Source organism: Schistocerca gregaria, chromosome 6 (genome assembly GCF_023897955.1).
Source record: "Schistocerca gregaria isolate iqSchGreg1 chromosome 6, iqSchGreg1.2, whole genome shotgun sequence".
Lineage (NCBI taxonomy): Eukaryota > Metazoa > Arthropoda > Insecta > Orthoptera > Acrididae > Schistocerca > Schistocerca gregaria.
The window spans coordinates 190992396-191136574 of record NC_064925.1 but is presented as its reverse complement, the minus strand read 5'-3'; positions in this window follow the sequence as shown (position 1 = coordinate 191136574).

Sequence of the window (144179 nt, the reverse complement as noted above, 5' to 3'; positions counted from 1 at the left end):
TTTTTATTACATATTCGTGTAGTACGCAAAGAAATATGAATGTTTTCGGTGGACCACTTTTTTCGCTTTGTGATAGATGGCGCTGTAATGGTCACAAACAAATGGTTCGCAATTTTAAACGAACAGTTGGTAACAGGTAGGTTTTATATTAAAATACAGAACGTAGGTACGTTTGAACATTTTATTTCGGTTACTCCAATGTGATATATGTACCTTTGTGAACTTATCATTTATGAGAATGCATGCTGTTACAGCGTGATTGCCTGTAAATACCACATTAATGCAATAAATACTCAAAATGATGTCCGTCAACCTCAATGTATTTGGCAATAGGTGTAACGACATTTCTTTCAACAGCGAGCAGTTCGCCTTCCGTAATGTTCGCACACGCATTGACAGTGTGCTGACGCATGTTGTCAGGTGTTGTCGGTGGATCACGATAGCAAGTATCCTTCAACTTTCCCAACAGAAAGAAATCCAGAGACGTCAGATACGATGAACGTACGGCCATGGTATGGTGCGAACAATCCACCTGTCATGAAATATGCTATTCAATACCGCTTCAACCGCACGTGAGCTATGTGCCGGACCTCCATCATGTTGAAAGTACATCGCCAATCTGTCATGCAGTGAAACATCTTGTAATAAAATCGGTAGAACATGACGTAAGAAATCAACATACATTGTAACATTTAAGTTTCCATCGATAAAATGTGGGCCAATTATTCTACCTCCCATAATTCCGCACCATACATTAACCCGCCAAGGTCGCTGATATTCCAATTGTCGCAGCCATCGTGGATTTTCCGTCGCCCAAAAGTGCGTATTATGCCGGTTTTCGTCGCTAAATAGAACGCGTGCAAAAAATCTGTCATAGTCCCATAATTTCGCTTGTGCCCAGTGGCAGAACTGTACACGACGTTCAAAGTCGTCGCCATGCAATTCCTGGTGCATAGAAATATGGTACGGGTGCAATCGATGCTTGTGTAGCATTCTCAACACCGACGTTTATGAGATTCTTGCGCAATTTGTCGTGCGGATTAGCCGCGACAGCAGCTAAAACACCTACTTGGGCATCATCATTTGTAGTAGGTCGTGGTTGACGTTTCACATGTGGCTGAACTCTTGCTGTTTCCTTAAATAACGTAACTATTTGGCGAACGGGCCGGACACTTATAAGCTGTCGTCCAGAATAACGAGCAGCGTACATGGCACACGCCGGTTGGGCATTTTGATCGCAATAGCCATACATCAACACGATATCGACCTTTCCCGCAATTTCTAAAAAGTCCATTTTAAAATGGGTAACGTATCACGAAGCAAATACCGTCCGCACTGGCGGAATGTTACGTGATACCACGTACTTATACGTTTGTGACTATTACAGCGCCATCTATCACAAAGCGAAAAAAGTGGTCCAACTAAAACATTCATATTTCCTTACGTACTACACGAATAGGTAATAAAGAATGGGGGGTTCCTATTTTTAAAAAAAACGCAGTTGATATCTGTTTGACCTATTACAGCGCCATCTAGTGGGCGAACCATAGCATCATCTGGTTTCCCTTTTCAAGCTAGACGAGTTTTGTTCTTTGTAGCTTTTTAGTTTGATGCTTATTTCGTGAAATATTTGGCCCGGTCACTATCAATGGACCACCCTGTATATCCACAGTGGCAGTAAGAGGGAGATGCTCAGTATGAAAGCTTCACTACAAAGATAGACAGGGGAAAGGATTCCGAATGTTCTGTGCCACAAAAGTACGTAAGTTCGTATGCCGAAACGTCTAATGGGCAGCGCGGAATGAGTGTTGAGGTAGCTGTTTTCCCACTTTTCTGTCAGTCGTTTCGTCTTTTTTGTGGCTAGTTCACTTTAATAAATTCATCGGATACGTTAGGACCGCATCAGCTTATTGTCTTCCGCAAGATAGTTCTTGAGGTATTCATTATTCAAGCTTATAGGAAGTTTGTAATAAGAAGCGCCGAAGAATGCTAAGTGAGAAGAACTTTTGAATTTTAAATTACAGTCGCTCCGCCAAAAATTGACAGATGTCACGGGTAGAGCTTCCGCAGGTCTCTGATGCAAATTCGATGCTTCACTTCAGAAGCACGAGAAGTATTAGCATAAAACCAAAACACTTCGTTGATATTCTAATTGTTTTTCACACTTCTCTTATTTGAAGTCTGTACCTGTCTTAGGACTGGTGTATTCATTTCATCCGTTCACAGGAGCTGTTTACCAATCTTAGCCCTTTTGTCGCCATACTATTCCATGACCATGAAGGGGGTCGGATAAGAACAAGATTTTTCTTACAGATGAGCTTCAGAAAAGAATTACTGCAAAACATATCCTGCTTCCTGCCACACAAAGTTGTAGCATCGCATATTACTGCCTCTCATTTCAGAAGAGATAAGTATGTCTCTTCCGAGCGGTTTTTATCCAGTTACAGGAATCGATTTATCATAATGTCAGAAAGGTAAATAAAACCGTAAAAGAAAGGCTTACATCCAGTTACTTAAGACGGAAAGCTGCTGGCTTCCAAAGAGTGCAAGATTATGGGCAGCAGTAGTTGAAAACATCTGTGCAATGCTGTTGCCTCGCTAAGAGAAGAAAAGAAGCTTTTTTCCATTGAATTTTTAACGTAGAAAAATACATTTCCATATTTTTAAACCAGATTTTTTGAATATCCTTTATTCTCCGCTTTTGAATTCAGAGCAGGCTGTTGTAGAACACTGTACTTTTCAGCCTAATCCCAAAAAGCAGTAAGTGGCGCAAAGAGGTTCCCAATTGGAAATATAAGCTCCCTTGTTGTCTAAGCAGCTTACAGCCCATTACTCAGGCGCTGTATGTGGGAGGTGGTTCCCGCTATGTGTGCAGTGCATATTGAAACCAAACGTACACAACCACTTCCTGTGAGTAACAGTGACATGATCATCCGTTTAAATATAGATATGCTTGATGTTTAAATTCATCCATTTCCGATCCTCTCACCTCCCTCCCCACTCCATCGCCCGCATTAGGTTATACTATAAATTTCACTAATTCCACAATTATAATTTTTCTAACACGTCTACCAAATTGAGAAGTAAATCTCCATGATCATGGAACGTGTCAGTACATGTAATTACAACAGAAAATTAAAAATAGACACAATAAAATACCGGATCCTGAAAACACGACAAGCTGTAAGTATATTGATACGCAATCAACTATGTAACACAGGAATTAGCTGAAATTTTCAAGTTTATCCTCGACAGAATTGAAGGAGTGACCCATGAGCAAACTCTTCAGTCTAGATTTGAAAGTTCGTGGACAACCGCAAAGATTTTGAATTCTTGTGGTAGCTTTTTGAAAATGGTTGCAGCAGAATACTTGCATGCCTTTCTGCACAACCGTCAAGGAAATGCGGTCCAAATGTAGATTAGATTTCTGCCTAATATTAACGGAATGAAAGCTGCTAATTCTTGGGAATAATCTGATATTCTTAATAAGAAACAACTCTAAATAATATACATATTAAGAGGCCAGTGCCAGAATATGCAGAATAATGAACAGGGATCCACAAGGAGTTAGCATACTTACACCACTTATTGTCTAAACCGCTCTTAACAGAGCAAAAATACTCTTTGAGAATGGGAGGAGTTACCGCCAAAATCTAATACAATACGTGATAGACGAATAAAAATAACTATTTTTCGTGTCGAACTATCACTTACTTCAAATAATATAAATCGGTAGCAATACGTCTTTGAACAAGATCCTGAACATGGGCCTTCGACGATCGTTTAATACCCATCTGAACAGCTAAAAATTTGAACTGTTTCGTCTCTGTAACCATACGCCCATTCTGTGCAATCAGAACGTCAGGTTTTGTTGAATTTAGTATTAGAAACTGCCTAAACTGAATCATACTGTGATTTAGCGTTAGTTTATCTTCTACGAGCCATGAACTTATGTCTGGAACTGCACTATTTGAAACAGTGCCATTGTTACACCTAACGACCTTTACTAGCAAGCTAGAGACATCAGCAAATATAAATATTTTACAATCACCGTTAATACTAGAAGGTATATAATTGATATACACTACTGGGCATTGAAACTGCTGTACCAAGAAGAATTGCAGATGATAAACGGTTATTCATTGGACAAATATATTATACTAAAACTGACAAGCGATTACATTTTCACGCAATTTGGGTACATAGATTCTAAGAAATCAGTACCCAGAACAACCACCTCTGGCTGTAATAACGGCCTTGATACGCCTGGGCATTGAGTCAAAAAGAGCTTGGATGGCGCGTACAGGTGCAGCTACCCATGCAGCTTCAACACGATACCACACAGGCGTATTGTGACGAGCCAGTTGCTCAGCCACCATTGACCAGACGTTCGCAATTGGTGAGAGATCTGGAGAATGTGCTGGCTAGGGCAGCAGTCGAACATTTTCTGTGTCAACAAAGGCCCGTACAGCACCTGCAACATGCGGTCGTGCGTTATCCTGCTGAAATGTAGGGTTTCGCTGGGATCGAATGAAGGGTAGAGCCACGGGTCGTAGCTCACCTGAAATGTAACGTCCACTGTTCAAAGTGCCGTCAATGCGAACAAGAGGTGACCGAGACGTGTAACCAATGGCACCCCATATCATCACGCCAGGTGATACGCCAGTATGGTGATGACGAATACACGCTTCGAATGTGGGTTCACCGCGATGTCGCCAAACACGAATGCTACCATCATGATGCTGTAAACATAACCTGGATTTACTCGAAAAAACGACGTTTTGTCATTCGTGCACCCAGGTTCGTCGTCGAGTACAACATCGCACGCGCTCCTGTCTGTGATGCAGTGTCAAGGGTAACCGCAGCCATGGTCTCCGAGCTGATAGTCCATGCTGTTGCAAACGTCGTCGAACTGTTCGTGCAGATGGTTGTTGTCTTGCAAACGTCACCAACTGTTGACTCAGGGCTCGAGACGTGGCTGCACAATCCGTTACAGCCATGCGGATGAGATGCCTGTCATCTCGACTGCTAGTGATGCGAGGCCGTTGGGATCTAGCACGGCGTTCCGTATTACCCTCCTGAACCCACCGATTCCATATTCTGCTAACAGTCATTGGATCTCGACTAACGCGAGCGGTAATGTCGCGATAAGATAAACCGCAATCGCGATAGGCTATAATTCGACCTTTATCAAATCGGAAAGGTGCTGGTACGCATTTCTCCTCCTTGCACGAGGCATCACAACAACGTTTCTCCAGGCGACGCTTGTCAACTGCTGTTTGTGTATCAGAAATCGGTTGGAAACTTTCCTCATGTCAGCACGTTGTAGGTGTCGGCACCAGCACCAACCTTGTGTGAGTGCTCTGAAAAGCTAATTATTTGCATATCACAGCATCTTCTTCCTGTCGGTTAAATTTCGCGTCTGTAGCACTTCATCTTCGTGGTGTAGCAATTTTAATGGCCAGTAGTGCAAATAAGGAACTGGAGTGTCAGCACTGATCGTGGGGCACCGTCCGAAAACACCGTGCTCCCCTCTGACGCCACCTAGTAGCCATTCTCTGTACTGTGGAGAACGATCTTTTGCCGTCTGTTATTACAATAAGATGTGAAGCAATGGTTAGGTATTCCCCGTATTCTTTAACGGTACAGCTTCTCGCGCAATGTTTTGTGATCAACACACCCAAACGTCTTAGTTATATCAAAAAGATTGCTAGCATTGTAAACCCTTTGTTTAAGCCATCTAGTACTTCGCAAAGGAAAGAGAATATAGCATATTCATTTTTCAAACCACATCTAAAACAAAATTGTACACTTGACAGCAAATTTTGTGAAATGAAATGGTCAATTAACCTTATATACACAGCCTTTTCAGAAACTTTAGCAAACACATAAATTGGTCTAAAATTGTCTAAATTATTCCTTTTCTCCTTTTTCATAAAGCGACTTCACTGCTGAGTACTTCAATCGTTCAGGAAACTAACTATTCCAAGATACTAAGTATTCCTAAAGGAAAATTTAAAACATGGCTTAGCACAGGTCTAACATGCGCGGCACAGTACTCGTGTGTCCCACCGTATCCATAAGAGTCCTTTGTCTTCGGTGATTTAATTATTGACTCAGTCTCCTCCTTGATAGTATCTCGGAGGAGTATTTCAGACATCAGTCCCGAAAAACCATTTTAGAATAGTGTTATATGGTTACTGTAGAAACTAAAATTTTATTTCATTCTCCAGCTATGTTGATGAAGTGATTCTTAAATACTGCACATACACTCCTGGAAATTGAAATAAGAACACCGCGAATTCATTGTCCCAGGAAGGGGAAACTTTATTGACACATTCCTGGGGTCAGATACATCACATGATCACACTGACAGAACCACAGACACATAGACACAAGCAACAGAGCATGCACAATGTCGACACTAGTACAGTGTATATCCACCTTTCGCAGCAATGCAGGCTGCTATTCTCCCATGGAGACGATCGTAGAGATGCTGGATGTAGTCCTGTGGAACGGCTTGCCATGCCATTTCCACCTGGCGCCTCAGTTGGACCAGCGTTCGTGCTGGACGTGCAGACCGCGTGAGACAACCCTTCATCCAGTCCCAAACATGCTCAATGGGGGACAGATCCGGAGATCTTGCTGGCCAGGGTAGTTGACTTACACATTCTAGAGCACGTTGGGTGGCACGGGATACATGCGGACGTGCATTGTCCTGTTGGAACAGCTAGTTCCCTTGCCGGTCTAGGAATGGTAGAACGATGGGTTCGATGACGGTTTGGATGTACCGTGCACTATTCAGTGTCCCCTCGACGATCACCAGAGGTGTACGGCCAGTGTAGGAGATCGCTCCCCACACCATGATGCCAGGTGTTGGCCCTGTGTGCCTCGGTCGTATGCAGTCCTGATTGTGGCGCTCACCTGCACGGCGCCAAACACGCATACGACCATCATTGGCACCAAGGCAGAAGCGACTCTCATCGCTGAAGACGACACGTCTCCATTCGTCCCTCCATTCACGCCTGTCGCGACACCACTGGAGGCGGGCTGCACGATGTTGGGGCGTGAGCGGAAGACGGCCTAACGGTGTGCGGGACCGTAGCCCAGCTTCATGGAGACGGTTGCGAATGGTCCTCGCCGATACCCCAGGAGCAACAGTGTCCCTAATTTGCTGGGAAGTGGCGGTGCGGTCCCCTACGGCACTGCGTAGGATCCTACGGTCTTGGCGTGCATCCGTGCGTGGCTGCGGTCCGGTCCCAGGTCGACGGGCACGTGCACCTTCCGCCGACCCCTGGCGACAACATCGATGTACTGTGGAGACCTCACGGCCCACGTGTTGAGCAATTTGGCGGTACGTCCACCCGGCCTCCCGCATGCCCACTATACGCCCTCACGTCCACGCTGTCGCGGCATGCTACCAGTGTTAAAGACTGCGATGGAGCTCCGTATGCCACGGCAAACTGGCTGACACTGACGGCGGCGGTGCACAAATGCTGCGCAGCTAGCGCCATTCGACGGCCAACACCGCGGTTCCTGGTGTGTCCGCTGTGCCGTGCGTGTGATCATTGCTTGTACAGCCCTCTCGCAGTGTCCGGAGCAAGTATGGTGGGTCTGACACACCGGTGTCAATGTGTTCTTTTTTCCATTTCCAGGAGTGTATATCTGACTTACCAGTGACATGTTTGCTATGTATTGACTATATGCTTGACTTCGTGCTGCTGACCAAAAGATTCCTTCACGTCTACAATATGTTTTAAATTTTATCCTGTGAACTACCTAATCTGTTTGTGCACCATATACTCCTTGCCTTCCTAATACTATTCGTATTTCAAGCACCTTACAGGTCTGTAATGGGCTACAGTGGCTCTATTGTGACTACTTCTAACACTTTGGTATAATTCCAACTTCCATATCCTTATCCATCTTGTCAGCCTCCCATGCTGCACTGCTAGTACGGAAAGCAACATTCAAAGACTAAGAAACATGTTAAGGAATGCATTACATTTGTAATCTATGTTATCAGTAATACTAAAATTGATCCTAAATGACGTTTAAAAAACTCTGTTGACGTTGGATTAGCTTTTATACATGGTCTGTAATTATACATGACATTTGTTGTAGCAAAAAAACTTTTAATGTCAATATTTGTGCATCATGATACTAAAGGCCTTTCAGCCTTTTACCGACAGAATGGCCACCAAGTAATGAAGACTGAATGAAAATATTGTCTATTGTTTTGCAGCTGTTTCCCAGATCCCTGGTTAGAAAAAATAGTCTGCATTAGATTGTATCTATATCCATACTCCGCAAGCCACCTCACGGTGTGTGGCAGAGGGTACCTTGAGTACCTCTATCGATTCTTCCTTCTATTCCAGTCTCGCATTGTCCATGGAAAGAAGGATTGTCGGTATGCCTCTGTGTGGGCTCTAATCTCTCTGATTTTATCCTCATGGTCTCTTCGCGAGATATACGTAGGAGGGACCAATATACCGCTCGACTCTTCGGTGAAGGTATGTTCTCGAAACTTCAACAAAAGCCCGTACCGAGCTACTGGGCGTCTCTCCTGCAGAGTCTTCCACTGGAGTTTATCTATCATCTCCGTAACGCTTTCGCGATTACTAAATGATCCTGTAACGAAGCGCGCTGCTCTCCGTTCGATCTTCTGTATCTCTTCTATCAACCCTATTTCGTACGGATCCCACACTGCTGAGCAGTATTCAAGCAGGGGGCGGACAAGCGTACTGTAACCTACTTCCTTTGTTTTCGGATTGCATTTCCTTAGGATTAAAAAAAAATGGTTCAAATGGCTCTGAGCACTACGGGACTTAACTTCTGAGATCATCAGTCCCCAAGAACTTAGAACTACTTAAACTTAACTAACCTAATGACATCACACACATCCATGCCCGAGGCAGGATTCGAACCTGCGACCGTAGCAGTCGTGCGGTTCCGGACTGAGCGCCTAGAACCGCTAGACCACCGCGGCCGGCTTCCTTAGGATTCTTCCAATGAATCTCAGTCTGGCGTCTGCTTTACCGACGATCAACTTCATATAATCATTCCATTTTAAATCAATCCTAATGCGTACTCCCAGATAATTTATGGAATTAACTGCTTCCAGTTGCTGACCTGCTATATTGTAGCTAAATGATAGGGGATCTTTCTTTCTATGAATTCGCAGCACATTACACTTGTCTACATTGAGATTCAATTGCCATACCCTGCACCATACGTCAATTCGCTGCAGACCCTCCTGCATTTCAGTACAATTTTCCATTGTTACAACCTCTCGATACACCACAGCATCATGAGCAAAAAATCCTCAGTGAACTTCCTGTGTCATCCACAAGGTCATTTATGTATACTGTGAATAGCAACGGCCCTACGACACTCCCCTGAGGCACACCTGAAATCACTCTTACTTCGGAAGACTTCTCTCCATTGAGAATGACATGCTGAGTTCTGTTGTCTAGGATCTCTTCAATCCAATCACACAACTGGTCAGATAGTCCATATGCTCTTACTTTGTTCGTTAAACGACTGTGGGAAACTGTATCGAACGCCTTGCGGAAGTCAAGAAACACGGCATCAATCTGTGAACGCGTGTCTATTGCCCTCTGAGTCGTGGACGAATAACGCGAGCTGGGTTTCATACGATCGCCTTTTTCGAAACCCATGCTGATTCCTACACAGTAGATTTCTAGTTTCCAGAAAAGTCATTATACTCGAACATAATACGTGTTCCAAAATTCTACAACTGATCGACGTTAGAGATATAGTTGTATATTTCTGCACATCTGTAAGACTTCCCTTCTTGAAAACGGGGATGACCCGTGCCCTTTTCCAATGCTTTGGAACACTGCGCTCTTCTAGAGACCTACGGTACACCGCTGCAAGAAAGGGGGGGGGGGGAGGGGCAAGTTCCTTCGCGTACTCTGTGTAAAATCGCACTGGTATCCCATCAGGACCAGCGGCCTTTCCTATTTCTCCATCCCTCTGTCGTCTATTTCGATATCTAGCATTTTGTCATCCGTGCAACAATCTAGAGAAGGAACTACAGTGCAGTCTTCCTCTGTGAAACAGCTTTGGAAAAAGACATTTAGTATTTCGGCCTTTAGTCTGTTTCAGTGCCATTTTGGTCACTGAGTGTCTGGACATTTTGTTTTGATCCACCTACCGCTCTGACCAAAATTTCTTAGGATTTTCTGCCAAGTCATCACATAGAACTTTACTTTCGAATTCATTGAACGCCTCTCGCAAAGCTCTCCTCACACTACATTTCGCTTCGCGTAATTTTTGTTTGTCTGCAAGGCTTTGGCTATGTTTATGTTTGCTGTGGAGTTCCCTTTCCTTCCGCAGCAATTTTCTAACTTGGTTGTTGTACCACGGTGGCTCTTTTCTATCTCTTACGATCTTACTTGGCACATACTAATCTAACACATATTATACGATGGTTTTGAACTTTCTCCACTGATCCTCAACACTTTCTGTACTTAAAACAAAACTTTTGTGTTGAGGCGTCAGGTACTCTGAAATCTGATTTTTGTCACTTTTGCTAAACAGAAAAATCTACTTACCTTTTTTTTTAATATTTCTATTTGTGGCTGAAATCAACGATGCAGTAACCGCTTTATGATCGCTGATTCCCTGTTCTGCGTTTCAAATTGTTCGGGTCTGTTTATCACCAGAAGGTCTATATGTTATCGCCACGAGTCGGTTCTCTGTTTAACTGCTCAAGGTAGTTTTCAGATAAAGCACTTAAAAAATTTCACAGGATTCTTTGTCCCTGCCACCCGTTATGAACGTTTGAGTCTCTCAGTCTATATCCGGCAAATTAAAATCTCCACCCAGAACTATAACATGGTGGGGAAATCTCCTCGAAATATTTTCCAAATTATCCTTCAGGTGCTCAGCCACAACAGCTGCTGAGCCAGGGGGCCTATACAGACATCCAGTTACCATGTCTGAGCCTGCTTTAACCGTGACCTTCACCCAAATTATTTCACATATCGGATCTCCGTCAATTTCCTTCGATACTATTGCACTTCTTATCGCTATAAACACGCCTCCCCCTTCACTGTCCAGCCTGTCTCTGCGGTATACATTCCAATCTGAGTTCAGAATTTCATTACTGTTTACAGTAATATATGGGTGGTTCATGGTGTGCGTTCCTGTAGTCATGTCCTAGTTCGTGAACCACAGGCAAATTATGAGGGGCCAAGTAAGTGGTCCCGACAGTCGGGATACCAGTTACTTTGGAATAAGGCTGGGCATCTCGGGCATATTCTGAGTCGTGGTCACCTTTGTGCTCATACGGCAAAGACTACCAAATCCACCCCCCTTCCCCCATACTTTAAATATGATGCTGGCAAACAATCAGAGCAAAATGCCTCGGACCTTTGGAGGTGACGGACTCCCACCTCTAACTGACAAACCAGGGACTCCTAAGACACGACTTGGCAAACAAATGGTAATGAGATGGGGAGCTATTATTATCAATGGGGGCTACCCTGGGAAGAAGGTAGAGCTGGCAGAGGCTGCAAGTAAGATGGGGCTGGACGTTTTAGCTGTTAGTGACATTCGGGTAAGGGGTGAGAAAGAAGAGGAAGTGGGAAAATACAAGGTCTACATGACAGGAGTCGAAGCAGGAATATCACAATGGGGGGTAGGTCTTTACATCAGGAAAGAAATGGAACCCAGCGTAGTTGCAGTAAGGTATGTAAATGAACGACTGATATGGATAGATTTGACAGTGTCTAGCAAGACAATTAGGATTGTGTCAGTATAGTCGCATTGTGAAGTGATAAATCAAGATAAGATGGACAGTTTTTATGAGGCACTCAGTGATGTAGTTTTTAGAGTAAAGGACAAGGACAGTGTTCTGCTCATGGGTGATTTTAATGCCAGGATTGGAAATCGAACAAAAGGGTATGAAAAGGTTATGGGTAAATTTGGAGAGGATATGGAAGCCAACAGGAACGGGAAACAACTCTTGGATGTCTGTGCCCGTATGGGCTTAGTAATCACAAACTCCTTTTTTAAACATAAGTTCTCCGGTATAATTGGGAAGGCAGGGGAACCAGAACTGTCATTGACTATATAATAACAGATCAGGAATTCAGGAAGGCTGTGAGGGACACACGTGTATTCAGGGGATTCTTCGATGACACTGATCATTATTTAATCTGCAGTGAAATTGGGATTGTGAGGCCGAAAGTGCAGGAGGTCAGGTCCATATGTAGGAGGAAAGAGTGGAGAAACTTCAGGATAAGGACATATGACACAAGTACTTAACAGCAATCTCAGAAAGGTACCAGTTAGTTGAATGTAGTCAGTTACAGTCATTGGAAAAGGAATGGAGAAGGTACAGGGACACAGTACTAGAAGTGGTTAAAGAATGTCTGGGAACAGTAGTATGTAAAAGCAGGATGAAGCAAACAGCTTGGTGGAATGACACAGTCAAGGCAGCCTGTAAAAGGAAAAAGGAGGTGTATCGAAAATGGCTACATACTAGAACTCAGGTAGACAGAGAAAGTTATGTTGAAGAAAGAAACAAAGCCAAACAGATAATTGCAGCAACCAAGAAGAAATCTTGGGAAGACTTTGGAAACAGGTTGGAGACCTTGGATCAAGCTGCTGGAAAAACATTCTGGAGTGTAATTAGCAGTCTTCGAAAGGGAGGTAAGAAGGAAATGACAAGTATTTTGGACAGGTCAGGAAAACTGCTGGTGAATCCTGTGGACGCCTTGGGCATACGGAGGGAATATTTTGAAGAGTTCCTCAATGTAGGTGAAAATACGATCATCAATGTTTCAGATTTCGAGGTAGAATGGGATAGGAATGATGATGGAAATAGGATCATATTTGAGGAAGTGGAGAAAATGGTCAATAGATTGCAGTGCAATAAAGCAGCTGGGGTGGATGAAATTAAGTCGGAACTCATCAAATACAGTGGAACGTCAGGTCTTAAATGGCTACACAGGATAATTGAAATGGCCTGGGAGTCGGGACAGGTTTCATCAGACTGGACAAATGCAGTAATCAAACCAATCTTTAAACATGGAAACAGGAAAGATTGTAACAACTACAGAGGTATCTCTTTAATCAGCGTTATGGGTAAAATCTTCTCAGGTATTGTTGAAAGGAAAGTGCGAGTATTAGTTGAGGACCAATTGGATGAAAATCAGTGTGGGTTTGTCAGGACGAGATCCTTAGTTTACAGCAAGTAAGGGAGAAATGTTATGAGTGGAACAGGGAACTGTATCTATGCTTTATAGATCTAGAAAAGGCATAAGACCGGGTCCCTAGGAGGAAGTTATTGTCTGTTCTACGAGATTATGGAATAGGAGGCAAACTTTTGCAAGCAATTATAGGTCTCTACATGGATAGTCAGGCAGCAGTTAGAGTTAACGGTAAATTGAGTTCATGGTTCAGAGTAGTTTCAGGGGTAGGACAAGGCTGCAACCTGTCTCCACAGTTGTTCATATTATTTATGGATCATATGTTGAAAACAATAGACTGGCTGGGTGAGATCCAGATATGTGAACACAAAATAAGCAGTCATGCATATGCGGACGACTTAGTTGTGATGGCAGATTTGATTAAAAGTTTGCAAAGTAATATTTCAGTGCTAGATCAGAAATATAAGGACTATGGTATGAAGATTAGCATCTCCGAAACGAAAGTAATGTCAGTGGGAAAGAAATATAAACGGATTGAGTGCCAAATAGGAAGAACAAAGAACAAGTGGACAGTTTCAAGTACTTAGGATGCATATTCTCTCAGGATGGCAACATAGTGAAAGAACTGGAAGCGAAGTGTAGCAAAGCTAATGCAGTGAGCGCTCAGCTACGATCTACTCTCTTCTGCAAGAAGGAAGTCAGTACCAAGACTATCTGTGCACCGTTCAATCTTTCGACCAACTTTGTTGTATGGGAGCGAAAGCTGGGTGGATTCAGGTTACCTTATCAACAAGGTTGAGGTTACGGATATGAAAGTAGCTAGGATGGTTGCAGGTACTAGCAGATGGGAACAATGGCAGGAGGTTGTCCACAATGAGGAAATCAAAGAAAAACTGGCTTAGATGGTGGAGTCATGTTACACGCTTGGGAGAAGCAAGGTTACCCAAGAGACTCAAGGGTTCAGCAGTAGAGGGTAGGAGGAGTCGGGGCAGACCAAGGAGAAGGTACCTGGATTCGGTTAAGAATGATTTTGAAGTAATAGGTTTAACATCATAAGGGGCACCAATGTTAGCACTGAATAGGGGATCATGGAGGAATTTTATAAGGGAGCTATACTCCAGACTGAAGGCTGAAAGGCATAATTAGTCTTAAATGATGATGATGATGATGATGATGAGTAATAAATGGGCATTGTGACCGTTTATTATTGAAAGCAGTTCTGGGACCTTTGTATAGACGCTCCTGCAGTTTACTATTAGCACATTAATCTTGTTATTCCTTGTTGCATTTTGCCTACTACCTTGCCGCGTCTCAGGAGGCGTCTTGTTGGGCCTAGGGAGGGAATTCTCTAACCTAAAAAACCCACATCTGCACTCCACACGTACTCCGCTACCCTTGTAGCCGCTTCCTGCGTGTAGTGCACGCCTGACCTATTCAGGGGGATCCTACATTTCTCCACCCGATAGCTCCTAACCAGAGGACCGCAATCGGTTATGGGAACGATACTACAAATAGTTAGCTCAGATTCCACCCCGCGAGCGAGGCTTTCCGCCTTCACCAACTCCGCCAACCGCCTGTACGAACTGAGGATGACCTCTGAACTTAGACGGCAGGAGTCATTGGTGCCGACATGAGCAACAATTTGCAGTCGGGTGCACCCATGCTCTCTATCGCCGCCGGCAGGGCCTCCTCCACATCTCGGATGAGACCCGTCGGCAAGCAGAGTGAACACTGGCCTTCTTCCCCAACCTTTCCGCTGTTTCCCTAAGGGGCTTCATCACTCGCCTACCTTTGGAGCTCACAATAACTAATGAAAACCTTTCCCCGTGGGTCTGCTTGGACCTTGCTGAAGGAGCGGCCAAATGTCCACTCACAGGCAGAGCGGGCGATGCCACACGATCAGCCTCCACATTGACCCTCCGCCTCGTGCGCCGCGAACGCCGCTGAACCCGCCACTCCCCTTGGGGAGAGGGTGGCCCAACAGCAGGTGTCTCGACAGCAGGGACAGTGGGTGAAGCATGTAACACCTGGGGTGTACCATGCGACGCACCAGACTCCCCACTGCCGCTACACTCCGAGGCGGCAGCCTGAAGACGGCTGACCGCGACCATCAACACGCTCAGCTGTTCACAAACAGTGGCCAGCTCCTCCTGCGTCCGTACACAGCAGTCACACACCCTATCCATCCTAAGCAATCAATTTATTGTAGAGAGTTAATCAACTTTTAACTAGACTGTTAATTCACTAAAGGCGGCTGATAGTTGACTAAACTGTGGTTACTAGACACTTCTTGTGGAAAACAATGGAAACAGAACTACCTGTCTCTGGACTGTATTGAAAACAAACACTAGCACTACTGGCACTATGTCTGACTAAAGCGACTCTCTATGATTGTATTCAAAACAAACACGAAATATATGGAACACCATTACTACAATCGGCAATTAAAGCTTCCTAAAAGCAAAAACACACGGAATATGAAGTGACAAGTAAGAAAAATACAGTTAATACTTAAATTAACGTAGCTCCCTGCACAGCAGACGTGACGCACACGGCAGTTACGACGACACAGACACTACTGACAGAATTTAGAGATCTTTAAACATCCTTTTTCTTGTACAGTCACATATAAAATTGGTACTGAAATCGCCACATATAACTAATTTTTGGTACTTCTCACAAAGTGAAACAAGAACCCTCTCTAGTTTGAGCAGAAATGCTCTGAAGTCAGAGGTATCGGATTATGAACAACTATTATTAAAACTTTAGTTTCACAAATCAAAATATGATGTTCGTCTTTCTGTGTGTCTATAGGCTTACTATCTAAATGGTTTTCTAAAAGCCGTGATGCGTGTTTGCTAGTGGCTGGCTGTTAATAAATTAGGGTACTGTTATTCCTGAAAGCTTTCTTAAAAAAAAAAAGGACGTTGCCACAGCACCCTCTTACTACGACGTATTTGCATTTATCCTGCACTGTTAAAAGCATTAGAATATATAGTCCACGACCCTTTAACAAACAACCCAACTACAAACAACCTAACAGAGGGATACAAACCAGGCTTCCGTAAACATCGTAGCACATCTGCCTTAATAAAGGAAATAGATGACCTGAATATTGCAATGGATGCGCAAGAGGCGGCTATTATGTGCTTCGTATACTTCAGCAAAGCGTTTGTCACTGTCCACTTCGGCATTTTACATCCCCAATCTAGCAGCCTAGATCTGTCGTAAAATACAGTGCCATGTTTTCGCTCATATTACATGTCTCCAGCAGTGCATCATGTCCAGCACCTTCAAGTTACGCGGGAGGCAGGTAGTACCAAGCGTCCGCCAGCGTTCTGTAATAGGTCATACACTCTTTTCATTGTATGTCAAAGTTGTATCATAAGTTTTGTCCTACTGCAAATATCGCATTACGCTGACGACCTCCAGCTGCATCTAAATCATAAATCAATAAACTTGAAGACAGCCATAAAGAATATCAAATCGACTGCATGCACTCCCATAGTGTGTGCAAAATATAGCATTAAAGCTCAGACCATTCAAACCCCAAGCGATACTGTATGGTCATTAACGGCTCATTAGCCAGGACTGTCGGGAATTCCGACTATCTTTAACCATGCATGAGCCAGATATCAACTTATCTTCCTCAGCAAAGAATGTAGGAATAATAATAGGTGAAAATCTAAATTGGGCTGACAGCATAGATGCTATGTGCAAGAAAACATCAGTATCTCTCACTGTCCTTCAAAAACATAAAAAGCTCTTCCCTCTCGACGTGAAAAAGAAACTTCCACAAACACTTTCACTTCCAACTATTGATTGCAGCAATATAGTCCTGTAAGATATCTATCTATCTATCAGCAAAGCACACAGTGCCTCGAATTGGTTATGAATGTCTGTGATCGTTGTACCTGTGATTTTCGTCTCTTTCATCATACTTCACCATCATATGCGCAACAATCCAGGCTGCGTGCAGACAAGCGCAGAGATTTCCATACCATCGTCTTCTCTACTGCACCATCAACATCTACTGTCCTTCACATCGCTCCTCGACGTTAAAGTAATTGTTTCAACAACTTGGCAGAAACACTCGTTCCCATCGTGGAAAATCCTTCCTGTCCCACTCATCGTTCATCACCATCGTCACCATTACCATTATTATTATTATTATTATTATTATTATTATTATTATTATTATTGTGATTAGTGGCAGCAGCATCAGTAGTAGAAGTACTGTCAGTATTAACTTTATGATTTCATAGTCTGTATTATTTACTCACATTGTCACTAAAAGCACTCAAATCATTTTCATATTATTTATAGTATTAAAAATTATTATTTTTAGGTAACTATGACGCAAAAAATTTACGTTATGTGTGAAACCCTCGTCCGACGTAAGAAACCGCTCAATGACCCTAATTAGATCAGATTAAATTAATTAAAGTTCTTGTTGAAGCATCCGGCATAACTCTGCTGCCAGCATTGAAGTGGCCAAGAGCCAATTTCCGTTGGTGGACCATGTTAACACGCTTGTGTAACATACTTTGATGCCTCTTTACCGCACTGGTAACGATCACTGGCCTTACCTATTCTGATTCAAAAGCAATTTTGTTGAGGTCTTCTGTCAGATGAGTTGTATGATGCAGCTCTTCATCTCTGCATAACTAATCCAATCTACATCAATCTGACGTGCTTACTGTATATTCCAAGCGTTATTGAGACGTGAATCCAAAAATTATTACTTGAAAACAAAAAGTATGAGCGTGTAGAAAATTAAATTTAAAATCGTTTTTTCTTCATGAAACTCGATCCATGATGGCGAACATGGCCAAGACAATACGCAAAGTTGAAAAAAAGAATATTTTTCTTAAATAAGTGAAGAACTATACCTCCAAACTAAAAATGTTAAAGGAGAAATTCTTGGGACTTAAAAAGATCTGTTGACAGCTTTTTGTAACTTTAGTTTTGTTAGATTTCGAAAGATATCGAAAAACCACTGAAAATCGAATTCTCTTTAACTCGTAAACACGTAAGTACGTCAGTAATATTTTGAAAAAATATTTATTTTTCGAGATCGAACAATTTTTTGAAGAAAGACGCTCTGCATAACTAGCAATAATTTCTTAGCGGATGTGTCTACGCTAACGGTTTTTGGCTTATTTTCTTCGATGAAAGTTGTGCTGTCATGGTATTAAATAATTTATATGATTTTATTAATTGTAAGGTTTAAAAATGATTTCTAACGACTTGTGCTTTTGTTGAGCGTGGTTTTTTAACTAATTATCTTTAATTTTACTTCATGAAAATACCTTTTAATGCAGGAAATAGCAAACGTTTTTGAGAAAGATATTCACAACCTTGTGGAGTCGAGATGACTTTTAAAAAAATGGACGCATTTAGCCTTTAGACCGATCTGCTGGATGGAGGTTAATACTGAATACATATACTTTGAGAAAGAAGTACTAGAATGTGCTTAATTGCCCTTTAGTGTTAGTAATCCATGTAAATTATAAACATGTAAGCACTTATGTATGTTACACATCTTATACTAAACCACTGTATCGATTTCAAACAAAGTTGGTATACATCATTCATTGTCTGGAAAGTATCACAGTGTGGATAAGAACCACCCACTTATCAAAGGATTGAGGGTTTTAGTCAAAAAAGACAAAAATTAGTGTAGCCCACGATGCGAGAATACCCATACTTTTGGAAGTCCATTGTTATCGTGGAGGTGGGACAGCGGCTGATGATATAAACAAATAAAACGAACCACAACACCCGTAACCCATGAAGGAAATTTATTTCAAGCGACTAGTTTTGGCGCAATACCTATGCTAACTTCAGCTCCACACTCAACCAAAAGAGTAGAACTTATATTATACTAGCTGTCGTGGACGAGTCTATACTCTACATCATATTGTCACCACACAGGTGTGGTACTTCGTTTCTTTATTTGCCCATACATTAGTGACTCACTACTTCAGTGAGGGCACTGAGAGATGGGCAATATCTTTACGCATAATTTTAAACCTTTACGAAATTTTTCTCCCTGTCGACCCCTACAAAATAATGAAAGAAAGTAAGTTTGTCGCTTACATGTTTCCTGTTCACGCTCTAAAACTACCATATGAAGCATAACGCTTTAATTTATTACTTCTTTGCTATTAACTGTAGTCATAAGCACTTAATGCGTGAAAAACTACGGCATCATGCATGACATTTTAGATTATTACTTCTTTACTACTACCTCTGTTCACAAAACATTTCGCTGACATTAGGTACGTATAACACTGGATGAACCTGCAAAATTATATCATAGTTCATAACATAGATCACAAGATACAACATCATGAACATGGATCTGCGTGAAAATGAAATTATAGGGTAAAATCTGCTAGAGATGTAGGTGAAATGTGTGTACAAATACGCGTGAAATGTGTTAAATATGTCAGATATATCTGACATTTGCATATGCTCCGAAAACCACAGGTAAAAAGGTCATCCTGTTTGACGTGGAATGACTGCAATCAACATATTAGTTGTGATCTGGAATTCAGTACTGTAAGGGTAAGAAACACCAGCCTCCAACTGAGATGAATTGTGATGACGTGCAAAGAAAATGAAGGACAAGAAGGTCAACAGACATCGAGGGGGAAGGAGATGTAGGCAAAGATAGGACGAGGAAGAGAAGATGAGAAGAAGAGATGATGATCAGAGATGGGGCGGGGGACATGGACGGATAGAGAAAAGGAAGGAGGTGATGGACAGAGGTAGGGTGATGAAGAGAGAAGCAAATGGGGGAGGGGGAGAAGAACAGACAGAAGGGGAGAGGGAAAAGGACAGGGAAAGAGGAGGAAATACACCGAGAGATGATGAGATGGATACAGAAAGGAAAGGGAAGGGGATGAACTGGGAGAGGGGGAGGAGGAGATGAGCAGAGAGAGGGGGAAGAGAAGATGTAATCAGGAAAAGACAGGCAGAGGGGGGAGGATCAGATGGATAGAGAATGGGCCAGGAGTTAAAGTTAGAGGAGGCGGACAGAGAGAAGGGTAGTGGGGATGGACAGGGAGAGGGACGGGTTGAGGTGATGACACTCACAGTGGGGGAAAGAGGTGTATAAAGAGATGAGTAATGAGTAAAGAGAGGAGCGAGGGGAAGGTGGATTAATGGAAGACTGGAATAAATAAATATCAGGGCAACACCGGGTTTCTCAACAAGGTGAGTAATAAAAGCGAAGTGTGCAAGCGCGGAATGCTTCAGCTGGTAAGGGCGGCAGAATGAGGAGAACTGGCGCTCGCTCGTTTGCTTTGAAACCTGATTACAAACGGCCCGCGCTTGCGAAATGTGGTGTCGGAAACACAGCACGCACCACCAGGCAGGTGATGAGATTTCGACAACCCGCTCCAGAGGTGGCGTACAGTCCGGCGGTCGCCGCTCAAAGCTACAGCGGTAGCACGATATGCGCCAGCGCCTCAGCAGAGTGGGGAGTTCCAGCTGAGCTCGACTACCGAGAAGAACGCCGTCTAGTAACTGAACTTAAGGCTCTACTATCTCAGCCGATGCGTACCTAGTTGAGTATCCAATAAATTTGTATGTACTTGTCACTGATCATCATCCGTGTTTCATTGTTCTTCTACTTCTCTCATCGTACAGTTGAGGGTAGCGAGAGGTAAAAATCTCCATCTGTGGTTGTATCGGGAGTACGATACAAAATCTTTGATTTCTCGGCCAGTTCGGAGATATAATACTAGTTATTTTAAAAAATCGTTTCTTGTAACTCGCGGAATTGCTGGCCATATTCGCCTTCGTGGGTCGAGTTTCAAGATATATTTCCCATACGCTAATTTATTTTGTTTTCAGGTAAGAATTTTTACAGATTTAGCGTCAGATCGTCACAGAATACTTGGACTAGTAGTGAACCCTTGGTCTCCAGTTTTAACCCTCACTTCATTATCAAAATGGCAACTCATCAATGCCTTAGAATGTGTTCTATCAAAAGATATCTTCTTTTACTAAAGCTGTCCCATAAATTAGTTTTTTACCGCACTTATACATAGTGTCTCCTCATTGAATATCTAAATATATAAAGGGAGATGAAAATTCAGTAATCACAGGTAAACGGAAAGCTGTAATACCGAACGTAACAAAGCTAAGTTACAGGAAAAAATAGGCTCTGTAGAAGAGAGACAAATTGAGCTGTGCAATAAATTCCAGCCAGATCACAAGACAAGGAGGTAGGCCTACACTCGATAAAAGCTTGGACACATGAGAAGATTCCCAAAAGTTGTCTGAAGAATCAAGGCGGAAGAAGCAGGATACTGAAGTACTGAAAAGTATGAACATTCGCTTGTATTTCTCTAAGATTGCATATACCGTGATAACGAATACCACAACAGCAATTCAGTTATAGAGGATTAGACGTCTCAAAAAATGGCAATCACGAATTAAGTTACAGGAAAGGTAACTGCGAAGAAACCTAGGGTGATAGAAAAACTACTTCAATTGATCGACGAAAGAAAGAAGTAGAAAATTGCTCAAAGACAGGAATATTACAGTACAAGTCACTTAGAAATGAAATAAATAGGAAGTTCAAGAAAGTGCACTGAAATAGCTGCCTGAAAAATGGGTAGAAATCAAAAAATGAATTACCATCAGAATAACTAACTGACCTTGCAGAGAAGTCGAAACAAACTCCACCGAAATGGAAAGAAATCGTCAATGTGTACAAGTGGAATTTCACCGTTAAATGTACGAGAGAGAGTCGACAGACGACAGATGGAAATAGTTCATCGAAGGCCTCTACGAAGAGGACTTATTTGATGAAGTGACAGAAGAATAGAATTGGGGTTGATATGGAAGCCAGGGAAGTTCCATTGTTACGTTTGGAAGACTTGCGGGAAAATAAGGCAAAGTGATAGGTAACGTATCTTCGAAATTTCTAAAATCATTGTGGGATGTCGTAACATTACTGTTCAAATAGTTTTATAGAAACTATGTGTCTAGATAAACTTCATCAGACTTTCGAAAAATTACATCCACACAATTCCGAAATTAGATAGGGCACGTAAACGCTATCACTATCGCATGATCATCTTAACAGTATTTGGATTTAAATACCTGGGAAAAGAAATACATATGAAGAACCGTGGAAGAGAAAACTGTGGCCCTTTAAGATGAGAGCTTGGGTTTGAAAAAAGGTGCAGACAACAGTCAGTCAGTTCTGACGCTTCGCTTGATAATGAAGGTGACGGTTAAGGAAAATGAAGACACATTTTTAGGATTTGTGGACCCAGAAAAGCGTCGACCATAGAAAATAGCCCAAGATGTTCCAAATCTATAGGGAATGTTGAACAGTACACAACATATACAAGAATCAGGAACAATGTAAATTGAAAATCAAGGCCGCCCGAAGTGGCCGAGCGGTTCTAGGCGCTACAGTCTGGAACCGCGCCAACACTACGGTCTCAGGTTCGAATCCTGCCTCGGCAGGTTTAAGTAGTGCTTAGATCTAGGGGACTGATGACCTCAGAAGTTATGTCCCGTGGTGCTCAGAGCCATTTGAACCATTTTTTTAAGATCAAGACCGAAGTGTTTGCATTGAAGAGGGTGTAAGCCATGGCTGGAGTTTGTCGCCCGTATTATTCAATCTACATTACGAAGTAGTAACGAAGGAAATAAATTTAAGAAAGATTCAGTAGCGTAACGAAAATTGAGGTTCAAAGGATATCACTGATAAATTTCGCTGATGATATTACTTTTCTTCGTGAAGTGTAGAAATAATTGCAGATGCTGTTGAATGGAATGGAAATTTTAATGCACGCACTAGGATTGAGAGAAAAACGAAAGTAATGAGAAGTAACAGAGAGTAATAGACAAATTGAAGGAATTTAGTTACCTTGTAGCAAAGTAACACATAATAGACTAAGTAGATAAGCACAGGCAAACAGGACATTTATGCCCAAAATACTAGCATAAAATACTGGCCTTAATTTGAGAAAGAAGTTTCTGAAAACGTATGTTTGGGGCACAGCTTTGTACAGAAGAGAATAATGCACTGTGGGAAAACTGTAAAAGAAATTAATCTAATCTTTCAGAAAATATGTTTAAAGTAAGTTTAAAATCTTGTGAACTGATAAAAAAAGGAGGGGGGTTTCCACAGAATTGACGAAGAGAGGAAGATGAGACAAACTCTGAAAATTAGGACGGACAGGACGATAGTACATATAAGAATCAGGGAATAACTTTAATGGTACGGGAGGAGGCCTTGGAGGATAAAATTGTAGGGATAGGTAGATATTTCAATTCAAGGCTTCAACCTGCGAATTCCCCTGTGTATACGTTCGACACATGTATTAAACGCAACCTCTCGTTCCCCTCTCTGTGTCAACTCTTCCTTCCTCTACCTAACTCATCCTCCCACTACCTCTCTACTCTTCCGCACTCTGCCTCTTCATCTCCCCCCTCTCTCCCAGGTTGTCCATTTTCACGACGCTCTCTCTCTACCCTACCTTTCTCTGCCCTCCTTCTGACCGTATCCTCTTCTGCCTCTCTTTTTCCATCTCTGTCTCCCTCTCTTCTTTTTCCACCTGCCCAGTACCCCTTTTCCACTTACAACAAGGTTCATGCATCCCTCCTTCCGACACTGTACCCATTTCCTAGTCCCGATCATTCAGTCCATCCTCAGCCATACTCAACAGCATGTGTAGCCCCTACACTACAGTCTAATAAAGTAGGCCAATCTTTCTCCTACAACACGACAGGGCAAACTAGATATCAGGGGTTGAAAACCATTTATTCCCTTCTAACGTATAAGCCACCATGCAAATTACGTTAAATGTTTTCGCAGTTACGAAAATGGACAATCATCAGCTGTAGAATGGAATGACGACAGTGAAAATTTGTGCTGGAGTGGGCCCTGAACCCCAGTTTCCCGCTTATCGCAAGAGGTAGCGTTACCATTTTGCTATCCAACTCACGGCCAGATCAAAACTTCCATATGTCGTCAACCAAGCGTCTACAGCCTACACTCATACATCTTTTATAAATACATTTTACATGAAAGTCGCTTGCCTGATATCGACGGGTAAACGCAACGTTGCAGTGCAAGCGCAAAGCTATTTTCTGTCGTAATTCAGAATAACACAGGCACTGCAATATCGTACCATACGTAGTAGGCCGCTAATGCAAGCCATCACTGCTCACAGAGAACAAAACTGACATGAAGGGCAGCATATACGCCAGGGGCCGGAAGAAACTCATTTTTTAGCTGGTATGTCTGTTCTCATAGAAGATAGGACGTAATACTCATAAGGCCTGCTGTTACTCATCCATAATTGGTTGAAATAGGTCCAGGGCTTTCTGCTCTATGTAAGTAACAGACATGGAATAATAAATGAGGATGTAACTTGACAGGGCAATTCTGAGATGATGAGGTTTCATAGGAATTTGTGGTTGGCTGCATCGAACCTGTGATACGACTTAAGAAGAACTACACAGTGCAAAATGACTTGCAGCCCAAGTATTTTGAACATGAGATGTTCTATAGAATGTGATCGACGGTGGATAGTTGGAAACATAAATTGAAACGATTTGATTTTTTTAATTTTTTAGCTTAATAATCAACATATTTCAGTTACAGTATGTCCTGCCCTTCAGATGAGGCAATATTTACGGCCACAGCATCATAGTTTCTGCTGAGGGTGTGTTCAACTAACATAACTGAAAATTTTCTAGAGCTAATTGTGTGCAAAACGGTATCAACGAGTGTCCCATTTAGCTTTTGTGAGCCTATCACGCTAATGATTCACGGCAATTAGATGTGCGTAACGATGATTAACATGCTTAATACTCTTTACAGTTGTCTGCACTCATTTCGCTGATAAACACCTCAAACGATTCCTCTTACAGTATAAAAGCGGTTTAGGCCGGTATTCGGAATATAATCATTTCCGCCATGCAACGGATTATGACTATTAGGCCCTTTCGACGAATAAATGGCTAGCAGAGATTCATTTTATTTTGACAGCAGAAAGTTTTGTATTATAAGTCTGTTTCCACGATAAACTATTTATAATATGTTTTCAATGTGCTACACACTCACACTGAATTCGAAAAACGGCTTGTTATGTCACCCTTTCGTAGAACAATTTCATCTTTCAAAAACTCGTATTCATGTGCAGTGTAGAGCGCATTGGGTCATCAATTTTCGATTGGTTTGGTGTGGTCTGCCAGTCTCGTCTCACAGTAGTACTGACACCCAATATCTTCAGTTTCTATCTTCCCCTACTATTTTGACCGTCAGGTGCCTATTGCTACTTGACGTCCTTTCACCGTATCCTACCTTCTCATCAGTATTTCTCATACGCATTGTATTTCAGGAGGAATAGTAAATGTTTCAGGAGGTAATAGTATTGACTATTTCGAATAAAACGTTCCATATAACATGTCTCAATTTTTATTAGTTGCTCACAGCTGTTTGAATGTAACCGAAACAAATACTTACCGAAGGTGTTAACTAAAGGTAAATGATTATGTTCAAAGGTCATTTCATCAGTTACACTTCCCATTAGAGCTCTGAACTACGTGAACATAACTGTGGATTACCTGCATCTGTTCACGCTTAATATCTAAGGAAATTACGTTCCATAATTATGAAATTAAAATTCCATAATTATGTATTAGGAATGAAATATAGCCAAAAAGTGAGCTTGATCCACAATGCATGCTACTGTAGTTTGTTTGGTATGATAGCGAACTCACGTCTGTTTCTTGTCCACCAAATTTGCCTGATCTTAACAACATGGGACATATCCACATCTACCCTCCGCATGCATTCTAGAGGTGTGTGGCGAAGGGTAATTTTTATACCAATCTCACTTCCCACTTTCCTGTTGTAGTCGCAAATAGTTTGTGGCCAGAACGATTTCAGATAAGACTCCTAGCGAGTTCCAATCTCTCTAATATTACGCTCATGTAGTTTTAGAGAGGTACACGTAGGAGGAAACGGAATTAATTGACTTTTCTAGAACCCTACGCTGTCGGAATTTTAGCAGTAAACCACCCTGCTATGTAGAACGTCTCTCTCGCAGGGCCTGCCACTAGAGATGGCTGACCGTCTTGGTGATAGTTTTGCGCTTACTAAATGAACCTTTAACGAAACCTGGTGCTCTTCTTTGAATCTTGTCCATTTCTTTTGTCATTACTATCTGGTACAGATCGCAAATCGACGAGCAGTATTCAAGAAAGGGTGAACGAGAATTTTGTAAGCTACCTCCTTTGAGGGTGGCCTACACGTCCTGAAGATTCTGCCATTGGATCTGTCAGGCATCTGTCTTATGTGGTCGTCCAACTTTAATTCGCTCCACACGCAGACTCCTAGATATGAATATGACTGCTTCCACCGATTGTCCATTATTCGTGTAATCATACAATAATGGGTGTTTTTACTTAAGGGCAACAAGCATCATTTCTCTGCAAGCTGCCTCGCATTTAGGTACAGTTTTATATCTTTATGATTTCTCTATATACTAACAATACCCTTGAAAAGCCTAATAGAAATTCGGAAGTTTTCCGCAAGGTCATTTATACAGGGTGTTACAAAAAGGTACGGCCAAGCTTTCAGGAAACTTTCCTCACACACAAAGAAAGAAAATATCTTACGTGGACATGTGTCCAGAAACGCTTACTTTCCATGTTAGAGCATATTTTATTGCTTCTCTTCAAATTATATTAATCGTGGAATGGAAACACACAGCAACAGAACGTACCCGCGTGACTTCACTTTGTTACAGGATATGTTCAAAATGTTCTCCGTTAGCGAGGATACATGCATCCACCCTCCGTCGCATGGAATCCCTGATGCGCTGATGCAGCCCTGGAGAATGGCGTATTGTATCACAGCTGTCCACAATACGAGCACGAAGAGTCTCTACATTTGGTACCGGGGTTGAGTAGAAAAGAGTTTTCAAATGCCCCCGTACATGAAAGTCAAGAGGGTTGAGGTGAGGAGAGCGTGGCGACCATGGAATTGGTCCGCCTCTACTAATCCATCGGTCACCAAATCTGTTGTTGAGAAGCGTACGAACACTTCGACTGAAACGTGCAGGAACTACATAGTGCATGAACCACATGTTGTGTCGTACTTGTAAAGGCACATGTTCTAGCAGCACAGTTAGAGTATCCCATATGAAATCATGGCGATGAATCGAGGAAGTACAGTACATACTGACGAAACTAAAATGTGCTCTAACATGGAAATAAAGCGTTTCCGGACACACGTCCACATAACATCTTTTCTTTATTTGTGTGTGAGGAATGTTTCCTGAAAATTTGGCCGTACCTTTTTCTAACTCCCTGTATCTATTGTGGAAAGTAATGATGCCACAACACTCCCTTGGGGCACGCCCGATACTACTTTTATGTCTTTCCGTTGAGAATGACAAGCTGTTTCCTGGTTACAAGAAACTGTTCAGCACAGTCACACAGTCTGGTATTTCCAGCGGTCGTATTTTATTCATCAGGCGGTTGGCCGGAACTGTACCCAAGGCCTTCTGGAGATACAGTAAAACGGCATCAACTCGGAGTTTGTTAGCTATTGTTTTCCTCGTCTCGTACACCAGCAGATCTGGCTTAGGTCCACACGAATGTTGTTTTGGAAACCCATGTTGACTCTTACAGAGGAATTGTAATACGTGACCATAAATCATGTTCCAAAATTTTACAACAAAGAGACGTCGGAGTTACAGGGCTACACAATTCTGTGCATCTGTTCCATTATACTTTCTCAAAAACGGGAATGGTTTATGTTTTGTTCTTTCGATCACTATAAACGCTTCGCTCCCTCAGCGAGCTGCGGTACACTGCTGTTAGTAGAAGGACAAGTTGTTTAGCATATTCTGTGAAATATTGGTATCCCATCAAGTCTAGTATTTTCTCTTTTGATGGATTTCAGTTGCTTTTGTTCCTTCCCGTCATCTATTTCGATATCTGTGATTCTGGCGTTCGTGCCATAATTGAATCTAGTAACCATAATACGATCTTCCTCAAAGGAACAGTTCTGGCGGGCCGGTGTGGCTGTGTGGTTCTAGGCGCTTCAGTCTGGAACCGCGTGACCGCTACTGTCGCAGGCATGCCTCGGGCATGGATGTGTGTGATGTCCTTAGGTAAGTTAGGTTTAGGTAGTTCTACGTTCTAGGGGACTGATGACCACAGATGTTAAGTCCCATAGTGCTCAGAGCCATTTGAACCATTTTTGAACAGTTCTGGAAATTAATATTTCGACCTCAACTCTGTCTTCCTGTTTCGACGACGATCTGTTTATTGATTTAACAGAATTCTAAAACTTCTTAGGATTTTCTGTCGGAAGACAGGATTTACTATTGATTTCGTAGAACGCTTCACGCATGTGACTCCATGCGCTATAACCGAGCGAGGTGGCGCAGTGGTTAGCACAATGGACTCGTATTCGGGAGGACGACGGGTCAATCCGGCGTCCGGCCATTCTGATTTAGGTTTCCCGTGATTTCCCTAAATCGCTTCAGGTAAATGCCGGGATGGTTCCTTGAGGCATGGCCGACTTCCTCCCCCATCCTTCCCTAATCGAATGAGACTGGTGACATCGCTGTTTGGTCTGCTCCCGCAAACAACTCAACCCCTTACGCTAATATTGGTTTCATTCAGTTTTTGTTTGTCAGTGAGAGTTTGCCTTCCTTTAAATTTGCAATAAAGCTCTCCGTGCATTCCTAGGAGCTTTCTAATGCGGCTGTCGAACCACAGGGGGCTTCCCTATCCGTTCCGTGCTCCGCACATGTCTGTCTACGGAGAACTGTACAGGTTCAACATGTACGATGCTAAAGATGAAATTTTTATCGTGACTGCTCAAGTAATCTGAAAATTGTTTTTGAACGTTCTTGCAGTGATGAAATATCTTTCTGCTTCTCTTTACATTTCTGGGAAGCCATCGGGCGCCAGCTCTGCGTCCTCGAACAAGAGCAAGTAATCCACTGGGATCATATGACATGTTTAATGGCACCTAAAAAAAGCGGTAGTATACCCTGGCCTGTGGAGGTATATAAAATGTGTCTATTAGAAGGGTGAAAATGCACATCATTTTAAATGGAAGTTGGTGGTATGCAGCTTTACTGATAAACTGAGATTGGTGTCAGAGAAATATATGTAAGGATGAGAGTTGAATACCGAAAGACTAGGTATAAGTAATGATAGTTATAGGTAAAAGAAAATTATATTCTCTTCGGATTGGTGCGTTTGTGTATTTTCGCGATATTACAGGGACGTTGGAAGGCTGCTCATGACTTCAGAGCAGGTAGGAGCTCAGAGTCTGCAGAGCTCCATCCATCGCGAAATTCTGTGCTCGTGGGTATCGGTAACTGAGGAGTTGTATGTATCACACAAAACCAAATTTGACTCAAAACCACAAGGAGAGTCTGTTCACGTTACTAGTTAGTATGAACTTCCTGTCGATCGAAAGTTAAATCGATTTGTGATTGAGATAACAAACTTTTTGTGAATGCGTCAGTGTCTGTTACTATGTAATATTAGTCATTTCACAGGAAACGTATGCTGGAAGCCGTGTTCCCACCGAGATAAGTAAGAAGGCCATTTCAGAAAGAGGAGAATCCTTCCACTAATGTATGTACACAAGTTAATGTATACAATTGGAGGCGATGTTGAAACTATGCATGATGCCGACGTAAGAATTCAGAGCGGCACTGGGCTCTGACTACAATGAAGATGCTCCTGTGATCTGAACTGTGTGACCCCAATGTCCTACTGACTCACATACGAAGTGGCATACTGTCAACAACGTACACGACTGAGAAATTAATGACCCTGAAAAATGAGGGTCGTGGTCGCCGTCCTTGCCAAAATTAATAATCATTAGAAGAATTAAATGATTCGATTAACTACAGATAGCAAAAATAGGTCCACATTGTCAGACACTCATGACTGTAAAACGCAAGAGGAGAACAAAAATCATTATTCAAGAACAGAATAATAACGTCTCCAAACTAGAAGGTAAGAGATATTTGGACGAGTATTTACAATACATTCAATTAACATAAGACAGCATTCAGCGGCAAAGGTGGTCCGGAAGCAGAAGAGGAAACCATATGGAGCCAAACTCGCGTGCTACCGGAAAGAATTAACCACACGCTTCCGAGCGGATAGCTTGACTGTATTGAACATTGTTGGGTAACACATGCAGACATTAGTGAACCTTCGCGCAGATCGTAACACGGAACAAGATCACCTCGACTAAACAACCACATACCTAGCACTGACTCGACAGTAATCAACCTACAATCACCTTGACAGATGAGTGTGCCATGAGGCTGCGGTACAAGAAGCTAGACTGCTACCTAAGTAGTTGCAGAGTATGGAAGTAGTCATCTGCAAACGAAGTACCTTAGAAGAAGCGCCAGCAAATGTTTCACAGAAGAGTTACCACAAGAGCAATCAGGACGAGAATGACCACGAACGATATTCACCAGAGCTTTACGCGAAGAATCTGCCAAAAAATATCTGTATGCCAATCTGCAATGATGTTACATGGACTACCATAGGGATGCTGCGTGTCAAACCTTCCTGTCTCTTTCCAAGACGATTGTTTATCCATTAGACAAACTCTGATTTTTTAAATAAATGTCTAGAACCGCGCGACCGCTACGGTAGCAGGTTCGAATCCTGCCTCGGGCATGGATGTGTGTGATGTCCTAAGGTTAGTTAGGTTTAATTAGTTCTAAGTTCTAGGGGACTGATGACCTCAGCAGTTGAGTCCCATAGTACTCATTTTCTAAATAAAATGTAGACAGTTTGTTATAGGGAAGACGAATGGAATATTCCAGAATTTGAAACACGAACATCTGCTAGCATGAGTTTCTTAGAAGTAGATACCTTAGGGGTTGCGAAGCAACTCAAATCGCTTAATACGGGCAAGTCTTCAGGTCCAGATTGTATACCGATTAGGTTCCTTTCAGATTACGCTGATACTATAGCTCCCTACTTAGCACTCACATACAACCGCTCGCTCACCGATAGATCTGTACCTACAGATTGGAAAATTGCGCAGGTCGCACCAGTGTTCAAGAAGGGTAGTAGGAGTAATCCATTTAACTACAGACCTATATCATTGACGTCGGTTTGCAGTAGGGTTTTGGAGCATATACTGTATTCAAACATTATGAATCACCTCGAAGGGAACGATCTATTGACACGTTATCAGCATGGCTTCAGAAAACATCGCTCTTGTGCAACGCAGCTAGCTCTTTATTCGCACGAAGTAATGGCCGCTATCGACAGGGGATCTCAAGTTGATTCCGTATTTCTAGATTTCCGGAAAGCTTTTGACACCGTTCCTCACAAGCGACTTCTAATCAAGCTGCGGAGCTATGGGGTATAGTCTCAGTTGTGCGACTGGATTCGTGATTTCCTGTCAGGAAGGTCGCAGTTCGTAGTAATAGACGGCAAATCATCGAGTAAAACTGAAGTGATACCAGGTGTTCCCCAGGGAAGCGTCCTGGGACCTCTACTGTTCCTGATTTATATAAATGACCTGGGTGACAATCTGAGCAGTTCTCTTAGACTGTTCGCAGATGATGCTGTAATTTACCGTCTAGTAAGGTCATCCGAAGACCAGTATCAGCTGCAAAGCGATTTAGAAAAGATTGCTGTATGGTGTGTCAGGTGGCAGTTGACGCTAAATAACGAAAAGTGTGAGATGATCCACATGAGTTCCAAAAGAAATCCGTTGGAATTCGATTGCTCGATAAATAGTACAATTCTCAAGGCTGTCAATTCAACTAAGTACCTGGGTGTTAAAATTACGAACAACTTCAGTTGTAAGGACCACATAGATAATATTGTCGGAAAGGCGAGCCAAAGGTTGCGTTTCATTGGCAGGACACTTAGCAGATGCAACAAGTCCACTAAAGAGACAGCTTACACTACACTCGTTCGTCCTCTGTTAGAATATTGCTGCGCGGTGTGGGATCCTTACCAGGTGGGATTGACGGAGGACATCGAAAGGGTGCAAAAAAGGGCAGCTCGTTTTGTATTATCGCGTTATAGGGGAGAGAGTGTGGCAGATATGATACACGAGTTGGGGTGGAAGTCATTACAGCATAGACGTTTTTCGTCGCGGCGAGACCTTTTTACGAAATTTCAGTCACCAACTTTCTCTTCCGAATGCGAAAATATTTTGTTGAGCCCAACCTACATAGGTAGGAATGATCATCAAAATAAAATAAGAGAAATCAGAGCTCGAACAGAAAGGTTTAGGTGTTCGTTTTTCCCGCTCGCTGTTCGGGAGTGGAATATTAGAGAGATAGTATGATTGTGGTTCGATGAACCCTCTGCCAAGCACTTCAATGTGAATTGCAGAGTAGTCATGTAGATGTAGATGTAGACTGGCACTATCGAAAATATTGCGGCTGTGGACGACGTATGGGATCCGTAAAGGGCAGTGGCTCGTGGAGTATGTACGAAGGTGTAGGTATCAAAAATATAGATATTTCACCTAGTGTGTATCGCCATTGTCGGATTCATTGAGTAGGCTTACTCAAAAGCCGATATATCGATATTTAACAGAATTTCACACCGCTGTCTGTAGTGTGTATATATACGCCAACAGAAACGCACTCGCTACTCAGATAGAAAGACAAGTAAGTTGTCTTGTTCACCAGGATAGCATCGTATTCAACGTCTGCAGAAAATAATATAAAAAAGCTAGCGGGACGAAAGAAAAAAATCTATTGATATAACAAAGTTGTATATAGATTTAGACAACATTGTCCATAAGAGAAGAGCAATCTGGTACTATAATTTAATTAAAAATAAGTCTAGCTCGCAATGACATTTACTTATTATGACCATTTTCGAACTTAACTAATGGTCATCTTCAGAATGTGAACCCTGAAAGGGCAGATACAGAAGAATTACAGAGAGTAATAGAACGCGTGACGTTACAAGAAAATGCCGAAACGATGTCGCATCTACCGCGGTGGCTCTTGCTGGCGGATCCTCGGCTGTTCTCGTGGTAGCGCGGTCTCGTAACTGTGACTGACAGTCTTTTTTTACTATCAATTAATTTCATGGATGATTACTACGAGTGTAGTCAGCGTTCCCATGTGTAGTTCTTTGGTTTAAGAGCTACCATTTTGGTTTCTACGTTACCATGACAAAGGTGTTCCGCTGAGATTTTTAAATAAAGAAAACGTCATTCTGCACCTTTATTCTTCATTTCTACATATCTCCAGCCCTCCAGTCCTCTTGTCCAACTTGTGGCGTGGAACATGGCGGTGACTAACGCAACTATGTCAGTGCGTGAGAATAGCTCTGAAAACTAATAGAACGAACTTGAAGAGTTTGTCCACACATCGCCAACCCTCTCTTTCATCTTTACAATTCCAGATCGCTGCGACATCTGCAGTAATCCGATGCTTTAGATTTACTTTTATCCGTCATCCTCCATACAGTCGTGACTTTGCCTCATCCGATTTTCATCCGTTTCCAAAACTTAAATAACGCCTTGGAGAATTTCATTTTTATAGATATGAAGCGATGCAAGAAAGGATGAGGTAGTGGCTTCGTTAATAAATTGAAACATTCTGCAGTAAAACTACCAACAAAATGGTCCTTATTTTGGATAAATGTGTTCGCCGTCAGGGTGACTATGCTGGGAAACACATATGTAGTCTGGAAGAATAAAGCCGTAGAATGTTAGCAACGTTTGCTTCATTTAAGAAGCTTTAAAATTTTTCACATAAAAAGTTCGGTGACGTTACTTCCTAGAACACCCTTGTACTTCAACTCTTTTGCAGTTCGATGACAAATACAACTTTAATGTCTAGAGTGATTCCATATAGTGTGCTTACCCTTTTTTCTTACGTTGCAGCAGCTGAAACTGGCAACGAAAATAATTCACATTTTCGTTCTGCCAGATGTTGTTCTTTCGAATCCTGGCGATGGAAGCAATTTTCTGATTACCACGCTCTGCGACATCGTTCTGACTTAAATCCCAAAACGTTCTGCTATACCTTATTTACTGAGGATATGTGACACTGTTTTAATTGATTCATTTGGCTTGGCTGCCCTGTTACTGCAACCGGAAAGGAGCATATATGTCGGCAGCGACTTTCACTCGTCATCAACAATAACGAATAATGGCGATGTACACTACACAAGTGCTCATCCCAGCAAGCCTCATTAAACAACTGCAATCAAATGACTTCAAACGCAATGAAAAGGATTACACCTGGCTGTAAAACATCTAACGTAGAATGGGTGTTTATCTCCCATGCGATTACTAATTCGGCAAAAGCTGACAATTACAAAGATTGCTCTTTCACATTCTTCACAGTTTATTCTTTTCTTATGTTCTTACTTTGTCCTGTTATCAAGCGTTGTACATTTGAGAAATCCTTTCGCAATTTATGTCATACGCGTGGGAGGAACACACGATCAGCTGTCAACGCAGATAAAATACGTTTTATGGTATTCTATGATAGTTACAGCAAACAATCTTTAAAGAAAGCCCGTGCAATTCTTTGCAAACAAAATATGTCCCAAACTACGGCTTGCCGTTGTAACGGAGACTGCTGTAACAGATAAGTTTTGAAAAACCTTTCTTCACAATCTCAACATCAGATACGTTACGTTATCAGTACATATTATATGGCTGTTACGTAGATGAACAAATTTTTATGAGTATGTTAAAGTTTTCTATCTAAAAAAAATAACGCGAATTCGCGCTGTGAGAGAGAATAACTGAACTAACAAACAGTGATTAGCAGTAACTAATTACGTGTCTCTTGTTTGCTAAGCAACTCTGCCTTTATTGTATGAGCGTTAACTGCTCCATTTGCGACAAATGAATTCGCTCTCAGCAATGACTGTTCAAACCCAAATTGGCTCACAACGGTTGAAAACATGATGTAATTGAATTTTCGACCTCACAAATCAAATAAAGTTTTAATTAATTTAGCTTTGTAACCAAAGTTACATTGCACACACAACTCTGTGTAAGCGCCAGCAGTTGTCGTTAAACATTTTGTGATTAGTTACTTCGACACATCCCGATAGACCTGTGTTTTTGTTGCGACTGTGACAATCTGACGTTCTATGTCACAAGCATAAACGTGAAACACTTTGAAAAACGTTTTAATGGATGATAGGAGTTATTACAAAGTCATAATAAGCCAGTGTTCGCGAGTTTCTGTCGTATATTCAGAAGATTTGAGGGAGAGAGCTGAATACTGTAAAATAGTCTTTTAGTGACAAAATAATATACAACACAGTGAAAAAAAAAAGCCAGTCAGCCTGGGGTGTCACTGAGCAGGAAACAGTAAGAGAGAAACAAAAGCGTAGTCCACACCACCTAGAAAACTATGTGAATGGAAGTTTTGCAGGTATCCTAGAAAAATTACAAAAATTCCAACACCTGTAAATACTTATCCACTAAGCACAATGATGTTATTACCAACCACAGAGTATGAAGTGATTTACACGGAACAAAATTTGAAAAAGAAGACAACTGGGTTAGAAACCCTGCACGCAACCTCCATTAACAAAATTCCCATCAGGGAACGTTCCTGTTTTAAAAGATCTGGAGAACTGTGCCTCTAATCAGTAAAAGTAATGCAGAAGACATGCAGAACCGTCGGACTGTTTCTCTGAAATAATCATTCTCGAAAATAATAGAATCTGTTATCAGAGACAGATTAATGAATGGCTTGAATTAATACAAACTTGTAAGTGAATCAAAGTTAGGGTTCTGAAGAGGTGAAAATACAGCATGCTCTGTGGCACAGTTAGCACAATTCACAAAAGTAGTACTTGATGCTCTTGACAAGGTATTTCTTAAAACTTTAAATCTGTCTATGGCTTACGCTACAGTTTTCTAAAAGGAATCCAGAATCATTGTAAGTAACAGATGTAGATAATGATTGATTTCAATCATACCTAGCAAACAGCATAACACAAACCTCAGATACGTCTGAGTGAAACATTTATCAGAACGAAAATTAATTAGTACAAGAGCTTCTCAGAGTAGAATAGGTGGAACAATGTTGTTACTGATACACGTTAATGACTTTCGCAGTAGCATTTGTCATGGGAAAAGATGCTCTTTGCTGACAACAGCAAACTTACAATCAACGAGAGAACAAGAAGACTCCTCGCTAAGAAAGTAAATTAAAACCTCAATAAATTGCAACGCTCCTGAATGAATATTGCAATTGGTCACTATCTAGAAAAGTGGCACTGATGATAAAGGAAACAAATAACGTGAATTTCAGTTTTAAGAGAGGGATCTAACACTTAACCTAAATAGCAACTCTATAGACTGTGTAACAAATATACAATTTCTAGCAACCAATATTTATTCTCACTTCAAGTGGAGTGAACCATGTAGAATGGCATTAATATGTTACGTCCTGAAAGACCTGTTGTCAGTATATATAAGTCACTCTATTTAAGTTACATACTATTCATGCGTGTCCTCAGTTCTTAGCAATGTAATACTTTCCTAGGTCAAAAATGCACAAAATGTGAACACAGCGTTTACACTATAGAAAGCCATAGGAATAACGAGCAAATATAGCAATCGAACTCATTGTAAAATCTGTTCAAAACAGTAAGGATTTTAGCTGCACCATATGAGTACATTTGCCAATCAGTTATGCACATCAAAAATAACATTGATAAATAGCGCAGAAACAGAGCAAAGATAAACATAGCATTTTGTCTGAAGGGATAATGTTGTACAGTATACTACCGAAGGGGATTAAAGAAATTACTAGAACTTATTTAAAAAAGGCATTTTAAGGTAACTGTTGCGAAATAAATTCTGTGTAGTGAAGGATTACTTATACAAGAATAGATATTTGTTAAGAAACCTAACGCAACTAAATAAGAATAATAAACATAGATCGTTGGGCACAATATTTTGACAGTAGGTCTTGTGAAACCTTACTCCCAAATCGGTGCAACGTATCTAACCAATATCTGATCCTCTTTCTGAGCCTAACATGCTGGATACTGGATGATGACTCAGTTTCTCACGGAAAGGAGACATTAGCGTATACGAAATGGTAACCAAACATTGTCACCATTGCCCTGATGTCAGCTGACACTGTGTGCAGTGCTCTATTATGAAATAAAATGTGTGTTTTGTCTACAGTTGGTATTAGTGAGAAGTTAGTGAACAGTGTAGCTACACTCCTGGAAATTAAAATAAGAACACCGTGAATTCGTTGTCCCAGGAAGGGGAAACTTTATTGACACATTCCTGGGGTCAGATACATCACATGATCACACTGACAGAACCACAGGCACATAGACACAGGCGACAGAGCATGCACAATGTCGACACTAGTACAGTGTATATCCACCTTTCGCAGCAATGCTGGCTGCTATTCTCCCATGGAGACGATCGTAGAGATGCTGGATGTAGTCCTGTGGAACGGCTTGCCATGCCATTTCCACCTGGCGCCTCAGTTGGACCAGCGTTCGTGCTGGACGTGCAGAACTCGTGAGACGACGCTTCATCCAGTCCCAAACATGCTCAAGGGGGGACAGATCCGGAGATCTTGCTGGCCAGGGTAGTTGACTTACACCTTCTAGAGCACGTTGGGTGGCACGGGATACATGCGGACGTGCATTGTCCTGTTGGAACAGCAAGTTCCCTTGCCGGTCTAGGAATGGTAGAACGATGGGTTCGATGACGGTTTGGATGTACCGTGCACTATTCAGTGTCCCCTCGACGATCACCACAGGTGTACGGCCAGTGTAGGAGTTCGCTCCCCACACCATGATGCCGGGTGTTGGCCCTGTGTGCCTCGGTCGTATGCAGTCCTGATTGTGGCGCTCACCTGTACGGCGCCAAACACGCATACGACCATCATTGGCACCAAGGCAGAAGCGACTCTCATCGCTGAAGACGACACGTCTCCATTCGTCCCTCCATTCACGCCTGTCGCGACACCACTGGAGGCGGGCTGCACGATGTTGGGGCGTGAGCGGAAGACGGCCTAACGGTGTGCGGGACCGTAGCCCAGCTTCATGGAGACGGTTGCGAATGGTCCTCGCCGATACCCCAGGAGCAACAGCGTCCCTAATTTGCTGGGAAGTGGCGGTGCGGTCCCCTACGGCACTGCGTGGGATCCTACGGTCTTGGCGTGCATCCGTGCGTCGCTGCGGTCCGGTCCCAGGTCGACGGGCACGTGCACCTTCCGCCGACCACTGGCGACAACATCGATGTACTGTGGAGACCTCACGCCCCACGTGTTGAGCAATTCGGCGGTACGTCCACCCGGCCTCCCGCATGCCCACTATACGCCCTCGCTCATAGTCTGTCAACTGCACATACAGTTCACGTCCACGCTGTCGCGGCATGCTACCAGTGTTAAAGACTGCGATGGAGCTCCGTATGCCACGGCAAACTGGCTGACACTGACGGCGGCGGTGCACAAATGCTGCGCAGCTAGCGCCATTCGACGGCCAACACCGCGGTTCCTGGTGTGTCCGCTGTGCCGTGCGTGTGATCATTGCTTGTACAGCCCTCTCGCAGTGTCCGGAGCAAGTATGGTGGGTCTGACACACCGGTGTCAATGTGTTCTTTTTTCCATTTCCAGGAGTGTATTTTATATTTTGAATAACTTGTTTGCAAACCAATACTTTACGCTATGGACAAACAAAATGTGGCAACGTTATTTTAATGACTGGCCTTGTATCTTGATGGATGGAGGCTTCCGTCTTCATAAGGCTATACTGATTTACGTTTTCGAGTTTCCACAAAATTATTTGTGGCATATTCTGGGTTCGTTTCTGCTATAATCTGTAGTCGACTACTTATCCCATCATTTCAAACTATACCTGCACGTACGCCAATGACTTTATTTACGAGTTATATTATTTTTGATGTTCCTAAGTTTTAATATCATGACACACAGTATCCTTGTGAACGTGATCCCCTGATCAATAAAACAACAACTACTACTACTACCACTATTACTACTACCACCACTACTACCACCACCACCAACAACACTAATATTTGGAGTAAACGTTTATATTTCATGATAAAGAGCATCGTTGTTACAGTATTTTGTATTTATAATGATTTGATATTTAGTAAATGTAATAGATGGACACAGGTGTCCGAATGCGTTGTTTTTCTATTTCTAAGTCTTTGTAGAATCGTTGAAGGGAGTTACATGTGCACCTTGATAGATCAGAACTAATAAAATCTTCCCCTTATTACGTCTCATTTTAAATTAGTCAGATTTAATTAACAGCATGTTTCTCCCCCCTATAAAATTTTACATGCATCATTTTCTGTTTACGAGTTACGATGATAGGTTAAAGTGCTCTTCACAGATAATGATATTTATTTTACACACTTACATCACAATGTACAGTCTGTATTATTTAACAAAAATATGTAAACACACATCCAAAGTTAGTCCCATGTCTAAAAAAATGTAACGATATTGACAATAATGGTGTAATGTTCAGTACTTCCACATCAAAATACGTTGCAAAACGCACACAATGTATGTGTCAAATGTCAAAATATCATTACCACGTCCAAAATATCCGTCAAAATAGGTAAAGAGTGTAATTTACAACATATCAACTTATTTAGTAAAAGAAACGTAAGCACACATACAATGTCAATTCCATGACTAAACTGTCTGTATTATTTTCCTCTCATATATCAGTTAACTAATAAGTCAGCTAGTGGCAAATACAATTACTGTGTAACTTAAGCTGACGACTGAAACATGACTGCGGAATCAAATTAGGTGTGTCAGTGGAACATAAGTATCTAAATTGCTCTATAACTGTACAAAACCCATATTAAATAACGTGCTGTGGTAAAAAAATAGTTGACGCATCATCTTAAACCTGAATTAAATTAAAAAATCAACTGACAAAACACCATTATAGCGAGGTGTGACATAATGTATCAAGAAATGCATAAATGGCATTATTGACTGCCTATAATGCCATTTTTATTAATTTAGAGCTTTCACGTACCTGTGGTATCGTCATTAGTAACTGATGTAAAATTTCCTGACACTTCAGCACAGCAAATTATAATAAAATGGTGTATTTTGATGAGATATTTAGTGAACTGTATCATTTAAACTATATATTTTCGTAATACACAAGTGCAACTTCATGATGCGCCAAATATGAAATGTAAATATAAAGCAGACAAAGGCAACGATGAAGTTTCCACACAGAGAGATAAATCATAATCTTGAAAATACGATCTTTGCACCAACATAAAATTATTTATCGATATGTGTAGAGAGTTCGAGCACAAAATATACAGCTATCTTTTTGTAATACACATGTATAACTACAGATTTCTGATCTTAAACGACAACTAGACCTATGCACCAAAATAAATTTGTTTGCATTGTCCATCAAGATAGAAAAGATTTCGAATGCAAAATGCGTGTGTAACTGCTGCTGTTAAGTTAATTTTTGTGTAACATTAAAAAGACTGCACAAGACTTGTCCGTTGGAACCACTGGTTAACTAACAAATTAAGCTGCAATTCTCGACAAGCATAGTTTGGTTATTGTACCATACTTTAAAGAGCACCAAAACTGTCTATTTCTTATCAAAATATGTAAAGATTTGTTCAGCTGCACTACAAAATAAGTATGGACGCTACTGCTGATCTAACATACAGGTTATAGTCCATTTGTTTAAATAAATCAAAAATAATGTGTATTATTTATCGAAATATATGTGTATCATTTATTGGTAGTCTAATACAAGTTCCAACACTATGATTAGTTTGTTCTGAGGTCATCTTGGTGTTATTTCCTGAAGGCTAAACTATAATGTTCAGTACATCTTTTGCGTTGGCTTTTTCATTGCAGACTTTGTGTTTCATCCTTCCCCACACACAAAAAATCTAAACGGGTAAGGAACAGGGATCTTTGTGGCCAAGAAACGTGATTCCTGGCTATCCATCTTAAAGGAAATATTAGGTATTGATGATATTGCACCTGATGATTAGAATGTGTGAAGACGCCGTCACGCTAGAAGAACTTATCCATCCTTCTAGCCAAAAGAAATTTCTCTCAGTAAAGCTGGAAGCTAGTTTTCAACAAGTCTAGGGAACAGTGCTCCGAAAGACGATAGGGGAACAAAACAGCTTCAATCAATTTATTGTCTATATTAGCACGCCACACGCTTACATAAAAGCATCCTTTTACAAGGGTCTTCACAAAGCCATTTCGAGTTTCGACGATTTACCGATGTGAGTTATGATTGATACCGCCAGTGAGTCAAAGTTATTTCCTCACTAAAGAGTAACAGTAATGGGATTACAAGAGTATCCAGTCGTCTGATTTGTTTGGTGCCGCTTGCCACTAATTTCCCTCCTGTCCCAACCACTTCACCACAGAGTGGCATTTGCTCCCTACATCCTCGATCATCAGTTTGACGCATTCAAATCTTCACCTGCACTTTTTGCCCCCTGCAGCTCCCTCTAGTACTTCGGAAGACATTTTCTGGTGTTTTAACACATGTCATCTTACCTTCTCCATCTCCTTGTCAGTGTTTCCCATGTGTTTTTGTCTTCGCTGATTCTGTAGAGAATCTCTTAGTATTCATCCTAAGTTTCAACACTCTCTATTGTACCACATTTCAAACGCTATGATTCTCTTCTTTTCGCTTTTCCGAAGTCCATAAATCACTTTCATGCAATGTTGAGATTCTAACGTCCTTTCACAAAAAAATCTTCCTCATATTAAGGTCGATGATTGATACTAGTACATCTATTATGCTTGTGAATGCTCTGTTTTCTTGTGATGGTCTGCTTTTTACGTCCTCCATGCTTCGTCCGCCATAATTTTTTTTTTCAGTTTTTGCTTCCAAGTTAGCAGAATTTTTCAGTTTCGTCAAGTTCGTGACCACCAATTTTGATGTTAAGTTCTCATTTCAGATGCTTCTCATTATTATCGACTTTTCCCGGTCTACTTTAAATCCATAGTCTGTGCTCATTACACTGTTCATATCATTCATCCGATCCTGTAGTTCTTCTTCACTTTCACAGAGGATAGCAATGTCATCAATGAAAGTATTGGTATCCCTTTATGTTGAATTTTAATGCCACTGATGAAACTTTATTTTATTTCCGCCTTTGCTTCTTCGATGTATAGATCGAACAATAGTGACGAATACCTAAAACTATGTCTTACACTATTTATAATCCGAGTGCAAAGTTACGTTGTCCATTCTCATTTTTCCCTTTTGTTTGTTGCACAAGAAACAAGTCACCATGCGCTACTGTGTTACGTAATTCTGCTCAAAATCGTAGGCTGTCATATACATTTACTGTCCCGCTCGTCGGTCTGACGACTCTTCCTATAGACTGGAACGACCTGCGCCTTTTCCCTGTCACATGACGTTTTCCAGTGCTCTAGCTACCTACAATATACTCTGGTAAAACCTCACAATGGATCCACAGTAATATCCTGAGAAACTAGTATTGGACCACAAAATCATTAAGTTATCTTGATGACCACGACGTTAGTTATGGTCATAACTGATGACGTACGACTGATGGCACTTTTGAACATTACAGCTAACACAGGGGACTAGGGATCTAACCACTGCTTCCCAATATATTTATTCCTTAATGAAATTTGTCATTAAATATATATCACTTTTTCAAACCAACAGCTGAATTCATGGAATCAGTACTAGAAATAAGAAAAATCTTCACAAAGATTTAAAGTCACTTAGTCGTGTACAAAAAGGTGTGCATTATTCAGGAATACACAATTTCAATAACTTGCCAGCAGCCATAAAAAGCTTAACAACCCCAATGAAATTCAGTTTAAGAGAAGCCTAAAGGATTTATTGGTGGCCAACTCCTTCTACTCCATTGATGAATTTCTCAGTAAAACCAACTATAACTTCTGCGCGATTTCAGTGCAGTAATGTGTTCATTGTAAATATATATATATGTGTGTGTGTGTGTGTGTGTGTAAGTACAATCTAACTTCTGAACCATTTCAGTACAGTAATGTGTTCGTTGTAAATAAGTATTTCAGTAGTTGTATTACATGTTTATTACCTTATAAATAGATAAACTTTTTTATTTTATTTTCAGAGCATTAGTATTTGTAAAATGACTTTCATATGGTGTTCATTAAAAAATGACGATCATTCCACTTGGGACCTGTGGAATGGTACATTAGCTTATTTGTTTCAGTTGTAAATATTTGTCATGTATTGTTGTTTTTCTGACATGTTCCACATCCTGGAGGACCTCCTCACTACGGATCAATTGGAATGAAAGTTAATCTAATCTAAACAGACTCGTCGAGCAGAGTTCGCCACAATTAGTTTCGCGGAGGTCTTCCAATTACGACAATGTAATTATGATGATTGCTAATTGCAATAGATTGTATCTCACTACTTTTCCAGTCACAAGTTCCTTTCTTTTCATTTGTAGCGTATCACCTCCAAAGGCAGCGACAGATGACGGTTATGAAGGCTGTCTTGTAATTTAGTAAATGCTGTCGCCTTCATTATCTATGAAGCTCCGCTAATTGGAGTTGGCCGAACTGGGCTGCTATTTATATTAAAACTCGGTTCGCTAGAGAAGTTGGAATTGCCGTGTAGCCCACAACTATTGCTCGTCCCAATTCTAAGGGCTTAGAGGCAGTGAACTAAACTTTTATGCAGTCGTATGTGCATTCCTTCTCCAACCATTATCGCATTTTAAGCTTTTACCAGCTCGTAGCTATTTCGTTAGAGTAAAACCGATTAAATACCGGTCCTTCCTGCGTTATTATGTTGTTAAAACGAAAAGTTGCAATTTCATTCCCTGCGTATTAACAAAATTTATTGCCAGTTGTTATGATGTATCTTCCAGTCTGTGTCGGATATTGCATAAATATGGCCACATGCCCCTGTGTTACAAATGTCGCTGTGTTACAGAAATTGCTCTAAATTGTTACTTTCACTCTGTCTGAAATTTGCTATATTACATGGTTAGTGAAATCTTACATTTTGTCCTCGTGATCTCATCTAAAACAGTCACGTTGTATGAATTCGGTTGTTCACCAGCCGGAGATCGGAGCGAGCTCACGACAGGAGCAAGATGACTAATAATTTTGCGTATGTTAATACTTATGGACAGCACCACTATACCGATACCATTACATCTTCACAGGGTGCGCCCCAAAAATCGAGAATTCTGACAGAATCATCATATCGATTAGTAAACACATCAACGAGCTGTCATCACCCGTCGCGAATTATGAGTGTGGTTCAAAATTTTCCGACAGTGTTTACATAGATACGGATCCAAGTAACTTACCTAAATAGCTTGCGCACTTAAAGACAGTCTACACAGAAAACTGATTTCATGTGTATCAGATTAGAAGGGTACCATCAGTTACAGGTAATCACCAGGAACTGGATAAAGAGTAGAGCGCCCGGGAAAAATCCATTGCTTATCATCTCATGTTGTCAATATTTCGTTCAAGATAGCAGAACCCTCCAAAAATATCAAGTTAAAGTGAATGCGCGCCCACCAAGTAATATTATAGGCCTTCTTGGATCAGTGAAGGACAATTGCTATTGTGGGAAGCTGGAATTTACAAAAATCCTTCCCAATAAGGGGTATGGTTCACACAGACCAGACCACGCGCAGCACGAAAGTACACATCACCAAACATCAACGCAAACAAGTCTGATGTTGCTGAACATTGTATCTCCGCCGAACAGTCGATGGAAAATGAAACAATTTTGACACAGTTCGTTATCATGAGAGAACCTTCAGCGCACGAAGGAATTGAGTTTTATTTCTTCCTCAACATAATTAGCAGCTGTTAAACCGTTTCGTTTTTCCAACAGCTTTTGTTAGAAGCTGTTGCTCCATTCTTCCGTATCCGTCAGGACTAAAACTTAAGTTTGCGTGCTCCATATCCACGTTGAAATGAAGTTTTCATTTTCCCGTGCTGCTTTTCACACCTCAGTATATCATTTCGTTGCAGGAAAATTTTGTAGGTGAGTGCAATCACAGTCTTACCTGTTTGAGAATATAAAAACAGTCAAGTGAGGTAAACGGTTATTTTTCTGCCTCTCAGGACGTAGTATGATGCAAGAGCCTCGCGTAAACTTAGTACACGAGGACTCAATAACAGATTCCACAAATATATGTATTGCATAAGTTCACACCTATAAGAGAACCCTAATCTACGCATAGAAATTCGGTACTGCGCAAAGCATGACAGGTTCATTGTGATCGACACGTGGGGGAAATTACATATACTTTTTTTCGTAAGTATGCGTGCGCCCCTATGCGAAGATGTCTCGAGAGGCGAACCTGCCAGTGTATGAGGAGGAGGGAGTACTGTGTTGTGAGCAGAGAAGCAGTAACTGCAAAATGGATCGGTCTGGAGAGATCAGAGACTTCGAACGTGGACACGTCGTTGGATGTCACCTGAATACGAAACGTAGCAGGGTTATTTGAACTGTTGCCAATGTCATTGTGAAATGGAGACCGAAAGGAACAACTAAAGCTAAACGAAGAGAAGGTATACATCATGCGCTGATGTACAGGGACTATTGATTGTTACGGTGTTTTTAATCAGTCGCTTGAAGTCATCAGAAGGATTCAGTAATAAATTCCAAAATGCTACCAGCAGGCCAGTTAGCACAATGACAGTACGTAAGGAGTTAATGAATGGAGTATAATGGTCGAACAGCTGTTCAAAAGAGGCAAATTTCTGTACTCACTGCTAAGCGCCGCTTGAGGTTGTGCAATCAACGACGCCAGTGAAAAGCGGGTGACTGTAAAAGAGTCATTTGGAGTGATGACTCTGTACCCAATGGTAAACCTATGAAAAAAGTTATATTTGGCGAATGCATGGAGAACATTACCTGTTATGTAGTGCCAACACCGAAGTACGGAGGAGGTGGTGTTATGGTACAGGCATGATTCTCATGGTCCCCTTATTGTGCATAAGAAAATGTTTTATGCGACAAAACAGAGTTGTATGAACATAAAATAGTGGAGCTGTTCGTGACCGATGAATGTATCAGCGTGACAATGCCGTATTCAAGAATCATCTGTGAGGCGATGGTTTGCGGATAGCAACATTCTTGAAGTGGACAACCCAGCTCAAGATTTACGACTTAAATGTTTGGAATGAGTTAGAAGATCGACTTAGCTTCACACACCAGCCTCCTGCATCAATACATTCTCTGATATCGACTCTTTCGGAAGGACAGGCTGTCATTCCTCTACATATACTCACATACCTCACTGAAAGTGTCCCCAAGGGTTCCGGCAGTCACATAGGTGAACGATGGAAACAGCCCTTATTAATACCCATTAACAGGTATCCAAGAGGTATGTACGTCTATGGAGTCAGACTGTGTTAATGCTAAACCAAATACGAACCTATTATGTTCAGTTTATGTATTTCGTAGTGTATATGAAATGTTTATAGACATATTTTATTGGTTTACTTTTCTAATATTGGTTAAAATAGCCTCATTCTTTACCTTACATTCCAGGATTTAATATGACAAATACCTGTACCTATGTGGAAGCCCTAGAGTACCTAATCTGTCATGATTATTAGCAAGGAAGTCACAATATTTAAATACAGATATTACCTTCCACTTTCTGGTTCTCACATCACAACATAGCAGGCTTGTACATTTCCTGACAAAATTAACTACTCCGAAGACATGATCTAACTTCGATGACATCCACAATGTACACAGGTTAGTAAATGATTAGAGCTGCAGTTCTCTGTCACAGGTAGAATTGACACCGTAGTGTGTTATTGGATGGCTCTGAGCACTATGGGACTTAACGTAAGAGGTCATCAGTCCCCTAGAACTTAGAACTACTTATACCTAAATAACCTAAGGACATCACACACATCAGTGCCCGAGGTAGGATTCGAACCTGCGACCGTAGCGGTCGCACGGTTCCTGACTGCAGCGCCTAGAAATGCTCAGCCTCTCCGGCGGGCAGTGCGTTTTTGTTGTTAGTTTGTACGAGGGGTGATAAGAAACTAAGATTACAATGAAGATATTCCTGGAATTTTATCTGTTGCAGAGAAATTAGTAGTGTGAGGTAATTCTGATGCAAGTGGTTCGCTGCTGTGCAGAGGTTTAGCCACAGCGGTTCTAGGCGCTTCAGTCTGGAACCGCGTTACTACTATGGTCGCAGGTTCGAATCCTGCCTCGGGCATGGATGTCTCTGATGTCCTTAGGTTAGTTAGGTTTAAGTAGTTCTACGTTCTAGGGGACTGATAACTTCAGATGTCAAGTCCCATAGTGCTCAGAGCCATTTGAACCATATGTTTAGCCACCCACCACCTACAGCGCTAAGTGTAAGTAAACACAAACGGGGACTCATTTGGAAGAGTAGTCTCGCACAGGAATCTTCTCATTTATTCTATTTCTATGCTCGAAACGTTGTAAACACGCCTGAAATTCATCTGCAAAGGGTAGGCGTTTAAGGAGAGGGTGTAATGTCTCATCAGAATGTCACACAATAGTGTCGAAAATTGGCGGCCGGTAGAGTAAACGTCACCGACAACGACAACAGTGACCAACACAGAGTGGCATCAACAGGTCTGAAAAAAGCTCGTATGGGGGAGCTTATTCAAGACAATAGGAGGATCACGTTGCAATATACGACGGCTGAATCGGAACTGTCGTTCGGAAGCGTTCGTCGTATTTTTCACCATATTCCGCGGTATCAGAAAATTTGTTCGTGATGGTTTCCACGAAATCTGACCAGCCAACTCAAAGAGAAGAGCATATGGGCAAGTCTGCAACTTTTACTACGGTTTTCCACATACCGGAAAATATTTCTTCACCGCACTGTCATGGGTAACGGAACTTGGATCCACCAATACATGTCAAGCAGCAAGCAGTCGCCAGTGGAGTCTGCTCTCAAAAGACAAAGAGGTTTAAGTTGATACCATCTGCCGGGGAGGTAACATACTCGTGGAGGTTTTGGAAAGCTGGAAAACTATGACGGCTGACCGATAACACGAGACCTTTACACAATGAGAAAAGCGATCAGGAGGGAACGGTCAGGACTTCTCACAGCGGTCGTCATCTCCCTTCATGACAACACACGACCTTATACAGCCAAGAAAACCACCACGCTGTTGAAGCCGTTTCTCTGAGATACCTTAGTGCACCTTCCTTACAGCTTGAACCACGCTACAAACGACTTTCACCGGTTTCCTGACTTGAGGGAGCACGTAGGAGGCCGACGATGGGGTGAAACCCTTCGCTACAACGTGCCAGAACGCCCAAGGACAGGATCTTTACTATATTTTACTATATTCGAACTCATCTCAGGAAGCGAAAAGCGCCTAAACCGGAAATAAAATGTACACATTACACTGAAGTCTTCATAACCTTAGTTTCTGACCACTGCTCGTACTACAGTTGTCAAATGTGGTCAGATACATAAGGAGCATCAGCGTTATCAGCACTCGACAGATTTTGAAAGAGTCGTCGATGTGGCCAGTTGATCGAATCGTACAGTACAGCTATTTGTGGAACATTCGGATGTCACAGTGTCCTCATCTCCACAAATGCACAAATTGACTACATCGGAACGTGAGAACAGCCACTCTCGTCGTCAGGGTTCCAGCCGACTACACCTTTTCAGCACAAAAAAACATCACCGTATTGTTCACTAAGCACAACGCCATCCAAGGACAAGTAAGAGCCTCGTTTCAACATGGTGGGTTGCACCACACCTTTGGACAGAGGCTAGCAGCAGGCGGAGTGGGAAATTAAATCACATAAGTAGGCTTCCGTTAACATCACAATATAAACGGCTGTGGTTGGAATGGTGCCATGACTGGGAAGCATGGACTTCTGATGACTGGCGTCATATTGTGTTCAGAAATGAATCATCGTACTGCACTAACCCGGATGGCCATAGTCATGGAGTATGGGGATGAGTTCTGTAGAGGCCCCAGTCTTCCAATATTTTGCACAGTGTTTGCTACTCCAGGCATCATGGTGTTTGAACCCATCGGCAATTGCTTCAGGTCACGGCTGGTAGTTATTGAGAGAACTGCGACGGTACAACAGCAGGCAAGGAGCATCTTCATCTTCATGTGTCACCTGTCAGTCGACAGTGTCGTGGTATCATTTTTACACGCATGGCACGTTTCTCTATGAACTGTCTGCCTGGTGTTGGGAGACTTCGGTGGCCATCAAGACTCGAAGCCAGTCTCTGATAGAATATTTGTGTAACCAGGTCAGGTAGTTCATCGAAGTGCCAGGATCCATTATAGCAACGGCCGGTTAGAACCGTTGTGGGCCAGCATGCCTCAGCAGAAAAGAAAACCGAGCGAGGTGGCGCAGTGGTAAGCACACTGGACTCGCATTACAGCGGACGACGGTTCAGCCCAGAATCTGGCCATCCTGATTTAGGTTTTCCATGATTTCCCTAAATCGCTGCAAACAAATGCCGGGATGGTTCCCTGAAAGGGCACGGCCGACTTCCTTCCCCGTCCTTCCCTAATCCCATAAGACTGAAGACCTCGTTGTTTGGTCTCTTCCCCCAAAACAACCCAATCCCATAGAAGACGATGCCTCTATGGCACCTTTCTCATCTAAATCAGGGCACATATGCAGGCCACATCACCAGAACTGATCCTCTGTTACTATAATTTCATTATTAATCTGTAAAAATTTTTGTTCATTTTCATTTATTACAGACATTATGAACACTCGACCCTCTCGTCCCCGGGAGACTGAATTCCGCCTGGTGCTGTTCCGGACACGTAACGCATTAAGGACGGTATATGGGCGTAGTGTGAAAAGTTTCTAACCTAAACACAAATAAGACGTTTTTTCCCACTGGATGAGTCATCGTGGCAACCAGCTTCCTCGCTCCAAAATTTTCTGTAAATATGTGACAAACACGTTCTTTACGTATGCTCATAGCCTCTGCTATCTCTCTAAACTTAAGTCGACAAAACTCTAGCACCATTTGGTGAACATGAGCAATATTATCGGCACCGATTGCAGTTTTCTGCCGTTTCGGACATTCGTTGTCACCCAAGCTCGTACGACCAAGTTTAAATTCAGCTGCCGAAAATTTCGCCAGTGGTAAACGATGGTGCAGGGTCCGCTTAAACAGCGTCCATTTCGTGTTTAATCTGAATACAGTCTTTCAAAAATAAAAATCTAATGACTGCTCAGTACTCCATTTTGTCATTTTTCACAAAAAATGTGCATCGACTCAACAAAACGGATGTCAAAAACAACTAAGCCTCCAAAATGGTTGAAATTTTCGTTTGTACCTTACTAGGCAATCGAAAACAAGTTTCTCAAATTTTGTTGACAAATGTTGCCATCTTCAAGTTGAGATCGGAAACTACCCTGGTATAAGCGTGGCAGAGACGAATGGGAAATCGCGAACATTTTCCCACGTTCATTGGCGTCACCGCGGGGGAGACGGGGAATGTGGGACAGGGGAGGCTGTGTCCCACCAATATTTTCTCGAAAGTCATTTCAGTTATTTGCATCTTAGTTCCAAGAAAAATGACACCATTGTACGAGAAAATCCAGGCTTAACTAACTGCACAAAGTAAATGTTCTTGTGCACTAAGAGTTAATATTGTGCAGGATTTACAAAGGTGCCAGTAAATCAAATCCACTTACAATATTCACTGAATGTTCAATGTTCCTAGTGTGAATGAATCGTTTTTGCATGACTAGGAGTTGTGGAGCGCGATGGATGAGCACGAATGTACTTGATTGTCCTGCAAGTTTATAGGAGGGGTGACCAGGAGGCAGACGCCTAACAGTCGAACGCCAAGTGACAGACAAGGCTCGAATTGGCACGCTACAGAAATCTTAAGTGCAATGAAGTATATGGTGTGAGGCATCCAGATACTTGAAAAAGTGGTTTTAATATTTTCATCCTTTTGACGAAACCTCCCGTTTAGACCCCATTGTAACCCAATGATTTAGTGCCCATGTTGGCACAATTACACCGTCAGCTAAGACTGCAGTGGTCACGGCATCTTCGAGACCGGACCCTGGGTTAATGCAAACGTGTCGTTAGGTCTGATTCTAGCTTCACAATGAAGATGCTACACTACTGGCCACTAAAATTGCTACACCAAGAAGAAATGCAGATGGTAAACAGGTATTCACTGGACAAATATATTATATTAGGAACGACATGTGATTACATTTTCACGCAATTTCGATGCATAAAGCCTGAGAAATCAGTACCTAGAACAACCACCTCTGGCCCTCATAACGGTCTTGATAAGCCTAGGCATTCAATTAAACAGAGCTTGGATGGCGTGTACAGGTACAGCTACCTATGCAGCTTCAACACAATACAATAGTTCATCAAGAGTAGTGACTAGTGACGAGCCAGTTGCTCGGCCACCATTGACCAGACGCTTTCAATTGGTGAGACATCTGTAGAATATGCTGGCCAGGGCAGCGTTCGGACATTTTCTATATCCAGAAAGGCCTGTACAGGACCTGCGACATGCAGTCGTGCATTATCCTGCTGAAATGTAGGGTTTCGCAGCGATCGAAGGAAGGGTAGAGTCACGGGTCGTAACATATCTGAATTGTAGTGTCTACTGTTCAAAGTGCCGTCAATGCGAACAAAGAGGTGACCGAGATGTGTAACCAATGGCACCCCATAGCATCACGTCGGGTGATACGCCAGTATTGCAATGATGAATACACGCTTCCAATGTGCGTTCACCGTGATGGTGCCAAACACGGATGCGACCATCATGATGCTGTAAACAGAACCAGGATTCATCCGGAAAACTGACGTTTTGCCGGTCGTGCACCCAGGTTCGTCGTTGAGTACTCCATTGCAGGCGCTCCTGGCTGTGATGCAGTGTCAAGGGTAACCGCAGCCGTGGTCTCCGAGCTGATAGTCCATGCTGCTGCAAACGTCGTCGAACTGTTTGTGCAGATGGTTGTTGTCTTGCAAACGTCCCCATATGCTGACTCAGGGATCGAGACGTGACTGCACGATCCATTACAGCCATGCGGATAAGCTGCCTGTCATCTCGACTGCTAGTGATACGGCGCCAACCTTGTGTGAATCCTCTGAAAAGCTACTCACTTGCATATCACAGCATCTTCTTCCTGTCGGTTAAATTTCGCGTCTGTAGCACGTCATCTTCGTGGCGTAGCGATTTTAATGGCCAGCGGTGTAGTTTCCGGATAAGCTGTCATCCAGGCCAATTGTTGCACGACGCACCGCTCCACCGACGTTGCCTGGTGACGGCAGTATTATGCTACAGGGGACTTTCACCTGGCATTCCGTGAGTCTTGTGGTGGTAATTGAAGAGACTGCGTTACATTTGACCACGTGGGCATTACTGGTGATCATCTTCATCAGTTCATGCTTGATGTGTTATCCGACGGCGATATTATCTCCAGAAAGGGCAGCTATTAGTGTTAATAGCCGTAAGGTGGTCTGAGTGCCACAGTACCGAACTACCGTTCACGTCATGGCCATCAAATTCGCAATAGATGCCATTTGCGAAGCTATGGCCCCAGCTCCGCTTGACCATAATTCACGGGAATTGTATGACCTGTGCATATGGCAATAGATACCTCCAGAAATATAGCAATGACTTATCGAAAAAATGACACGCAGTAGCAGTTGTTGTGCATTCTGGAGGCGGACCGATTCGCTATTAAATAGGCGGCCGTTATGTTTTGATTGATTATGGCATTGCTGTCAGCTAAACTGTCCCACTAAACTTAACATGAAGAGTGCCTATCGCGATAGCGTGAATTTGATCGATAGTTTATTCTGTAAACACCCCAGCATGGCTACTATCTCAAAGAAACTTTTGTCATCGATAGCTTGAAACTGTTTTCAACTGACAGACATTGCATTTGTTTTCGTCCTAACACAACCGCTGTAAGAATCAGACATGACAACTATCGTCGCTCTGAACCAAATTCCAAAAGCGGCAGAAACTAAAGAACTTATTTACGGTAGTACACTTTTCGAACACCTGACGTAGCGGCAAGCATTTTGATTTTAGATACAGGGGAATCAGCGGACAAATGATCTATTGTCTGTATAGAGACTCAGTTAGGTAAAGGGGCAATGAAATTCTCCCACAGAGTTCCTGCTATATTTGTCTCGTTTAGGGACACCATAACATTCATTTCGCACAACGCTCTCCCGATATTTTAATGGGTGTTTCGGTTTTTTTTCGAGTAATTGGCTGTGCGTACCGCAACAGCGAGATTTTAACGCGGAATCTTCATGTTCTAAAATTAATGCGCTGATTTTTTTAAGCAGAAAATCTGTGCCACTAAATAAAAGTAATGGCTTTTTTGCGATGTAATAACCTGTTCCGTCCTCGTTCTCCATTACAACAGTACGAGAGGTGAGTCACGTAAAACTTTCCTCCTCAGTATCCAGCCATATTACATAAATACAGGTCTGGTGGTTAGCAGCGTATTCTACCTTACTGACTGCGAGTTTAAAATGAAATTCTGTGTAATTTTTCTGTCTTATAGTAGTTACTTCTGTTAGAACAAAATGGTTTTCGGAAGGGAAACTCTTTCTTCCAATGGCTATTTTAGTGTAAAGGTCTTAGTTGAAAAAAGCATGGTGAACCTATGAAAGCTGTCCCGGTCATCGATTCTAAGAAATATTGGATGAAGCAGAGAAAAGGTGTATTGAAACTGTAACAGATGACGGCATATCTAACGAGATTCTGTAATTCATTTGTACCTTATGTAGGGAGAATATAATCTTATTGAAAATAACGGAATTTTCTCTGTGAAAAACAGCAATTTGTAGAATAATCAAAAAGATTTCGGACTTGCAGCCGGTCGTCGTTAGCTTCCATCCACGATATTTCGACTGTACAACTGCCAGCCATCCTCAGATGAGCCATCGAAGACTGACGAAGACGACCTCCGTTCCGTAATATATAGCGTGCAGCAAGTATTCCGCGCATACGTCAAAATCATACGTAGAGACGAACCACACCGCCCGCCAGCAGCGCCCTCGCTGGTGGAACTGCAGAACTCAGCTGTCTTCGGTGTTGTCAATTGAGGCGGCCATCTGAGTACTCTTACGCCTTCGTCTGGAGCAGATCTTAGAGATGACGGGGTTCCACGCATTATCTAGCTGGTAGCCATTGTCACGGTTGATGAGATTGTATGTTATGCGAATTTCCAATGATTATTTTATGACGGAGTCCCAAAAGCATGTTTCTGTGGCCAAACTGTTGTCTTGACATACTCCATTGAGTGTCCAATGGAAATGCAACGTTCTTATACTGTTCGCAATGTTTGTCCTATATATGACATGCCACACTGACAAGGTATTTTATAAATTCCCGCCTTCCGCAATACCAGATGGTCTTTCACTGATCCCAGCACGTCGGAAATCTTCGATAGTGGACGGAAAATTACTTTCACTTCGAAACCGTGGAGAATCCTTGCAATTTTGAAGGAAATGTTGCCAACAAAGGGAAGAAAAGCTAAAGATTTGGTAGACGTGCTCTCTTCTTTCTCCACTCCCTGTTTCTTTGGCTTAATTGCAAGTGCTTTGCTAATTTGCCGGGTAGAATATCCATTCTCTTTGAATACCCTCTTCAGGTGGGCAAGCTCTTCCGTCAAACTATCTGCATCTGACACTACATGAGCCCGGTGTACAAGTGTTTTAAGTACACTCATTCTTTGCGATGGGTGATGGCAGCTGGACGAATTTAAATACAAATCAGTACGTGTGGGCTTACGATAAACCGGATGCCCCAGAAAGCCATCACTCTTCCGTCTAACTAGCACATCCAAGAAAGGGAGGCAACCATTTTCCTCTAATTCCATGGTAAACCGAATGTTCTCATGAATGGAGTTGAGATGATCTAAAAACTCCATTAATTTTTCTTCTCCATGAGGCCACACTACGAAAGTGTCATCCACGTACCTCCAAAAAACTGTTGGTTTGAGGGCTGCTGATTCAGCAGTAATTTGTAGAGTGCGACAAGGCTACTCCTTATCGCCACTTTTACTTGCATCATTGTAGGACATCAGAAGAAGAACTGTGGATACCACCCACTAATGCCTACTTCCGTGGGTGCTATCTACATATGCTGTTCCATGCCATAGTCTTCATACACCAGCGCTGGTTTACGGTCCTTGAGTCACAAACAGTCACCTCTTACGAAGAAAAGTAGTTTTATGCTATCACGACTGCTCTTCATAATATCTCAGTACTAGTTCATTGGGATCTCCGTTGTTTCCAATATATTAACAAAGATTATCTCCCTGATAATAGTGTCACTGTGAAAATACACTGCAGCAGTTCGTCGATCACCTGAATGGTGCCAAACCCAACATTAAATTTACCACCGAGATGGAGAGGCGAGCTGAATATTTTAATTGAGTGGAAGGTGCACTAAATAGTACTTCAACGCCAATAGCTTCCACCACCTTACACACAAGAAAGCAGTGCTGAACTTGTTAGTACACAGAGAAAAGATTATTTATGACCCCCAGCATCTAAAATCTGAGCTGCAGCATTTGAGACCCATATTGAGACATAATAGTTACAGCAACCGAGACAGTGTAAACGCTTTCAGGTGCACAGACTGAGGAGGCCTCGTGAATTGGCGTAAGCGAAAAAACTGTTATAGTGTTGGCCACTAGGAAAGACGTGCACTGAGACAAGTGTTCCAGCCTGCCTCCAAGATATTTTTCACCAAGTTGGACATATCTCTTTTTGAGCCCAGTGTATAAGATGCCCCTGTGAATGCGGTTGCATGTATAGGCAGCTAAGACAGGCCACCCCAAATATATCCAAGTATCGAGGTACGGCTTTCGCCTAGCTATATCTGACAATTTGACGGATTCCGTGACTTTCGCAAGTAATGTTTATCATTAATAGTCGATTTCGTTTTTTTTTTTTTTTTTTCTGGTGGTACTTTATACTTCTCTCTGTGGCATTTGAAACAAGCTTCTATGATAACTTCAACGACGCACCATGTATGGGACTTGATCAAATAATATCAAGATAACAGCACCACACCCACCGTCCCGCCGGTAGGACAAGAGGTTTGACAAACACGTGCCCTATTATATAAAATATAAGCAAAGACAGAACTTGGGTACGGTTCTTGTGTTTATTATCACGTCTGTGACAGCAAGTGCTCAAAATGTTCACGTCAGCCTTACTACATGCTGTGAAGTGATGCTGTAGAAAATGCTGTAGAAACAATACTGTACGTTAAATTTCATCTGGACAACGCGGCAGCAAAGGCATCTCATGCTTACTGGAGTCATCGGTGTTTCCTAATAGACTGCTTGTTTAGATTTTCCCGGCAGATGAAATTATAGACTTGTTAAGACTGGTGAGCGGGCAGACTATTTTGCGTCTCCCGAGCTACCGTTCCATTGCTCTCCCAATGCTGTCTTAACAGGGTCTGTCATTACATGTGCAGAAATCGAGGGACACCCGTCGTGTTCGTACCGCACTAATTGTCTTACGTCCAGTGCAATGTCTTCCAATAACAGCGGGCCAATGATGAGCGTCTAGAAAAAACAAGCACCAAACTTTGATAGACTAAGAGTGTTGTTTTTACACACTTCCTTGAATCAGCATCGATTTTCAACTGATGTTTAGTGCATGTTACGAACCAGACTTTCAAATGCTGCGTGCTTCTTCCTTATACAAAATTTTGCACAGATGTGCCGCATCATTTTGCACTTTTCGTAGGTAACATTGGGAGAATTGTTAAACAATTTTGGAAGCTGTAGATGCAGCGCAATGTGAAGAAGATGAAATGGGATGAAACGTTGTGTCCGTATAACAATCGTCTGCTTGATCCCTCTCGTATTTCCGAGGTGCCTCTTAGCCACATTTGCATTGTGTGTTACTGCTGCTAAAATGTTAGTTTCATTTCTGTTGTTCTTTTTCCTTGGTGTATTTTATTCTCCACACTTCCAATTTCTAGGACTTTTTTTAATAATTTTTGTAAAGGGAGATCGTGATTGTTTACACCATTTGGAGACTCTTAAGCATCCTACCACACCGCTACTATAACTGTTTAGCGTCATTCACCGTAAACAATATTAACTTTTTCGACTCTCGTATATGTTGTGAATGTCTCAATAGTTTTACAAGCCAGGTATCTAACTGCTACAAGAGCGGAACACAGACGTTTGGGTTGTAAGTGCGCAGGTAAACACAACAATCACATCTGAGTTACATGTTCACCGACATTTGGTGTAACAGTGTAGACGGGCTTATGGTGCTGTTATCATGATACTATTTGATCAACTCACATATGTGTTATGTCATTCACGTTCTCTTACAAGCGCTTTCAAATTCCACAGTGAAATGTATAAAGTTCCATTAGAAAAGAAGTCGGCTTTGTAATTCGGCGACTGTAAATGATAAAAAATTACCTGCGAATGTCAAGAATTCGATAACTTGTTCGCTATAAGTTAGCGGAAAGAGCAGCTCGGTATATTTCTTAATCGTGGATACATTTGAGGTCGCCTGTCTTAGGTGCCTTATCCTGTGTGTGGGTCAAACTGTTTTCCCTGTTGCTGAGCGTTATAGTAGGCAAAGGGAGCTTCAGGATGCTGCTACTGCTCAATGTCTGGAAAATGGACACAAAGTACAAAACCGAGAGTCTCGACTGACATGTCATCATATTGGGATTCCGGTTTAAAAGTGTCACCTGACACTAGAATGAACTGCAACATTTTTAGTAGAGACAAGGGGTACATAGTTTGTGAGGGGCATAGCGGTGGGCTCTGGCTATTGAGCAAAAGCAAATATGGATGCATGACGCCTTTAGGGAGGCTACAACGGCAGTTTCAAAGCCGCCCCTAGTGATACCTGACGTCATTGGTCACATAGCGGGTCAGAGTCGCTATACGTGCACGTTTCGGCGCTCCGCGGGTGCCCTATATTGGGCCTCTCTGCAAAGTCCAGACACTGAAATCCCTCCTGTGTTAGTGTAGTACCGTGCCAACCCCAGCTTCCAGTGGTGATGAGGATGTCGCAGACAACCGTCGAAATCTACAGTGCTCTATTCATAGAGGTGTGACGTTTAAACCTAGTAGGTTTAATTCAGGCATGCCACCGCAAAAGACTGAGGACTCTTAAATACTTCCATCCGTCATAAAATTCAGCAACTCCCATAAGACAAAAACTGAGTAAAATAAACATGCCTGTCGTATGATCTCACTCATGAAGGTGCTCAGTACATTATAGAGCATTAACAAATAAGGATAACAGAATCAAACCGTAAATTAAAGCTTGTCTGAGCAGAGATACTAGCTGTCTGTATTCTAACAATACTGTAAAATTGGAAATTATAAATAAAGTACTTGATTTGATGGGTATTCTATCGGTCGTTATTGCGCCTCTGTGATTGCATAAAAGATTGTTTGATTTTTGATAAGCGTTTCACTTTTATTTTCAAGCGTCCTGCGTGACTTTCTATATTCAGATATTCACACATTTCCTATGATGAAACAGAGCGTAGCTTTTCTGCGAAGTTTAGTTCTCCACATCTTCAGGCGTATTTCAGGACATTCATTTCGCGTTTCCTCAAGAATGATTGTAGGAATGTAGCCTTGATGCTGCACATTTATATGGAACCAGTTTACAGACGGAAGATAGTAGCGTCATTTAACATTAACTGCTGTTTATCGTCGCGATGCTGCGAGAGAATCTCTAGCAGCACAAGCAAGGTACTGAAGCAGATGCATAGTCGTTAGTGCACCTAGGAGAAGATTCTGCACACTCTCATATATAGCCCCTGTATTAGCACATCAGGGTACTACACGAGCAGCTCAACTACTGGTAATATTTTTAATGTGTAACAATTACTTTGAGTCCCACTCGCCGACTACACTTATTTCGCTGGTGGTCTGTTCCACGATCTGTGTCTTCAGTTGTCTTTTTGACAGTGAGAAAACATTCAGAGAAGGTGAGATAGTACGACGAACGGGACAGTCCAGCATTGCTTTAACATGCGGAGGTCACAATACAAGCCAATGGAAGGCGTAAGCATTTCAACACAGTTAATCGGCCACCGACAGAATGACATCGACATTTCTCTGTGTGGAAAATTGTGCCAGCCGGAGTGGCCGAGCGTTTTAGGCGATACAGTCTGGTACCGCGCGACCGCTACGGTCGCACGTTCGAATCCTGCTTCGGCCATGCATGTGTGTGATGTCCTTAGGTTATTTAGGTTACGTAGTTCTAAGTTCTAGGGGACTGATGACCTCAGAAGTTAAGTCCCATAGTGATTAGAGCCATTTGAACCATTTTGAAAAATTGTAAGACAAGAATGTAGTGAACGGCCTTCGTTCAACTCATAACGTTAGATAAAATGCATAAGAAGCACGCAACAACGCATACTGGAGACCTGACAGAGCTGCTACAGTACTGATACAAGTCCTTCAAGGAAATGTAGCACAACTACAGACCGGTAACCACTAGCTATAAAGTGGACCGATTCAGCGATTACGAATGATGTCACACAAAAAGGCCTCTCTTCAGTTCAGTAAGTACCCCAACTAGCCAACCTAGTGGCAATCGACCATTAGAATCGAAGACGTCCGTCATGTTGCCACTACATTCTCTGATTCTTGTATTTTTGGGTCTTGTGTAAAATTGTTTCAGTGTTGTCGCGTTTTGCCATTCATTATCTTGATGCCTGCCGTAATAACAAGAGTTCCGTAGCCACCGACAGCTGATGCTGACGTGCGAGACGGAAGCTGCCATTGGTTGGCAGTTCAAGAGTCTGCTGACACTGTTTCAGTTCAGGGCACAATCTTCTCTAATACTTCATCTTATAAACCAAAAGTCCTACCAAACAAGAGGGCCATGAATAGCATACATCACTATATCAGACATCATAGCAACTGAAACTGCAGTCTATTAGAGAGAACAACGCAGGCAGTGACCAGTGAGGGATGCAGCACTTTCAAGGTGGCGTATGTATCAAACAATTAATCTGGTCGTGTCACCTTCGTAGCAGATCTACCATACGGAAAGCGCCTACAGACTGGCGTGCAGGCAGCCTGCCAGACTCCGAGTCACAGGCTTATGCCGCAAGTTAACACAGTGACCCATTGAGTCGGTCACCGACGACAGCGGATTCGAGCACGGGTTACACAACAACCAGCCGTTGCTGAGGCTACAGATACGAGACGCATATAAAACAAAAGAATTAATAACTAATCTTGTTTCATTAGCCGCCCTGCAGGTCCTCAGACCACATATCATGACAAAACAGTAGAAGTTCCTATCCTGGGAGTGGGTGACTTCTACAGCAACACAAAACCTTCTCGTAAGAACATTTGTTTACAGATGAGTACCTTCGCAGCATGGTAAAGTTCAAGCAAGAAAACAACAGAAATTTAATGTGTCACCTAGAAATTTAGGTGACTGGTACACTGAAAAGCCAAGACACATATGACCAAACGCTTAATATCGTATTGGTCCACTTCTAGAATGCACTAGAGCAGACATTGCGCTTGGCATGGATTCGATAAGTCCTCGGAAGGTTACCAAAAATGTGTGGCACAGGATGCCTATTCAGGGTCTGGAATTCCAGTAAATTTCGGCGGGTGGTTGGTCAGCGGAGAGCTGGAGCCCGAAAATGTCCCAGATTTGTTTCATTGGCTTCACACAGCCAATTTGCATGCAATATTCGTTCTCCTTCTCCTTGAACCACTGTACCGTGATGCCGGCCTCGGGAAACTCTCAGTTATCGTGCTTGATGACCCCGACGCCGACGGGGGAGACAATAAGCATGAGGGATGTAGGTGATCCGCAATAATATTGATATAGTCCAGAAAACATCGCTCTTGTGCAACGCAGCTAGCTCTTTATTCGCATGAAGTAATGGCCGCTACCGACAGGGGACCTCAAGTTGATTCCGTATTTCTAGATTTCCGGAAAGCTTTTGACACCGTTCCTCACAAGCGACTTCTAATCAAGCTGCGGGCCTATGGGATATCGTCTCAGTTGTGCGACTGGGTTCGTGATTTCCTGTCGGGAAGGTCGCAGTTCGTAGTAATAGACGGCAAATGATCGAGTAAAGCTGAAGTGATATCAGGTGTTTCCCAGGGAAGCATCCTGGGACCTCTGCTGTTCCTGATCTATATAAATGACCTGGGTGACAATCTGAGCAGTTCTCTTAGTTTGTTCGCAGATGATGCTGTAATTTACCGTCTAGTAAGGTCATCCGAAGACCAGTATCAGTTGAAAAGCGATTTAGAAAAGATTGTTGTATGGTGTGGCAGGTGGTAGTTGACGCTAAATAACGAAAAGTGTGAAGTGATCCACATGAGTTCCAAAAGAAATCCGTTGGAATTCGATTACTCGATAAATAGTACAATTCTCAAGGCTGTCAATTCAACTAAGTACCTGGGTGTTAAAATTACGATCAACTTCAGTTGGAAAGATCACATAGATAATATTGTGGGGAAGGCGAGCCAAATGTTGCGTTTCATTGGCAGGACACTTAGATGTTGCAACAAGTCCACTAAAGAGACAGCTTACACTACACTCGTTCGTCCTCTGTTAGAATACTGCTGCTTGGTGTGGGATCCTTACCAGGTGGGATTGACGGAGGACATCGAAAGGGTGCAAAAAAGGGCAGCTCGTTTTGTATTATCACGTAATAGGGGAGAGAGTGTGGCAGATATGATACGCGAATTGGGATGGAAGTCATTACAGCAAAGACGCTTTTCGTCGCGGAGAGACCTTTTTACGAAATTTCAGACACCAACTTTCTCTTTCGAATGCGAAAATATTTTGTTGAGCCCAACCTACATAGGTAGGAATGATCATCAAAATAAAATACGAGAAATCAGAGCTCGAACAGAAAGGTTTAGGTGTTCGTTTTTCCCGCGCGCTGTTAGGGAGTGGAATGGTAGAGGGATAGTATGATTGTGGTTCGATGAACCCTCTGCCAAGCACTTAAATGTGAATTGCAGAGTATTCATGTAGATGTAGATGTAGATGTAGTCCTCATCTGTCACCGTGCCTTCGCTTAATACCGCAGCTCCTGTGGAAGCCTAGATGAATGTCCCCCATAGCATAATACTGTCGCTCCCCAACAGCTTGCAGCTGTGTCGTGGTCCACTTTTTGACCAGCTGTTCACCTCAATGACTCATACGACCGTCTATCAGCAGAAACGTAAGTCATCCGACCGAGTGACAAGCGCCAAGTGACACGCGTAAACTGACCCGCGGTCCAGTCTCGATCCTCTCGTGTCCACTTCAATCGTAGCTGATGATGTCGTTGCGTCAAAATGGGACACATACGTGTCGTTTACTGTGGGGGCTGTGTTCTGCAACGTAATCTGAACAGTGTGCTCGAGAAGCCTTGTGCCCGGACCATATTTTACTCTGTAATCAGATTTGCCACAGATCACCGCTTATCAGGATTTTACAAAGAGGACAATCCTCCACCTCCACGTTCTGTAATGATTCGAGGACATCCAGCACCCTGATGCCCTCTAGTAGTTTCCGTAGATGTTGACAAGCAAGTGGACAGCCCACCAATTTTGCTGAACCGAAATGCTCGTCCGCAAGCGGTGTGTCATAACAACCTGCCCTTTGTCGGAGTCGCTCATATCAGTGGATTAGCCCATTTGCGGCTTTTATCGCCGCTGAGATAATTAAAAATTCGTCTCTGTTCCACCTGACATACTTTCTATACCCCGTCAAGTGGCCTGAACAGCACCAGGTGACAATCTTTCGCTAGCAGTAGTCATGATGTTTTGGCTCATCTATGTTGCGTTCTATCAGCACATCGTAAAGGCACAGTCTACAGCAAACTTACAACGAGTGTTATTCCATACTTGCTGCACGATCTCCCCATACAAATAAGATGGAATGTGTGATTTGACACGTGACGTGGCTCCAGCACTTCGCATTGTTGGTAGAGGAAACCACCTTCAAGAACTGCATCTTTCTCTAACATCACTCTTGTGGTGAAGCTTTGTGTAGCAGACACTTCCTCAGGGTGCTACTGAGCCTTAGAAAATATTCAACGCCACACGTTGGTGTTTAAAAGGCAACACAGTCCATTATCCAACAAGTATATAAGAGTATAGAAGCAAGCGTTCGAGATGATTAAAATTTGTTGTATTTCTGACTTGACAACATTGTAATACATTCATCAATAAGTCTATGCTCCGTGTATCCGCTCCCAGTGACTCTTAAGCGTTTGTACTAATATGCAAAGACATCATGCAAATTATGTACCGAAACCATAGTGAATCATCAGACTCCGACAGATTCATCACTATGAAAACGTTAAAAACCATGCACCATCGCTTCAGTCAACAGAAAATTCCCCCAATCACCCCCTCAGACTTGTGGGAATGACATAGACAAAGACGTTCTTGAAAGTATTGCCTTCGAATTTTTTTAATGTGAAAACTCTTAAAACCTCGGTTTTTATTTGAAAAGTTATTAACATTCTACACTTTATTCTTCATGTCTACGTACTTATTCCTGGACATAGTCCCCTAGCGACGAACACATTTCTCCCAACAAAAGACCAGAACGCCCAGTTTCTTGGTACCGTCGCTGTAGAATGTTGACTTTGTTGATGGAACCGCTTCATTGCTATCAAAGTGAAGTGTACGAAGACATTGTTTGAGTTTTGGAAGCAGATGAAAATCGGATGGAGGCAAGTTGGGGCTGTAAAGAGGATGATAGATGACAGCGAACCCAGTGCGTGGGATGGTTCCAGATGTAGAAGCGTGTGTGTGGTCCGGGATTATCATGCTGAAGAAAAGGGTGCCCCATGTATGGTCGAACGCTGTTTCTCACGCACCGACATAGTTACACACCTACACGATACACGCTACAATTCAGAGGTCTTTAGCGGAAGTTGATTGCAGCTTACGTCATCGACCGAATAATATGCATGAGATGTAGTATCCCACTCGATACTGAGAGCAGAGTAAAAGATTCAGAGGCTCTACTTTTCAGCACGCTCTCATAGGACTTAATGACAACGAGGCACAGTTGCTGCTGAGAACTGAAAGGTGGACGATTTTTATATACATAAAAAAACGTTACGTCATCAGTTCTTTCTACATGAGAATTAATCGCCATAGGAGAATAAAGCACTCCGTCTTCAGGCAACGAGTGGCCTATCGGGACCATCCGACCGCCGTGTCATCCTCGAGGAGGATGCGGACAGGAGGGGCGTGGGGTCAGCACACCGCCCGCCCGGTCGTTATGATGGTATTCTTGACCGAAGCCGCTACTATTCGGTCGAGTAGCTCCTCAATTTGCATCATGAGGCTGAGTGCACCCCGAAAAATGGCAACAGTGCATGGCGGCTGGATGGTCAGTCATCCAAGTGCCGGCCACGCCCAACAGCGCTTAACTTCTGTGATCTCAGGGGACGGCCGCTGCCCGTAGGAGAAGAGCTCTTACTATCCATAGAAAAGTTAATTTCATTTCGAGGCTCTGATATAACTTTATTGTGACTAGTACGCTGATATTATCGACCAGGTCTTTCACTGTCAGACTATACGAATTTGTATTAAGGTGCAATTTTTTCATCGTTTGACCTCCCTCGATTGTGTGTGGTATGTATAAGGTAATAATGTCTGTGTACACAAAGGCCCTTTAATGGGAAGCAATTGTCTGTTCCCCACGTTTTCGTATCAGCCACTACCCGATGAAAGAGTGCGTCTGTGAAGAGTAATGGGACGAAACGTGTCGTGTGTAGCACGTCACAGCCTGTCGACGTGTTTGCTCGGATGGCTTCGCACGCGGAGCTTAGGCTGCGGCGTTTGTTTGGATTTGGCAACAGGTAATTTCCGGCTGCCTGCCGCAGCTTCCTCCAAAATTAGCCTGTCTGCTGGCGTCTCCTAAGAGGTCGAAGCCTCCCCTTCGTCAGAGAGGTATCAAAACCTTGGTCGGCATGTAATACGTAGTCTGATGGCACTGTTGGTGGATTTTGAGTATAGTGAGTGTCCCTAATACTGATAAACTTTCTACAGTATTCTCACGAGTTACATTGCTATTAAAACATGTAACCTTAGCGCGATTTTCAGCGCACATTGCAATTGCACTAACTGGAGGTAACTGACGTGCTTCTTCTCCCATCGCTATTGAGGGATAAGAGTCGCAGGACTCGACGATCGAGGCTGTCAATAACGAACCAATTTAAATTCGTCCGACAGAAGTTCATTTAATATCTTTAATGTTGCTTACAACCTCTACATATAAAATGAAATGTAGTGAGTGACTCATCATGGTCGAACCCAAATTAACAAGGATAGAACTTGAAATTGGGACAGCGTGGCTATCTAACATTGTTTATAACTTTTAAAAAGGTTTTTTCGAAATTCTACCCCGAAATGGCTGAAGTATAGGAAGAAAGGATTTTTGAAAATATGTTTCTATTAAGGCAATTTTGAAACTAGAACTAAAGAAATTGGCAATTGGTTTCTCGCTCAGGAACAAAAAAATTGCTTTTTCTGTAATGATGGAAATTCAGACCCTAAGGGGGTCAAACAAAGTATTACCATTTTAAGGCTACATCTGTGAGTAATGATATTTGACTTGTCGGTTGAAAAAAATGTGTTTCAGAGTTTTAGGAAATTGAATCTCTAAGGGAACAACATGGTGAAATTTTTTAAAAAAATAAACAGTTGTCAAAGAAATAGTAAAGTATTTGTAAAGCTACACGTATGAAAATTTGTATTTTGTTCTCGGTTCCAAATACAAAAGGAAGGGGTTTCATTCTTTTTGGAAACTCAACCCTGAAGGAGCTGAAAGAGGGATGAGAATTTTCATAAAAGTGTTTCGTTACATAAAAACATTCTTAAAGATAAATATGTGAAAACTGATATTCTCGGCTAGAAATGAAGAAATATGTATAAGGGGTTGAAAGATTCGACGGAAATATCACTAAAAGAACTCAAAAGTCTTGATTAATAAAAACTTCCGATTTCAGCTTAAAGAATCGCTTTTCAGAAGTACATTTGGAGAAGACCATGGTTCTGTAGCCTTAATTAGCATGAAAAGTTAAGAAATTGTTAATTTGTGAACTAAATCATAGTTAAACAGGCTTACTCTGTGTACATAAAATTATTTTTGTTTTAATCGCGATGAGAACGCCTGCGGAGCGGAAAGCGAGTATTATACACTCCTGGAAATTGAAATAAGAACACCGTGAATTCATTGTCCCAGGAAGGGGAAACTTTATTGACACATTCCTGGGGTCAGATACATCACATGATCACACTGACAGAACCACAGCCACATAGACACAGGCAACAGAGCATGCACAATGTCGGCACTAGTACAGTGTATATCCACCTTTCGCAGCAATGCAGGCTGCTATTCTCCCATGGAGACGATCGTAGAGAAGCTGGATGTAGTCCTGTGGAACGGCTTGCCATGCCATTTCCACCTGGCGCCTCAGTTGGACCAGCGTTCGTGCTGGACGTGCAGACCGCGTGAGACGACGCTTCATCCAGTCCCAAACATGCTCAACGGGGGACAGATCCGGAGATCTTGCTGGCGAGGGTAGTTGACTTACACCTTCTAGAGCACGTTGGGTGGCACGGGATACATGCGGACGTGCATTGTCCTGTTGGAACAGCAAGTTCCCTTGCCGGTCTAGGAATGGTAGAACGATGGGTTCGATGACGGTTTGGATGTACCGTGCACTATTCAGTGTCCCCTCGACGATCACCAGAGGTGTACGGCCAGTGTAGGAGATCGCTCCCCACACCATGATGCCGGGTGTTGGCCCTGTGTGCCTCGGTCGTATGCAGTCCTGATTGTGGCGCTCACCTGCACGGCGCCAAACACGCATACGACCATCATTAGCACCAAGGCAGAAGCGACTCTCATCGCTGAAGACGACACGTCTCCATTCGTCCCTCCATTCACGCCTGTCGCGACACCACTGGAGGCGGGCTGCACGATGTTGGGGCGTGAGCGGAAGACGGCCTAACGGTGTGCGGGACCGTAGCCCAGCTTCATGGAGACGTTTGTGAATGGTCCTCGCCGATACCCCAGGAGCAACAGTGTCCCTAATTTGCTGGGAAGTGGCGGTGCGGTCCCCTACGGTACTGCGTAGGATCCTACGGTCTTGGCGTGCATCCGTGCGTCGCTGCGGTCCGATCCAAGGTCGACGGGCACGTGCACCTTCCGCCGACCACTGGCGACAACATCGATGTACTGTGGAGACCTCACGTCCCACGTGTTGAGCAATTCGGCGGTACGTCAACCCGGCCTCCCGCATGCCCACTATACGCCCTCGCTCAAAGTCCGTCAACTGCACATACGGTTCACGTCCACGCTGTCGCGGCATGCTACCAGTGTTAAAGACTGCGATGGAGCTCCGTATGCCACGGCAAACTGGCTGACACTGACGGCGGCGGTGCACAAATGCTGCGCAGCTAGCGCCATTCGACGGCCAACACCGCGAATCCTGGTGTGTCCGCTGTGCCGTGCGTGTAATCATTGCTTGTACAGCCCTCTCGCAGTGTCCGGAGCAAGTATGGTGGGTCTGACACACCGGTGTCAATGTGTTTTTTTTCCATTTCCAGGAGTGTATTAATGATCTTTGAGTTAGAACCGTCTGTATGCAACTGAATGAAGTTAATATTATATTAATAATATTTAATTTTTGAGCGGGTTTTGCCTCTGCTTTTAAGTTGTAATCAATGACGTGAAACACATCTACATTTTCATTTGGATGCAGCATTACCAACCTACATATTCTGCTAGTGTATATTAAAGGACAAACAGTTACGACTTAGGTTCATATTACATATAAAGTAGCAGAATACGTAAGTTGAAACTGCTGCAAACTAATATATATATATATTTTCAGGCCACTTTCGATACCTTAATAAATTTAGGCGAAACACACTAGGGAAAGCAAATATTGTCTTCATTCAATTGCATACAAATGGTCGTAGCTTTATAATCTTTAATAGGTTTTTTGAGGTTGTAAGAAATTTCGAAGCCTTGACTTTGAGATACTATACGCCTCCAAAGAAAAAGAATGAATTTTCAACAAATAGTATGTAGTAGTGGGTAGATATTCTCACAGGAACAATTTCGATAGGAAATCGACTCGGCATGCAATGAACGAATCTCAAATTACAAAGAAAATTTTGTTCAAAACCTGCAAGACGAATCAAGCGATGTTACGTTTTGAAATTCGCTACATAATTTCGGTACCTTGTAGCCTTCCGCTACAGTAACAAGGATTCTTGCTCCAAATTCTTGGTATGCAGTCCAGTGCCAAAGTGTTGCTATCTATTTTAGTCTCAAGTATTTCTTGTACTTTGTGAAGTTTGCCTTTCTTCAGGCAGCAGATTTCTGCCCCACTTCCCGCAACTCAGGTGTACTAACAAACTGATTATACCTTAATGCTACAGAAATTGTTCTATCGAAATACCCCATTTTCAGTCAATTTGTGCCTCGGAAGTTCTTTTTTCTCCATTCTATTCCATAGCTCTTCATTTGGTGCTCCATGTAGCTGTCTAATCTTCAGCATTCTTTTGCAGCACATTCCTTTTGAGAACCATAGATCTCTTCTTGCCTGTGCTGCATTGCCTATGTGTCATTTCTATAGAAGGCTACACTCCAGATAAATTCTTCCGTAAGATTTCAGTTAATATTCGATGTCAATGCGCCCTTCTTCTGAGAAAGCTTTTCTTACTACTCCATGCTTTCATGTTATATCCTCCTAACAATTATCATCCGATATTTTGCTCAGATAAATGTTCATGATACTGCCTTGAAAAATAAGACACAGTTACATTACGCATCAGAATATTTAATATTTGATACATCAGGATACATTACGTGCAACCTGAACAAATAGTCACTGAAAAGTTTGGCAACAGGCAACGTCACAATTAAGAGAAATTTACCGCTGCGGACAGAAACTTTCAACATACTGAGTCGTTTAGGTGGCAGAAAGATGGAAAGGTTCTCGACAATAAATTGTTCGCACAATGCAATTTGAGGAAATGATACTGGGAGCAATAAGTTTGGCTGTAGTCACTTTGAACAATTAAGTAATTTCTATAAGGTGTTAGTTCTTCACATCGATAAAAAATTAAATATTAATTTCTTTTGTATCTTAACTCCAAGTACTTAGTTCAGAATACAGTCACTGCAGGATATATGTGTCATACTGATGTTTATCGTGTGACTAAGTTCTGTGGCACACAAACTACGCAAAGTGATATTGTAAATTTGGTAAATTACTTTTTTTTCAACAATTTTTTGTTACGCAAATGTAATTAATAGCGTCTAAGGCTCCATACGTTGTCAGTTCTCGTGTCGCGTATGAAACTTACAGGGAACTGATCTGAACGAAGGAAACCACTGGAGGTTATTTGACGGATATGTTTACCGCACGCTGCTCATAGCACAAGGGATTTTTGTGCATTCGGGAATTTTCGGAGTGCTTAATCCAAGTGTCACACAGAGCGACTTTTACATATTTCCAAAGCTGAAATAGTGACTCGGTGGAAGGGCTTTTACAGATTATTACCTCACTCTGTCAATATCTTCTGTTGACACTTTTCGGGATGACGAACAGTTTGAAAGAGAGAAATGGTTGAGAAACAGGGCGAAATATTTCTGCGGCACTGGAAAACAAACGCTTGTGCCTAGAGTCATAAAACAAACGGAATTGTAGAATATACAGGCAAATAACAATTGATATTAATCTAATTAGTGGATAAATTTTCTGCATTGGCAATATTTTGCATGCTCAGAAAGTTTACATTTCAAAGGACCTTCGTGCCACCTGTTCTTCACATCGTTTTCACAAAAGTAAGATGAAAAGTTCTTATGTACTTTTCAACAAGTTTTAATTAATTACAATAAATTGTAATTACGCGGCATCTGATTTGCTTGGATATAAGGGGCTGCATGGTATTTCTTTGATGTGAATCGGTTTTTGAAACTTTGTGCAGGGTGATCAATGCATATACATTCATAATACCATTATTGGATGAAGGACAATAAAAGTATGGACACGCCTTCACATTATCTACGGTGTGACGACAGTGTCGGCTGCACTAAGTGAGTGGACACTACGTTTAAAATTATTACTTTTTAAAAACTTCCTGCTACTGCAAAACATAATGATTTTCTTTTGCGTTATTCTTTTTCCATACAAAATAAACGTGTGAAATGTTTCATACTATTCTACCAATGAACACATGATTTTTTTTCCCAATACGATTAAGTTTCGGCTTGGTTCAGTTTGGAGTCGCCAACCAGTGTCAACAGATGGACATCATGATGTCATGTATAATTTGCCTTGTGATCACTTAAGTTATAGTTTGAACTGTTTCCTCATCTGGTGAATTGTGCAATCCTACAATCCGTTAATTTACTACTTCCCAGTGTATGCTCTACTCAGAAATGTTAATGTCTTACAGTACTATAGTCATTGAATTTTCCTGGAAGATTAGCTGAGGTGCCACCTAAGTGTGAAAATTCATCCTGGGAGCTTTCGCCATTTACTCAAATAACACCTTATCGTATCCTTTGCGACTCCTGATATGACCTCTTAATTCTTACCTAATATTAAATTCTATCTTGCATCACAATTCTCAGAAGCACACTCTCTGTCCCTTTTGATAACCGTCTGTGCACGAACAAATTAGAAATTACAGAGATTCAAGCAACCACCTGTCTGAGAATTCATGTGTGTTTATTTTCCTTGATAAATGCCCGTTTTCCACTTGTTAAAAAGCTATTCACATGATGTAAACAACAAAGAACGAAGGTGAGACATCGAAAAAAGACTGTATGGGTGAAATGGCTCAAAATTTAATCCTGCTTGAAGGTAGTTACAAATTCCTCATCGTATTGGCATCATTACATTGCAATCAGGTCAGCACGAGTGTATTATGTACCTCATCCACTGAGTTCTGTTTTCTTGATTTTTGCTTCCAGTCATCCTGTGTGATCCCATCAGCTGATCATAATTCATTCTCTTGGATAATCTCGCGCCCTTCCTATGGTTATGACCAAACCAAATATACAAACACTAGGGTTCTTGTTAAAACCATGAATGGATCCGTTCTTCACCATCTTGGCCTTGTAATACACCGACAGATTTCCTTATTACCGTATGCTTAAAAAAAGCAAACTATGAAAAAATTCCGAATGCACCACATTTTCCATGCACACAATATTGCCTGTGCTTCTAAAGTCTGAGCTTTGTCAGTATATTGTGTGACTTAAGTACACGATATTATACGGAGAAGTGCTACCCGATTGAAATACTAAGTTTTGATCTGACTGAAAATTGCTCTTCACTGTTAAGATATCCTTAACCTTTTATAAGATCATTTCCCCAAAACTGTATTCTTTCACAGAACCCACTAACGGCGAGATACTCTGCTCACTTAACACTCTGATTGCTACACTCCTCAAGGTATGCGACATCAAAATACAAGAAACAAAAGATATTATCTCCAAGTTTTGGAATATAATGATGTTTCCTCAATATTTTGGGTAATAGCTGCCTATGCAGCATCAACAAGAGACGTAATCCAGCAGTCACTGTGTTCAGTGGGAAATAAACCGAAAAGTAGGTTCCCAAAAAATTAATAATGACATTTAGTTTCATTTCACTTAAAACACCCACACAGACGTTCCTAGATGTACTTAGTCCACTTAGTTACTAACGATGTCTGGTATATTGCTCTGTTAAAAAGGCATAGCTGAGAGCTAATGTTAACTGCTTTTGTGAACACTGTGGCTCTACATTACTTATGCGAAATAACAGATAACTGCTACCATACATGTTCGTATGGGGAATACTCCAGCTACATGTTTATGAAGAGCTTGAAAAATCAGCCAACCAGTTGTAAAAAAAGCTTAATTAGCCCTTGATTTAGGTTTCGATATTTGTAAAACTATCTTCTTCGGAAAGAGTGGGCTCTAAAAATGTATACAGCCAGTTACAAACATATCTTTAACAAACGTAACAAAATATTATTAGAAAAATATTTGTGAGGAGACGTACTCACTTGTTACGTCACATGATCGTACACTAGATTACATGGAGCCGAGTTGCTCGTTTGTCATATATAAAATTGACAAAACAAGAATTACTCCATGCCATGACTTTAGATCGCAGCCAGATTACGTATATCGTACTTCAGAATGAGTGCCCACAGATAGAGGCTCTTGTCGACATTATATTGTAATAGGAGCTACAGGATAAAATAATTGTACAGGTTACCTTTAAATCATGCCAGACACTAAGGCCAACTCTTACAAATATACAGGCTCAAGCGACCAGGAAAAATTGGGCTGTAGAGGGCGTTAAATAAACGCGCGTAAGGACTGCTTGTGTTGAACAACAAGCATGAAATTTTCACTACAAGGCTATTAAAATATAATAGATTTACTAGTATACGTTACGTATAAAATTACGAGTACATATGCTGCTGATCAATACTGCAGGTAAATTCAGCGAGAAGAAGGTAGAGGTCTGTTTACAAAAGTCACTGTTACAAATGCATGGTGAAAGAAGGGTAAATATATGCTAGAACAACATCATTAAAAGGAAAAATCTTCCTCTTAACACTACGGAAGCATAAGCGACAAGGAAAACGGAAAAGCGGAGGGTATTACATACATGCTCGTAAGAAATGCGTCTTGGTGGTGTAGCAGTAATTGTACCCAAGGATATATTACAATTTCTCATAGAAGGCCACTAATAAATGCAACAATTTCTGAGGTATACATTAAATATAAAATCTGTATAGCTTTATGTGGCAAAGTGATATCGCACATGGCTTTAGCGTGCAGAAGTTAACAGTTACAAAACTTGCTTCTGTTACAAAAAAGGTGGAGTACATAATAAATGGATAAATTTACATTACAAAGTAAAAAAGAGAATCTTCTGTTTAACCATGACAATACCATTTTTGGAATATCAACACTAGCATGTGTTTGATGAGGCCACGAAAATGAAACCCAGTGACGAAATGCAGCACAACAGCGGAGAAAAAAAATAATTTGAGGGAAACAACACATTTACCGATATTAGCGGAGATCGGTAAACACTTTTATGTGACCGTGAACAGCAGTTTAAATCTATCAGGGAAGTGCTTACTCGCGAGTTGCAACTGATCGTTCAAAATGTTACCGTCCCTCTCGACAAGATGTTAATAAATTTCATGTTTTTACAATAATTTCCATCCTTTTCTGGTTTCTTCAAATTCCCTCGGAGAACAGTCTGAAATAAGTAAATGTTCAGCAAATGAAGAATTGTGCACATTTCTCCCTTTCTTTCCCATTATGTGTTCCTTACATCTGGCTTCAATAGATCTACCGGTCCGCCCTATATGATAGTTAAGGCAATCTTTACACACGATTTTATAGACGCCTGAATTTGCGAATGGATCTTGTTCGTTTTTAGTGTATGTACAAAATTTTTCTTCAATTATTATTCGTAGAGAAGGTAACTTTAGACTGCTAATCCTGTCGCACATATTCTCTAAAAATAGTATCGAAATGGGTTTGTAATTTCCCTCTTCATTATTCCTCAGTTTGTTGTTATGTGGTGCTGAACATTTTTTATTTGCCCTTTGTTTGCTAAGTGTCTGGTCGACTATTGCTAGCAATGGTCTTAATCGAATTAATATCTTTCTAAAAATCCTATGGGGTAAATGGCGCTATTAAAGCACAATTTATTGCTGAATGGAAAATCGCAACTTTATGAGTCTGCGGGCGGTTAGAATCGGATGAAATAGTATTATCAGAGTTCGTCGTTTTCCGATGAACATCGAAAGTGACACTGCCACTCCGTATGCGTAATTTCATATCAAGGAAATTTAGGTCACTGTTCTCAATTTTAATTTGTACTGTAAATTTAATTTTCTCTAGAAGATATTTTTACAAATGTAGAAACCAAGATCAACAGCTAATAAACTTTATTGTTTCCAACTGGTTGGATGATTTTTCAACCTCTTCAGATTGACACAGTTGCTGCTGCGCAGCCATTTTTAAGATTTTGAGTTACATATTTATTAGATGCGTAACTCTGGGTTCAGAATTTTGTTTTCGCTTCTTCCTTGCTTGAGAAGTTCTCAGTTCCACTGAAACAGACAAGACGCGTTCATATACACTACTGGCCATTAAAATTGCTATACCACGAAGATGACGTGCTACAGACGCGACATTTAACCGACAGGACGAAGATGCGGTGATATGCAAATGATTAGCTTTTCAGAGCATTCACACATGGTTGGCGCCGGTGGCGACACCTACAACGTGATGACTTGAGGAAAGATTCCAACCGATTTCTCATACAAAAACAGCCGTTGACGTGCGTTGTCTGGTGAAACGTTGATGTGATGCCTCGTGTAAGGAGGACAAATGCGTACCATCACGTTTCCGACTTTGATAATGGTCGGATTGTAGCCTATCTGCATTGCGGTTTATCGTATCGCGACATTGCTGCTCGCGTTGGTCGAGATCCAATGACTGTTAGCAGAATATGGAATCGGTGGGTTCAGGAGGGTAATACGGAACGCCGTGCTGGATCCCAACGACCTCGTATCACTAGCAGTCGAGATGACAGGCATCTTATCCGCATGTCTGTAACGGATCGGGCAGGTACGTCTCGATGCTTGAGTGAACTGATGGGGACGTTTGCAATACAACATCCATTTGCACAAACAGTTCGACGACGTTTGCAGCAGCATGGACTATCAGCTCTGAGACCATGGCTGCTGTTACCCTTGAAGGTACGTCACAGACAGGAGCGCCTGTGATGGTGTACTCAACGACGAACCTGGGTGCACGAATGGCAAAACGTCATTTTTTCGGATGAATCCAGGCTCTGTTTTCAGCATCATGATGGTCGCATCCGTGTTTGGCGACATCGCGGTGAACGCACATTGGAAGCGTGTATTCGTCATCGCTATGCTGGCGTATCAACCTGCGTCATAGTATGGGGTGCCATTGGTTACATGACTCGGACACCTCTTGTTCGCATTGACGGCACTTTGAACAGTGGACGTTACATTTCAGATGTGTTACGACCCGTGGCTCTACCCTTAATTCGATCCCTGCGAAACCCTCCATTTCAGCAGGATTATGCACGACCGCTTGTTGCAGGTCCCGTACGGGCCTTTCTGGATACAGAAAATGTTCCACTGCTGCCCTTCTGAGCACTTTCTCCAGATCTCTCACAAATTTAAAACTTCTGGTCAATGGTGGCCGAGCAACCGGCTCGTCACAATAAGCAAGTCACTACCCCTGATGAACTGTGGTATCGTGTTGAAGCTGAATGGGCAGCTGTCCTTCTGCACGTCATCCAAGCTCTGTTTGAATCAATGCCCAGGTGTATCAAGGCCGTTATTACGGCCAGAGGTGGTTGTTCTGGGTACCCATTTCTCAGGATCTAAGCACTAAAATTGCGGGAAAATGTAATCACATGTGAGTTCTAGTATAAAAGTTTGTCCAGTGAATACCCGTTTATCATCTGCATTTCTTGTTGGTGTAGCAATTTTAATGGGCAGTAGTGAAATTGATAAGCCTGGTTGGGGAATGGATCGAGTTTATTCTGTGCGAATGCATGAACGACGTCCGACCTCCTGAGCAGCGAACGGGATTATAATGCACAGAGACTGCGTATAGGTGGTGCTCTGTGGGAGTGTGATTAGACAGTGTAGCGTAACGAGGTAGCCCGTACAGTGGTGGTAATGCTGTGTCCCGGATGGCGCAGTGGTTACCGCAGCTACCTAATAAGCAGGAGATCCCGGGGTCGAATCCCGGTTCGGTACACATTTTCGCTCGTCGCCGCTGATACCGCTTATGTTCCGCTGCAGTTGACGGCAGTGAGATACCCCTTCCATTAAGATATAGTGTTTCACAGCTGCAGGATCTGCATGGTGCCTGTTCTTTCAAAGAAACAGGCACCACACATTCGTTTATTTGATAAGTGACTGGTCGCAATTATCTGAATTTACATTCACTGTATGTCTGTCTTTCTGGTTTAAGTGTAACGCTTCTGAATAAACCGATTGAGCTACTGTGCCGCTTCGTACCATTAGAAATTAAGTCTCAGCAAATCCGATATATAAGTGTCCAGAATGTGACTGCCTCGAAAGTGCAATTTTCCTGAATGTGTTTGTGATGGTAACAGGTCTCGCAGATGCACTCCCAATTTAGCCTGGGTCCAAGTGTGTATCGCCGTTATGGTGATAGCCCTCGTTCACGCGGCATTAACGCAGGAGATGGGTGCTGCAGCACAACAGTCCGTACCCCTGTGGTCGGACTGCGGCGATGTCCTCAGGAGACCATCTCATCAGCGTCTCGGCGCGTGCCGACGGGCATCCGTACCTCGACGTCGAGTGTCGCTCTTAACGACCACGGTCCAAGTCTCCAGTGGATGCACGCACACTGCACAGGCTGCGCAAATAGCTCCACCTTCTCGCATAAACAGGCGCGTTGATGAGAGTCGCTAAGTGGTACTATCTGCTTCCGGAGGTTGTGTTGCGCCACAGGAAACTTTCGTCTAGGGACGGTGGTATTAAGAAGTCATATTGTTGATAGGAACCTTGAATAGTAAATGCAGCAACGGTGGGCGAGATTTTCTCATATTGAGAGCTAGAGAAGAGTCTACGTTACCCTTTCATATCACGCGGCTAAGTATTTTAATTAAATACTGCGTAAAGCGGCCATTAAACTCAGTGGGCACATCACCCTCCCTCCTTTCCTCTCTCTTTCTCTCTCTCTCTCTCTCTCTCTCTGTCTCACAGTCAGACACACGTCTCGAAAACAGATCTCGCGCGTTGGAAACATACCCACACATTGTTATAACACAACATAATCCATTCACTGCAGTGACCTGTCCACAGTCATTTACTTTCCAGTCATTTACAAGGTTTCCCGTTTAGTGCATTAAAACGATCGTATCTAGTTTCTTTCTCTATATTTACCCGCCGCTCGACAGTATATCGCGACAGTCTCTAGTCTGGTTAAAACAGTTTGACAGAAAGTTGTGGAGCTTGTGGGTCGTTAACGTTCTCTTCATAAGCTAGCTCTAGTAAACAATTATAAGCGAAACTAGTACGAAAACATAGGTAACTACTTCAGCCATTATTGCCATTGCAGCATTTATTTGTATTACCGGCTTCGGCAAACTATGTTTCCATCTTCGGATCTGTCAAGTATGGGCCTACCATAAGCGTAATGTGGTTACGTAAATCAAGTGTGACATATCTACATAACACGTATTTCAAAATATAACGTATCTGATGCAGTGTACTTCAAAGAATATCGTCCATGTGCACAGTATATCGCGTCACATTGCAAAATGATGCTTCATGACCTAAGACGTAATATAGGGAGGGCAAATAAAAGGGCCCGGGCGAGTGGATGCGAATGGATGTGAATGGATATGCATATATAAGCACACCCCGTGATGAGCACATCACAATGTACGCCATGTACGTGATCTATACGGGTTAAAAGCATAGTGCAGGCTCTGTCACTTTAAGGAGAACAGTGTAAAAGGGGCAGTGGTACTCACAGTGAAGCAGCGGGTGTCTGTTATGGAAAGATACGTGACAACAAAGTCGTGAAGTCGGCGTGGTCAGTTGTTTACTGGGAAGTGTAATGCTGTCAAAGTGCGCTTATTCAGATAGGATCTGTGTGGAACAAGCCAAAAAACAGTCCGAAACCTGCCCTGACACCAGAAAATGTGGCTGCAGTTCGCCAGAAAATGCTTGACAGTCCTACCAAATCAACCCGACACCAATCGCAAGAGACCGGCATAACATGTCGATCATACGGGCGAACACTAGACCTTTGCATGCATCCCTAATGAGCGTCTGTTGTTTATGCATTGAAACCATGAGTTGATCCTCAGCGCCTCCAGATTTGTGAGTGGCTGTTCACAGAGATAACAATGAATGACTTGCACATCGATCTATTCTTTATGTCTGATGAAGCCTGGTTTCACGTAAGTGGTCATGTCAACTCACAGAATCACAGGTTCTGGGCAGCTGGGAGTCCGCATAACCTCCACGAATCACTGTTGTATGATTAGAATGTTAGGGGGTTTGGTATGCAGTGTTTGCACGCTGCATTATTGGTCCCATCTTCTTTCATCATATGCCGACTGATCTTTTTTCATCAAACGCATTAACAGAGGAGGAAAAGACCTATAGCTGTTTGCAATAAGATGGAGCGGCTGCCTACGCAGCCGCCCGGATCTTGTGGCACATTTCATCAATCTTCACGCCTGACAGAGTTGGTAGCAGAGGTCAATCTGGTCGAGGCCTCAACTGGCCAACTAGATCACCTGGTCTGTCGATGTGTTATTACTTTGTGTGGGGAGCCCTCAAGTCTATGGTATGTCGCAACAACCCTTGCAGACTTCAAGAACTGGAGCAGAAGATTTCGGATGAGATCGCAGCAGTTCCAGTAGTCCATCTTCGATCCAACTTCAGCAACTTGGTGAACAGGACTCAAATGTGCCTAGAGTTGAATAGTGATCACTTTCAACATCTGCCTCAGTCATCTTAGCACTGTATCTCCTTTCCTACGTTGTGTTTCTGCGTACCCTAGAACTCAGTTTTCCGGGACACTTTTTTACGCCCCACCCCGTAAATCGGTTGCCACAGATAAAACTACCATTACGTAAAATGTCGTACATAATGCACAGAATATACACTCTCATGTTCGCTAAACAGCCCGATGAAAAGTGAGATTCATGAGTAAACATTGTAGATCTTACAATTAACCACCAGTTGGCACTATAGTGGTAATGAACAGTAATACATCGTATCGTATAAAGCATAAGCACAAATATAGATCCATAAAATCGTCCACAACGCAATTATACAATTTAACTATACGATGAGCATCCAAATAAGATACATAAGAAATTTTGTAAATTAGTTTGGAAATATTTTAAACTCTTTTAGTTCTCTGTAAAATGGAAAAGAAAATTTTGTACTTTCATATTGTATATTTCATATTAATGTAGACTGCCCCATACTGGAACAATTTTAGGTACATACGAAATCAATTTTCTCCCCACATTGTATATAATGTTCGGATAACGAGAGTACAGTATAATGTCACCAAAGCTAAATATTGAATACGTAAGGATAAGTGGCCTCCACAACACCTTGACTAATCAAACTCAGCTCGAAGTACAATGCCTATTTGTCAGATTCGACTTAACACCAGAAGCTTCAAATCTAGCTACATATATATCTGAAAATAATCTTATGGCAATCTTTCCCCTACTAACTGAAACAATACACTTATGCAGTCTTACTCACTCTTACATGCAATTATTACTAATAAGTACATTCACAGAGGTAAATATACAGCTGGCTGAAAGTTCAGATACATCGTAATAACAAAATGTCGAATATTGTAAAGACTGGTTGCTTATAGAGATGTACACATTAACAAAAATTGCTATCTTTAGTTTTAATCTCATTTACAACGGTCTCGAAAGTACAACTTTTAGCCAATCTGTTACCGCACTTATTAGCCTTGGGAAAATGGATAAAATGACATGAAAATTGACACACAGTTTTGTTGTGTCATCTGACTGCAAAATTACAGCTGTGAGAGAGGGGGCTAATTGATGTTACTGCATTTAATAGTCGATGCGGCAATGTTAACTGATTTTTGAGCAGAGCGGTCATTGTGCATTTAGTGTAAGAGACTACGCTTATTATACGGTTGAAAATACTGTTGTTACCCAAAGTAAGTTAAATGTGATGGTTGATACTCACTTGTCTAACCAGGTATGGCCGCTTCCACTAACGAAGTTCTTTCTTGAGAATGGCGACTGCTGTGTGGGGGCACAACAGCGGGTTTACACCCTAACCTTTGACATCTTGCGGATTTGTTGGTTATTTTTGTTTGAGTGCTGTTAAACAAAAAGAAACTGCGGTAATCTGAAACACATGGCACTAAGTCTACCGAGCTGTGCTACATATTGCTCCTCTAGACACTGTGAAATTGACATCAGGGTTGTGAGCACACCTTCACTTGTGTACGTTTTAAGGAGCTTCTGCACATGCACAACTGACGTGACGTAATTGCCTTACGGGCCAAATACATAAGGTTTTGATAAACAATGTGCGGTGTTGATGGCGTGCACTATGAACCCTTACCACTCAAGTACAAGTCTACGCCAGTGCCACCAAGTGGTAGCACACTACAGCAGACTTTTATCAACGTTTGCCATGAAATCCGCTAGGCAGTAGCACACTCAACAGATATGCGAATTCACTTACTATGTAGTGAAATTAGATAGGACATCAGAATATGTTATAGCAATATTGATAGAAAAACCTATTCTGAAAGAGATACAGTACATTAAGTTTTGTATTTTTTTCACAAAGTAATCCATTTGAGGAAATCATCGTCGATTGTGAGATCGTAGCATTTATTCATGCTTCTGACATCTGTTGAACTTACGGTGGCTCAGATTTATGTGTACTGTAGACCCACATTGTATGTACATCCGATATTGACTTAAATGTGGGGAGTCAAAGGCGGTGTACTTGTGGCCCTTAGATCTCTCAGCGATTAATCTGTGTTCTAGTCAACTGACCTTGATGGTAGATAGCACAACTTGAACTTAATAATTTTCGCAAACGGCAGTTTGTGTTTGCACTTAGTTATCTACTGTGGAGGAACTGGCTTTGCTGTTGACGGTCGGTCAACATGATCTCTGCTGAACCTGTATTAAGCGCTAACAGAAACTTACCAGGAAAAGCTAGCAGCAAAGAAACTAGGACATTCCAGACCAGATACATTGTCTGAGAAAGTGACGAAATCAAATAAGCGTGACTACAAGCGAGCATTTAATAAAGAAGTATACAATAAGCGTAAGTTGTTATGTTGGTGCAACGTAAGAAAGCCTGATTTTCAGCCCAGAAGTTATTTCGTTAACTATCAGATTAATTACGGTTTTTGTACACTTGACCGAAAAAATAAAAAAGGCACGAAAACTCCCACTTACATAAAAATACGAAACAAGGAGTAGCGAAAGCTTAAATATTGTTTCATTCTTGCGATAAACTGGACTTAATTATGTACAAAACAACAAAATTTCACAAAAACAGTTCTTTCTTTTTCAGACAAGTTAATATTATTATTATCATTATTAATTACAGCGGCTGAAGTAGTAGAAATATGTTGATAAACATAACTGTTATATAGCAGACGCTATTAATTTCAGATTAACATATTTATCTGAATAAAAAAATTTGTGAACCGCAGAATATATACCTACGAGCCACCACTGGCTCTTGAAGATTGCTAAGCTGCTGCAACATGGTTTTTTCTATCTCGTTGTTAAAAAATAATTACCCAAATGAAATAAAACTTCGGGGATGCTCCGGCAAGTAGATTAGTAGCAAAACGCACTGTAAAAATCATCAAATTGTTTACAAAAGAATTGTATCGAGGCAGTACCTGGACACAAGTAATCACTTTTAGCAGTGGCGACTGCTTAACTAAGTATTTGTATCTTATTCAAAATAAATGGCAGGAATCTTGGTCCTCACACTGCGAAAAGACACTTCACACATCAGTTAACAATTCCCTATACAGAATATCTGTCGGCCTAAACTCTTAGTGCTTAAGAACAATAAAACTTGCAGTCTCTGCTTTGCCTTGAATATCACAGGAAATAATCCAGTCTGTTGCTAGAATAAATTCGCGGTGTCGCTGTGATCTCTCAGAGTGATTGGCGCTCTTTCTGAAATATTCTGTGCATATTCACTTTCTTCTGTAAGAATGCCGAAATTACATCTACTTTTCCTTGCGGTACTTGGTCCTCTTTCAAGGTCTTCACCACTTGCGCTTCCTCTTCTGTGCCGAACGTTGACATATAATCTTGCACCCATTACTATTAATGATTATAGAACAGTAATCATATACCAGAATATTCTACGTTAGTCTACCTTCTCCACAGACAATTACAGCGTTTTCGGTCTCACGACAACGTTCTGATATTTGTCAAGCTTCTCTTCGTTCCACCAACACTAACACTGTTCGCTTTTCCATAAAGTAGCTAATATTTCACAAAATTACTAAGTGAAAGCGTCCTCCAGACTTAACACTCACTCTACTCATTCTTACAAGCTGCAAGTGGTCTTCTTAGAAGTTTCATCTTCTGCTCGTCACTATTAAGAAGCACTTCTCCGTGCAATACGCATCTGTTGTTTTCTAAAGGTAATTAGAGATATCAGACTAAATTATGAGTTCCACCCTTAGACGTATTCGCTCATCAACAAAATCTTCCTCGAACACAATTTTCGTTACACTGATAATTCCTTAAAATATTCACTACTGGTCCAAAGTTCCCAGAAATACACATGTAATATACATAAGTGCATTGAAATAATGTTACGGCACAAATCACATTACTAATTTACACAACAATTTCTTGTTACACGTTCACACACATAAAATGATAACTTTAGTGAAGGAAATTTAAAATAAAGAAGGAAAAGTAAAATTATGTACAAATTTACAGTACATTCCTAATAAATATTAAATTGGTGTGGAGGCTGATGCTTAATCATCTAAGCAGCTAAATATGCCCGTCACAATCTATGGCATTGTTTTTTACTTTAAATACAGATTTCTTCGCTCATTCTCCATAAATATTTTGACGGACAAGTGATGCATAAACAGTTTAATTATAATTTCTTTCCTACTGAAGATGCCTCAATATATCTTACTGAATTGATTGCAGTTTCGAATAAAATTATTTTTCGTCAATGATAAATTTAGAAGTATCAATTGATTTTTTTGTATAAGTGAACCTTGCATTGAAGATACAATAATGGATCGAAGCGAAAGTTAAACAACTATGTGGGATGCGTCTTTACCGTCCACAGTCAGGATAATATAGAAAATATCAGTTACCAGAAACATATCAGTTTTTACTGGGGAATAAATCTCTATCCTTGAAATGTACGCTATGCGTATAGTTCCAAATAAATTTTGATAATCAGTGAATCTATGTCTGTGGCAACAAAAAAGTGGAGACTATTTTTGAATAATTATACCGTCCATATAATTGTACAGTGAATTCAATGTAACATAAAGTGAAGCTCATGGAGATGATTTGGGTGAAAGCACAATGCGGTGTCTGGTACAATGAAAAATTGGGTGAACTAGACTGAGGCAATAGAAATAGGGATAGATTTAAACATAAATTTATCACATACAGAATTTTATAATATTGTCATCCACAACTAATTTCCTTTGGAAAAACGACTGGAACGTATCAAAGCAACTAAAGGGCAATCACTACACAGTTGTTCAAGACAAGGTCCCAATGAAACCTTCGTTCCACAAAACCAGCTATAGCAGAAGCAGCATCTCCAGATTAACATGGATGAGGTTACACCATAAGTATTTTTCAAACCATTTTTGTACCACCTCGGTTTCTGTGAGACACCCTATTATATTTGCAGAAACGAAGCAGTTGCTGATGTGAAGCACCTATTTCCTTGCATTCTTTTGAAGCATTCAGCAAGAAGATCAATCGAATAACCTTTTACGAAAAATTTTATCTCTCTCTCTGTTCTGTAGCACTCTCTTGGGATTTGAAGTAATTGCCGTCTACTATCTAGTGATAAAAAGCCTAAACAACGGTAATTTTTACGTGTACTGCAGGTTCACGATAACTAAAGTACTTACACACTTCCACGGGAGAAACACGTAAAATCAGTTAGTAAAAAGTTATCATTACATTGTTTATGACATATTGGCTATATTTTATGAAATGCATAACACAGTGCTATCTGTGATAATGGTATTTACTCTGCTACTGATTTTGCTCTTAAACCGTCATCAACGGCAGCAAAATTATCGCAGTTATATCACAAGTTATGCATGCTTTGTCATACGTTATTACAGAAAACCCAAATTGCCAATAAAAATGAAAAATGTAGCAAGATGACAGTACGATGGTCCATTGCCAATGTTTATCTGAAGGCGATTCGTACCTAACTTGTTTCGAAATTGTCAGTACTCCTGTACAATAAATGAGCACATTTTAAATTGTGACATGAGGAAAACTGGTATGTACAAAACTTGTGATAAGGACATTCCACTGTATTGCCAAATTGGATTTGCGTGAATATTGTTTTCAGATTTGAAATGTTGTCACTTTGTTATCAGAAATTTGTTGAAGCCTTCCAACACGCATTTTTAAGATACAATTGTGAATTTAAATTTTTCATCACAAGTAGTTATCGAGCTTGAATAAAACTTTTAAATGATGTTGTAATGCTTTGGGCTCAAATTTGACACTACTGTGTCATAAGTATTTTACCCTTGATATTGGATCAGTGTAAATATTACCATTTCAGAGTAAAGCTTATAATGTCTACCCTTTAAAGGAAGAAAGAAATAAAAAGGGGGACAACATTTTTTTAATAACTGTTGAGTAAGAATTGTTTGTTAGTAAATTTGTTTGAAAGGAATTCTAAATTGAATGGTTCTCGCGAAATGGTCTATTAGAAAAACCACAATGCAAAAGATCTGTACGAGACAGAACACATCCTCGTCAATAATACAGAGCACAGGGAAGGGACGTATGAAAACAAAGCAAAAAGCGAAGCTCCACGTTATAGCATAGATGGGGCAATTGGGAGCGACCGTTCGAATTGTCATTCCCTGCCGTATGGCTGCTGCTCGCTCAAGTCGCTATTCAGCTGTCATCACGGGGGTGGGTGCACTCCGTTCCAGTCCTCCCAACAAGGTAAAATCGCTGGCAGTACCAGGTATAGAACTCAAGTCCTGCGCTTAGCCTGCAACACGCTCAGTACTAAGTGAATGAGCAGACAGACACGTAACCAAGAATATAAATATTCCTGAATGTACACATTTATCAGCACTTGAATTGGAAATCACATATACAGCAGATATTCTCAAACGTTTTCGTTCAGCAGTATGGGCAGTCAATTTTGTATTGTCATTATGAAAGAATTTTCTGGAAAAATTTCACACTTCGTATTAACAGCACTCAATAGCGGAGTAAGTCTAATATATGATGTCCATTCTTAATCCTGTTACTAGTGTTTCAAAAAATTAACAGAGCAATATATTTATTTTCCTATAAAATTTGTTACGATGAGCTATTCGCAGTTTAAAAATAAATATAGCATATGCTAGTTACCACACGCGTACACGTCGCTGCTCTAATTTTTATATCTGATGATGGTTGCAAATAGTTTACCAGTTTTAATTAAGTTGCATGTTACGCAGACATTCATTTTATAATCTAATTTTATATTAAAATATCCAACTACAGTCAACTCTCTATATTCGGCAGTAACCGGGGCCTTGAAAACCGTGGATAATCGAATTTCGCGAATAATCCACTATTAAAAAACACAGTATTGCATTATGGCTTTTCAACAACAAAAAATGACAATGTCATATGAGACTGTCATTATTAAAATCACTTAACTAATGTTAATAACAAATTCTACTTTAATCGTCATAGTACTGTTGAAATACAGTTATTACGAAGAACACAGCACAATACAATACCACATGACATTAAATAGACTTTGAAACAAAATAGTCGTGAATTGATTTCTGTCTCAGTGAGGCACCTTGTCTTTTACTTACCGCGCAACGAATTTTACACGTCACTGTTCCCGGTAGTCTAGTAAAACTTCGGCCCATTGGACTGCTGATACATGACTGCTATTTTTGGGATTATATGAACTTTGTCATTTACATCAGTGTCATTCACCTCCTCGAATTTCCCTTGTAGTCGCTGGACAACAGCACTGACACTCAACATCTCATGACCTGGCCTTGTACGGTCGACAACCAACTATTCAGAAATATTTTCTTTGTCAACAGTTTCACACCCTGGACTGCTTTTCAAACCGGCAGTCAACGTTCCTAACGAGCAGACTTCTTCGACGTCAGAATTACTGATTTTATCAGTTTCAGAATGAATGTTTTTCCATGATTTATCTGTGACTGACTATTTTATCTTAGACACATTTTCGACACTTTACAAAGTGCTTCCGGGACAGTTCATTTCTTTTTCCAAAATATATATAGATCGCTGCCCTCATCAGTAAGTTTTTGTAGCTAACTTTCTGCAAAAATTTTCTTCGTCGCCGCAATGACATCTTCTTTCATTGGCTGGGTGAAGGCTATTACATTAAGGGTATATTAGAATACTGTTCATGCGGATACGATGGTGTATTCTCCAGCTACAGTCAACCCTTGCAGGTAGACCCTGTGGAACAAAGCAATTATGGAACCATATCGCAAATATTGTACGTTCCATCCAGCCCCCCATGAACCATGGTCCTTGCCGTTGGTGGGGAGTCTTGCGTGCCTCAGCGGTACAGACAGCCGTACCGTAGGTGCAACCACAACGGAGGGGTATCTGTTGAGAGGCCAGACAAACGTGCGGATCCTGAAGAGGGGCAGCAGCCTTTTCAGTAGTTGCAAGGGCAACAGTCTGGATGATTGACTGATCTGGCCTTGTAACAATAACCAAAACGGCTTTGCTGTGCTGGTACTGCGAACGGCTGAAAGCAAGGGGAAACTACAGCCGTAATTTTTCCCGAGGGCATGCAGCTTTACTGTATGATTAAATGATGATGACGTCCTCTTGGGTAAAATATTCCGGAGGTAAAATAGTCCCCATCCGGATCTCCGGAAGGGGACTACTCAAGAGGATGTCGTTATCAGGAGAAAGAAAATTGACATTCTACGGACCGGAGCGTGGAATGTCAGATCCCTTAATCGGGCAGGTAGGATAGAAAATTTAAAAAGGGAAATGGATAGGTTAAAGTTAGATATAGTGGGAATTAGTGAAGTTCGGTGGCAGGAGGAACAAGACTTCTGGTCAGGTGACTACAGGGTTATAAACACAAAATCAAATAGGGGTAATGCAGGAGTCGGTTTAATAATGAATAGGAAAATAGGAATGCGGGTAAGCTACTACAGACAGCATAGTGAACGCATTATTGTGGCCAAGATAGATACGAAGCCCACACCTACTACAGTTGTACAAGTTTATATGCCAATAAGCTCTGCAGATGACGAAGAAATTGAAGAAATGTATGATGAAATAAAAGAAATTATTCAGATAGTGAAGGGGGACGAAAATTTAATAGTCATGGGCAACTGGAATTCAAGTGTAGGAAAAGGGAGAGAAGGCAACGTAGTAGGTGACTGTGGATTGGGGCTAAGAAATGAAAGAGGAAGCAGCCTGGTAGAATTTTGCACAGAACACAACTTAATCATAGCTAACACTTGGTTTAAGAATCATGAAAGAAGGTTGTATACATGGAAGAACCCTGGACATACTAAAAGGTATCAGATAGATTATATAATGGTAAGACAGAGATTTAGGAACCAGGTTTTAAATTGTAACACATTTCCAGGGGCAGATGTGGACTCTGACCACAATCTATTGGTTATGACCTGTAGATTAAAACTGAAGAAACTACAAAAATGTGGGAAATTAAGGAGATGGGACCTGGATAAACTGAAAGAACCAGAGATTGTACAGAGTTTCAGGGAGAGCATAAGGGAACAATTGACAGGAATGGGGGAAAGAAATACAGTAGAAGAAGAATGGGTAGCTCTGAAGGATGAAGTAGTGAAGGCAGCAGAGGATCAAGTAAGTAAAAAGACGAGGGCTACTAGAAATCCTTGGGTAACAGAAGAAATATTGAATTTAACTGATGAAAGGAGAAAATATAAAAATGCAGTAAATGAAGCATGCAAAAAGGAATACAAACGACTCAAAAATGAGATCGACAGGAAGTGCAAAATGGCTAAGCAGGGATGGCTAGATGACAAATGTAAGGATGTAGAGGCTTATCTCATTAGGGGTAAGATAGATACTGCCTACAGGAAGATTAAAGAGACCTTTGGAGATAAGAGAACCACTTGTATGAACATCAAGAGTCCAGATGGAAACCCAGTTCTAAGCAAAGAAGGGAAACCAGAAAGGTGGAAGGAGTGTATAGAGGGTCTATACAAGGGCGATGTTCTTGAGGCCAATATTATGGAAATGGAAGAGGAGACAGATGAAGATGAAATGGGAGATACGATACTGCGTGAAGAGTATGACAGAGCACTGAAAGACCTGAGTCGAAACAAGGCCCCCGGAGTAGACAACTTTCCATTGGAACTACTGACGGCCTTGGGAGAGCCAGTCCTGACAAAACTCTACCATCTGGTGAGCAAGATGTTTGAAACAGGCGAAATAACCTCAGACTTCAAGAAGAATATAATAATTCCAATCCCAAAGAAAGCAGGTGTTGACAGATGTGAAAATTACCGAACAATCAGTTTAATAAGTCACAGCTGCAAAATACTAACACGAATTCTTTACAGACGAATGGAAAAACTACTAGAAGCCGACCTCGGGGAAGATCGGTTTGGATTCCGTTGAAACACTGGAACACGTGAGGCAATACTGACCCTACGACTTATCTTAGAAGAAAGGTTAAGAAAAGGCAAATCTACGTTTCTAGCAGTTGTAGACTTAGAGAAAGGTTTTGACAATGTTGACTGGAATACTCTCTTTCAAATTCTGAAGGTGGCAGGGGGAAAATACAGGGAGCGAAAGGCTATTTACAATTTGTACAGAAACCAGAGGGCAGTTAAAAGAGTTGAGGGACGTGAAAGGGAAGCAGTGGTCGGGAAGGGAGTAAGACAGGGTTGTAGCCTCTCCCCTATGTTATTCAATCTATATATTGAGCAAGCAGTAAAGGAAACAAAAGTAAAATTCTGAGTAGGTATTAAAATCCCTGGAGAAGAAATAAAAACTTTGAGGTTCGCCGATGACATTGTAATTCTGTCAGAGGCAGCAAAGGACTTGGAAGAGCAGTTGAATGGAATCGACAGTGTCTTGAAAGGAGGATATAAGATGAACATCAACAAAAGCAAAACGAGGATAATGGAATGTAGTCGAATTAAGTCGGGTGATGTTGAGGGAATTAGATTACGAAATGAGACACTTAAAGTAGAAAAGGAGTTCTGCTATTTGGGGAGCAAAATAACTGATGTTGATCGAAGTAGACAGGATATAAAATGTAGACTGGCAATGGCAAGGAAAGCGTTTCTAAAGAAGAGAAATTTGTTAACATCGAGTATAGATTTAAGTGTCAGGAAGACATTTCTGAAAGTATTTGTATGGAGTGTAGCCATGTATGGAAGTGAAACATGGACGATAAATAGTTTGGACAAGAAGAGAATAGAAGCTTTCGAAATGTGATGCTACAGAAGAATGCTCAAGATTAGATGGGTAGATCACATAACTAATGATGAAGTATTGAATAGGATTGGGGAGAAGAGAAGTTTGTGGCACAACTTAACTAGAAGAAGGGATCGGTTGGTAGGACATGTTCTGAGGCATCAAGGGATTACCAATTTGGTATTGGAGGGCAGCGTGGAGGGTAAAAATCGTAGAGGGAGACCAAGAGATGAATACACTGAGCAGATTCAGAAGGATGTAGGTTGCAGTAGGCACTGGGAGATGAAGAAGCTTGCAGAGGATAGAGTAGCATGGAGAGCTGCATCAAACCAGTCTCAGGACTGAAGACCGCAACAACAACAACAACCATCCAGCCCCTATTTCTGGTGAAAATAATTGACAGGTAAATTGTTCATTTGTTTTCCTTTCTAACAGCGTTGATTTTAGCTTTACCTATTATGCGATCGCGCGCCATTGGTACAATACAACAGAGTTATTCTTTCCTTACTTTGTCTATGACCACACGCGCTACGCTCTGTCTAGAAAGCTTGAGTCTTTGTTGGTAGACACTTCCAAGACAACCTCAAAATTGTCTCATGCAGTAAACTCACGGGAATCATCACAAAATTCAGAAGCAGCTTATTATTATTCCCGCTTAACTTCTCTCCTTGGGTGACAATCTCCCGGATACAATGACGTTGTTTAAATCCTGTTAACCAGCAGGAGATACATTAAAATCTTCAATTCCCAAGGTTCTGAAGAAAACCTGTATCTGTCTGGCGGATATTGGGCCAAATACTTATGCGCCCTGTACTCTTTTCTGTTAAACCATACCACCATGGCTTTAGCCAGTTCTGCGTATGTAGATATTTTCATAGCGGTCCTCTTTAAGAAACGTTTAGATGAGTACGAAATGTTAGCAAACTCACTTACTTTGTTTTTGGTTTTACGGATATCACGAATAGTAATTTCAACACAAAGTAAATGAACGCCTCATTTCGTGAACCAACACTGCCTTCTTCGAGTTTGTGTAATATTCCTAGTCTCTGCTGTGTCGTTAACACAACACGTTTTCGCTCTTCAGACATTGTGCGGCCTAACAGAAACCAAAGATTGTCTTCCACCACAATTATAGTCCAGCGCTTGCTGTGTTCGAGCACCATACTGTTTACTATACTCGTGTTGTAACGTGAGATTATCGCTCACCTGCGCTCACTACCTGGTTAAAGAAAACTTTTGAACGGCAAAGAAATGTGAGAGAAATAGGATGCGGACAATCTGAAATGCAGGTAGTCCGTCCATGGATAATCGAAAGTTTACTTTACTTACTGCAATGCGTCACGTATGACCCACAGACAATGTTAAATGAAGCTAACCAGAGACTGGTGCGTTATTGTAAGGCACTTCACAAGCCAAACAAAACGGAGGACGGCTTTCGCACAAAATCTCTCCACAAAGACGGCGTCAAATGCTGGCGAAGCCTACGTGCTTGTGTGCTTGAGTATGTGTACGTGTGTGTGGCTGCCAGGGGATGAGCGCGTGTGCTGTGGCGACGTGAACCCTCCCTAAGCCTCGCAAAGCTGGCGTTATTGATGTCCGCTGTAAACGGACCTACTGCCAAAGGCCAGCATTGGACGCCGGAGCCCCTAAACAGCGAATACCCATTACTCGCAAAAGAAGTCAGCGCCTATACGTGAGAGAATGAGGTCTGCCTTTACAGTATTAGAGTCTGGAATCAACTCTCACAAAACATACCTACTATGATTTTAATTTTAAATGCAAAACTTCTGACACGTCACGGAACTAACTGAAAATTAGAAAAACTCAGTAATATCATTCAGAAGTGTAGAGGTCATGGCATGAAATAAATGTAATAGGTAAGCAGCATTACAAAAAAATTACAATCCGAACTTAGACAATATATTTTAAAAATACACTGATGGACGTGGAAGCGTTAGCGGATGAAACACACTTCTGATATATATCAGACGTTGCAGAGATTTTCATCTGATGACGAGAATTGATTGACTAAACTTTAATCCAGTTCGAAACTGAGCTACAGCATAATTTCAGTTAGATGTGTGACCGCCACAAGCATCAAACACTTTTGCATTCGTTGTGTCGTTGTGGCATGGTATCAAATAGCCTCCGGATGCCATCTTGGGGAATTTGTTGCCATACGAGGTAAAAATAAGAATCGAAGTCCAAGAACGAAGTGCTCGGGTTAAAAACATTGAAAGATTGTGTTGCAGTAATCCACCCCTACTGTACAATTTGTATGTCGGCTACCCCGCGCGTTCTGAGGCGCCTTGTCACGGTCCTCGCAGCTCCCCCCGTCAGAGATTCGAGTCTTCGCTCAGGCATGTGTGTGTGTGTGTGTGTGTGTGTGTGTGTGTGTGTGTGTGTGTGTGTGTGTGTGTGTGTGTGTAGGTGTGTGTGTGTGTGTTTTACGTAGCGTAAGTTAGTTTAAGTTAGATTACGTAGTCTGTAAGCTTAGGGAGCGATGACCTCAGCAGTTTGGTCCCGTAGGATCTTAGCACAAATTTACAAATTTACGTGTCGAAGAAGCAATATCGCACACAAAAGTAACATTGAGGAATAGAATTGAAATTCGGAATGAAAGGATATCAATAATAAGCTCGCTAACGACACTGCTACGCTCAATGAAAAAGGAAGAATTGTAGTATCTGTTGAATGGAAAGAAAAGTCTAATGAGTAAGCATTATAGATGGGGGGGGGGGGGGGAGGGGGACCTAAGAAAACCAAGTATCGGATGCGAAATTATTATCAATAAACATAAGGTAAAAATTGGGGGTTAAGAAGGAGAAGAAGTAAAAGGAGTTTTGCTACCTTCAAAGAAAAACGACAAGTGACGGTCGATGCAAAGGGGCCATAAAAAGGAGACTACCTCAGACAAAGAGGGTATTCTTGACCGAACGGAGTCTACTGCTGTATGAGACTGGCCTTTACTTGAAAAATATATTTCTGATAATGTTCGTTTGGAGCACAGCATTGTATCGAAGTGATTTTTGGACGTTGGAAAAACAAGAAAAGAAGATAATCTAAGCATTTGAGATGTGATGCTACAGAAGAAGGTTGAAAATGAGGTGCACAGAAAAAAAAAATGTGGAGGTTCTCTGCAGAATCGGTGAGGAGAGCAACGCCTCGAAACCACTGACAAGAAGAAGAGACAAGATGAAAGGACAAGCGTAAAGATATCAAGGAATATGTTCCATGGTACTACAGGGAGAAGTAGACGATAGAATCTGTAGCATCGAACGCATTCTCTATGGGTGACAGACCAAAAGAGTGTCAGTGACGCGTAAATTTCTGAAGGCGATTGTAGTGTGAACTGCAGTGGACGAGTGTGTGTGTTGGGGCTTATGGGTGCTCAACGTCGAGGTCATCAGCGCCCGCAGTGGACGAGTCTTATTTTATACAGCTGGAATATATAACTTGGTACCGTTGTCGTAATGGATATAAAAATAGGATTTACCATTCTCGCCACATACTGGCGAGTACTCTGTCACTTTTCACCAATTACCAGATGTCATATCGAATAGCTCTCCACACCATAATCCCAGGAGCTGGAGGGATGAGGATCTTAAGAATGCTTTCTATGACCTTTTCCGGATTTCTATGGATGTTTTGGTGCCGATATTATCTCGCAAACAGAAGCGAGACTCATCGCTGTACGCTACAGAATGCCGCTCCATATCACATTTCTCTCTCGCTTCACATACACCTTCATATTGTGTCAGCTCTAAACGACTCATGGACCTTAACCCAGCTACCACTATTACGGCACAATGGTTCGTGGTGACTCGCTATATGTCAACTCTGCCCGTACGTTAACATCTGTCTATTCGTCAGTCAGTCCAGCAATCCTCCGATCCTCTCGATGTATAAGTAGTCCATCTGGAAGGGCTTGCGCCTACCATATAATCAGAAAAGTTGTACTGAGTCCCTCTCAACACATCTCGATCTAGTCTCATTGCTCAACAATGAAATCTCTATTCGATACCTCGTTATTACGCTATGTCCCTCAAGCCAATTATTCTCAAAGTCATAAAAATGCTACAAACTGCATGTGCAAGTTCTTCTGAGCATGATGTCTTGCGATATACAGCTGCAAATTTCCGATAACTTTCTACACACCAAATAGCCATCACGTACGCATACAATTCTGCATCTATCGGAACAGCTCTCATTCTGTACTAAAAATACTGACAATACGCTCACATAGCAATGAAATCTTAATCTAAATACCCCAAAGGCATGGAAATACTCGAGAAATAACTTTGTAGCCTTAGATCAAGGTCTTCTTAGTGTGACACTTCCAACTTTTTGTAAGTGTACCTGTCTGGTTAGCGCAAGTACCTATAACTACACCTAAATCTATATGATCACCCTGCAGTTTAAATTGGCTGCGTGTTCATCGAACCACCTTCAAGCTATGCTCAGTCAAAAAGGGACACACAACGTAGGAATTATCTAACGGGACGGAAATCGGTATATGTGATGTACATGTACAGACAAACAAATGATTACAATTTCAGAAAACTTGGATGATTTATTCAAAAGGAAAAGCTTCAAAAATTCAGCAAGTCAATAGTGCGTTGGTTCGCATCTGGTCCTTAGCCAAGCAGCTAATCGGCTTCGTACTGATTGTCAGAGCAGCTGTATATCCTCCTGAGGGAACATTAGAAACGCTCTGCGTGTGGGAGTGAACATTACCTGGTTGAAATGTAAGCTCAGGATGGTTTACCATGAAGGGCAACAAAACGGGGTGTGGACCAACGAGTTATTGACTTGTTAATTTTTTTTTCTGTGTATTTCCCTACTTGTCCGCGGGAACTCTGATTTCTTTTATTTTATTATGATGATCAGTTCTCCCCATGTAGTTGGACGCAAGTAAAATATTTTCGCATTCGGTGGAGAAAGTTGATGATTAAAATTTCATGAGAAGATCCTGCCGTGACGAAAAACATCTTTGTTTTAATGACTGCCACACCAATTCGCCTGTCACCTCCGTGGCACTCTCTCGCCTATTTCGCGACAGTACAAAACGAGCTCCCTTGTTTGAGCTTTTCCAATGTTCTCTATGAATACCGAGCAGCAGTTTTCCAGAAGACGACTGGCAAGATAGTTTAGGCATTTTAATAGATCTGATGCCTTTTCTAAGTTTTCTGATAATAAATAGCAGTCTCTGGTTCGCTTTCCCCGCAACATTATACATTTGATCGTCCCAGGCTCAATTATTCGTAAATGTAATCCATAAGGACTTAGTTGAATTCACAGCTTTAGATTGTATGATTTACAGCGTGACAGAAACTGAGCAGATTTCTTTTAGTACTAATGTCGATGGCGTCACACTTTTCTTTATTTAGAGTCAATTGCCACTTGTCGCAGCATGCAGATATCTTGTCTAAATCGTTTTGCAAATCGTTTTGACCATCTGATGACTTACCGGTCTATAAATGACAGCATCAACTGTAAACAAGCTAACAGGGCTTCTCAGCTTTCTTCTAAATTTTTTATACAGGTCAGAAACAGCAGGAGGCCTGTAACACTTCATTGTACAACGCCAAGTATTTCGGTTTTTTTTCCTCGAAGACTTTCCGTCAGGTACTAGAACGGTTACGTGTCTGACAGGAAATCAAAAATCCAGTCCCAAATTTGAGGCGATACTCCATACCCACGCATACTGATTAAAAATCGCTTGTGAGGAAACGTGTGAATATTTTTCTGGAAACCCTGTCCATAGCACTCATTACTTCATGAGAGCAAAGACCTAGTTGTGTTTCACAAGAACAATATTTTCTTAATCCTTGCTACCTATTTGTCATTGATTATTTGTCAATAAACCGTTTTCTCTGAGGTAACTCAATGTTTGAACATATTATATGTTACAGAATCCTAATGCAAATCGATGGTAGTGATATAGTTCTGTAATTCAGTGGATGACTCGTGACTCCTTTCTTGAGTATAGGTGTGACCTGTGTGATTACTCTGACCAACAACACGTGAGGTGATGTCTGGCAGAGTTGCTGATGGTACGTGATCCGTCCGCCATTTTACTTGCGTAGCTGCTCCGGAAACAGGAAGGGTCTGGAACACGGATTGCGTTATTAACGGCTTTTAAGTTCATGTCCATCCATTCTTAATTTTCCATTATTTTCACAAACCGCCTAAAGCAAATGCCTAAACCTTTTCTTTGCGAGTCAAACAGACTATTTCCTAACCCATGCTTCCCTAATCTGAGCTTGCGTTCCGAATAAAAGTCCCTCGACTGTCTTTACTTCGGATTTCCTCTTTTTGTTTCCGATATTCTCACTTGTTTCAAGTGTGGCAGTGTTTGTTAATGTGAAAAAATGGCACGACGTACCCTTTTTCGGTGACCACGTTAAAGTGTGGATCCCCTTATAACTGCTGGGTAAATCAGTTCAAAGGTCGGACGAAGATAACGACGTACCACCTCTAATAAAATTCTGGTGTTCAAACTGAGTTTCGGGTTGATGACAGCTTCACGATTTTTGTATTATGCATTTAGGAGCGAAACGTCCAACCGTCTTTCAAGATTTAGGTTCAGTTGTAGCTGTCCGTCATGACCTGGTGAAGCAAGGACCTGCTTCACTGATAAAACTTCTGTAAATTGTTTGTCTCACACTGTACGTACCTCACTTGTATGTGCAATGAAAACCAAACAAGTATCGGAAATAAAACCAAAAAGAAAATACAGATAATCCGAGTGCTTTATTCGTAAAATGTGAATCCAACATTACTTACGGGTGTCATTTTACCTGTATGAGAAGAACGCGGCAGTGTGTCAATTAAAGTCACTAACATTCACAGTTTGAGTTTACGTTTAACAGTATGCTGTGTACCGCGTTGTGCTGTAGCTTCTCAGGGCTTTGGAGAGCAGCTTCACTCTTTCACTCTCCTGCTGGCCGTGACAAATGGCCGCCCTCAGAAAATCTCGCCGCTGAAATGATACGCCGGACAGTCAGCGATCCGCCATTTTTCACGTGATCTGAACCGCTGGCCGAGTCCCACGCCACAGTAGCGTTCTGCGCAGGCGCGCCGCCAGGGCCAGCAATCCGTCATTCCCCGCGATGATATTAGAGACTGGTGCCGAAGGGACGCGCTCTGCGGCCACCGCGGCTGAGTGACAGTGGCAGCGGCGCCGAAACTCCTCTCACACCCTTCCTTCTCTGCTTTCTTCCCACTCTTTATCTTCCATGTTCTCGATCTCACACTCCTTTAAAACGTTTTTATTAGGTCGACTTTTGTCTGTTTATTCGGTAAAAAAATTGCGATTTATTTTAAACTAATTTCTCAAGGAGCTTCAACATAACTCAAAATTGGATGGCAATGCAATTTTACCTAGTTTTCTTGTCTGTCGTGTGAAGGAGGGTACTTTGTTTACCACTGTCATTTCCCACAGGATTAGAGATTTGGAACTTATTAGAGATTTGAAATATTCAGCATAGCTCAGACGTCGATGACAATGCAATATTAAGCCATTGTAGTGTCTGGTGTGTGGATGAGGGCTCGCATTTGAGACGACGACGATTCAAAACCGCGTCCGGTCATCCTAATTTAGGTTTTCTATAATTTCGTTAAATCGGTTGCTCCCTACCCTTCCCAAATCCGAGCACAGTCTCTGTCTCTAGTGACCTCGTTGTCAGTGGGACGTAAACGCTAACCTCCTCCTTCTCCTCATGTACCACTGTTGTTTCCCCCTTTTTCTGTTCCACTTGCGAATAGTTCGTGGTAATAATGGTTGCTAGTATGTCTCCCTGTTATCTATATTTTCTCTATTTTTTGCCTTCGGGGTCTTTTCGTGAGATATCGTAGAAGAAAGCAACGTATTGATTGAATGAGGTGAAGAGAATCTCAAATAATCTTCAATTTATCACATGTCTCTGCTGTAATCCCAACAAAATGTTTCACGTCGACTGAAAAATTTGTTACACACGAGACTAAAAAGCAGAAAATAATTATTTTAATGTAATACATTTATAAAACGAGCTAAACAGTTTAAGACAATTTCTCTTAGGCCCATACAGATTCCTGTTCCCATACTTACAGTCCTGAAAATTTGTGCTTGTGAGTGTTTAACAACTATCAGAATACCTGTAGAATTTAAAAACATGGGGCGCTTGCAGTACATAATTGTCGCATGAGTAATTCACCTTCTTACTGTTATCTGTTGCATGCAGTCCACGTTTTGTTGTTTTAAATTCTGTAAGTATTTTCACAGTTATTAAAAAATTCACAAGCATAAATTTTCAGGAGTATATATATGGGGCTAGGAAAGATTACTTCGTACTTTTAGTCCGTTTTAGAAACGTGTTATATTAAAAAGTTTTATTTAAATGATTTTTTTGTTTGTTATTTCCATCACGCACGAAGTGGTGGGCTGGCAAATCATAAAAGTCACCCTTCAGCCAAAAATCAAATAGCTGAAGTTTGAAAACATAAAAAATGTTAATAAATATACGATAATGATCAAAGCAGAAGTAATGAATTGAAATTTGTACTGTGGCCAGGCAGAAATGCTAACCACTAAACCACGATGGCCAACATTGCTGGTTAGCATTTCAGCCTAGCAAGCAAGAAGACATGGGTTCGAGTCTCGGCCACAGCACAAATTTCAGTTCATTACTTCTGCTTCGATCATTATCATACATAATGAAGAGACGTAAATGTCTGAGGGAAACATTTAATTATAAGATCTACAACATCACCTATGGTACAGGACTTTCCCATTAGGTCCAACGCTGGGGCGCTATTCCAATGTCGGAGAGCCCAGGCGGTAGTGACAATGTAAGTGAAAATAAGCAGAAGATAGGAATTGGGGTTTGTGTTGGGGAGGGCACTAAATTTTGTTAGTTCATGCAGCAATGCTGTGGTGGTGTAATGGTTAACATTTCTGCCTAGCAAGAAGACCCAGATTCCAGTCCTGTCCACAGCACAAATTTCAATTCATTGCTTCTGCCTCGATCATTATAGTAGATAAGGAAGAGACTTAAATGTCCCAGAGAAACATTTAATTATAAGGTTAATACATTTGTTTTTTAAAGCACTCTTTGTTGGGCATATTTGGTTTTTTTAAAGCATTTCATATTATTTTATATTACACTTGAAACACAAGTTTATATTAAATGATTGAAGCGATCTCACAGATTCGGTATAGGTATGTTATTTGTATGTTATTTGACGTATTGTCACAGGGTGTTGTTCATATATATATATATATATATATATATATATATATATATATATATATATATACTGGTGTTCCATACTTGTTCCCTCTACTGATTCTGCAGATATCAAGTCCGTAATGAAGGAGGTCTTTCCACGTTCGGTACAGCATGTCCTTAACAATCTGTTCAAAATCACTGTAGATACCACCTCGCAGTTCTGGTAGATTTGTTGATAGAGGGAGCATAAACACTGTATCTTTCACAGAACCCCACAGAAAAAAATTGCATGGGCTTAGATCGGGAGAGCACGGATGCGATGACATGAACTGCTGACTATCAACCCCACCACAACCAATACGTCAGTTTCTCTGTTGCCTTTTTAAGAAAACAGCGTGACGGAATTGGGATGGTGCACCATCCTGTTGATAGATGTCCACACTGTCAGTCTGCAGTTGTGGCATGAGACAATTTTCGAGCAAGCACAAATACACGTGTGGAGCATCGGTCTTTCACACAAGAAAAACTGTCCTTAAACTTTAAACCGTGCGCGACTGCTAGGGTCGCAGGTTCGAATCCTGCCTCGGGCATGGATGTGTGTGATGTCCTTAGGTAAGTTAGGTTTAAGTAGTTCTAAGTTCTAGAGGACTGATGACCTCAGATGTTAAGTCCCATAGTAATCAGAGCTATTTGAACCATTCTAAACCGCGCGGCTGCTCAGAATACATTAACTTTTGGTGAATCTCGAGAAAGCTGCATGATAGCGTGGCGATTCTCTGTCCCCCAGATTAGCACATCGTGCTGGTTCCCTGTACCATTCACAAAAAAACTGTAGAATGTGCACTTTTACGGCCGGAAATGTCACAGTTAATGAAATGTTCCGCTCTATTATGCTTTGGTCGAATGTATTTCACATTTAAACAGAATGTTTCGTCCCCATTTGCGAAATACATATTCAGTGGGGATCTTAGCTTCTTCGAGTGTCAAATTCACTTCCTGGACCGCTTCCGACTGCAGCAAAACTACGTTTATGCGAGCTCCCGCGCGGTAGTGTAACATGTCTTGAATACCCGAGCGCAGCCGGCCGCTGTGGTCAAGCCGTTCTAGGCGTTTCAGTTCAGAACCGCGTTTCTGCTACGGTCGCAGGTTGGAATCCTGCCTCGGGCATGGATATTTGTGATGTCCTTAGGTTTGTTAGGTTTAAGTAGTTCTAAGTCTAGTGGAATGATGTTAAGTTTCTTTAATGCTTGGAGCCATTTGAACCCGAGTGCAATCGGCAATTGTCGATTTCTGTCGTCCATTGTTGTCGTCACCACATGGTGGAAGACTGGTACACACCTTCTTCGCACCGGGATCCGAATGTCATTCAGTTTCACGCCGTGCTCCTTGCTATTGAAATGCGTAGGATTGTCTTACAATCTCTATAACTCCTCTTAGTAGCCTTTCATGGTATCCGCTTGTACTGCCAGTACTTAAGTCCTATCAAAATGTACGTGGTGATGTTCTGGCTGTAAAACATGTCCCCCTTCCATAGTTACCCATGTGCTCTTCTGGTCATTTTTTGGCACTTTTTTTTGTACTACTAACGTACACTTCCCCAGGACTACACGAAATCTTAGAATTTCCTGCTTTTTCCAGCTTCTTTCGAGCATTCTTGGCCAACTTTATGTTCGCATTCATCTTCTACGTGGGTTTGTAGACTGCCGCGAAGTTCCGCTTTACCAACATTTTTCTTATGCTGTCAGTAACGTCGTTAATGAAAGGCAGGAAAACTTAAGATTTTTGCGTGGCGGTCTTAATGCTCTTTTTACCTCAGCGGACAAATAACCAATGCATTGGTGAGAACTTTTAATTCCACGTCAAGCATGTTTGGTTCGCACATATTTTTTGCTCTATCCACCAACATTTTTATGGTGCTTCGCTTTTGATGTGGGCGGTGGTTCGAATCCCAGTGCAGACAACCGCCTATGTGTGTGGTTTTTCGTTAGACTGCGTGGCCTAAACTACCAATGTCTTCTTGGAAAATTACACATCAAAACAATTTTATCCTTCGCCTACCTCGTGCTCCATGGTAAATTGAATCTTCGGATTAATTCCCTTGAGATTCGAGATGCTTGTGAAAACAACCTAGGTCCCCTCTGCCATACCTCCACAGAATATATGTATCATCTACGTATATTCTATCTTCTGTTCATTTTTAGAGCCTGCTCCTCGAATTTTTCCAGAAGGAAATACGCTATTACTGGACTTAAGTCCTCACAGCCACGCCATCCGTTTATTCATAGAACTCATCGTTAATCCACAGAACCACCCGGAAGATCACTTAAAAATGGCCAAGGGTGCTCGTAAACCGCTCCAAGAAATAGGTGTATTGACTGCCGTGTAGTTGTGGAGCTGTGTAAGTGGGTACTACAAAAAGAACAGTGAAACAACTATTAGAAGTGTATAAAGGCAGTTATAGAAAAAGGGAGGTGAAAGATGAGCTGTTGCTTTCATACTGACAGGACTCAAGTACTGACAGCCACAAGCGCAGACAGTTAAAGGCTATGCAGAGGGGCCATAGAGCTTGTAAAATACCCCAGTAATTTCAGTAGGAAAGAGCAGGACGTGAAATTGAATCACAATAAGATTCCGGTCCTGAAGAATAATTCTTCCAGCATGGAGTGACAAGAGCAGACGACAAAAATCGACAACGGCCAATTGCTGTCGGGTTTTGAAAACATGTGACGTCACGACAATGTGCGACAGCACGCGTAAATGGTATTTTGGTGTAGTCAGTAGTGAGCCAGGATGTGAGTCGGACCTCGAAGAAAGCTACGACCCCCTTTGGAAATGGCCGGCCGCGGTGGCCGAGCGGTTCTAGGCACTTCAGTTTGGAACGTGCGAATGCTACGGTCGCAGGTTCGTATCCTGCCTCGGGCATGGATGTCTGTGATGTCCTTAGGTTAGTTAGGTTTAAATAGTTCTATGTTCTAGGGGACTGATGATCTTAGATGTTAAGTCCCATAGTACTCAGAGCCATTTTGAACCTTTGAAAATGTGCTCCACAGATGGGGACGATACGAGGGGTTTGAATGTGACATCCATCCGACCACGGAACAATAGCGCGAGATATTTTATTGATGGTGACTCAGAGAACATGTTGCTTAATCGATGAAGATGAGTTTCTCACAAAACCCGTCCTTCTATAACACTGTGAAAAATTCAAGGCGTCTGACTTTGTCATCGGGAGTCAGAGTTGGCAGAAATTGCAAGTGGTAACGCCTTAGCTTCAGCCGTTTCCTTACGATCTTCCAAACGGTCGTTTGCGGTATGTTCAGCTCTCTGCTTGCTCCGTTCGTCGACTTCTGTGGCCTACGTCCAAAACTCCAAACCTTTTCTTCACTCACTGCAGGCCGACCCCCTTGATTTACCCTTGCCAAGAAATCGTGAAGGTTTGAATTGCTCATACCGTCACCGAATTGAGTTGGCAGTTGGTGAATCTTCGGCGAACTTAGTTCTGAGGTTCCGTTGCACTGTTACGGCAGAGTGATGGGAATGCATTGGAAGGACAATGCTTTTCCCCCGCCTATCGTCATCGTGCCTAGTTTCTTACTGCTGGCGCTCTAGTGACAGAAATCTGAAGCGTGTCTGCAACAGTAAAAAAAGTTTTAAGTTTTCCTTTGTGAGTGTTGAGCTTTGTGACAATATCGCAGTTAATTTCGTTACAATGAATTTATGTAATCGCCATAGTAATTTATAACAAACTTGTATAATTCTTTAAATGCCAACATTTTAGGTTAGGCTTCACCGTGACTGTTACTGACATTAAACGTAACAACAAGTTTACTGTTACCAGTGACTGTTTATTTATCTCCACGATGCGTTTCAGAGGTTTAAACCTCCATCATCAGGGTGGATTTACATTTGTTAGTATGACATTTTTCGCCCCCGTATCGCATGTAACCGCTATAAAACGAACACCAACTCTTTCATGTTTTGTAAAGACTGTCTGCAACAAATTGCCTTTCACTGTCACACCAAACTCGTAATATTTTGGCTGCTTCCACTTGTATGGTCCAAGCATGACATCGTCAGATGAATCGTAGCTCACACGACTTCACTGTGTCTTCAAGACACAGCTCTCAAAGTAAGAGCATTTTCGATGTCCTACGAACTCCGCTTTACAGGATATATATTTTTGTGTTTATATGTTTCTTCAGGCACCGAATTAGTCGTTGGGTGAAACACTGAGATGGTATAGTTTTAATCTTAATTTTCCTGTCATTAATAGCAGGAACAGATGTGTTTTGAGAGGTATATCTCGTTTCTCAGCTTTATTCGTAGTTACAAGTTTTTGCTCCACTAATGCGTTTCTGATCTTTACAATAGCCAATTCTTTCTTCAAATCTTTCATTCGTTGCTCTTATCTTATAACGATCGGATTAGAAGAAATTTCTGTGTTAACTAATTTTTTAGGTTTTTTTTCCTGGAAGATAAAACTTCCAATGTTTTGAGAGCCCTCTTCCACACTGCGCTGCTGTTACTGCGACGTTCTTTTTCTCTTACGTTGTCTTCTGTGTGACCAGAACCTGCAGCAAGTTTATTTCCATGCCAGTTAGGTATTTTCTGGGATGGAACTGAATCTGACTTCAACAAATTTTTTGTAGGGGAACCCAGCAACTCATTTTGCATGTCCCATTTCTAATCGTGTGGACTAAAACGTTCGCAATATATCCTTCCACTCTTATTATCGATCTTATTTACACGTTTACAACGAAACAACCAGTCACACTGGAGTTCTAAATCTTTCGGAAGCCGATGGTAAAGAACACCTTTTTTTGGTTTTACGCCCAGAGTTAATATAATTAGCAAAAGCGCAATACCATGTATTTTTACTCACTTCACTCGGTAAATACTGCGAACAACTCACAAGATTAGAAAAGATACCACATCATACCGGGATACTCCATACGTCACCAACTATATTCAGGAAAGCGAGATGGCATCACTTCCAACACTACCAAACAACGGCGCGACTCCCGTAAAGATTACCCTGGAACTGCAGAGTGACGTCACGCCTCGCCAGGCCGGGCGACTCGAAAAGGTACGGGAACCCGGAATACATACCCCTGGCTCATACCCGTCCAATCCCACTTTCCCCATTCACTCATTCAACCCAGCAGTCTGTCGTCTTTCTCACAGCGTCAGTCTCCTTCGTTCTGTCCTAGTACTACCGTTTCCTCTCAGTGTCACTGTCTCCCTCTTGTCCTCTCTTAGTGCTATTATCATTCATTCATTCCTTCCCATTACTGCCCTCTCTTCTCATTATCTCCCTCTTTCTCGTTGTCATTGTCGTAGATTTTGTCTCTCAGTACCATTGGCTCTCACCCACATCCACTTTCCCCTTCTCATTATTCCCTTTCTACTCTGACTGCTTCCTTCACTCTTTTCCTAGCACTGTCCTGTGACATTCCAATGACACTGTGTCGCACTCTTTCTCTCAGATTGCCATTGTTCCCTTAGTTGATAGTGGATCATAACCACTGTCTAGTATCTTCCAGTATTTATTACTTTCCGTCTGTTTCCCACTGCCAGTATCTCTTTCTCTCGCAGTACAGAAAAGTGAGAATATGAAAGCATGCCAAAATTTTCTGGAGAAACGAGGTTGCTGTGGAAGGAAAAATGAGGTACCTGGTACCCCAAGTCTTTAAAAATAGTACGATATTAGCCTTTCTGTACTCCGATACGACCCGCTATTCAATTCTTTTCTCTGCTTCAGTATAGCATGTCATGTCATTCATATGAAAACAACTTTAAGGGTCAGTAAAATTTTGATAATTTAATTTTGTGGAACTGAAATCACGGAAAACCCATTTTAGACCTATTACTGGATTTTACAGAGACAAAAATTGCATGTACTTCGGTACTACAACATGGGGTGCTAAAACCCTTCTGATGATAACGGAGACACTATAAGCGTACAGAATATTTCTCCGTCAGTTTATAAACTACGTTTTCACCTCGAATCGGATTTTATGTGCGTATTATAAGCGTACAAGCAAGATAACTTTGAATCTCCGAATCTCGGAAAAAATCATAAGGAAAATTTGAAAGGCTGATCCAAATCGGGACCTTAGGAATATATAGTAAAAATTATAGCCATGTTCTCTCCTTAATCGTCTTGGAATCCTCGTCTCGGTTTTAGTACCCAAAGGCCATTTTTGGGGTGCTATTTGCCGCGGTTAGCTATTTAGATATCCGCTGATGACGGCGAAAATATGGTGAATATTTTTTAATTTTCTCAGGAACCACGTATGAAATTTCATAGAGGTAAATGATGCCTTCATAAGCCCCTTACGGCACTCCACAGACCACATCTAAAGCAAGAAGATCCCACCGATCAGCTCCATTTTCCTTAGCTGGAAACAGTGTGTAATGTTCAAACTTTGCGCGTGTAGTGCAGGGTAGGTACGTTAAGATGATCCTTCTACTGGGTAAACTAATGGTCCCTAGCCCAATGGACATCCAAAACAGTTGCCCTACCTTTTTTTATGAGCCCTGAAAAAAAGTATATATGCGAGACGTTTTGGAACATACTGGTAGCACATACCTTCGCATGTGTACTGTCCCCACCGGTTTCATCTACGGTAAAGTGCTTATTTCGAGCTGCCTTCACCTGGAAGACGGGATGTCTGGCTGGCACAACCGTCGACCGATGTAACAGGGAACGTGAGTTCCTGGACCAGGCTACACGTTTCTACTGACCCACAAACCATTCTCGATTATCTCATACCCAGTGTAATCATAACAGACCTTTCGGAATAGCCACCATGGGAATAGGTGTGGGTAGCCTGCTGCGGATTCCATGTTCTACAATGTATGCTGAACTCTGTGCTCTGAAACACTTGTGCTTTGCCCAGCATGGTACTCTGTCGTCAGATCTGCCACAGATCGCCGCCTATCATGCTATACAAAGTCAGCATACCTCCGACCTCTACGTTCTGCAATGAGGTGTGGACGTCCAGTGCTTTGTCGCCTACTATTAATTTCATCGACCTTCGGTAAATTTCTACAGTTTCTCACGACAGTTATTCGAAAACAGTCCCCACCCACACGGTTTTCAATATGCCTCCCAGGCTCCGGGGCTTAACAGTTGTCCCTTTGTCAAACTCGCTAACAAGTGTCAGTAGGTTCCTCCTTTAGCGATCCGTTTTATTGCCGAGAATGATTCTCCATTCCTCTCTGCTCTACTTATACATTTTCCGTAGCGCATCTCTTCACCTCAAGATGCCCAGGCGACATCGCCTCTCGCAAGGCCGGCCGGTGTGACCGAGCGGTTCTAGGCGCTACAGTCTGGAACCGCGCGACCGCTACCGTGGCAGGTTCGAATCCTGCCTCGTGCATGGGTGGTGTGATGTCCTTAGGTTGGTTAGGTTTAAGTACTTCTAAGTTATAGGGGACTGATGACCTCATCAGACTACCGATAAGTCCTCCCAATACAATTATCTGTGAACAGTTCATAAAAACTGAATTGTAAAGTAAAGAACTTCGGCCTTGAGTCACAATCGTTGGTTTTATTTTGACGCTTGATGAAATAATATCATGACTGTGACTGAAAGCCGTTTTTAATTATTTTACAGAGTCACGGAACAGCCGCTAACAGCAAGTAGGCCTAATTGGCTCATTCGCATACTTGATCAGGTGGCCCTTATCAATGAAGCAATTCTAACCCTATGACTGACTTTACAAGACAGGATAAGGAAAGACAAACGTATGTTTATAACATTTATAGATTAATGGAAAGACGAAAGTGATAAGAAGTTGCAGAAATAAGAACAGCTGGAAACTTAACAGCAGGATTGAGGATCACGAAGTAGATGAAGTTAAGGAATTCTGCTACCTAGGAAGCAAAATAATCAATGACAGATACAACAAGGAAAACATCAAAAGCAGAATAGCACGGGCAGAAAGGGTTTTCCTGGTCAAGAGAAGTCTACTAGTATCAAACATAGGCCTTAATATGAGGAAGAAATTTCTGATAATGTACGTTTCGAGCACACCATTGCGTGGTAGTGACAAATGGGTTGTGGGAAAACCGGAAAATCGGAGATGTGGTGCTACAGACAAATACGGAAAGTCTGGTGGACAGCTAAGGTAAGGAATGAGGAGGATCTGCGCAGAATCAAAAAGGAATATGTCGTAAATACTGACAAGGAGAAGGAACAGGACATCTGTTCAGACATGAAGGAATGACTTCCACTGTGCTAGAGGGCGTTGCAGAGGGCAAAAACTGTAGAATAAGGCAGAGATTAGAGCACATGTAGCAAACACTAGAGGACGTAGGTTATAAGTGCTACTCTGAGATGAAGAGATCGACACAGTAGAGGGATTCGTGGCGGGCAGCATCAAACCAGCCGGACGACTCAAAGGTTTCTACGATGTTGACTGGAACACTTTCATTGAAATTCTGAAGGTAATGGAGGTACAATCCGTGGAGCGAAAGTCTATTTACAACATGTACAGAAACCAGATGGCAGTTATAACAGTCAAGTGGCATGGAAGGGACGCCGTGGTTTAGAAGGAAACTAGACAGGTTTGTAGCCTATCCCCGAGGCTTTTGAAATGTGGTGCTTCACTGACGGTTAGAAGGGTAAACCACATAAATGATGAGGTGATACTGAATAGAAATGGGAAGACTGGAAATTTGTGGCACGACTGAAAGAAGTGATCGGTTGATAGGACGCATTCTGAGACATTAAGGGATCACCAGTGTTGTAATGGAGGGAAAGTCTACGGGGTGAAAATCGTAGAGGAAGACCGAGGGCTGAATACAGTAAGCAGATACATAAGAGTGCAGGTTGCAGTAGTTACACAAGTGGCCATTAAAATTGCCACACCACGAAGATGACGTGCTACAGAAGCGAAATTTAACCGACAGGAAGAAGATGCTGCCATATGCAAATGATTAGCTGTTCAGAGCATTCACACAAGGCTGGCGACGGTGGCGACACCTACAACATGCTGACATGAGGAAAGTTTCCACCCGATTTCTCACACACAAACAGCAGTTGACCGGCGTTGCCTGGTGAAACGTTGCTGTAATGCCTCGAGTAAGGAGGAGAAATGCGTACCATCACGTTTCCGACTTTGATAAAGGTCGGATTGTAGCCTATCACGATTGCGGTTTATGGTATCGCGACATTTCTGCTCACGTTGCTCGAGATACAATGACTGTTAGCAGAATATGGCATCGGTGGGCTCAGGAGGGTAATACGGAACGCCGTTCTGGATCCCAACGGCCTCGTATCACTAGCAGTCGAGATGACAGGCAGCTTATCCGCATGGCTGTAATGGATCGTGCAGTCACGTCTCGATCCCTGAGTCAGCATATGGGGACGTTTGCAAGACAACAACCATCTGTACGTACAGTTCGACGACGCTTGCAGCAGCATGGACTATCAGCTCGGAGACAGTGGCAGGAGTTACCCTTGACGCTGCATCACAGACAGGAGCGCCTGCAATGGTGTACTCAACGACGAAGCTGGGTGCACGAAAGGCAACACGTAATTTTTTCGGATGAATCCAGCTTTTGTTTACAGCATCATGATAGTCGCACCCGTGTTTGCTGCCATCGCGGTGAACGCACATTGGATGCGTGTATTCGACATCAGCATACTGGCGTATCATCCGGAGCGATGGTATGGGGTGCCATTGTTTACACGTCTCGGTCACCTCATGTTCGCATTGATGGCACTTTCAACAGTGGACGTTACATTTCAGATGTGTTACGACCCGTGGCTCTACCATTCATTCGATCCCTGCGAAAACCTACATTTCAGCAGGATAACGTACGACCGCATGTTTGCAGGTCCTGTACGGGCCTTTCTGGATACAGAAAATGTTCAACTGCTGCCCTGGACAGCACATTCTCCAGATCTCTCACCAATTGAAAACGTCTGGTCAATGGTGGCCGAGCAACTGGCTCGTGACAATACGCCAGTCCGTACTCTTGATGAACAGTGGTATATCGAAGCTGCATGGGCATCTGTACCTGTACACGCCATCCAAGCTCTGTTTGACTCAGTTCCCAGGCGTAGTAAGGCCGTTATCACGGCCAGAGGTGGTTGTTCTTTGTACTGAATTCTGAGGATCAATGCATCCGAATTGCATGAAAATGTAATCACATGTCACTTCTAGTATAATATATTTGTCCAATGAATACCCGTTTATCATCTGTATGTCTTCTTGGTATAGCAATTTTAATGGCCAGTATTGTATTTGGAGACGGCGAGGCTTGCACAGGATAGAGTAGCGTGGAGTCTTCGGACTGAAATCAACAACAATAACAATAACATTAACCAAGTTTGAAAAATTTCATTGATTGCCTTTTAGTGTTATCTCCTTTTATGGAGCGACGAGTTCATCGAAACTGAGTATTGAACAGAGAGAGAGACGATCCGTTTTCCGACGGAAAAATGGCTCTGAGCACTATGGAACCTAACTTCTAAGGTCGTCAGTCCCGTAGAACTTAGAACTACTTAAACCTAACTAACCTAAGGATATCACACTCATCCATGCCCGAGGCAGGATTCGAACCTGCGACCGTAGCGGTCGCGCGGTTCCAAACTGTAGCGCCTAGAAAAGCTCTACCACTCCGGCCGGCTTTTCGACGGACACCCTCTATTTTGTTGGTATTACGTTTACGAGGTATGAGTCAAAGGTAAAGGTAAGTGGTCTGGAACCATTGATGGAATGCACGCATTATTTGGAAGAAGTAATCTTTTCTATCTCTTCTTCTGTGGGACTGTTTCACTCCTGTGTGTGTTTCTCGCCTTATACCAATCTTTCGATTTATTTCAGACCGTGCGTTCGTGTGTTGTGACTATTTTATAAGTGTATTCAACTGTTATCTAGTGACTAATTCATGCTTTATATCTTTCTCTCTACAACACCATATTTCGAATTCTTTCACATTCGTATTTAACAATTTCATTATGGTTTCTGTTTCACTAACACTTCTATGCACTAAAAGTTGTGTTCTGAACAATTATTCACTCTTGCGCACCACTTGTTGGCTGAGGAGCGCTTGTTAGTGTCGTGTCAGTATGTTTCATATCTCTTCGTTTTATACGCATCCTGTGTAGCCTTCTCTGCTAAATGGGATTTCACGTCACCTACACTACCTCAGTCGAACCCCCTTTCTATATTTTGGGGTCATGGGTCCTTTGCCTGGTCTGATGCAGTCCACCACCAATAACTCTCCTCTGATAACCGCTTCATATCAGATTATAATTTGCATCCAACGCTCTCTTTTATTTACTGGATATTGGTTAATCTCTGCCTTTTTGTAAATTTTTCATCCTCTGTAGCTCCCTCAAGTACTATAAGATAATCCTCATGGTCTCTTATTCTTGTCAATATTTTCGATATGCTCCCTTCATCGCGCATTTTGCGGTGAACCAAGCCATGCAAAACATCTAATGCCTGTTGTGTTTCACCTTCCTGACATTTTTAGCCGGCCGGAGTGGCCGAGCGGTTCTTCGCGCTGCAATCTGGAACCGCGCGACCACTACGGTCGCAGGATCGAATCCTGCCTCGGGCATGGATGTGTGTGATGTCCTTAGGTTAGTTAGGTTTAAATGCTTCTAATTTCTAGGGGACTGATGACCTTAGCAGTTAAGTCCCAAGCTAAACAGCAGTAGCTGTGAGCCAGCTTCCAATTAACACAACCACTGATTTCCGACTTCCAATTGTACTTATTACATTTTTTCGCAACCACCGTGCGAATTGACACATTGGAGAAAGATACTGCTGTCTTATATAGAAGGAAGGCGGTTCAGGTCACTGTGCAGCTGTACAAAATTAATTTTTCCACCATGTCTCTAAATCGTTTAAGGAGAATCCGAAGATAATTATTTTGAAAAGTCACGACCAATTTCCTTCCTCTGCCTCTCCATATTTCCATTTCTAACGGTACTGCCGCCGACTGACAGTTGAACATTGATTTTTCTTCCTTCTTCACACACTAATCTTTTTTTTTCGTTAGCATTATCCTGAATGTTTCACTGCACTTCTAAGAAACTTCCGAATATTACCTCCAGTTTCTAGACACCTTTCATGACGTGCAGCATTAATCTACGCAGCACCAAAGCCGACCAGCCACGTGACTCGTTGGGCAATAAACACCCAACAGTCGATGTTCACTCCCTGGTGCCGTTCGCAGTTCGTTTGATCTCCATCAGTGGCGCAGACCAATTCGGATTGTGTCCAGTAGCTGCCAATTTCGGACTCAGCGGTGTGCAGCGAGCGTCAGATGTTCGCAGTCTGGAATTATTGCTCTTAATAGCTCCACGCTTTGTGCACTCCCATCCAACGCCTAACTTGCAGAACACAATAGAACAATTGACAGATTTCATCAGCTGTTGTGGGGGAAAAGAGGTCTGCAGATCCGCAAGTACGCCATTTTAAACACGAGCTCGCAAGGGGCTCTTACTGACTGGCGCTCTTCAATTTCCTTCATTTAGTTTATTATTTTATTTAATTCTTTTTTTTTCAACATGTTTCTCTCGGGTTTGAGGCACTCCGCTACGAAATCCTATCCTGTGTCAACCTTTTTATCTCAGATAGCACCTGCAACCTATGTCCTCAATTATTTGCTAGATGTATACCAGTCTCTGTCACTTCCTACAGTTTTTACCAACTGCAGCAATCTTTTATGTTACCCTCCGCGTCAGAGTGTTCCATATAATCCTTTACGCGCCGATCCTTCGGATAATTTCCTCATTTCTTACATTATTGGTCCTTCTAATATTTAACATTCTTCTGTCGCACCATATCTCTTAGATCCTCCAGTTGTCTTCTTTCCGGTTTTCCCACAGTCCATGTTTCACTATTATTGAGTGCTGTGCCCCAACGTACATTCTCAGAAATTTCTTCCTCAAATTAAGACCTGTGCTTGATGGTAGTAGACACCGTCCAATGTTGAGCAGTTTCGGACTCAGCGAATAGAAGATGCATACTGCCATTGAGCACTGTTTACGCCTTCTACATATTTACTATCGGAGCTAACGGTCATCCGAGGCAATATGTCTGTGGAATTGTATAGACTGTGTTCACAACGAGGGCTTAGTACTGACCGGTGCTTTGTCCTCTGTTGGCTAGTTATCTCTGTACTTTCCAATTTTCGCATTGGCGAGCGCAGTTTTGTCCTCTTAACACAGAGGGACTTATCTCCAGATTTTCCTGTCCCCTCTTTGCAGTTCTATCAGTCCTCTACATTCACTAGTAACCTACACAACATTTTCATGGATTACATCAAATGTATATAGATGGTCCTTAATTAGTACAAAATCAGTAACACGCATAAATAATGACAGAATAACCACAAAATCTTGGCTAAAAGTAATTTATAAATAAGTAAAAAATTACGAATGACATTAAAAGTTAGTCTTAGAAAGTATTACCGTTAGAAAAAGGAAAAAAAAGACCGTGTGGACATTTTGGTAATAGAGACGAAAGTACAGAGAAATTTTGCTTGCAACTATTTTCCCAGTTGTTAGCATCGTCTGTGGCAATTGCTTTATGGATGATCTGAATTGATGAACACAGTCATCAACGATTCCAATTTCTTAAGGATGTAAGATACGAGCGTTTTGCGCGAGTCGACAAGTTTAGCTGGTTGTACAGTACTTCTCCTGATGGCTGCATATAATGAAGAGACATCTAATCTACGACGTCTCGTGCTACTGCGTTGTGTGTTACCTTCCTCGAGCTAGTCGCGACGTTAACTATAGTAAATTGGCCGTGGGCGAGTAGCTATCGCGCACTGTTTGTTCCGTACGAACTTAATTATGTGCATAAACAGTTCATCCATTAGGTAATCGAGAATCTTAACGATTTTTGGCTGTTGTTGATATTGATACTGCAACATATCGACCACTCTGAATCCAAGACTTTCGAGAATGTTTTAATTTCAAGTTTGAAGTCGGATAACAAGTCGCAGCAGACATATACTTTCCGTGTGATGTAAATGCAGATTAACAATTTTCTGGTTTGTTTCCCTTTACTTTTAGTGGGAAATCTTGCTTCCTGACAAATTTAATGTTTCTACGCCAATGGGATGTACTCTGTAGGTTTTCATGAGTGAGTTGGAGTATAGCAAAATTTTTGACATAAATGGATGTGTTTTTCAGTTACTTTGACTTAGAAGCTGACTTCTTTTACACAACGAAGGGACCGTAGACTATAGTACTTGACGCACATTTCAACTTGATACGTCCATTCGTACCTGACGAAGAGGGTGTTAACAGTAAGATAACAAATGTCAAAAATATTTTTCGTGCGACGTAATTACAAACTCACAATTTTTTAAGTTTTTTCCTTTGGTTGTACAATGAATTCTTACTTCTTGCCAAATTTCATGATTTTAGGTCAACGGAAAGTACCCTATAGGTGCATGATAGGTTATCGGGAATTACGCCGGATAATACTGTAAAAACAGCACAACATTTCAGCGAGACAACTGCCTGCCATCTTCAGGTGCTACTGTCGCGTCGCTGAGAATCTCGCCAATTTATATGTTGGCTTTCTAGAACAGCGCAGGCACCAGCGGGGGCATAACGTCATCGGAGACCAATCGTAGACGGCGTCGAATACCAGAGCCCTCTCCTGGAGAAACGGGTCGCCGTCTGCAGAAGCGCGCCGCGGCGCGGGAAAATGCTGCCGGTTGCGACCGACCCCGTTCGCGCGCGCGAGGTGTTGGCGCTCTAGTGCATGGGGCTATAGCCATCTGAATGGGTACTGTGGGAAGCAGATCCGGAATACATTTCGACCAGCACGCTCCAAACCTCAAGAACAGTCTGAAGAAGCAAAGAACACCACGGGCTTGCTTTTTCTACCTATGTCAGTGGCGTGTTTTAAGATTGGCAGAATTTTCAAGAAATACCACATTAAATGTGTTTTCTGGCTCCAGCACGAATGCAATCAGTGCTGGGCTCTGTTACAGACAACCTCGGCCTGAGGACACCAGGAATATATAAAATCCTGTGCCACTGTCTTATATTTGCCAGACGTGTCGTACGGTTAAAGATACATGCGGCGAACATAAACGTCACACGAGGTTGGGTCAGCCAGAGAAATCTGCGGTTTCTGAACACTGCCTTGACACGGGACCCGGCATGAACTATGAGGAAACCAAGATCCTCTCGTATGCTTCCACATATTAGGACTCCATCATCAAAGAGGCGGTCGAAAAAGGTATAAGCAGTGGCCTAATAAACAGAGACACAGGGTTTCACCTGAGCAAAGCCTGGGAGCCAGCCTTGGCGGCATTAAGGAATCGTTAGCCGCAGATTAGCAACTGCACCGAGTCAACGCAGATGGGAAACCATAGCGCGGATGCTTAAATCGCGCGCCAACACCTCGCGCGCGCGAACGGGGTCCGTCGCTCCCGGCCGCATTTCCCCGCGCCGCGGCGCGCTTCTGCAGATCGCGACTCGTTTCTCGAGCAGAGGGCTCTGGTATTCGATGCACGTCTACGATTGGTCTTCGATGACGTTATGCCCCCGCTGGCGCCTGTGCTGTTCTAGAAAGCCAACATATAAATTGGCGAGATTCTCAGCGACGCGCCAGTAGCACCTGAAAATGGCAGGCAGTTGTGTCGCTGAAATATTTTGCGGTTTTTACAGTTTTATCCGGCGTAATTCCCGGGAACTTATCAAGCAGACGCAGCGCCGGTAAAGCGTGAAACAGCATACCCTATAGGTCTTGATCCGTGAGTCTGCAAGTACCAAAATATGCGTCATAAATGGTCGTATCTAGTGACTGCATTTACTTGTAAGCTTGAATGTTTTCTAACGCCAAGGGACCGTAGACCTTAGTACGTGACATAAATTGCAACTTGATACGTTTACCTATTATTTTTACGTCTGGAAGACAGAAAAACAGACAGACGGACAGAAAAGTAATCCGACAAGGGTTCCTTTTTTGCTGGTTGAGGTACGGAATCCATAAAACTACAGGTTCGCCTTACATTGGGAATCACTGAGGTCAACATTAAACCATTACGTTTTAATGTGATTCTGGAGACAGATGTAAAAAAAAGAGAATGTAAATAGTTCTTTTCCCTTCCAGTTATGAATGACGAGTCTGTGAAAACACAAATATTCAGCTACGAATCTGAAGAAATGTAGCTGCTATTACATATGATATCCGACTTTTGCGTTAACGCTTTAAAACATTAGATGTATGTATTTTTCAGAGCAGCCAAATACTTAACATAGCGGCAAGGGCACTTAGGAATATAGGATTTCAACGTGAGCGCCTAAACATCAGTGTCCTGCAGCAGCACGATGTAATTGTAAAAAACATTCCAAAATTTTTTGTACTTCGTATCTACATTTCCGACCACTGTCAACTACAAAACCTTTCGAGTTTATTGCCATGGCGTCAGAAAAGGATCACAGGATCTGTAATATGCTTCTCCTCGATTTATTACAATATACGAAAACTATTTTGTAGGTAAAATGAAGTGACGAAGTTTTTGTTAAAAACATGCGTATTATAATTATAGGCAATGGTTGTAGGTTTTTTACTATTATAAAAATTCTATACTTATTAACAAATTAAAATTATAGCATTTCTCATTACTTACAACTCTTAATTTAGGTTGTTGTCTTATAAAATATGTTAAATGTTCTTTATTTAGCATTGCAAATCACATGGACTAGTATTCATTCTGTTTTCTTTTATCAATATAGTTTAATTTAGGGGGGCAGACTGACAGCTATTGACAAACTCAAGTTGCCTGTGACGGGTTTTTGGTCCAAATCCCAAAATTTACCTTTTGTTATAATTACACTCCTGGAAATGGAAAAAAGAACACATTGACACCGGTGTGTCAGACCCACTATACTTGCTCCGGACACTGCGAGAGGGCTGTACGAGCAATGATCACACGCACGGCACAGCGGACACACCAGGAACCGCGGTGTTGGCCGTCAAATGGAGCTAGCTGCGCATCATTTGTGCACCGCCGCCGTCAGTGTCAGCCAGTTTGCCGTGGCATACGGAGCTCCATTGCAGTCTTTAACACTGGTAGCATGCCGCGACAGCGTGGACGTGAACAGTATGTGCAGTTGACGGACTTTGAGCGAGGGCGTATAGTGGGCATGCGGGAGGCCGGGTGGACGTACCGCCGAATTGCTCAACACGTGGGGCGTGAGGTCTCCACAGTACATCGATGTTGTCGCCAGTGGTCGGCGGAAGGTGCACGTGCCCGTCGACCTGGGACCGGACCGCAGCCACGCACGGATGCACGCCAAGACCGTAGGATCCTACGCAGTGCCGTAGGGGACAGCACCGCCACTTCCCAGCAAATTAGGGACACTGTTGCTCCTGGGGTATCGGCGAGGACCATTCCCAACCGTCTCCATGAAGCTGGGCTACGGTCCCGCACACCGTTATGCCGTCTTCCGCTCACGCCCCAACATCGTGCAGCCCGCCTCCAGTGGTGTCGCGACAGGCGTGAATGGAGGGACGAATGGAGACGTGTCGTCTTCAGCGATGAGAGTCGCTTCTGCCTTGGTGCCAATGATGGTCGTATGCGTGTTTGGCGCCGTGCAGGTGAGCGCCACAATCAGGACTGCATACGACCGAGGCACACAGGGCCAACACCCGGCATCATGGTGTGGGGAGCGATCTCCTACACTGGCCGTACACCTCTGGTGATCGTCGAGGGGACACTGAATAGTGCACGGTACATCCAAACCGTCATCGAACCCATCGCCCTACCATTCCTAGACCGGCAAGGGAACTTGCTGTTCCAACAGATCAATGCACGTCCTCATGTATCCCGTGCCACCCAACGTGCTCTAGAAGGTGTAAGTCAACCACCCTGGCCAGCAAGATCTCCGGATCCGTCCCCATTGAGCATGTTTGGGACTGGATGAAGCGTCGTCTCACGCGGTCTGCACGTCCAGCACGAACGCTGGTCCAACTGAGGCGCCAGGTGGAAATGGCATGGCAAGCCGTTCCACAGGACTACATCCAGCATCTCTACGATCGTATCCATGGGAGAATAGCAGCCTGCATTGCTGCGAAAGGTGGATATACACTGTACTAGTGCCGACATTGTGCATGCTCTGTTGCCTGTGTCTATGTGCCTGTGGTTCTGTCAGTGTGATCATGTGATGTATCTGACCCCAGGAATGTGTCAATAAAGTTTCCCCTTCCTGGGATAATGAATTCACGGTGTTCTTATTTCAATTTCCAGGAGTGTATAAAGAGGAAATTGTCTTCCTTTGCAAAAAAAAAAAACGATCATAAATTTGTGTTACTTTGAAGAGCAACCTAAGGAATTAATCTAGTTCTAATCGGACACACAGTTTTCTCTTGCGTAATATAATAATACCATCAGATTTTTCAAGATAACTAATAATACAAGTAACTTTATTCTGACGGTATTATTCGAAAAACATTGAAGATATTTTTTAAATATTTTCCTGTCTGCAAAGTGTGACAAGTGTATGTTAGTTTTTGTGTACTTGTGTTTATGGGACATCTACGTAATGAAAGTAGAGCTGCAGTGTAATTTTCTTGTTTGGTTTAGATGTTACTTTTCTGAGAATCACATACAATATTTTCGTAACCAATAATGTTAGGAAGTGATATGCTGCTAAATTAGCATCTCACAGTAAAATACAATATGAATATTATGCGTTAAAGTAAGATCAATAGCTTTCTCGTGAAATTAGTAATCAGTCATTGCAGTTTTTCAGTTCCTGCTATTTCCTTACGCATTAAAAGTTTGTCCAAATGGGTATGGAGACTATGACTGAATTTCTGAGCATTGGCCCAAAAATAGTCCAGGTCGGTTTATTGTAAATGTTCCTTGATTTAGTCGACCTGACCTTGCTGCAAGACTTGCATACAGATTTGTGTGTCTTCAGAAATGTTTGGCAACCCGCGTCGTTTTGTACACTCATTATGTTACATTTTCGAGGGGAATTAATTTTAGGTCCAGTTATCTGTATTAAGAATTAGTAACACAATTACGGTCAAATCCTTTTTGGAAAATAACAGTCCATACAACTTGCATATAGTGTTGTGTGAAGGAGTGTTGTAAGTTACAACTAATCAAATGTTACTGAACGTAGCAACTGATATTTGATTGCAGATTTTCAATCTAAACATTAATAAACGTTATGTGTACAGACGTAAGTAACGTGTTAACACTCTCACACTACAGACACGAACAACAAAACAGTTTGACAATGAATGAAATAATGCGCCAAATGCAAGTCGGTGAGGAGTAAGAGTTACCACATTCAGTAATATTTTCAGTGAATCAATCACGCAGCGTTGGTGCAATACAGCGAATTGGAGTTAAGGTAAATAAAAAAATGTGATATTACTGGTATTTCAAAATGATTCGTATATCCCAGAAAGATAAAAAAATAGACATTTCGGGGGAAATTTTGACTTACGCATCGAATCTGAAAGTATACGTTGGTGTCAGCTGTAAGTACTGGTTCTTGTTAATTCTTCCATAATCATTACAACTTTCAATATAACATCAATATAACTTTCTGCATTGGAAGTCAGTCGTTTTCTCCTACTACTAGTCCCCGTTACTACAGTCGAAAGCTGTTAACCGCTTCTCATCCACTGCTCCATCAGTATATAGTTTCCACGACGAAGGTGCCCGTTCCCTTCTAGTTCTTCTCGTGGTCCACATTAACACTTTCTTAGGGCACCTGTAACTTCTCATGCTTTTAACATGAGCAAGCCAGTGCAAACACAGCTCGATATGGACTGTGTCACTTCAGTTTTTCTCATATTTTAGAAATTTTTATTCCATCTTCTCAGGTGACCTGCAGCCACCTTCTCAAAAAAAAAAAAAAAAAAAAATAATTCCACTGTCCTGATCTTATCCCTTCTCTTATTCATACGTGGCCACATCTCTGCAACATAAGTGACTATTCTCGATGATAGTGTGGAATTTTTTTTCTTTTTCTTTATCCTGCTGACTATTACTATTGTTCCAAATCGGTCCTTGTAGGGATTTAGTAGCACATTTACCCATCACTAGTTTGGTCTCAATATCTTGGCCACGGGTTCTGTCACTGGATAAAACCGAATTTAAATGTTTAAAAAATTCCACATTTTCAATTTTCCCAACAGCACGGAATAAATCCGTTTCCTGTTTACAAACAAACAGCATTTTAAATTCGATCAATAATCATATGAAATATTGAAAAACGAAATTTTCGGTTTCCCTGGAAGCCAACAGTAATATACAGGGTCACCACAAAGTCTTGCCCTGATTATGAAAATTTACAACAAAATAACCGTTTGACATAATAAGTTACATTGGATGCCCTTACATAGTTTAGTGTTACTAGTTTTTTTAAGACCACTTACGTTAGTAAACCTCAACGTGTGCACCCTTAGTAGGTTGGAGAAATTCGAGACGGTATTCCATTTCCCTCCAGGTGTTTCGTAACATGTGTTCTGTCACAGTACCCGCAGCAGCTTGTATCCTAGCCTTCAGTTCGCCGACGTCAGCAACTGGTGTGACGAAGACTCTGTCCTTTAGATAGCTCCCAGAAACAATGGTCGCAGGTTCGAATCCTGCCTCGGGCATGGATGTGTGTGGTGTCCTTAGGTTACTTAGGTTTAGTTAGTTCTAAGTTCTAGGGGACTGATGACCTCAGAAGTTAAGTCCCATAGTGCTCAGCGCCATAGTTCCCAGAAAAATAAAGTCAAGGGTCGCAATGTCTGTAGAGGGGAGTAATGTCCGGGCCAGTGAATTGGAAGGAACTGTCCGACACCCTGGCCTTTAGTCTCACTCACGCTTTTCCCTGACAGGTGACGTCAGACACACACATGAACACTTACACAAAAATAGATACAAAAAATTCACAAATACTACTGTTTCTCTGAATTCTGCTGAACGCAATATGTATCGATACCTTTAGCGTGCCTTCTACTTTATGGAACTAAAAGTGCATTGGTACAATTATCTGTGGTTGCACTTAAAAAAATCTCAACAGCAGCAATAATACTAACTTAACTGGTGCGACAACAACAAGGAAACTGCTACAGAATTTAAATCTGAGCGGCAATAAAGTATGTTTAACTTGTTACTATTCTTTTGGTTTACTGTTTCTACATAATCTTCTACGTCCCTCACGTAACTTGTTACTATTCTTTTGGCTTACTGTTTCTACACAATCTTCGACGTCCGTCACGTTTATCTACCATAAGTGTACCCCAGTTGTCTGCGTCTAGTGTAAGCGATGAAATAGTGCGAACGTTTTCAAATGTCTGCGAGTCGTGTAACTGAGGCTGGAATTGGGGACCAGCCCAGTATTCACCCAGGGATATGTGGAAAATCTCCTAAAAGCCACATCCAGGCTGGCTGGCACACTGCCCCTCATTGTGTATCCGTCGGGCAGATTCAATCCGGGGTCGGCGCGCCTACCCAAGTCCAGGAACCAGCGCATTAGTACCCTTGAATAACCAGGCCGGTCAGAAGTGATCTGTCGATTATGCCCCAAAAATATTCGACGGGATTCATGTCGGCCGATCTGGGTGACCAAGACATTCGATCCAATGTATTGTTCATGGGTATCAGAACAAGGTTAACTAAGGATAAAACAGGTAACTTAGCAAATGGCGGTTACATTATTGGGCATTCATTCATTACGCTCGTTTAGGAACAGCGCATTGAGGACTCCCTGTGAATACTGACATCTTTCTGGAATATACGAATCATTTTGAAACACCAGTAATATCACACTTTTTTATTTATCTGAACTCCAATCCGCTGTATTGCGCCAACGCTGCGTGATTGATTCACTGAAAATATTATTGAGTGTGGTAACTCTTACTCCTCTCCGACGTGCATTTAGTACATTCAGTCATTCATTGTCAAACTGTTTTGTTGTTCGTGTCTGCAGTGTGAAAATGTTAACAAATGTTAACGTGTTACTTACATCTGTACACATAACGTTTCTTCATGTTTAGATTGAAAATCTGCAATCAAACATCAGTTGCTGCGTTCAGTAAAATTTGATTCGTTGTATCTTTCAATACTCCTTCACACAACACCATATGCAAGTCGTATGGACTTTTATTTTCCAGAAAAGATTTGACCGTAATTGTGTTATTAATTCTTAATACACGTAATAGGACTTAAAATTTATTCTCCACGAAAATATAACATAATGAGTGTACAAAACAACGCGGGTTGCCAAACATTTCTTAACACACACAAATCTGTATGCAAGTCTTGCAGCAAGGTCAGGTCGACTAAATCAAGGAACATTCACAACAAACCGACCTGGACTATTTTTGGGCTAATGCTCAGAAATTCAATTATAGTGTTCAGACGCATTCCGACATACTTTTTAATTAGTAAGGAAATAGCAGTAACTGTACTCAAACTGCAATAACTGATTACTAATTTCACGAGAAAGCTATTGATCTTAGTTTAACGCATAATATTCACATTGTATTTTACTGTGAGAAGCTAATTTAGCAGCATATCACTTCCTTACAGGAATGGTTAGGACAATATATTGTATATGATTTTCAGCAAAGCAACGAAGGCCGGGATTCGAACGCGAGATGTAGTGCTTACTAGTCAGAACAGACACCACCCATTCATGTAAGCCTTACATTTTGTTACAAGTAATATTTACTCTGTAGAAAAACATTTTTTATTATTTCTATGTCATTTAACTGTGCGGAGCACAAATAAAATGCACGTCATTGACTTTGTCTCACATCATAGAGATTTCTCTTCGAAGCATCCGTGGAATGTGTAATCCACGAGACATGATGTATGATCTAAGAAATTGACGAGTAGCGGTTCTCTTTGTAAGTCTGTCACGACAACAGAATCATGTTGTTGTTGTTGTGGTCTTCAGTCCTGAGACTGGTTTGATGCAGCTCTCCATGCTACTCTATCCTGTGCAAGCTTCTCCATCTCCCAGTACCTAATGCAGCCTACATCCTTCTGAATCTGCTTAGTGTATTCATCTCTTGGACTCCCTCTACGATTTTTACCCTCCACGCTGTCATCCAATACTAAATTGGTGATCCCTCGATGTCTCAGAACACAACAGATCCCTTCTTCTAGTCAAGTTGTGCCACAAGCTCATCTTCTCCCCAATTCTAATCAATACCTCCTCATTAGTTATGTGATCTACCCATATAATCTTCAGCATTCTTCTGTAGCACCACATTTCGAAATCTTCTATTCTCTTTTTGTCTAAACTATTTATCGTCCACGTTTCATTTCCGTACATGGCTACACTCCATACAAATACTTTCAGAAACGACTTCCTCACACTTAAATCTATACTCGATGTTAAGAAATTTCTCTTCTTCGGAAACGCTTTCCTTGCAACTGCCAGTCTACATCTTATATACTCTCTACTTCGACCACCATCAGTTATTTTGCTCCCCAAATAGCAAAACTCCTTTACTACTTTAAGTATCTCATTTCCTAATCTAATTCCCTCAGCATCACCCGACTTCGACTACATTCCATTATCCTCGTTTTGCTTTTGTTGATGTTCATCTTACAACTCCTTTCAAGACACTGCCCATTCCTTTCAACTGCTCTTCCAAGTCCTTTGCTGTCTCTGACAGAATTACGATGTTATCGGCGAACCTCTAAGTTTTTTCTATTTCTTCTCCATGGATTTTAATACCTACCACGAAGTTTTCTTTTGTTTTCTTTATTGCTTGCTCAATATACAGACTGAATAACATCGGGGATAGGCTACAACCCTGTCTCACTCCCTACCACTAGATCATAGATCACTAGAATGGCTCAATTACGGGTAGCAGAAGTACAGTACTTCTGTTGTTTAACACCGAGGAGAGGAAGCAAGTCAGAATAAATTAAGCAATTAACGGTTCCCCCACACCATACTTCTAATTCAAAAATGTTCCTGCAGCTACGGTGTAAATCTTCAGCACTGTTTCGTGAGACCTCTCAATCCGCTAAGAAAAGCTGGTCGCCTCCGAAACGGTAAATGGCATCCGCGAACGGAACAAAAAAAAAAAAAACATAAAAAAACAGAAATCTGCGCACGAAGACGGAGTCCAGAGCCCCAGGCGTTCGTGCGAGGATTCCTCGACAGTTTCGCCGGCGCAAGTAATCTGACGGGGTTTTGAGCCGAACTACAACTGCGCCTGGAGGACTGTAAAATTTTTCCCGAGACAACAGAAGCAGCTCCCACTTGCATCGCGGGGTATGCAAATTTCGCGCTTCGCCCCCCTCGCGCGGCATTTCTTCCTTTGAATGCAGACGACACGGTCCCACAGGCCCACCGCTGCCGTTCCGGTCGACGCAGCTCTGGCTGGACACACACACACACACACACACACACACACATACACACACACACACACACACATCTTCCCACAATCAGCACCAGAATTCAAATTGAATCACCATGGCTGCATCTGTGAATATTCAGCAGATCGCACATGTGGTTCTCGTGTTTTCCCTTCCCTTCTGCAATTCCGTAGAGGCATGGCAGCTGCTTCATCAGACTTCCAGCTCTAACGTACCGTTTTCTGCTCATTATGAAACAGTCAACTGAAGAGACAAAATGAACATATAGAGAAGCTACCGTGAATCTTTTTGTGTACTGATTGTCTGATATACTATGTTATTGGTTAAAAACAGTCTTGTTGCAATTTTAGTTTTTTTTTAATTTTTCAACGACGCGTTTCACCTTATTTAGGCATCTTCAGGTTATCTAAATAGAAAACAGAGAACAAATACATCTATTTAACATTCGCGATAGCGTTGTGCAGACTTGGACAACCTATAAGCATGTATAAACGGATCACTTATTGAAAAAATAAACAGGTCACCTATTGCAAGAGCAATTATCTTAATTTGGTATTTCTTAAGAATCTTTAGTAACTGTAGCGAAAGCGCATCGTCGAATATACCAGGCCAACATTGCCTTCGTTAAATTCGGTAAAAGGTAGAAATATAAAGTAGTAAATCATTACCTTTTCTGGATGGACGCGAGAGGCACCAAGATCTGCATAACGCGTTCCCGTTCACAGGGGCGAGTAACTGTAAGATGGGGGCTCAGGTAGTAAGCATAAGGCGCCGCAGCGCCGTGTGCCAGTACTGAAGCCTCTAATACAGAACCACCTCAAGAGGCGGCGCTGCGACGCAACAGTGGTTAAAAATGAGAGATCATAAGCTGGATATACATGCCCGCTAAAACTTTGTAAATGTAATGCACATAAGACATTCATAAGATGGAATTACTAGGGGCAACACCTGTGCTTAACTTATCCTAAAATTTTGACGAAGTAAAATATAAATGGAGGCGGAAAATTTAAAATGAGAAAACAAGGTGTATAATACAAACACAGATGCAGTAAATAAACAGATTTTTCGTATCCTATACCACTAGAACGAGAACATTAAAAACACAGGACCGCCCATGTAACATTCATACTGCGTCATTCGGAGCTAAACTTCTAGCAACAAAACTTTTTTTTATAAAATACAAGTAAAATTATTAGGCTTAAAAAGTACACACCAACGTGGAAGAGGGACGTTATGCGGGTAAACTCCCCCACCCCCCTTTTTTTTAGCTATATTTTATTGTGTAAAATGCGTCATCATTTAAAGCGACGAACTCGCAAGTATCCTATTTGAGTAAAAAAAAACTAATGGCTTTGCTAAGAATACAACATAAGACCAGAGAGGAAGAGGGCTCATATTGAGGCAGAACTACGAGAGCTCTAGGATTACATTAATAACACCGATTTCATAACTTCTAAAAAGGCCTGATTGGCGCCAAATATTTGGCCATTAAGGAGAGACATATCTTTGTCTTCCATTTGCCCAAATATTTCAATTCTGTCGAAAATATTTAACTTCTTACCCTTTTCCGCAAAATGCAAATCCTTAAGATTTTGTACTTGCGGAAGGACTGTGGCCACTGGCTTTAAGGTGTTGGGCAAAGGCAGAGGTCTGTTTTACCTGTCCCCATCTATTAAGAAGATGTTTTTGCAATCTAATGTTATTGCTATGTTCATCATAAAAATAAACCTGACGTACGCTTTGGACGATGTATTCTTTCACGTTTGCTGGAATCTCGCAGGATTTCGTTTCACGTGCTGCGGAAAACAAGCTAATTCGAGTACAGCCAAGTACGATAGTAAGGATACGTTTTATGTAGTGCGTTACACGCACATCGGCAGAGCGATAGCTTGGGATAACAGTTATAACGGCGCACTTAAATTGAACAGCACTGGCGAGCCAGTTGGTTCAACTAACTTGCACTGATGTGAGCAGTTGCAGGCACTGCGTAAAAAGAGACGAGCAGAGCAACAATGTAGCTTCCAGTGCCATTTCACTTTTAAAGAGAACGAAATAATGCTCAGGAAAACTCCACCAAAGCCGCATGCTTCTTAATGGTCTAGACGGAAACCATAACACGATCTCGTTCTCAGCTAACATGCTATTGTAATTAAGAACAAGAGTGATGAAATTTCCTATCGTACACAGGGTAATTTCTCCGTGCGCGATACGTGGGACGCAAAAGCTTATTTCAGGTGTTCTACCATGTACTTAAATATTGAAGTCACTGAAGGTATTACACTACTGGCCATTAAAATAGCTACACCACGAAGATGACGTGCTACAGATACGAAGACAGACAGGAAGAAGATGCTGTGAGATGCAAAAGATTAGCTTTTCAGAGCATTCACTCAAGGTTGGCGCCGGTGGCGACACATACAACGTGCTGACACATATAACGTTTCCAACAGATGTCTCATACACAAACAGCAGTTGACCGCCGCTGCCTGGTGGAACGTTGTTGTGAGTCCTCGTGTAAGGAGGAGAAATGCGTACCATTACGTTTCCGACTTTGATAAAGGTCGGATTCTAGCCTATCGCGATTTCAGTTTATCGAATCGCGACATTGCTGTTCGCGTTGTTCGAGATCCAATGACCGTTAGCAGAATATGGAACCGGTGGGTTCAGGAGGGTAATACGGAACGCCGTGCTGGATCCCAACGGCCTCGTATCACTAGCAGTCGAGATGACTGGCATCTTATCCGCATGGCTGTAACGGATCGTGCAGCCACGTCTCGATCCCTGAGTCAGCAGATGGGGACGTTTGCAAGACAACAACCATCTGCACGAAGAGTCGACGACGTTTGCAGCAGCATGGACTATCAGGTAGGAGACCATGGCTGCGGTTGTCCTTGACGCTGCATCACAGACAGGAGCACCTGCGTTGGTATACTCAACGACGAACCTAGGTGCACGAATGAACAGCACATTGTCCAAATCTCTCACCAATTGAAAACGTCTGGTCAATGGTGGCCGAACAACTGGCTCGTCACAATACACCAGTCACTACTCTTGATGAACTGTGGTTACGTGTTGAATATGCATGGGCTACAGTCGCAGGTTCGAATCCTGCCTCAGGCATGGCTGTGCGTGATGTCCTTATGTTAGTTATGTTTAAGTAGTTCTAAGTGTAGGGGACTCATGACCTCAGATGTTAAGTCTCATAGTGCTTGGAGCCATTTGAACCATTTTTTGAACCACACTATGTATTAACAGCGCAACAATCAGGGCACAACGTTACAGACACAGGGACTGTGCATGATATTTGAAATAAAAACTACATACCTACAGTATGATAGTATGATAAAAAAACTCTCTGGCTGTTAATTCATTATAATACCTTGACGTTTCATATTACTGTAATAAGGTACGTACTATATAAGTACGATCTACTTCCAAGAGCGTAACAATACTAGTGTACATGTGCTACGACTACTGACCAATCATCGCGTTTGTTTTTCTTTATATCTGTCTTATTCTTATCGCTAGCAAAGTATAGTACTGTGGATACCATTGCTTGTGACCTTATTGCTTATGATACACAATGCTTTTGAATGTTTTTTCAAAACACATTTTCCTTAGTGATGAGAGGCGGGCGTTGTGCGTCGCTTTGTATGAAGCGGCATCAACTTCGGTTCTATACTACGCTGAACTGCAAAATCACTATAATTACAAGGAGATCTTCACGACATGATAAGGTTAACTAGGATAACATTTCGGGACTATGAATTATTTTAATGGAAAGCATCAGGAAGTTTGATTGATTCGACGATTGGGGTCTTAGTTATCTCAGGCTATGAGGTCAAGTGTAAGAAAATGGCATAAAGGAATAGCAATAGATGAGGACTGTGATTGTAATACGTGGCACATATCATTACAGTAGTACAAAATCGTGCATTCGAGGACAGAACGTTTCAAATTCATTTACGTGGGAACTCAGCAAGACTAGTCTATTATTTCATTTTAGTCGTACAGTTGCAGTAGCATCCAAAAAGGAAAGAAAAAGACTTTTATTGTTAGGTTTTGATCGTAACTGAAACAGTTATAAGTTAATATCGTACTACAAATTATGTTTACGTTAGTTAGGGCTGTAGTTACACATGTTAAAACGAGAATGAGTTGCAGAAAATAGAGAATGAGTACCGCTTTGAAACCATGCTTAGTTCGTCGCATATTGCATAGACCATTTGAACGATTCATTTATCGAAATGATTTGGACGAGTTAGTTTGCGAGTAACGTGTACGTGATTAGTGTTAACATTACTTAATGCGTTATTTTTTAGTCCTACTGGTGTAACTATTCGTTAAACCCAGATTTTTTTACAGGCTAACTCTTTTAAAATAAAAATTAGTTCATTGAGTGGTATGAGTTGTCCACGAGGTTTGTTTTAAAACTCGCACTGCTATCTGTCAGACGTTTCATATTACTGGGCAAATCATCAAATTTAATTTTTACTGCATTTTTCTCTCTGAGTCACCTTTAATAATGAGTAATAATGGGTAATAAAGGTTGTATTTTACTCTAGTGCTGTAGGTAAGCACGTTACTATAAAATTGTGATGGATTATTAATGACAAATTTCTTTAGCGAATATCTATATTGCGATGGTGCAATTAAAATGCGTTACATCTTGAAGAGGTACTCTGCCATGTTTATCCAGCAAACAAGCACTTTGTTCTTGTCCTCAATCATACCACTTCAAAAGAATACAAAGAATCTTCATAAGTCAAAAATTAATTCCACCCACATGAAGTCTTGGCACAGCTATAAATAAGTACGCGTGGAATGCCACTTTTGCCAGCTAGTTACGTAATAATTGTCTGAAAGCCATAACTAACTATCTTTTCTGTTGCTGTCCGCAGCTCGTGATCGTGCGGTAGCGTTCTCGCTTCCCGGCGGGGTCAGGGATTTTCTCTGCCTCGTGATGACTGGGTGTTGTGTGATGTCCTTAGGTTAGCTAGGTTTAAGTAGTTCTAAGCTCTAGGGGACTGATGACCATAGATGTTAAGTCCCATAGTGCTCAGAGCAATTTGAACCATTTTTTTTCTGTTGCCTTCACACCAACGGAACTAATTATAACACTAGTATTGTCTCCAACAAAGTTAATGTTGTTGTTGTTGTGGTCTTCAGTCCTGAGACTGGTTTGATGCAGCTCTCCATGCTACTCTATCCCGTGCAAGCTTCTTCATCTCCCAGTACCTACTGCAACCTACATCCTTGTGAATCTGCTTCGTGTATTCATCTTTTGGTCTCCCTCTACGATTTTTACCCTCCACGCTCCCCTCCAATACTAAATTGGTGATCCCTTGCTGCCTCAGAACATGTCCTACCAACCGATCCCTTCTTCTGGTCAACTTGTGCCACAAACTTCTCTTCTCCTCAATCATATTCAATACTTCCTCATTAGTTATGTGATCTACCCATCTCATCCTCGGCATTGTTCTGTAGCACCACATTCCGAAAGCTTCTATTCTCTTCTTGTCTAAAATATTTATCGTCCATGTTTCACTTCCATACATGGCTACACGCCATACAAATATTTTCAGAAATTACTTCCTCACACTTAAATCAATACTCGACGTTAACAAATTTTTCTTCTTCAGAAACGCTTTCCTTCTCATTGCCAGTCTACATTTTGTATCCTATCTACTTCGACCACCATCAGTTATTTTGCTCCCCAAGTAGCATACCTTCTTTACTACTTTAAGTGTCTCATTTCCTAATCTAATTCCCTCAGCATCACCCGACTTAATTCGGCTACATTTTATTATCCTCGTTTTGCTTTTGTTGATGTTCATCTTATATCCTCCTTTCAAGACACTGTCCATTCCATTCAACTGCTCTTCCAAGTCCTTTGCTGTCTCTGACAGAATTACAATGTCATCGGCGAACCTCAAAGTTTTTATTTCTTCTCCATGGATTTTAATATCTACTCCGAACTTGTCTTTTGTTTCCTTTACTGCTTGCTCAATATACTGATTGAATAACATCGGGGACAGGCTACAACCCTGTCTCACTCCCTTCGCAACCGCTGCTTCCCTTTGATGCCCCTCGACTATTATAAGTACCATCTGGTTTCTGTACAAATTGTAAATAGCCTTTCGCTTCCTGTATTTTACCCCTGCCACCTTTAGAATTTGAAAGAGAGTATTCCAGTCAACATTGTCAAAACCTTTCTCTAAGTCTACAAATGCTAGAAACGTCGGTTTGCCTTTCCTTAATCTTTCTTCTAAGATACGTCGTAAGGTCAGTATTGCCTCTCGTGTTCCAGTATTTCTACGGAATCCAAACTGATCTTCCCCGAGGTCGGCTTCTACTAGTTTGTCCATTCGTCTATAAAGAATTCGTGTTAGTATTTTGCAGCTGTGGCTTATTAAACTGATTGTTTGGTAATTTTCACATCTGTTAACACCTGCTTTCTTTTGGATTGGAATTATTATATTCTTCTTGGAGTCTGAGGGTATTTCGCCTGTTTCATACATCTTGCTCACCAGATGGTAGCGTTTTGTCAGGACTGGCTCTCCCAAGGCCGTCAGTAGTTCCAATGGAATGTTGTCTACTCCGGGGGACTTGTTTCGACTCAGGTCTTTCAGTGCTGTCAATCTCTGCACGCAGTATCGTATCTCCCTTTTCATCCTCATGTACATCCTCTTCCAGTTCCATAATACTGTCCTCAAGTACATCGTCCATATATAAACCCTCTATATACTACTTTCACCTTTCTGCTTTCCCTTCTTTGCTTATAACTGGGCTTCCATCTGAGCTCTTGATGTTCATACAAGTGGTTCTCTTTTCTCCAAAGGTCTCTTTAATTTTCCTGTAGGCAGTATCTATCTTACCCCTAGTGAGATAAGCCTCTACATCCTTACATTTGTCCTGTAGCCATCCCTGCTTAGCCATTTTGCATATCCTGTCGATCTCATTTTTGAGACGTTTGTATTCCTTTTTGCCAGCTTCATTTACTGCATTTTTTTATATTTTCTCCTTTCATAAATTAAATTCAATATTTCTTCTGTTACACAAGGATTTCTAGTAGCCCTCGTCTTTTTACCTACTACATCCTCTGCTGCCTTCACTACTTCATCCCTCAAAGCTACCCATTCTTCTTCTACTGTATTTCTTTCCCCCATTCCTGTCAATTGTTCCCTTATGCTCTCCCTGAAACTCTGTACAAAGTCTGGTTCTTTCAGTTTATCCAGGTCCAATCTCCTTAAATTTCCACGTTTTTGCAGTTTCTTCAGTTTTAATCTACAGGGCATAACCAATAGATTGTGGTCAGAGTCCACATCTTCCCCTGGAAAAGTCTTACAATTTAAAACCTGGTTCCTAAATCTCTGTCTTACCATTATATAATCTATCTGATACCTTTTAGTATCTCCAGGGTTTTTCCATGTATACAACTTTCTTTCATGATTCTTAAAGGAAGTGTTAGCTATGATTAAGTTGTCCTCTGTGCAAAATTCCACCAGGCGGCTTCCTCTTTCATTTCTTAGTCCCAATCCATATTCACCTACTACGTTTCCTACTCTCCCTTTTCCTACACTCGAATTCCAATCACCCATGATTATTAAATTTTCGTCTCCCTTCACTAACTGATTAATTTCTTTTATTTCATCTTCAATTTCTTCGTCATCTGCAGAGCTATTTGGCATATAAACTTGTACTACTGTAGTAGGTGTGGGCTTCGTATCTATCTTGGCCACAGTCATGCGTTCACTAGGCTGTTTATAGTAGCTTACCCGCATTCCTATTTTCCTATTCATTATTAAACCTACTCCCGCACTACCCCTATTTGAGTTTGTATTTATAACCCTGTATTCTCCTGACCAAAAGTCTTGTTCATCCTGCCACCGAACGTCACTAATTCCCACTATATCTAACTTTAACCTATCCATTTCCATTTTTAAATTTTCTAACCTACCTGCCCGATTAAGGGATCTGACATTCCACGCTCCGACCCATAGAATGCCAGTTTTCTCTCTCCTGATAACGACATGCTCTTGAGTAGTCCCCGCCCGGAGATCCGAATGGGGGACTATTTTACCTTCGGAATATTTTACCCAAGAGGACGACATCATCATTCAATCATACAGTAAAGCTGCATGCCCTCGGGAAAAATGACGGCCGTAGTTTCCCCTTGCTTTCAGCCGTTCGCAGTACCAGCAGAGCAAGGGCGTTTTGGTTATTGCTACAAGGCCAGATCAGTCAATCATCCAGAAGGTTGCCCTTGCAACTGCTGAAAAGGCTGCTGTCCCTCTACAGTAACCACACGTTTGTCTGGCCTCTCAACAGATACCCCTCCGTTGTGGTTGCTATCTGTATCGCTGAGGCACGCAAGGCAAGAAGGGGGGGGGGGGGGGGTGCAACAAAGTATCAGTTTTAATTGTCGAATGTTAGGTGGAAGGTCATTCACATTTATAAGAAATAGGAATGAATGTACAATCGAGTGCTGTGTCACTATCTTTGTCAGTTCTCCCTAATCACTAAGACGGTTTACTTTTCCAACTTGAATATTCAGCACAAATTTTTGCTCTCTGCTATCATCATAATCAAATAATTCTAGCGAGGTACAATCGAGGTATAATAATACGCGCTGCTAATAGTGAAAGCTACCCCAATAATTCAACGAATTTTATTCATACTGATTTTAAAATATTATAGGGGTGAATGTGAAGACAGTACACATTAGTTATCTTGTATTCCCCCAGTTGTATTCCATACAATGATTAAGAGTCCTTGCAGTAGCGACAAAAACGTTGGTTCAACATTTTACGTTATGATGTTGTCCTAAAACAAAGAAGAATGTTATGGCGTCTGGCTCCAGCCGTCAAAGCCTACAGACACACACCTTAATTACCGTTTACTCTGTTGAGAAGAGAATAACCAATAAAGTGGCCCACGTCGGTTTATAGAATTATTTAAATGACAGGGATTCTCGTTGTACCATCAGCAAGTACCGTTCTAACCGTGTGAAGATTCGTATCGACCAGAGAAAACACAAGAGCCTGTTTGACATTTCACCGAAGATGTAATTTAAACGTTCTCAAACAGCGACAGCTGTAAAAAAAGATGAACAATAAACCCCAGGGCCATCATACTGGAGGTAGGGGTCACAGCGTTACGGCAAGCTATTCTACCAGTGCGCTATCTCTGCGGTTTTATACCTACCTTGGCCTTCCTTTTTTTATGACTGAGGTGGCACGTTAAGACCGCCCTACAGCTGGTGCATGAGTAAAAGCTAGAGTAAAACTAAATTAAATACAGTGGTAAAGCGATTGTCATCTTATGCCTTATTCTGCTCCGATGAACATAGTGTTCCGCCTTCCAGCTGAGGAAAAAAGAGAAAGAAAATTTCTCTACTACTTCATTTTATTTCTCCTTTTTCCCACAGTTGGGAGGATTAAGGAATTACCGTTTATTCACATTCCCGTATCAGTATTTCGAGTGTACTGTAGTGTCACAATATTCAGGCGATCAGCTTCCAGCTAAAAAAGACGCATTGCACGTAAACTCACAGAAATTTTTTTCTCGTGTACGCTGAGGCTCTATTTCAGCGGTGTCCAGGGTGGAGTAGCCGAAAAACAGCCCGTATTTACTCAGGGTAACAATGTTCCCGTCGGCTTTTGGGGGAAAATGACATACAGTAGCAGCGGACGCGTTATCGAATGCGAACAGATTTGTGACGAAATAAATTCCGTCAGTTGAGCGCGACTGATGACGATTAATGGACCGAGGATTTCACTACAACAGTTATTAGTAACATGGCGTCCGTTTACATCCATTAATGGCAGCAGAGTGTTTCTCGTACTCTGTCACCGTAAATGGGTAATTTCCATTTCTTGATGACAATAGTGTAACTTATACAATAAGGCAAATCTGCGGCGTACAAATTACGATGAAAGGGGCAGAAGGAAAATTCTCTTACACTGCTGCTACGTCCATAATCTTCTTCCTACGTTATGTAAAATTTTATTAAAATTGATGAGCCGCAGTTGCTGTACGTCTAAATAATATTTGCACAGTGAAGTTAAATTCCTTACAGTAAGTTTCAGACCTCTGTACATAATTTCAATGACAGTTTTGCGCCGGCCGGAGTGGCCGAGTGGTTCTAGGCGCTACAGTCTGGACGCGCGTGATGTGTGTGATGGATGTGTGTGATGTCCTTAGGTTAGTTAGATTTAAGTAGTTCTAACTTCTAAGGGACTTATGACCTGAGACGGTAAGTCCCACAGTGCTCAGAGCCATTTGAACAATTTGACAGTTTTGCACACATGAGATTATTAAATGTTACTCTAATATATGGTGTTGTATCAGTGTGAAGGCTTAATTTAAATTTTGGGGGGGGGGGGGGGGGGGAATTGTCTTGTCGATCCACACGCAAAGTTTTGAAGAAGTATCAGTTTCAGCTGTCACCGTGTTCAGCTTTTGTTCTTTTTTGTGTCAGTGTCTCTCTTCCTCTTCATGATCTCTGGGCCATATACACGTGGCATTTACCACAGTTTGTAATTGTGTATCAAGAGCAGGGAGTAGGATAAGAACGGAACGGGAGTTTGAATGAAATTGAAACTCTTATTTGTTTATTTATTGTTTAACCAGATCTTATTTGGGCCACCAGACCCTTTCTTACATAGGACCAGGGTGTCACACATACAGACCTTTTTTTACGTCATAGAAATAACATTTTTAACGTGACAAATAGTATTAAAATATTGTCAATAGTGACAATGACAATAATACTGACTACCAATTAATAAAGTTAATACTGCCAGTATTTCTACAAGCGCTGCAACTAATGACAACAATAATAATAATCATAATAATAGTGGCAGGTATAAAAAGATTTTGTAGGTGAACAAAATAGATTTTTCTGGCAAAGCGATTTCTGAGGAAAGTAAATTTGAGGAGATTGCACCAGATAATAATATTGGGAAATGAGGAACATCTGGATAGAAAGAAGGATGTACAGGGGTAACAAGTGCGTACAGAGACAATGATAATCATTATAGTTGCTTTAGCAGATGTCTCATTAGTTGAAGCTGAATATGTCATTCAGGTCTGTAATATAATCATTCAAAAGACACGTTTTCATCCAGGTGTCAACTGAGACTGTTGAGATAAGTTAGTTAGTTCTTTGTTTAATCATGCATAGATAATTTATAAAATGCTTCCAGACATGTCATCCTAACTGAAAAAAAAACAAGATTTTTAACTAACTCAAGCATACAGTAGTATTATCTTACGTAAATATACGTTCACGCAATTCGTTTGTAGCATGTCACTGGTCTTGTCAAAGCCACACCAAAACTGCACTGCACTGTGTGACATCGCCCCCCCCCCCCCCCCCCCCCCCCCACACACACACACATGCGCAGGCGCACGCGCGCACAATACTCTCTCTCAGTTGCCATTTGGACCTTGACGATACTTCTGCTATTCTCCCGAAGTCTTCATGTCATCCTCATTAGACGTCTCAGGAAGCTGAGGAAGAAGCTCACCACAATGAATGAGGTGTTAAACTCAAGAGAATGGGAAGAGGTTAGAGCTGCCTGTTAGAGCACCCGGTCATATAGTTTTACAGTAAGGATCACTTATTCTACGCGCCGGTGCACTTACTTATTTATTATTGCGCTCATTTCTGTTCACATCCCTCCCTATATGTAGCGTCTTTGTTCCAGGCCCATGGGTTCGTCTGGCGTGTGTGTGACCCCGACTACCACGTATTTATGTTTCCGTAATTAACTGAGTTACACGGCTTCTACTACCATTTTTATGTACCCCAGAACGCCTGTAAGCTAGTAACTCTTCTTGTTCACAGCTGGTGGCATCTGAAGATGAAACCTTAAGACTCGAGATCGGAGGTTAAATAAATAAAGAATCACTGGAATATGAAGGCAATTTTTTTTGTTAATATGTCCCTCAGATGAGAATGATCGCCCGATCAAATATTTTGTTATCCATGACAGTTTACTGCAGGTCGACTGTTTATTATTACACTGACGGGAAATAATCGCAGCACAAAGAAGGAAGTTCGTAAGTAAATAAAAGAAGACAATAACTGTTTTTGAAAGAACAGATACTGTTGATGACCGTGCAGCTATTCCCTGGAATAAATGATGACTAACTGAAACCCTCAGTTGCCGACAGGTGTTGTTAATGTACCTCGATGTGGACAGCTGAAAACGTGTGCTCCGACCGGGACTCGAACCCGGGATCCCCTGCTTACATGGCAGACACTCTATCCATCTGAGCCACCGAGGACACAGATGAATAGCGCGACTGCAGGGACTTATCCCTTGCACGCTTCCCGTGAGACTCACGTTCCCAACTGTCCACAATTCTACATATGTAAAGTACCTTACAGACATTTGTTACTCGAGCACGCTTTGGCGATTCCCGTAAGAGTTTGGGCAACGTGTGCGCATTCGCACAGACGAAGGTCAATGGCTGGGTAGCCTTTAACTATATATATGAAGACAGTAACTGTTTTTGAAAGAACAGATGCTGTTGATGACCGTGCAGCTATTACCTGGAATAAATTATGACAAACTGAAACCCTCAGCTGCCGACAGGTGTTGTTGATATGTAAGCAGGAGATCCCGGGTTCTAGTCTCGGTCGGGGCACACATTTTCAGCTGTCCACATCGAGGTATATCAACAACACCTGTCGGCAGCCGAGGGTTTCAGTTAGTAATCATTTGTTCGTAAGTAAGTTTCTACATAGAAAATATGTGGTCTATTCAAATTTCAAGCCAGTCGTGTAAGAGTGGCGCTAGTAGATCAAGAGAATTATCAAGACCTCACTGAGTTTGATCGAGGGAGAGTAATAGGCTTACGAGAAGCCGGATGTTCCTTCTACGGTGTTTGAGAAATACTTGTTAGAAATGTAGCCACTGTGTATGACGGCGTGACGGCAGTCGTCATGGGAAGGTACTGCCGCAAGAAGACAGGCCTGCGGACGGTCATGCGCCTCCACCGAGAGGAAAGACCATCGTGTTCGCGGTATGGCTCTGGCTCATGGTCCTGCATCTGCAGCAGAATTTGAGCAGCAGTTGGCACGATAGTCACACAACGAACTGTTACAAGTCGGTTACTTCAAGGACAGGTCCAAGCCAGACTCCTGCAGCGCGGAACCACCGCCGCTAGCGGCTTCAATGTTGTCAAGCGAGGGCTCATTGTAGGGCAGTGAGGAGGTCTATTGCGTTTCCTGATGAAAGCTGGTTCTGTATCGGTGCCAGTGATGGCCGTGTCCTGGTTAGAAAGAGGAAATTTGACGCATGCAAACAACCGGTCTGCTGCTAGACACACCGGAACCTCACCTGGTGTTACGATCTAGGTGCACTCTCATGGTTATCCCAATTACCCTGAACGTAATTTTTACGTAGATCTGGTGATTCGATCTGTTGTGCTGCCATTCGTGAGTAGCATTCCAGTGGATGTTTTCCTACTGGATAACGCTCGCCCACATACCGCTGTTGTAACTCAACGTTCTCTACAGGGTGTTGACACGTCGCCTTGGGTCTCGAGAACCAGATCGGACGACATCTCCAGCATCATCCACAACCACCAGCAACCGACACTGTACTGGCCGACTAAGTGCAACAGACATGGAACTCCATCCCACAAATTGACATCCGGCACTTGTACAACCCAATGCATGCATGTTTGCATTCAAAAGTAGGGCGATTAATGTACTAGCATTTCAAAAAAATGGTTCAAATGACTCTTAGGTCATCAGTCCCCTAGAACTTAGAACTACGGGAACCTAACTAACCTAAGGCCATCACACACATCACATTCGATCCTGCAACCGCAGCAGCAGAGCAGTTCCGGACTGAAGCGCCTAGAACCTCTCGGCCACAGCGGCTACTAGCATTTCACGTCTACCAATGACTTATCAAGCACCTACATTAACGTAAGATCTTGTAATGTTACTCACTTATGTGTTACCTAGACAAATATATTCCCGAAATTTAGTACTCTACATTATTTATTTTTTCGTGTTGCAATTTCTTCCCTGGGCTATTACTGACGTCACTTTTTTAAAATCCCTACTCACCCTTCTCTAAATAATGCTTGATTTTCTAGTATGAAATTTGGAAGTGGTATCTCTTAAGAGACTTTTTTAACTATTTGGGTTTTGGTTTCCTCTTTAAACTCCTTGCGTAATTTATCCTGCCACTTTATTCGCATGTAGAAAGATCTGTTGTGTGTTAATGTAAATTTGCATATCTCTTGCTCCATTATCGTGAATGCTGCTGTTTGTGAGAATTTCTGTTGTTGTTACAAACGTCCACAACAGACTGGCGGATGTAATCACGTGACGTACCTAGAATTCTCAGCCTTTTTAACTAATCACCCCGGCGGCTCTGTTACTAATTTTAATTATTATTCTAACAGTCGTTTTACTAAGTTTGAAGACTGTCCATGTTTGTGTTATCCCCAAAAAAGATACCATAGCAGAGGGTGGCGAGCATATAAGATAGCATGTAATTAGAAGGCAGTCTCTCTTACATACTGATGACAGAGCTCTAATGCTGATCACATTTTCATCTCACTTCAGGTGACAGCGATTGTTAATCTCTAATATTTTTGTGTTTGCTGTGCAGTCTGTGAAATTTTCGTACATTAATCATTTTAAAGAATAGTTTTTCACTCGTTAGACTCAAAGTCAGTCTATTTGTCTCGTAAGTTGAAAGAGAAATTCTGACGTAAGCCGTATAAGGGCATTGAAACAATTCAGTGATGACACATCAAAATTTGTGCCGAGTCAGGTCTCGACCCCGGATTCCGCGCTTTACGCGAGCGGTCACCTTTACTGCCTCGTTTATTTCATTTTCAGTGTAAGATTATCACGTGGTCTAGGGGCAGCGTCTTTGATCAGTAATCAAAATGTCCTCGGTCCCAGGTCCGTAACGGCCACTGTTTAAAATTTGATTCATGGTTAGCATTGACAGCCGAGGACTTCCGGCACAAGAACTCATCCTCATTCTACCAACGGCCTCGTCAAAGAGGGCAGATGAGTGCACAGAGGATCAGGGCACTCACTTGTCCTTGGGGTAGTAAACTGGCCCTAAAGGCGGAAGAATCAGCAATGATCAACGGCTTGAGCATGCAGAAGGCAATGGAAACCACAACGTTAAAGATACATAACGTGTATCCTCAGGACATGCGGCTTGTAACCTGATTATCTCTCCGGCGACTACGTAGAAAAATATCAGTGATATCAAATTATACTGCAGAAGTAAGCTTTTTTTTATAAAAATACCTTGTAGAAACAAATATTCTCTACGTTTAGAATGACTGTTGTACTATACATAAAATCAGCGTTTATGACATTTCCATTGGAACTCAGTCCACCTAATCATGAAGGTACAGTAATGTGGAACCCGTTATGGAATGTACAATAACAAGACTAACTGCAAATACTTGTGTATATCAATTGCTACATGTATATGAGTTACAGTAAGGCCTAATATGGACAGTCCATATTCCAATAATACTGATATAAGACGCAATATTCGTTAGGCATAAGTATCACTATAGCCAGAGCTCCGAAGATGTAAAAAACCTTGTCCATAACTTCGACTATTCGAATGCGAGATTCGTGGATACAACTTTACAAGAAATACTTCTATCCTGATGTGACGTGCCTTTCTCTTCGGTTCGATAGGTAATGAGGAAAACAAAAGCATTGGACATGTACCAGTAGGACTCGCGCTTCGAGGGTTCTGTGCAAACTTAATGAGATATGTGTATATGATATAGTTCATCCATGCTGGAAGTCGATAGAGTTATACTAACGTACTATGCTATTGGGTATTGCAAATGCGTAGAGTTCGTCTCAGTGAATGAAGTTCATAGACAAGAAAACGATACATCTGTCCTCAATGTCATTATTGTTACGCAAATGTAGAATTGTTCTACGGAAAGCTTCAACAGATATTTTAAAGAATATCGGAATCAAATCCCAAAAAATGGAAGAGCAAGTCTCCCTCACTTGCCAGTACTACTTTGCTCTCAAACATTACAGACGCTGTACTTGTCGTAGGGACAGACTGTCAGGGAATGTTTATATGTAGAATGAGAAGTTCGTAAAGGGTCTGTAGAGACAGCTCCGGAGTGGAACTGTAGTCGGAGAAATCTTAAGACAGTCACAGATAGATGACAAAGGCATCATTTCCACAGCGGCAGGGAACTATACTTAACCGTAGTTCAGCCAGTTACCACGAACTATTTGTGAACATATCGGCAAACTGTGCTCATCGATCCCTCTACCAATCACTGAAAACCAAATCAAAATATCTACAGTGTAACATGAGAAAAATATTTTATATGATATAATTACAAATTAACCATTTTCGTATTTTTATTCCTTTACTTATACAGTGCAACCTTGCTTCTTGCCAAATTTCATGATTCTAGGTCAACAAGATTTCCCTACAGATTTTGATGAGTGAGCTTGCGGGTGTCAGAAAATGGCCGTCTCCCTAGATTTCACTGACGTAGAAGCTTAAATTTCTCACACCGTCAAGGGACCGTACATCCTGGTATGTGACATAAATTGCAACTTGTTACATCTACCCGTTCCTGAGAAATAGGTGCCTTATCAGTTGGACGGAAAGACAGGTTGACGGACAACCAAGTGAGCATATAAGGTTTCCGCTTTTATAGACTGCTAAACAGAACCCTAAAAAAATCTGCATTACTAATATCTCAGCTACAACTATGATTCACACTTTAAAGTGACTAGATTGTGGCATGTAACTCACTAATAGTGAAGGTTATTGTATTCTTCTACGAAAAAAGTGGAAATTTGCTTTTATAGCTACGTAAAATTTTACTTACAGGACACAAATTGTGGTAAAATGCAGACAGGTGACTCTCTCCTACATCTTCTGTCCGTAATTCAGTTCGGCCGTACATCATCACAGTTCGAATCCGCTCCACCGTAGCGAAACCTCGTCTCTCCGTGTGTATGTGTGTCCGCGCGCGCGCGCGCGCGCGCGCGCGTGTGTGTGTGTGTGTGTGTGTGTGTGTGTGTGTGTGTGTGTGTGCACGTTGACGGAGACGTTACTGGATTGACGAATATTGGAAATGTCTGATGCACTCCCGTTTCGCGTCTGCACTGCGCTCCATGTCAGATACCAGCGCACACTCGACGATCTCTTATACTTCTCTGATCTCTCATGTCAGTGAGCTGACGTGTGGGGTCCGATGGAAGTTTTTACTGTGTCCGCGAAGCGAACACGCCAACCAGAATCAATTCAATCCGCGAGGTATGACGCAGATTGCAGGATTCTCTTCCTCGTAGCAGCGGAACTGCTGATTTCGCTTCGTGTGCAGCCGCTTTCTAATCGGGTGGCTCCACGTTCAGCCCAAAATAAAAAGATTGTATGCTCTGCGTAACAACGAATCCGACAGCTGTTCGATTTGTTGCGATTCATGTCTCCTGTCACCGCATGCGCAACTCCGTATGACTTATTCCGCTTCGATGTAGGGGCCACTAGTGATTTTCTCTATCTTCGAATACGGAGCCCTTAAAATTGGTAATTAGTCATGTAAGTTTTATTAGGTTCATACCAACCGCGCAAAGTATCGCTTATATTACACTTAAACGTTATGCACTCTGTTTAATCCCTAGAATGGTTGTAAATCCAACATAATTATTGCTTGGCAGCTGCTAAGGTTCAGAGGCACTATTGGGTTGGAATAATGACAAGGAATGGTGGAGGATATCAAACACAGCACATACATTATAAAGGTGCGATAGTATATTTATAATGAAAAAAGGGTACAGATTTCACCACACGAAAAAGCAGGGTAACAGATGTAAATAACATTTGTGTTTGAGCCCGGTCACACGCCTAACATGAATGTCGCTAGCGGTCTCCCAGTCAGTGATACGCCATCATCGGGTACTAGTGAACATTTCGCACTTGTTATTCATGCTGGCTACCAAAAAGTTGGCCGGACGCTGAGGTCGAGTGGTTCTAGGCGCTTCAGTCGGGAACCGCGCTGCAGCTACGGTCGCATGTTCGAATCCTGCCTCTGGCATGGATGTGTGTGATGTCCTTAGGTCAGTTAGTTTTATGTAGTTCTAAGTCTAGTGGACTGATGACCTCAGATCTTAAGTCAAATTGTGCTTAGAGCTTTTAAACCAATTGTACCAAAAGGTGGAGGAGACCTTGGGGAATATTGTCTCATTTCTCTTTCTTTCGAGGCGGCCTTCAGTTTTTGCACGGTTGGTGGAGGGGGAGTTCGTTGAGAAAAACGTCTGCCAAGAGCGTCTCAGGCACGCTATAAAGTGGTTTAGTGCAAGGAGAGCGCAGGCTATTCCGTAGTTCAGTATTGTCAATTTCTATTCTGTCTAACAAATGGTTCAAATGGCTCTGAGCACTATGGGACATAACGTATGAGGTCATCGGTCCCCCAAGAACTACTTAAACCTAACTAACCTAAGGACATCACACACATCCATGCCCGACGCAGAATTCGTAGCGGTCGCGCGGTTCCAGACTGTAGAGCCTACAGTTACTAGGCCACTCCGGCCGGCTGTGTCCAACACCTCAGTTGTCCTGTTGTTGTTGTCGTTGTTGTTGTCTTCAGTCCTGAGACTGGTTTGATGCAGCTCTCCGTGCTACTCTATCCTGTGCAGGTTTCTTCATCTCCCAGTACTTACTGCAACCTACATCCTTCTGAATCTGCTTAGTGTATTCATCTCTTGGTCTCCCTCTACGATTTTTACCCTCCACGCAGCCTTCCAATGATCCAATTGTGATCCCTTGATGCTTCAGAACATGTCCTACCAACCGGTCAATTCTTCTTGTCAAGTTGTGCCACAAAATCCTCTTCTCCCCAATTCTATTCAATACCTCCCCATTAGTTATGTGATCAACCCAACTAATCTTCAGAAGTCTTCTATAGCACCACATTTCGAAAGCTTCTATTCTGTTCTTGTCCAAACTATTTATCGTCCATGTTTCACTTCCACACATGGCTACACTCCATACAAATACTTTCAGAAACGACTTCCTGACACTTAAATCTATACTCGATGTTAACAAATTTCCCTCCCTTCAGAAACACTTTCCTTGCCATTGCCAGTCTAAATTTTATATCCTCTCCACTTCTACCATCATCAATTATTTTGCTCCCCAAATAGCAAACCTCCTTTACTACTTTAAGTGTCTCATTTCCTAATCTAATTCCCTCAGCATCACACGAATTTATTCGACTACATTCCATTATCCTCGTTTTGCTTTTGTTGATATTCATCTTATATCCTCCTTTCAAGACACTGTCCACTCCGTTCAACTGTTCTGCCAAGTCCTTTGCAGTCTCTGACAGAATTACAATGTCATCGGCGAACCTCAACGTTTTTATTTCTTACCCATGGACTATAATACCTACTCCGAATTTTTCTTTTGTTTCCTTTACTGCTTGCTCAATATACTGATTGAATAACATCTGGGACAGGCTACAACCCTGTCTCACTCCCTTCCCAACCGCTGCTTCCCTTTGATGCCTCTCGACTATTATAAGTACCATTTGGTTTCTAAAAAAAATGGTTCAAATGGCTCTGAGCACTATGGGACTCAACTGCTGTGGTCATCAGTCCCCTAGAACTTAGAACTACTTAAACCTAACTAACCTAAGGACATCACACACATCCATGCCCGAGGCAGGATTCGAACCTGCGACCGTAGCAGTCGCACGGTTCCGGACTGCGCGCCTAGAACCGCGAGACCACCGCGGCCGGCATTTGGTTTCTGAACAAATTGTAAATAGACTTTCGCACCCTGTATTTTACCCCTGCCACCTGTAGAATTTGAAAGAAAGTATTCAAGTCAACATTGTCAAAAGCTTTCTCAAAGTCCACAAATAATAGAAATGTAGCTTTGCCTTTCCTTAATCTGTTTTGTAATATAAGTCGTAGTGTCAGTATTGCCTCACGTGTTCCAACATTTCTGCGGAATCCAAACTGATCTTCGATGAGGTCGGCTTCTAGCAGTTTTTCCATTCGTCTGTAAAGAATTGGCCTTAGTATTTTGCTGCTGTGACTTATTAAACTAATAGTTCGGTAATTTTCACATCTGTCAACACCTACTCTCTTTGGGATTGGAATTATTATATTCTTCTTGAAGTCTGAGGGTATTTCGCCTATCTCGTACATCTTGCTAACCAGATGGTAGAGTTTTGTCAGAACTGGCTCTCCCAAGTCCGTCAGTAGTTCCAATGGAATGTTGTCTACTCCGGGGGCCTTGTTTCGACTCAGGTCTTTCGGTGCTGTCAATCTCTGCACGCAGTATCGTATCTCCCTTTTCATCCTCATCTACATCCTCTTCCAATTCCATAATATTGTCCTCAAGTACATCGTCCATGTATAAACCCTCTATATACTCCTTTCACCTTTCTGCTTTCCCTTCTTTGCTTATAACTGGGTTTCCATCTGAGCTCTTGATGTTCATACAAGTGGTTCTCTTTTCTCCAAAAGTCTCTTTAATTTTCCTGTAGGCAGTATCTATCTTACCCCTTATGAGTTTAGCCTCTACATACTTACATTTGTCCTCTAGTCATCCCTGCTTAGCCATTTTGCACTTCCTGTCGATCTCATTTTTGAGACGTTTGTATTCCTTTTTGCCTACTTCATTTACTGCGTTTTATATTTTCTCCTTTCATCAATTAAATTCAATATTTCTTCTGTTACCCAAGGATTTCTACTAGCCCTCGTCTTTTTACCTACTTGATCCTCTGCTGCCTTCACTACTTCATCCTTCAGAGCTACCCATTCTTCTTCTACTGTATTTCTTTCCCCCATTCCTGTCAATTGTTCCCTTATGCTCTCCCTGAAACTCTCTACAACCTCTGGTTTAGTCAGTTTATCCAGGTCCCATCTCCTCCAAGTCCCTCCTTTTTGCAGTTTCTTCAGTTAATCTACATGTCATAACCAATAGATTGTGGTCGGAGTCCACATCTGCCCTGGAATTGTCTTGAAATTTAAAACCTGGTTCCTAAATCTCTTTCTTAG